This window comes from Amblyomma mixtum, chromosome 6 (assembly GCF_055824585.1).
Source record: "Amblyomma mixtum isolate Tamu chromosome 6, ASM5582458v1, whole genome shotgun sequence".
NCBI lineage: Eukaryota > Metazoa > Arthropoda > Arachnida > Ixodida > Ixodidae > Amblyomma > Amblyomma mixtum.
The window spans coordinates 139,980,166-140,124,344 of NC_143017.1; the positions used below are offsets into that span (position 1 = coordinate 139,980,166).

Here is a 144,179-nt window from a genome sequence, read left to right on the forward strand (position 1 = left end):
AAGGCTCCAGATTTTCGGATGCTTGAGGACGGTGAGGATTTTTCAAATTTTTGTGATTGAGCGCAACAATTTTAATTACGAAAGAAAAAAATCACTAACAGTGGCATTCGTCGACTCCGTACTATGCTCGTTTTTGGGAACCGAAGTTACACAGTTAGTAGTACACCATGTCTTGTAACGTCATGGCTCTAGCCTTTCCCGCATTAAGCACGTGACTAACTTGTTTTGCGGTACCCCTGTTTTATTAACATTGATTATATTGTTCAGAACTTCGCTGTTCTTTTTTTTATTACAATTTGTTTCAAAGAAGTACAATTTTATGTCGTGAAACTGTACTTGTATCACATAAAATATTCTACCAATGCTCGGTTTTTTAATACATTGCAAAAACAATTTGGTAACCATTATATGTCTTTGCAAATCGTTTTTGGTCCCTTCGTGCCTGCGGGATGACGGATATTTATGGAATAGAGAATCATTTGAAATCGAGAAAATAGAAGGAATACTTGCAACCACATTTACAAAGATTGAAGGCGAATTGACTTCCTTGCCTCCCCGAAGACCTCCACGGCCGCGCGAGGATGGGGTCTGCCCACTTTCTTCACAGGGGTGCGTGACACAACTGTCTAAATAGCCCTTGTATCCCCTCTTAGAAGGCAATCAGCAACAGGTTTAAAGTCACATATGCTGCCAGATTTCTCGGACGTTATTCATTCAAAGTGAATCACGACCTCGAGCTATCATCGTCGCTGGTCCTGATATCATGTTTCTTCTTCTGCTATTATTGCACCTTAGGAGAGCAAGCGAGGAGACCAGCAAAAGGGGCGGGACAAGCACTTTGCCATTGTGAGAAGGAACGCATAAAGGAACCATATGCTAATGCAGCATGTCGACACTACCACCCCAAGGAGCGTAAGAGGAGCTCAGTGGCACATTCACTCGCGCAAACGAGTACAAGAAAAAGGATAGAATAAAAAAAAAAAAAAACTAAGGAAATAATTTGCCTGCCGTTTAGCACTGCTAAGCACGAAATATTGTGCGAAAGCACATTTTTTTTTTGCAAAGGGACACCACCGCCACGTACTTGAAAGCACGATTGAGGTGTGCTCTGACCCAGGGAGCCAATCTACGCGTGCCTTCAACTTTTGTAGCGAGAGCTACACTACGCCAGCCGCTTCGCGAGGTCAGCGCGGCTGTGCGCTGAGCCGTGGCACCACTGCTGCACCAGCTGTGCGCATGCGCGGAATGACGTCAGAGCACGCAGCTGGTGTGCGCGCCGCGCGCCTCGCCGCTGCGCCGACGGCGGAGTAGACATCGCCCGCCTCGTCAGTTGTGCGCATGCGCGGAGTGTCGTCAGAGATGCGGCGGGTGTATATATTACAATGATACGGAGCCTGTGGCAGAAATGGGCAGCTCGGAGGAAGCCAGGGCTCGTTGTAGGAACGAAAGCAACAGTACCTCTCGCTACTCTACCAGGTTAAACCAGAGCTAAACCATAGCCAATTTTTTTTCATAGTCACTCGCAATTTACTCAACCTACACCGGCGACCTATGCTCCAGTGCCGCGTTTCTACAGCAGTGTTGCCAACGCCAACATGTATTGGTGTAGTGTCGGGTTTCTGACACAACGTTGTCCACGCCAACGCATGCAGCGCACACCTCTTTGCCACCACTGCCACTTAGCTCAAAGCACGAATATTAGCTTAACAGTAGCATCAGTTCACGAAGGAGACAGTGGGCAATACATAGCGCAAGACTGTGTTCCAGTTAAATCCGAGGCGTTATCGGCTGCGGCTATACCCTAGTTCTCTCGTGCAGCGATGGCCAGTGAAGCTGATCTGTTTGCGGCGCCGCAGGTTCGAATCCCAGTCGCGGCAATGTTTACTTATAGTTTGCTCAAGGTCACCCTAAATGTTGTTTCACACAAAAAGGCGAGCCGGTTTCACTGTGTGAAGTATTGCTTTCGAAATAAAATAAGAACGTAAAGAATCTTTCAATGTTTGATGGAATGGTGCAAGTGCCGAGTGAGTTTAGCACAAGTTAGCGGTTCGTCGATTAATCCTTGGAGAGCAAATTAGATGGTTCTAATGATGTCGAGGATGACAATCACTGATGGCGACTTGCAAGGCAATCGACGTCACATGCACGATTATACACAAGACAGTAATACCTCGAGCGCTCAGATCTTGCCGGAAGCAAGTCAGTGTGCTGTCAGCATCTTTTACCGTTAGTCCCACTGTGTAGACGGGAAGTCAGTAATCTCAATCGTTCTTGCCAAACAGTGAATGTGGGTCCCACTGGTCAAAACACAAAAAAAAGTGTCTGCTTGATGCTTTCACCGAGTTTCGTCACAGGACTACCTAGGCTGACCCAGCAATAAGGAAACAGCCTCGGTTTCCTCGGCGTGAGGGAAGAGCGTTGCTAGCTATTTATAGTGCCTGGAAGTCCAGTTAGATAGCACTTGGTTGATGATTCCTTCGGGACCCGACGCGCATTTGCTCCCTATATTGCCTGAGGCGGTCAAACGCTCTGAGAACGTTAACGGTGTCTTCATGACCGACGGAAGCGAAGGTAGAAGGAAGCAAATAGCGAGGTTACGACGTTTATTTATTTTTTTTGCTGCTCGCGTTTCTGCGAATAGCCGGGCCTAAGGGGCAAAGAATGTACCCTGCAATGCAAGTTAGAGAAAGCCTGAATGGATGGTCAAAATGATGGCTTACCTTTGAAGGCACCTGTCTCGAATGTGGAAAGACCACTAAGTGGAGTTCCGAGTGTTGCCGCCATGGAGATGCACCGGTCTGTTCCAAAAGTAACCGAGCAACAGGTTTTTGTTTCTTAACCGTATAACGGCGCCTTTACGGCACCCCTATAGACCGACAGGTGTCATGTCGGTGGGAGAAGGGTTCACGTCACTCTACACAGATTCAGAGCTTAAGGGCTGCCATAAGTGCTTCGCTACGCGGCTAAAAAACAAACCACCGTTTTCCGGTTGCTTTCGGCAAATACGGTACATTGTTTTCTCACGAAAGGGGCCTGTGTTTGAATGTAATGCACTAGGCGCCTTGAGTGGGCGACCTCCTGAGCTTGCTGTTCTGTTATGATGATTTGTCACAGCTTACTTGTGTGTATCTGCATGTCTGTCGTTGACTGATGTCTGTTGCAATAATATTAAGGTATTTGCTCGTACATATCCGGGGAATAACGTTCTGTAGTAATGTGTCTAGTAAAGACAAAAGTACTGAGCTTTAAACTTTCGGGCCGGACGGAGAGCCATAAGCTCACAGTAACGTCCTGACCGTGCGAAGTGTGAGGTATTCCTAATACATGTAGCAACATTCAATAAGTGGAGCTTCTAGTGCGGCCACCACAAAATGAAGTGGTTGAGAGCAGTGGACATTCAACTAGCGTAGTCAAATAGGATCTTGTCACTTGGCTAAGATGACAGCCCGGACACAGAAGTTAGCGGCAGACAAATGACTGACATAAAACTAAAACAAAATTCAAACATCTCGGTCGCGTATAAAAGCAGCAAGTGGGATCGGCGATTGTCGAGGAGCAGAATGGTCGTCGATCTCTGCTGCACTCAGTTTCAAGTTGACGAAGAGCCTTAAAGATGACAAGCTAGCTACGATACATAGGAAAACCTCAAACACCGTAGAAACAGTTGCGCGCCGCGGATAAAATCATTCCAAAGATATCTGGTTGCCTCTCGTGTGACAGTCAAAATGATAAGACCACGTGCCCACGGCTTTGAAGAAGAAACATAAAAAAATCTAAGAGAGGAATAAGCCGGGCTAGTTGGTACATTATTTGCATAAAAACAGCGCAACAAACGGGTGTTTGTGTCTCCTCTTCTTGGTCCCGTCTGTCGCGCTGTTTTTATGCAAATAAAAAAATAGTGGACACCTAGACAATGCCTGGCCTGGGTTGGAATAGCACAAGGAGCCCGTAGAGTCAATTTGGGTCACTTCCGGTTTGATGACATCACTTCGTGTGTGGCATCACATGACACAGCCCACTTGCCATATGACCCCGCATCACATGGCACGCTTATTCATGCACCTCATCATAATCACCGACCAAGCCTCATCCGACCAAGTCTCACCAACCATGTCTCATCTTAATCTCATCCGCCCGCCTAAATTCCTGCCGCCCCCTGCTACGCTTGCCTCCTCTCGGAATCTACTCTGTTACCCTTAACGACCGTCGGTTATACTTCATTCGCATTACAAGGCTTGCCCCACGCCCATTCCTTTTTGTTGATTGGTTTATTGGTTTATTGGAGTTTAACGTCTCGAAGCAACTCAGGCTATGAGGGACGCCGTAGTGAAGGGCTCCGGAAATTTCGACTACCTGGGGTTCTTTACCGTGCACTGACATCGCACAGTACACGGGCCTCTAGAATTTCGCCTCCATCGAAATTCAGCCGCCGCGGCCGGGATCGAACCCGCGTTTTTCGGGTCAGCAGCCGAGCGCCGTAACCACTGAGCCACCGCGGCGGGGCTCTTTTTCTTTATTTACACCAGGATGTGATTGACTCGCATGTGTTCTCTGACCTACTTTGCACCTTTTCGTGTCTCTTAACGTTGCGCCTACCATTTTCCTTTCCACAGCCGCTGCGTAGTTCACAAATTAAATTGGATCCTTTTCGTTAGCCTCTACGTTTCTGCCCAATAGATGAGGGCAGATAAGATACAGCTGGTGCATACTTTTCTCCTGAGAGACACTAGTAAACTGCCATTCACGATCTAAGAGAACCTGTCATATGCGCTCCACTCCATTCTTAATCTGGCTATTTTTCCCTCTCATGATCCGGATCAGAGGCCACTACCTGCCCTAAATAAACATATTCCCTTACTACTACCAGCACCTCGCTACCAATTATGGACTGCTGTTCCCTTACGAGACTGTTGAACATTACTTTGGTTTTCTGCATGCTAATTTTGAGACCTACCTTTCAGCTCTGCCTGTCTAACTCATTGATGAATGTTTTGTACGTTAAATGATGTTTTATGTTCAATATGTTTATATTCTGCCTTTCGTTAATTGTTTGAGTAAGATTGTGTTAACGCTTTTCCAAGATTGCGGTGCGCTCGAGGTCATAAGGCATTGTGTACACAGGGTGGACACAATGTCCCCACCGTCCTTCAACAGATCTTCTGTTACCTGATGCGCATCAGCCGCTTTTCCTTATTGCATTGCTCCTAATGCTGTCTTTACTTCCTCTTGCGGCACTCTGTAAGCGCCTTGTACCTAATCACAATGATATTAGGCACCGTATACCTGGTACTTCGATTGTGACAAGTACTTGCGAAATTCATGCAACAGTGAGATATGCTATACCTCACACTCTGATTTTATATCCTTTCTTAAACGGTTTCTTAGGCATATATCGTTCAAAAATTAGCTGTGGTCCAGTTCAGCCGAACCTAGTAAGACGAGCGAAAGCTCTGTTAAGTTAAGCACATAAAGGTAAGCCCACGCCACACGCTTTTATGTAGAGATCGGCGCGTCGCCCGATTTAATGCAGTTGCGAGAGTGCCGTCGGCTCCGCATAGGCAGCTGTGGCGAGGCGCAGCGAGTCACGTGATTCAATAGTTACGAGGCGAGCGAGCACCGTCGGCTCAACACGCGCTGCTGTGGCGAGTGACGTGGCATGACGTCAGAGCCAAGCCTCCACTCCTTCTGGTTTGAAGGTCAAATTTCGTAGCCACGTCACCTTCGGCTTTGTACGGCAGGAGTAAAGCTTTCGCTCTAAAACATTTTTTTTTCCCTTGCGACTGTGATAGTTAGGCGTACATCGAAACAGTCTGCGGGCATATATGATGTTTGATTTCAAGCGACGACAGAGAATATTCTTTTACGTTCCATGAAATTGTGGGGCGAGATATTACTCAAGTAATAAATCTGACCGCTTGTGTTGCAACCTTAGTGTCCGGAGCTAGGAAATCGCGCTTTTTTTTTTATCTCAGTTCCACCTTGCCGCTGGCTGGCTTCGGCACCTGAATTTAAGCACGGTTTTCAGTTCATAGCCATTACTCAAAGGCTGTCATTAATATACCAGCTACAGGTTGTCTCTGGTGTTACGTCCTTTACCCAGAGAAGCGAAGTTCTCTTTAGCATCTATAAACTGCGCTGTGTGTGGGGATGGAAAACGCGAGCGAGCCGGCCCTTCAAAAAATGAGTAATAAATTAGGTTGATAACTTATACGTCCTGCGCCACTCGTAAAACTTCCAGCACCGCGAACTATTCGGGAGAGTTTTAACTCAAGGTTTCGGGTTATCCCATTTGTTTTTTTTCTTCTTCTTCTGCAGCACGAAGCTTTGATTTATTGTGACTCTTTTCGTGAGCCAGAATGTGTCTAGCGAGCGTGCCCGGCTGCTCCCAGAAGGCGACAGCAATAGGATCCAAGTTGAGAAGGAAGAAAATAAGAATAATAAGAGCGCGCGTGGAGCCTGTTTAGTTTCTCTGCGGTTTTCTGGAGAAGCTGTATACTTGCCCGCACCGCGGTCTTGCCTGTGCCGCGCTGCGTTGCACCGCCGTCCATTTCGGTCGCCATGCTAAAGCCTGAAAGGCGTCCCGATATTTTGTTTACGGCGCTCCTGCTTTTTGAGAGGCGCTTTTTCGCGACGCGCCTTCTAACGACGTCTTGCGCGAGAACGCTGCTACCCTGCCTGGTCGGTTATCCGGAAACGAGGCTAATATTGGAGCTCTTCCGCGAGAGCAAAGTGCAACCTTATTTCTTTACAAAATGGTATCTCAAGTCTCGAGACCTCCATTTTTTTTCTCTTCGTTGTGCTCCGTCTGGGACGTCTAATTCCCAAAAAAGCGTTGGCTTTTATCCATGGTCCTGCCGCACTTTTTTTTCCCTCCCCATTTGCTTGTTTTGCGATAACTAGAGGGGCATTAGGGGCTCTTAGCAAAATGTCGTGGGCGTTACTTTCGCTTATCCAAGAGCTCGCAATGCTAAGTACGTGGAGTCTCGGCGCACAAACGCGCTGTGGGCTTTTCGCGATGGGGCTCGGACTTAAATCTCCCAAGATTGGAAGCAGGCCGAGGCTCCGGCCTCTTGTCTACAAGACGATTTATAAAGGTCACGCTGAGGTCTTCGCCTTTGAAGCTTTATTATCATGTCCCGTTGACATATTTGAAAGCCACGAGGCACACAATAGTTTGGTATGTTTTCAAATACTTATAAAGGGCACGGCTGTTTTCGTCGAAGTTAGAACCCTGAATTTCAGCAAGAAACTTACTTGAGCCGGATGGCGCATTGTCTAAACTTAGAACAACTAAACCAAAGCCTGCGCGTGATGATAGCATGAGGCAAGCAAGACTGTAAGCTTACAACCACTTCAAAAATACAAACTTTCACTCTCTCAGTAATAGCTATCGAAAACGAGCTCATGAAAATGACTGCGCTTATTGCTTTAAAAGCCTCAAATGACCGGAATGTGCTTTTTCTTTCCATGGGCCGATAATACAGTGGCAATCAAAGTGTGGGGCCCAGCCATGCTCTTTACGATGACGGACCGATTGGCTAGAGTACCAACTTTGTATGGAGTTGCCATGATTTCATAACTTCCGGTTTATGCACCAGGCCTCTAGCCATGTGCAGCAGTTGTTTACAAGACAGTGGGACACAATGCGCAACACGGAGAGAACAATGCGCGCATTTTTTTTAGCACTATTTTAGCCACATCGTCACCACCGCTCCTTTAGCAGGTTCACTTGTGTTCAGTGCCTTGGAAGCTTGAGCGCCCAATGGAAACCGTAGCTATACCTGCTCATACCATGATTCTCATAATGGACTGCGGAACCTAGCTTAGGTATTGAATGCCGTTAAGGCAGTTCGTCTATGGGATTCAAGTCGAACACTTGCTGCAGTCCTTAGCTTTACGAAGTGTGTTACCCTGATTAGTATTTTCCCGTCGCTGGCAGCTGGAAACTTAAGCTTGGCTGAAAAAAAAAAAAAACTCATATACATTTCATGTCTGAGAGGGCACGGCACCTGGACAACCGGCAACATGTCTAAGCCACCGATCCTGCTGTTACAGGTCCTGCCGTGGATTGTTGCCGCAAGCATTTCCACCTGTGGAACGGATGAAACACCATTTTTCTACGCGACCCATCACGACAGCGATATCGGCGATAACCTGTTCAAGGGGCGTCTTTCGTCGATGACAGTGACGTCACCAGTGGCTAGCCTACAAAAGGAACTGCGCGACGCCGGAGCATTCAGAGGGCACGACACCTGGACAACCGGCAACATGTCTAAGCCACCGATCCTGCTGTTACAGGTCCTGCCGTGGATTGTTGCCGCAAGCATTTCCACCTGTGGAACGGATGAAACACCATTTTTCTACGCGACCCATCACGACAGCGATATCGGCGATAACCTGTTCAAGGGGCGTCTTTCGTCGATGACAGTGACGTCACCAGTGGCTAGCCTACAAAAGGAACTGCGCGACGCCGGAGCATTCAGAGGGCACGGCACCTGGACAACCGTCAACATGTCTAAGCCACCGATCCTGCTGTTACAGGTTCGTCATTTGACTAATATTGGAAGTGTTAGGAGTGACAACCGCTTTCTGTTAGTTCTGCCGTGCCCTGGAAGATTGTTGACTGCTTTGACTGTTTTGAGTGACACTTGGTCTATGTTATTGTCTTTGTTGGTTTCTGGTGATATTGAGGAAAACCCGGGGCCAAGGACTGCTGAAATGTTGCAGTTAATTCTAGAAAACCAGGCCACGTCGGATGCTAAAATAGATAAACTGAGAACAGAAATGACCGAACTTAATGCAAAATGCGATAGGATGACTGGATTTCTTGATATTATCGAAGAAATGAACAAACGAATGCAAACTTTAGAGACCCTTGTTCGTCAGCAGGCAGATAAGTTGACTGAATACGAGAACAGGAGCAGAAGTAATAATCTTTTGGTTTTTGGTGTCAAAGAAGCAAAAGACGAATCAGATTCCGATCTGAGGGAAGCTGTGGTTCAGAAGATATTTAATGAAAAATTGGGCGTTCAGGCGAAAACTATAGACAGAATTCATCGTATAGGCAAGAAAAAAACTGGTAGCCATAGACCTGTCATTATGCACTTTTTCGACTCTAGAGAAAGAGAGTTGGTATTTAAGAATTGCGGGAAGTTGAAAGGCGGCCCGATAAGCGTAAGCCCAGACTATGCGAAGGAAACAGTAGCAGTAAGAAAAAAACTGTGGCAAAGTAGTAAAGCCGAAAGAGATAACGGAACAAAGGTCAAACTGATACATGATAAACTTAAGATTAACAACACCATTTACGCATGGGATCATGAACGACAAGAGCGTTGTCTGTACCGAACCCACCAAGATAAGATAGGAGGACCCAAAGTTAACGATGAGTCTGCTGGTCATAGTTCGCTATCCCCGGCCAAATCAACTGCAGATTCTGATGATCATAGCGATTGCTCGCAAATATAGCTCAGAATTATTCTGTTAAACGCCCGCAGTGTAGCAAACAAAACAACTGATTTAGAACATTTGCTAATTTTCGAGAACCCTGACTTATTGTTAATAACCGAGACCTGGTTACATGAGGGAATTAGTAACGATAGAATTTTCCCACCAGGCTACCATGTTTTTAGATGGGATAGAAATTCTAAAGGAGGGGGGGGGTGGCTATTGTTATGAAAAGCACAGTATCTGCAGTCGCTCTTAACTGCAGCCTTTCTGAAATGGTGTGGTGCAAGGTTTCTTGTGGGAACCTTGTACATTTAGTAGGTGTTGTGTACAGGCCGCCTTCTACATCTCCTGAATTTTTGGATGACTTGCTTTTGTTCCTTAACTCTCATGTAAATAAGAACACCAGACTGATAATGGCTGGCCACTTCAATTTGCCACATATTAATTGGGAAACTTTGTCAACAGGTAATGTAGAAATAAGCAGTGCGAATAAAGTAATGGAAATTATGTTTACTCATAACCTTAAGCAAATAGTAAAGGATTTTACAAGGGTTACATCAAGGTCCCAGTCATTGTTGGACTTGGTTTTCTTATCCCCTAAAGTGGCAGACCACACTATATCTGTCAAGCCGGGTTTATCTGACCACAAGATGATCTGTTTGAATGTGCGGTTGAACACACAAGTCCGCAAAAAATCGCATGTTTTAATACGGGTCAAAGACTACAGCCGGGCAGACGATACGTCTATCTTAGACGTCTTAGAAGAAAACTTGAATCAGTTTGCAACATCATCACACCATGAAAGTGTCGAGGAATTGTGGCAACGTTTTAAGGGCACACTAAAATATTGCATTGATAAGTTTGTTCCCACTCGCTCAAAGAAATCGAAGCAGCTCAATCCTTGGATCACTAGAGAGATCATTCAGTTAAAGCGCAAGGTAAAAAGGCTACGAAAGCAAAAAAATAGAGCGACAGAACTTTCAAACATCAAAAAGAAGCTCAAAACAGTGTTATTGGATTCGAAAAAAACTTTCTTCAATACAACACTGACTAATTTTCTCACAAGCTCACCACAAAAGTTCTGGCGATATTTTTCAGCGAAAAAGAACGCAATCACACAGGTAATGGATGGGAACGATGAGGTGACTGATAAAACCGATATTGCAAATCTGTTTAATGATTTCTTCCAGTCGGTCTTCAGTAGGGATGATAATGACATTGAGAGTGATCATACAACAATTTACACGTTGCCATACTCAATGCACGAGATTCGCATCAATAGGGAGGGCATCTGTCAGCAGCTGCTGTCTCTGGACCCGAAGAAATCGAGCGGTCCCGATGAAATACCGACGGAATTCCTTAAACGGTATGCTGAGTGGTTATCATATTATTTGCAAATTTTATTTGAAAAGTCATTGCGGGATCATTCTTTACCTCGTGACTGGCGCAGCGCAATAGTAGTTCCGGTATTTAAAGGCGGTAATCGACTTCTTGTAAAAAACTACAGGCCAGTTTCACTCACTTCCGTATGTTGCAAGGTTTTTGAACACATAATAGCTAAACACATCCTTCATTTTTTGGAAACAAATGACCTATTGTGTTCATTTCAGCATGGTTTTCGGACCGGCCTTTCGACAGTGACGCAGTTAATTGAAACAGTGAACGACTTTTGCAAGGCTATAGATGAACGTCAGCAGGTAGATGTGGTCTGTGTAGACTTCTCGAAGGCTTTCGATAAAGTTCCGCATCATAAGCTTCTTTTTAAACTACGCAGATTAGGAATCGCTGAAAATATATTACTATGGATTCAGGCCTATCTAAGTAACCGCTGTCAAGTCGTCAAAATAGAAAGTGCAGTATCGAATAGGCGTGAAGTTCTGTCGGGGGTGACACAGGGCTCCGTTTTAGGTCCGCTTTTGTTTTTATTGTATATAAATGATATTTCTGCTATCGTCGAATCGCCTGTCAGAATGAAACTTTTTGCCGATGATTGTTTAATTTACTCTCCTGTGGCTTCCCCGGCAGATCAGATGAACATAAATAGATGTCTTCAGTCGTTAAACTCGTGGTGCCTGAAATGGGGTATGGAAATAAACTACCAAAAATCTAATTACATGCAAGTAACAAGGAAGCAGAATGTTATGATGTTTCGATACAATATCGGTGAAAATTCCTTAGATCAAGTAAAGTGTCTCAAGTACTTGGGAGTGACATTAACAAATAATCTTGACTGGCGCACCCATATTGAAAATGTCTATTTAAAAGCCTACCAGAAGGTCTGTTTCCTGAGGAGGAAATTGCCGAATGCGACTAGAGAAATTAAATTGATTGCGTACAAGACGTTCGTACGGCCAATAATAGAGTACGCAAGTGCAGTGTGGAGTCCTCATCAAAAGGGTTTAAAACGGAAACTGGAAAGATTGCAAAGGATGTCAGCACGTTTTATATGCTCTAAATACCTCCGCACTGATTCAGTCACAGCAATGCTAAAAGAGTGTCAGCTAGAATCACTAGAAGTAAGAAGACTAAAGCAGAAATTGAAACTTTTTTTTCTGATAATGAATGATAAAGTCAAAGTTAATAAACATCACTATGTTGCACCTCCCCTGAAGCGTTGCCCTCGGAAAAATCACAGTAAGGTATTACAACCTATTATTACACGTACTGATGTCTATCGCTACTCCTTTTTTCCCGATGCTGTAGAAATTTGGAATCAACTACCAAGTGACGTTGTGGACCAAACAGATGTAGACAAATTTGTGATAGGTGTGAACGCGTTCCTGGAAGATTGCTGTGCAAATCTGTAATTCTGTGCATTTGAGTGTTTCTTTTTTTAGCGAAGAGAATTGCACTTGTGTCTGTATATGTTTCCCTCCCTGTAATGACCCTCATGCAGAGGGTTAACAGTATGAATAAATAAAATAAAATAAAATAAATAAAGTTCCTGGCGAGATGAAACTTTCTAATTACCTGATGAAAAAAAAATGAACTGCTACACACCATTGTAGATAAAAAGGGGTAAAAGATGAGGATGAGAGATTTTAATAGCGACATAATCTACAATGCGATCATGTGGATGTTTGAGATGGTTAAATGTACGCTACTACTGATATTTCTTATATGTAGCAATGAGAGTCTGTTGCTGACAGAAGATGCAACACTGAACGGATTTCGTTTTCGACGCTTTGACTCCGCAGCAGCACCATCGTGCATCGGTTGTCTCCTTCGTCTGAAGGCTTTGGCTTCTTGGGTGCGCGTTCATTGATATTGGCACCATCGTTACATCTTCTGGGCATCGCGCGCTGTCACGGCAGAATTCCCGTGCCGTTCAAGTTCCCTCTGTGCTTAATGGACGCACAGCTCAAGGTTTTCGTGTAGTTGTCGCATGCCGTTTCGTACGTGCTGCAACGTGTGCGACGTTCTTCCCAATACAGCCCCGTGCTACCCGCCGTTTGATCTACGAGAGAGTGGCGGCGACTCGGTAAAACTGAGCGAGCGCGTGTATGGGAGCGCGCTCAAGAGCCGCGCGTCATGCTTCACGGGCCACGCAGCGCAGACCTACAGGTTCCGGCAAAAGTTTCCAGGCCACAGAGTCTTCTTGTGAGCCATGTAGTGCGGCGCTCACGACAGTTAACAGGCCCAAAATATCCGACGCCTGGGCAGGGGTCTCATCCTCACTTCTGGGGACCATGATAGCCTCGTAGGAGCCTTAGAGGCCACATAGGCTGCTCGTGAGCAGACTTTAGCCCTCGCGGCAGCTGTTGCGAGGTGCACTGACGTCACGACGGGGCGGCATAACGAGGATGTTGTCTCCGTACGCCCGACTAATAGCTAGTGCTGTAAATGTGCATGAAAATAATTTTGATTGGTTGCAGTCAAGTTCAAACTCGCGTTTCAGCAGCGGCTGAAGTAGCATATTAGCGAAGCTATTGTTAACGAGCTTCATGAAGATGGGAATCTGATGCGTCTCTTGTCGTCCACTCCAAAGCCAGGGCACAGTGCATCGATATTCCCCAGCACCCTTACATGTGGTTGTTCTTTTTATATCCATCAGTTGTGCTTTACATGCTCTTTTGCAGACTGCTTATCAGCAAGGGAGGACTTACTCATTACCGTCCGCCCGAGCGCAGCCGTACGAATGCAAAGAGAATCTATGCAGCTTTCACAGAAATCTCGTAATGGAGTAAACATTCGTACAGGGCCGGGGATCGAACCCGTGACCGTCGCAGCCGGGGATTGAACCCGTGACCATCGTTTCACGGAAGAAGTCGCTCTACCAACTGAACTAACCTGGACGGCTACCATACGGCAAGGTGAGAGTGAATTGGTGAACAACATGAAGTGGGAATCGTGTCAGTCATATATGCTTAGGGGATTTTCCCAAGGTTAAGTATATTTGTAACAAGGGAGTATTTACTGATTAGCATCCACTCAAGCTTTCGCAGAAACTTTGTAGCTTTCACGGAAACTTCGGAGTACAGCCGCGCCACTAACTTTGCTAGTCAGGGACGCTAGCAGATGGTCGGACCAATTTCGGAACATTCTGTGAATGTTTTCTACAGGAATAAATGCTCCCTTATTACAAATATTTCCCGAAATCGCCAGATACCTAACAGCAAGAAACCAGATAGCACACTATCACAAGAATTCGCATTCCCATTTTCTTCAACTGTTGAGCATATTGAACGTAAACTGAATTGCTACTGAACGCAGCACCGCGTCGCCAACCGATACTGCGCAAGCCACGCCGGCGTCCGTCGTAGCGGAATCTCAGATTCACAGGGCGCTGCGTCACGGGCCAGTAAATTGTACCCCCGTCATGTCGAATTATCAGGCATGCGAAGCGAGCCGAGATACCCCGCGTCGTATTCGTTAGAAGCGAAAGTAGAGAAAACCGGAGACAGGAGGAAAAAGAAATCTCTGCAGGGACCCATAACGTGTCATGTCTTGGCTGGAGCCTGTCTCTCCTTTCTCGTAATTTGTACCTGGTCGTCCCGAACGCGACGAGCATCGCGCACTGTCAGAAATGCATAAGCCCCCCCCTTCAGATTCTCCGCACCCCCTCCCTTTTCTTTCTCACATTCTTTGCTGAATGTGACTGGGCTTGCCGAATGGCTCCAGGTGGAAGAGATCAGAAGAAAGAGCGAGTAAGCTTGCGCCTATTTAAGGAAAGAGAGTTGGAAAAAAAATTGAGAGGTAAAGAAAAAGAGGAACCAATGGTAAGGTTCTCCCTCCATCCTGCTCGATGTCTAGTTCGGGCCCCTCGAAGCCAGGGAGGCGAGGACAACCCCGGCCCTTAGCTCTTCCTTCCTCGCTCCATTGTCTGCGAATAATGGAAACTCTTTATCGGTGCCCAGACAGCGGACATGCGAGGGGCTCTGAGCGGTGAGCTGCTGGCTACAACCCCGTGATCTGGTTTTTGTTACCCCTGCATGCCCTGTGCAAAAACTACGTATGTATTTCTTCTTTCGCTATGGCGGTGGGGCGGAGCGGCAGAAGTGTAAAAAACAGAGCGAAAAGAACAGTCTCAATTTTGATTTCGGCACTATGCTTCGGCTGTGCTGTTGTGGGGTATCTAAGCAATCGTTTTTATTTTTCGGGTCGGCTGCATTGCTATTATAGATGTCGTCGGTTGTATCTTCTTTTACAGTTGAAGTCAGCGCTTGAATTCCACTCGCCACACGTCAAAAAAGGGTTTGGCATGAATCTTGTATTATAGCATAATCTGGAATGAGACGTTTCCGTCTTTGTTGTCACGGATAGATAATTCGCACCTTCCATCCTCTTTTCAAACCTTACTGTACTTTCCGCGAAACGAAGCTACAGGAATGAACGCGAGGGGAGTAAGTTATAAAATTTTAAAGCACCACGAGTAAGCGTACACCACATTGGGCGTAGGTAATTTGTGAGCAACGACCGTTAAAAAAAAACTCAATACATTCCCACGTCTCGTCAGAAGTATAAGAAAACGTGTTTGGGCAAAAACCGGTCAAAGAACTTTGGTTTAGTATAAGCAAGCTGGGATAAAATCAGAAGATTGTAGCCCTGTAGCTGGCAACAAATTTCATCTACAAATTGGAGAAAGTAAAGATTTACTGACTGTACTATTCTCTCTGCGCTCACGGACTGTGAGTGCACAATCTATGCCTCCTAGAAAGAAGAGGCCTCTGCGCTCTACTCTCCTATGACGTCACGCACCTGGCCCGGTTGACCATGTCACAGTATGAATTTAGTAAAGAACCCCAGGTGGTCGAAATTTCCGGAGCCCTTCACTACGGCGTCTCTCATAGCCTTAGTTGCTTTGGGACGTTAAACCCCATAAACTAAACTAAACTAAACTAGAACATAAGCCTCAAGAAGCCTTGGCACAATCTTGGCGGCATCGTTGCGACGACCAAGCAGTCATCGTATCGTCGTTTCTGCAAGCTTTGCGTTGAAATGAAGAAAAAAAAAAGTTAGGCAGTGTTTAACCGCGGTTAAACCCAGAGGTCGGGCGATAGCATTTTGTCACCGGCCCGGGCCAAATTTGGAGGTGGCCATCGTGTCGGGCATGGTCAGTTATGGCTGGTCAGCGATTGTGGTCCAAATCGGCCGAGTTAAAATTTTGGGGCGCAGGAAGGGCCAAATTTTGAAACTTGGCAAACTGCAAAGAATGTTTACTACATTCGAATCAGTGCTAAAGCACAGATCTGTAGTACGTGGAAGACGACGCTGCGTGATCAATGCCGCCGGACGGAGAAGATGGAAGTTGATGAAGACGACGCTCTGCAATACACAGCGCGAGATTTGATGCAGTGTAACACGAGACGTGCATAGCGGATAAAAACGCACTCGTGTACAGGGAATGGAGTAAATTTAAAATTTAGGGACGCAGAGCTAGAATTTGTACAAAACAAAAAATACGGAGAAAGAAAAGTTGGGAATTCACATTCTAGCAGAGGAATCTACCAGATGAAATTATATAATCGTGAATAGAATCGAACACTGGTTTCAGGGCATATCCCTTGGCGCTTGCCCCGAAGGATAAGAGAATCGGAATAGATAGAGGAAGCCCAAGCCGAGCGAGGGGGATCTCCAAGTAAATTCTACGGAGAGCAGCGAGAGGAGAGGAAAAAATGTTCTGTAGACTCCATTTCGCCACAAGATTCACAAAGGTTGGATATCGAAAGCCCCGATCGGCATAAATAAAGATTTAGCCGCGGTATCCTGCAGCGCAAAAGGGTCATGGACACCTCACATTGCCTCGAACTGCACATCCGCACACTCCAAGAAAATGCCAGGTGTTGAAAATCCGCTGCAGCGTGGAGAGGCTCATGGCTCAAGGTGTGGAAACGCTGGAATCGCTGAAAGCGTGCTAGAGTCAAGTAAACAGTATTTGGGACGAAAGGGACAATAAGACCATCAAGGGCAGACTTTGCTAAAAAATCAGCCCTCTCATTAGAAAGAATGCCACAGTGCCCAGGGACCCAGTGAAAGCGTACTTCTGTAACATGTGGAGGAATAAAAAATTGAAGGGAACGGCTCATAGGAGTATCACTCGAGGTTTCGAGCGCTGCCAAAACAGAAAGGTTGTCTGAGAGTATAATAACCCGAGTGATACTACAGGGAATCCTTATTAAGGCCAACTCAATGGCCAGAAACTCAGCTACAAAAATAGGGGTATAGTCAGGAGCCCGAAATGAGTAGCTCCAATCAAGAGCCCTTGAGTAAATACCAATAGCGGCTTTTTCATTTTGCTGGGATGGTGGTGAAAAACATTTATGGGAAATTAAGTTTTTTTACAGAAAGGTGATTGGGGTAGGACCCTATTGGCCCTTTCCCCTCACAGTACTAGGTGGAGCCCCTATTCCGGGGCCCCATTGGCAAGCAACGCCGCCCGCGTCCGTTGAACCAAGGCCTTTCGGGCCTTTAGGTCTTGACAGCCGAGCAGAGCCGCCTCCCAGTCCTCTCTGGTGGGGTTGGAGTTGGGGGGGATAAATGGGTTTGATTGACACGCCCAAACCATGTGGAAGGTGTCAGCCACCTCCCCACAGAACTGGCACGCGCCATCAAAGGATGTATTGAAATGTTTAAGCACTACCGGGCACAGTACAGTGTTGGTAATAATTTTGATGAGGAGGCGCTCGTCAGCGCGATCCAGACCCTTACAAGGGGCCGGGTAGCGCCGGTGCTCCTCCTTGTAGTAATCGGTGATTTGTTTGAATGTAAGGGCCAGATTGTCTGATTGAGAGTACCTTTCCAAAGACAGGGAGATAGCCCGGGGAAAGAGTGCGCGGGCGGCCTGATCGGCCTGTTCGTTTCCCTGGAGTCCCTGGTGACCGGGGGCCCAAATCAGGTTGCGTGGAGTTGGATCTTCGCTTCGACAGCTATATTCCAGTATGCGCCAGGCAAGCGGAGGAGCCCAGCCCAACTCGTATTTACGACAGGCCCCTTGCGAGTCGGTGATGATGCGTTTTGACTTGGGATTCGTGAGAGCCAGAGCAATGGCAATCTCCTCCGCGTGTGTTGCGTTGTAGGCTTTGAAAGTGAGCCCGTTAACTGTGTTTGTGTTGTGTACGACTGCGGCCGTGTACCACCCCCCGTGGGATGGGCCGGCAACGTCCACGTAATACACGTGTTCTTGGTTACCATAGTATCGCGCCAACGCTTCCGCGCCTGGCGACGACCGCTATGGTCTTCTCTGGACATGTTGCGGGGAAGGGGTCGGACCCGGAGGGCGCGTCTCCAGAGTTCTGGCACTCTCTCCCTTTTCTCAATGTGGTAGTCATGTTTGATGTGTAGCCGGTCCAAGAGGCGGCGACCGGACGTGGTCTGTGCAAGACGCGTGTATTGGTTGACTAAGTGGGCTTCTCGAAGCTCCCGAAATGTGTTCATCACGCCCAAGGCCAGAAGCCTCTGGTTGGACATGGTGACCGGGAGATCGAGAGCCCGCTTGATGACTTTCCGGAGAATGACTTCCAGTTGGTCATCATCGTGTTTGCGCAGGTGCAAGTAGGGAGTTGAGTAGAGGATTCTACTCGTTACGAAAGCATGGGCAAGCCGCAGTGCATCCTTGCTTCGTAATCCGCCCCGCTTGTTGGAGACCCGGCGGACCATGCGGCCCACCTGGTCTCCCACCGTGCGAAGTTTGGCTAGGGTGGTGTCGACTCTGCGTTGGTGGTGTATGAAGAGGCCAAGGACGCGGATCTCCTTGGCCTCCCGGATCGGTCCCGAGGGGAGACTGATGCGAAGCGGTGTTGCGTCCCGAGGGGACGGACGTAAGTGCACAAATTCTGATTTAGCTGGGGCGCACTGGAGTCCGCAGTAGGCCGCGTAGTCGTCGACTAGGGTCGCCGCTGCTTGCAGGCAGGACTCCATGTGGCCCAGGTTACCTTGCGTGGCCCAGATTGTAATGTCATGCATCTGTATAGACGGCAATATGGTTAGGAAAATTGTCTAGGTACTCCTCTATGAGCCCATTTAACATATTGGCGGGCCATTCAGCCTGAGGACATCATCATCATCATCATCACGAGACGTGTTAGGCTATAGCCACAGCCTAATAGGCCGAATAGCCGAATAGGCGTGGTCGGTTGTGGCGATAGCCTGCAGGCTATAAAAAAAAATGTGGCGATAGCCTTGTGGTCTCGCACAGCGTCGTGTGAGGGTGATCTGTTATTGCGACCGCAAGTTTACCTCCCAGTCGTGGGTGGAATTTCTTTTTCTCAATCTTTTTTCTATCTAGGCACTTGCGACTTTGGCTGGGCTGAAGGTAAAATTCAGACAGCGGACAAGCCACGTGGTGTTAGCGGGGTTGGTGCATCGAGTAGAGCTATCGCTTTAAAATTCCTCCATAGACGTTTCTAAGACCAAAACTGTTGAAAAATATTCTGGGCACCTATACTTCACGTCATCATCATCATCAGTTAGACACTGCGCACTGCAGGGCAAAGGCCTCTCTTATATCTCTTCAATTAACCTGTCCGTCCTTTACCAGCAGCGGCCACCGTATCTCCGCAAACTTCTTAATCTCATCCGCCCATCTAACCTTCTGCCGCCTCCTGCTACGCTTGATTCCTCTTGGAATCCACACTGTTATCCCTAAGGAACAACGGTTATCTTGTCTTCACATTACATGCCCTGCCGAAGCACATTTCGTCGCCTTTATTTCGACTAGCATGTCATTAACCCGCAATGTGTTCCCTCACCCACTCCGCCCGCTTCCGATCTCTTGACGTTACACCTACCATTTTTCTTTAAAGAGCTCGATGCGTTGTCGTTAATTTAAGCGCAACCCTTCTTGTTAGCCTCCACGTTTCTGCACCGTAGGTGAGTACCGATAAGATACAGCAGCTGTATACTTTTCTCTTGAGGGATATTGATAAACTGCCATTCATGATCTGAAAGAATCTGCCATATGCGCTCCACTCCATTCTTATTCTTCTAGTTATTTCCCTCTCCTCATCCGGATCAGCGGTCACTACCTGACCTAAGTAGACGTATTCCCTTACCACTTCCAGCACCTCGCTTCCAATTGTGAACTGCTGTTCTGCGGCGGGACTGTTAAACATTATTTTGGTTTTATGCATGTTAATTTTTAGACCCACCGTTCTGCTCTGCCTGTCTAACTTGTTGATCATGCTTTGTAGTTGATCTCCGAGTGACTTAACAAGTCAATGTCATCAGTGAATTGCAGATTACTTGACTATTCTCCAAGTTTTCCCAATTCAGGCCTCGGAATACCTCCTGTAAGCAGGCAGTGAATAGCACTGTCGAGATCGTGCCTCCCCGCCTGACACCCTTACTTACTGGAATTTTATTGCTGAATTTATAGAGGACTGTAGGTGCTGTGCAGTCGTTTTTGATATATCGGGATATTTTCACACAAGGCTCCTCTACACCCTGTTTCCGCAATGCCTGCATGACTGCTGAGGTTTCCCCTGAGTCAGATGCTTTCTCGTAATCAGTGAAGGCTGTATGCAGGGGTTGCTTATATTTTACGCATTTCTCTATCACCTGATTGATAGCTTGAATGTGGTCTCTTGTCGAGTATCTTTTAGGAAAACCTGCCTGATGATTTGGTTGATTGAAGTCTAAGGTTGTCTTAACTCAATTAGCGACTACCTTAGTAGGCCGCCTTGCAGGCGGCGGAGAGTGAGCTCATCGTTCTCTAATTCCTCAAGCCCTTGACGTCTCCTTTCTCATGAATTAAGTTAATGTTAGTGTTCTGCCAACCCTCTCGTACGCTCGAGGGCGTAAGGCATTGCGCGTACAATGTGGCTATTCTTTCTGGCACAATCTTTCCTACGTACTTCAACAGATCTGCTGTCACGTGATCCTCACCTGATGCTTTCCCTCTTCGCATTGTTCCTAAAGCTTTGTTTACTTCCTCCTTCTTTACTGGCGGGGCGTCCCATTAATGTGCGCCGATGCCTCTCTAACTAACGTTCTAAATAGACTTGCGTAAAACTCTTCAGTAACTTCAGCTATTTTATCCATATTACTAATGACAGTGTCCTCTTTGTCTCGCATACATCTTGTTTTTACCTATCCCTAGTTTCCCCTTCACCGCTTTAAGGCTACATCCCTTATTTGTAGCATGCTTGATTCTCTCCATATTAAACTTTCCTATGTCGGCTGCCTTGCGCTTATTTATTAACATTGATAGCTCTGTTAGTTCTATTCTGTCTGTAGGGTTAGACACTTTCATACTTTGTCATTTTTTAATCAGATCTTTCTTTTCCTGAGGTAGCTTGACGGTATCCTGCCGAACCAATCTACAACCTACTTCTACTGTGCACTAGGTAATGATAGCTTTGAGGCTATTTCATTCGAACATTGGGATAGTCTTCCTCAATTAAAGCTGAATATTTGTTCTGCAGCGATATCCTGAATTCCAGTACTTCCCCTATTACCACTAACTCTTTAATGATCTTCCGCTTCACTAATTTTTTCCATTACATCTTCAAGTCTAAGCAAATCTGCAGCGACACGTAGAGGTAGAGCGACAGCCTCCGTGCAAGAGGACCGGAGTTCGAATACCGCTGGTGCACAGTCTCCACTGGAGTTGGAAAAGAGAATGCGTCACGTATACGCTCATAAAACCATTATTGATTGGAATCGGCTGCCTTCCACAATCGCAACAGAAACGAACGCGACATCATTTCATGAACTTTTAAAAAATCAAAGCGATGTGTAGTTTTCGTCTAGTTCTCTTCTGCTCACCGTAATGTGCTTGAGTTTTTTTTTTTTTGTTCTGTTTATTACGTTGTTTTTATCTGTTTTTGTTGTTGTTTTTTTTCATTCTCTTCGTTTTGCGTTTTGTTGTTCGGCCACATTTTAATACTTGCTGACTACCAGTTATAGCTCTTTTCTTTTTTTTTTTTGCTCTGTTACACATGTTAGATGTTCTTTCTTGTAAATTCTTGTTAGAATTTTTACCACCCCCTATGTAATACTCTTGTGAAGGGGGCCGTTAGGGGTATCTTGAAATAAATAAATAAATAAATACATATATATTTAAAATGAGTACTGGCATTTAGAAGTGTAGATGAGTCATACGAAGTAGTGTTTTTAAAACGTACTCAAGACTTATGCATAAGGACAGACTGGAATGTTTTCCAATTCTGATGTTTATTTAGTTCCTTAGAATGACGAGTCTTATCATCAATTTTTATTATTTTTAATTTTACTACAGTCATGGCTGAGGGGCTTACTTTTGTGACGCTAAGGTTTGTTGAGAGCGGATCATTTTTTGGATTCTTCGTTTTCAGTAATTAGCTTTTTCTGGCCGTCAGTATTCAAGAGCAGCTCTATTTGTACTGTGCGTTCCAATGTCAATGGTTTTATCTGATATTGGAATGTTTGTTAGAAGAAGAATTAATCGGCAAACCATTTCAGCACCTCGAAGCCGAATTCTCATTATGATAGCAGGACTCATTATTTAGATAAGAAACCTAGGCATTCCCCCGCCTTTTGTTCCAACCGAAGGCACGCATGAAGGTCTCTCGAGTCGCTTTTTGAAAGGGACTGAATAGTGTGAATTATTGCTAATTGAAAAATGAGAGGCAAGAACCTCGTTTATCAGGGGTTAATCTTGCTTCTCTGTATAAAACTTCATTCGTTAAAGTTTTCCACTCGTAATTAATTTTTTTCGCCACTAATTACTTGCGTTTGTCGCCGTACGCAGCGCTAAGTTACTTTTTTCTCTGTAAATCTCAGTTCCTGATCCACAATTACGTGCTATTCTACGCTTGTCGACGGGGCTTCGTATGATTTAATAAGAGGGTTTTATTTAAGCACTCAAATAATTCAAAGCCTCTAAAGTGTAATGACCATTCCGGGATCCGCTTCGTTCTTCAACTCGTGTTTCAAGTTTCTGAAAGATGGTCGGGCGGTGCAGCCTTCCCCAGAAGAGAAAGAAAGACACGTCTCGAAGGAACGATATCCGCTCTTCAAAGATTGCCAGTGAATGTGCGCTGCACCGGGTCTAGAACGAAGCAAAAAGAAATGCTAAATATATCAAATATTTGGGATTTGAGCTGGTGATATAATGAAGTCTTTGTCTGTATTCGATCGAATGGCAACCTGGCACTTTTACATGGGTCAGGATAACTGTGAATTTCGTTCATTGGAGAGCCTATGTCGCATCGTGACTGACCCTTGGCGCCGACAATGAAGGCATATTGATCTCCCGTAATGTTCGCATGCATTTTCGATCAAATGCGAGCCTGTCACATTTCCTTGAACGTGTTTAAAGATTCCTGAACAGATTAAACGACTAGTACCACAGCCTAGGGCTCTGCATCCTCCGTATTAGTTTCTAGTTTTAACACTTCGCACTAAAAACTGCGCAGTTTTAGTGTGTAGACTCTCGAAACGTTCTCTGCAGTGAATTATTACTATTAAACGTTTGATTTGCTGCAAAATTTGTTTTTGCTAATGTCGTTTTGAGTGACTAATAAAATTTCTCAGCTACCTTTCTCTTTCAGGCAAACACTCATCGCGGTGGTAGCTTGACTTCTCAGCCTCCCGCTGACGCTGCGCTCCAAGTGCTGCTACGTTTGCCATTTTTACTGGAGTTCTTCCTACTGCATCGTCTACTTCGCGCACTGCTGTGCTAGCGGCAGCGCGCAGACGTCTCGCATGAGTGTTAAGCTCTCGTCAAAGCTACCGTTGTTTCTTCGTTCACGCTGAGCAATGCCAATGTTGAACTATCAGATCGGCGACGCCCTCTTGCTCGATACGCGAAGCTTTGCGCTCACGGTGCGCCTCGGTGCATCTGTTCTCGTACAAAGGGATGAACGACGGAATCTGTTTTGTGTCTTACTATCTCATCATTGTGTATTATTTATTCTCTTGACCCACACCTAAAGCATAGGCTTCCGCGACGACTTTCTCACCATCTAAAATCGGTCTCCTATCGTCTTCTACTGAACGCCGCTTTTACAAATAGCTTCCAGTGTCACTTAGGTCGAGCGATGAGTAAACATTACAACTCTCGCGCACTTGAAGCGGTATAGCACTTTATATTAGAATATTTAGCTTATGGGGACGAGCGGGCATATTAAGCCCACCGAATAGAGTCTACCACGCAAGTGACATGACAATGAACTGGGCTTTAGGTTCCTGAGCCTGCCCTGAGCAGCAGCGCCATACAACGAACTGTTATTTGATAGCATACAAGATTCGTTGGAGCGAAAGCCCGGCGACAGCCGTCGTCACACCTGACACCTTCCAACTGTCCTCTTCTCTCACACCCTCCCTTCTTCCTCCACTATCTCCCTTTCCACTTCACTTGTAGGGGAAAGGAGGGAGACGCCGGAGTAAGATGGACTCAACTGACTCGAAAATTACTGAATGAGAAAGCAAAAATAAATAAAAGAAGCGGTCAGAATATAATGAGATTGAGAATAGATTCAAAAGTAAAATAGAATGTTGTTAGAATATAATTAGAACTGAAACGCTACCGAATTTCCTCCGTATCAACCCAATTGATCGCCCCTAGTTTTTTATTTTCCTATTTGGAGGGCACTGGACTAGCTGACAATCTTTGAAACCTGCCCTCAATCGTATTTGTCGGGCGCTTACTGCATGAGACTAGACTTCTCCATTAGCTTTGAAATCTTTCTTGCATTCCCTTTCGATGTACATTCACCCAAATTCAATGACCGCGTATTTGTATTATTTTTTCATAATATAATGTACAACTTTTTGCAATGTTCTCCTACCGCCTTTCTCACCCAAAATCCCTCCTAAACGCATAGTAACTTGTGAACGCTGTTTGAACGCTCATGAAATAAGCTGCTCTGTGAGTATCGTTTGTGGACTCGTTCAAATTAATCATTAAGTAAGGGTTTCGGCGGCATCCCACACGTTTTTTCATTCACTTCACACTAGATACTCCGTTCTCTGTGCGCGAACTGGTCACAACACACACACTCATGCGTACTAAGACAAAGAAATGCTAAACGCGCTAACATAAAATAGCGATTTTTCGTTGTCGGTTCGGCTTCTAGTCTCTCGGCGTTGCTAGAGAGAAATCACTGATGCAAAGAGTGAGGCGACGGACTCAGACGTCGACCTGCCACAGAAGAAACGCTGCCGTGGGTTATACCCTTAAGATGAAGGCTTGCAGGGCCTTCGGCAGGGCCTTGCAGGTCCTTGTGGGGCCTCCGGTGGGGCCTTCGGCGGGCACATGCGTAGCCTTCGGCGCGTTGTATAGTTTCGTATTTCCCGCGATACCTAACTGACCTGCTTATGCCTCCTTTAGCATCCCACCTGTAGATGGTCCCGTGGTCTTCACGCCATAAACACATGCCGCTCCGTCACTGCACCTTTCCCTCTCCTCACACACTACTCCGAGCTACTTCACTTTGCCCTCGCCTCCCCATGCACTCCTTCGCGGCTGTATGGTTCCCGCGCTTGCTGCACTTTGTTATCAGCACATTCTGGTTATTTTCTTCTCCTTCTCCATCCTTCACATTACTCAGCAGCTTCATCACTTTTCCCTGCCCCATCTTGACACGTGCCCCTTCGCTTTTGCTGGAGGAGGGCTACGTCGTTGTGGGAAGAATATGAAAGTGCTAGGTTTTGAAGGAGGCGCAAGCCAGTTAAGGCCAGTAAAGGTCACAAATGCTCTTGTGATGGAGCTGTGTACAACCGCCATGTTGAAGAACTCCTCCGAGAAACCCACCTTCATGCGCTGAGCTTCCATCGTACGGGGAGCGTTGGCCGCATGCACGACACCTGTGCGCACTTTGGCATTAATCACAGGCGAAACCAGAGTCAAGTTTCAATAGAGTATTTATTTAGAGTGCGAAGAAATGGGCGAGCATACTTTTAAAGGGCCACGGACCACCCCAGCTCAGCAGACACTCTCTACCTCTCTTTCAGCGAGCCTCCTCTCCTTCCATTCCCTCCTCGAAATTCTTCTCTCCCGCTCCTCGTTGAGTAGGCTCGGCAAGGCAAAATCACCCCTTCCTTCTCCGACGTAAGCCGGAGGCGTGGTGTCTGTGGAGTGCGTCACGGGGCTACGTCATGGCCCCGCCTTCAATAGAATTCTTTTCTTGGTTTTTGCTGCTGGGGCTGAAACAGCGTCGTCGCATTTTCTCCGCACACTGAACGATCGAGAGGCGCGATCGGCTCGACCACCTAGACTTGTTAGCGAGCGCACCCTTTCATACATCTGTTTGTCATTCCCAGTTAGCGAGCCACCTTTTCATTTTTTTTTTAGGCCTCCCCACCGTTTCACGAGCGGATGGGCGGAAGTCGTTTCTGTTCGAAACACACGGCGAAGTGCGGACCCGGCAACCGCCCGTTTGCTTTTCTTCATGTGTGTTTGTGTTCTGTGTGTTTGTGTCTTTTCTCCGCTCCGAAGCCCATGTCGTTCATTGGAGTCAGGGCGTACGCAAGATGCATGGAGGATAAGCGGTGTCTATGCGGAGCGCTCAAGTGGACGAGCGAGGGAAAGGCTCTGCTGCACTACTAATTAAAACCTTGTTTTGGGGGGCTCGCATAGAAGAAAAGAAACTGAGAAGGGAGCGCGCACGCAGAGCTTCTCGTGACGTGATCACGGCGGGGGGGGAGGGGGGGGGGGGGGGGGGGGCGAACCAACTCCCTCAGTTTTACTATTTTTTACTTTTTATGGCAAGGGTTCAAGGCTGTCGCCGCACGCTCCCTCCGCAGTTTTTTTTTTTTTTCCTTCATGCGGGTTTGGAGGCATGAGCCAGAACAGAAGGCGCTGCGGAAAGCCTTGTGCAGACGACGCGACGCCAAGGCTACGCCCAACCTTCTCCCGTCAGTCAGAACGATGCACCAATGGAGTGCCTTTAGCGAAAGTAGCCACCCTTGACGTCAGCGGGGTGCAGAGTAGTGGGCGGGGCCCGTTTTTGAAGGAAGGAAAGAACGAACGGGCTTTGATTTGAATTTTCGCAGCTTTTCGGGGCGCGCATGGCTCTAGTATTTTGCAGAGGTTATCTTCGATGCCTCATCTATGCAGTGGGCTTGTTTTTCAAAAATGTCCGGACCCTGGTCAGTGGCCCTTTAAAGGCTCTCGTTTTATACATTCTTTTGAAACAAGTGCTTCATAGCGCAGCTTTCATTTTTCTCTTTCATATGCGTAATGCGTTCCGCCAATGCTATTTACAAACAAAACATTTCCTCAAACAGCACAAACCAGCACTCGAAGAGGAGCATCAAGAATACGCTGTAGCGTTGCTCTGCTCATTAGACATTTTGACAACTTCGTTCCTTATCGACGCTTTATTTCATGATAGATGTAAGTGCAGCTGGAGCTAAGCTCGAACAAGCAGCGAAATGAACAACAAACTTCGCACCGGTCGCCATCTGTGTAAGCGGCTAGACTGGCCACAGCCAAGTGGCTGGGAAGTTGAAACTCTTCTCCTTTACTTCTGCTGCTTGCGATAGCAACGAGCGGCAAGACGACAGCATGGTTCGATGGCGATAACAACACACACACATTCATCAGCACAGCAGCGGAGTGTTGTGTCTTTGAATTTCGGAGAAAGAACGCATTTGCAGTGCGTGGCTGCCTAAATGCGTTACGTTGCAGTCAATGTTCGTTCTCCACTCAATCTTTCAGAACGTCCGCGAAACGACCTCCTGCTGATCACCTTTTCCGGTTGTTTCTAGATAAAGGTAACATGCTCCTTGGAGTATTCCTACTCCCTCACGGCCTCATAGTAAGTCTCTGAACAAAAACAAGGTGAAAAAAACAAGTAATCATCGTCTGTCGTCGCTTCTTTTCTTAGTGTAGCCCTTATTCTCTGCCTTTTTACAGAGGTTTTGATTTCTAACCAGTCTCTGGCGCTGAGGCCTTATTTACACAGCAAGCCGGTTTCGAAGCGACTAGAGATTCCTCCGGGGAAGTGATCAAAAGAAACAGAATATTTTAGACGGAAGAAAGCTGAGGTCCAAGAGAAAAGCGCGAAGTGGCAAAAGGGAGAGGAGAATTGTTGCCAGCATATGGAAGCCAGGAGAGAGAGAGAGATGGGGAGAGAGAGAGACAGAGCAAGCCTGAAGTGGAGAGTAGGAGAGGGAAAGAAAAATAAACGTCGACGCTAAACGCACATTTCTCGCGGCTGAGAGTGTCACTAGCATGAGAAGAGCGGCAGGGAGTGCTTGCATTGTTCGGCGTCTCCCGCGCGCTGCGCTTTTCTATCTGTTCCAACGTTCCTCTTTTTGCCCCGAACACTCGGCGACTACTGCGATCGAAGAGTCCCGCATCTTCTCTTGGGTCGGCGTGTTCTTGGGGAACGACCGCATGGCTCACTCTGAGGCTCGTTGCCGCTGGTGGCAGCCGAGGTGAGCCAGTCACTCCGTGCCGCGCGCACGTCACATTTTCAGTCACCTGGACTCGTTTGGAATGACACACACACACGCACACGAGGCGTCTGCTGGCCCGGAGGCGGCCCCCCGATGTGGTGCTCAGGAGCGACTTTCCTTCACGTCGTGTGGCACCGTGTCAGAAGCGAGAGGCATGCGACGGCGGCAAGGAGTGCCCACGCCTGGCCGGACGTCCTCGAAAGGCTGGCGGCGCCGGCTGTCAAGGAAAGAGAAAACGCGGCGGGGAATGGTTTGATCAAAAGTGGTGCGCATATGCACGGTTGCATGCAGTGCTTGTTAATTTTCGTATCATCTCGCGCAGATCATCGCCATAATGTTCGCATTTCATACTGCGGGACTAATGCATATTTCAACTTATTTGTATCGAAGACAGCCAGCGAATGGAACTACCTGTCCACTCCACCTTAGTTGCCGATATTTCTGAGACGTGTTTGTTTAAAGCAACCGCTAGAAACAAAGTGTTTGACTAATCTGTCTTGCTAGCTAATCCGGTCTCATATCTTGTGGAAGCTTACGGTTTTCTTTGCTGTATGACATTCTGTTTCGTTGCGTTATGACTACTTTTATTCTGTTTATTCCACTCCCTTCTGTAACGCCCCCTGTTGCCTTGACGGTATTGAAACAAACAAACAAACAAACAAACAAACAAACAAACAAACAAACAAACAAACAAACAAACAAACAAACAAACAAACAAACAAATAAATAAATAAATAAATTAACTGATTCGTTTCTCAAAGGCCCGCTGAAGACGAAGAAAAAAAACGAGAAGAAGAAGCAAAGTCTAAGAAACGATATACAGATATCGACAACAGCGGTCAATTTTGCAAATAAAATGTTTGCTTCGACCACAGTAATTGTGTTACACCATATATAAATACAAATTGGTGACAACCTGCCCTTTCGCTAAGGACGTGAGGAGTTTATTAAATAGACTGGCAGAAAGGTTTCTAAATGCACTTTCCTCGCTGATAAATACGTCTTTGGCTCCTGGAAAAATGCATAGCGAGAAAGTGACAGAGAATCAATTTTCACCGAGAACAATACTTGGATGGAGTGGTCCCTCAGTGGCCCCTTGGCAAATAAGCACTGCGGTGTTAGCATTAAAACGCCGTCGAGAAAGTGGCATACGAAAACAGGTCAATGCAAGTTTTACGCCCTGTTCCTAATTTTCACCCAAACCAGGCATTACAGCTCTCTCTAATGGTCAGGACCCAACAATACTGAACAAAAGCAGCTTTCAGTTTAAAAGAGCGTTTGAACGCATTTTTTTTTTCATATATTGTAAGCCTTCACTATAACAATCCATATATCCACAGATCTCCCGTCGACTGGCTTGCAGTTTTTTTTCTTAGTAACGGTTTTGCTATCGTCAAAAGCGTTCCCCGTTAGTTTTCTAGGGCAGTCTTAACTGCTGGATGCGAGCAATGGCAAAAAGAAAGATTTTGGCTTCCCATCAAAAGGATGGACCATTAACTTCGATATTTCCAAAACTTTACCTTATATTTTTCAAAAATTCAAAATTTTTGTCCAAGAATGTTAGATATACAATGTTGAAGAATAAAGAAGAATCATGATCTGCTTCACAGTTTGGTGATTCAAAGAGTTTGCTCGCACAACCTCTGTATTATTGGGACATACCACGACAATAAAGTTTCTTGGATACTCGATGCGGTTTAACATGCGCGGACTCTATTAGATTTTAATTTCCATGACTTGACCTGCAAACCCATATGAGCTGCAACAGGGTGCATGGAAAAAGTGACTCGAGGCTTCTGTTTACGTTTCTTGCGTGCGCTCCAGTCGTGCCCAAGTCTGGCGCATTTCTTGTTTTGTGTCTCTGTCTCGACTCTTTTTTCTGTTCTGTAAACTTGACCGTATAGAAACGGGGCGCCTAGAAAAATTTTTCTTTTCCGGAGGTATAGAGAACGTTCCTCCTTGCGCACTATTTGTTCGTTCACTTTTTTCTGCCTTTCTCTCAGCACTGGTGTGGCGTTGTTGTCAGAATTTCCCCCAGCGCTATAGTCGACAGCCGCCTTCCTTTGAATGTTTTTCGAGCCGAGTGCGACAGCCATCCATTGTGGATTTTGACCGGATTACACCCATACAAAAGCGCATTGTGTATCAAAGCTTTTTATACAGAGGAACAATATATGCTGCGTTAAGGGCAGAGCTTTTGTGTGTTTTGTGCCGTTTTTTTTTTTTTGCTGCTCGAGTCGTGTAGTTCCCAGGCAAGTGCCCCACGCGCAGTTCCCTATTTCGCCTCCTTTCTGTCACTTTTCATCGATTTCTCCTAGTATTAGATTTTTTATTGTTTGTTTCTAACAGCGCAATCCTCTTTTTTTGTCGCTTGCGGTACAGCAGGAGCGTTCGTGCTCTTTACGACAAGTTTTGTGGTACTAAACCAGTATGTCGTATTAAACGTGCCCTATTTCTATTTCCATTAATTTTTTATTGTTTTATTATTCTATCCTAACACATTAGTCTTTTATAGGCTGATTTAGCATGTCTATGTTAGCACCTTCTGAATCGGTTCTAGGAATAGATTAAGGTTCTAACAAGGAACCTAACCTGCTTGATTAATAGTAAATGTGAGACTTTCTGCTTGCTCCTTAGACATTCACCTCTCTTTCTGATGCAACAGTTACAAGTATATTTCTTCCTTCTTAGGTTTTCACCATGTCCACGGCAATAACACTATAATACTAAGTACCGAACTGGTACTTGCTTTATCAGGATAATGGCTATGGTTAGAAAACGTTTATTCGACATTGACAACAGGAACGAGATGTCTTAGAATGATTTTAAGTTGATGTCTCAACATGTTCAATTGCTTTGAAAACACTTGTGCTGAGTAAGAAGTGCACCTTGAAATGATGCCTCACTGCTTGGTTATTGATTTTTGTCTTTTACGACTTGAGAAAACCATTAAACTCCTAGTTTCATTACTGCTGATCTATTTATATGTTGCAACTTAACATCAAAATTCTGCTACTATTTCTTATTTCGAATCAGACAGCTGACAGCAGTTTTTTGACATTGAGGTATTGACGAGTAAATTCCTGACAGAGATCCCACCAAGAAGTAGGCCCAGTGAGTGGCGATTTTTCAACTGGTGTGAAATTTCTGGCTCTTATGGGTGCAAGAGCAACACGACAGCAAGGCAAGGACGGCGGAGGCACTCACAGTCGACCCTGATCATCTTCTCGGCGAAGATCGTCTGGAACGAAGGTGCGTCCGCGGACACTTCGCACTTGTACGTGCCTTCCGAGGCGGCGTCCATGCCGCGGATGAACACGCTGCCGTTCACCGATCGCAGCATCTGCGGGAAAGAGACAGACGCAGGGAGGTGGAGCCGGCTGCATAATGTGGGTGTTTGAGGTAGAGATAACCGCTTCAAGCCTGTATTTGCAAAGCCCGGTCTGCTGACATTTAAACACCGGCTAGGTTTTCTGTTTTTCACCGAAGGGTTTCTCTCGCTCTCTCGGTCTGTTTGTTATTCATTCCTTTATGATACACAAAGGAACGACAATTCAAGAAGTTGCACCCAAAACTTGTAAAAAAAAAAAATTAAGGTGCCTAAACATAGAACGTAAAAGCGTTGGTGGAAGGATCCTGGAGGTGCATTGCCGTATTAACGGTGTGAGTATATAGCGTTGCTCGTATTTCTTTTCTGACGTGAGTGAGGGGTGAGTACATGTATATTGTAAGAAGTTCATTCATTAAAAAGCTATAAAATCTGTCAAGTTGGGTCACCATAGCTTTTCTGCATGGTTTTTTATTTGGGAGTAGCAGTGGTGGCGCATTTGTGATTTTAGGACGAAGTGTTCAAACTGTGTCACAAGTAGGGCGTGTAGTCAGGCAAGCCGTAAGGAAGACGGTTTTTAAAGCAAACTGCATATTCGGGAATTTCTTACTTTTCAAGAATGCATATTAGTGGTGACGGCAGGAGCAAGTGCACTCTGCTATCGTCAGAGTCAGAATGCGGAGTCGCTGCGCTTAAGCACGACTCGGTATGTTTCAAATAACGGGCTGAAATCGTCGCCAGTAGTCCGAAACATTGTATAATTAGCTTTCCGTGATCGCAATTTTTCTCAAACAACCAATTAGTGTTCCAAGTACTCTAGCAATATACCCTAATTACAGCAAGTGATTATCAGGATATGCATGCCGGGTTAAAAAAAAGGGGCAGTTTTTTTTTTTAATAACTTGAACGAATATCTTGTCTGCGTCCACACTTGGACATTACCGATCTCCGCGCCATGAGGAAAATACTGCAAGAAACCTCAGAACTAATTATGAAAAGGCATCCTATGTGCCGTTCATGAATAGGTAAGGTTGCGAAAAAGTATTAGATTCTTTTCATTTACAGTAGTTTTGAATGACGCGGACGATAGGTTAGAGAAATGCAGTTTGCGACCATGCACGTAGAGTAGCAACAATTTATATAAGTCGTGGCTGTCTTCAAACATCCGGCAGAAATGGCAAAGTAGTCTCAGTCGTAAAAATAGGTAGCTTTCAGGCGATCAGATTTTTGCACATTTTTTTCGATCCAATGAGCGCTCTGCGAAAAATGTTTCTTAAATGCAGCTATAAATAAACAATTAAGTAGACACGTGTCGGAAAATTTTATGGCTTCTAAAAGAAGATACTGAGTTATCTAAGCCCCGAGAAACACTACGCTAGTCTATTTGTACATGCTTAACCAAGTTTCATGACTTAGTTTCACGAGTTTATAAGAGATACCTCGCACTTGCTTCTGCTGGTAGCTGCTTAGGAATTAATGTTACTTAAAAATAGAAGTGCGCCCGACCAACGTACTCTTGTGTGAGAGCCCTTAAATACTCTGTAAATTGAGGTCAACTGCTTGGAAGCGGTCACCGCATGTTATAGACGTGGGCTGCAAATTATACGCTGGAGCTGGGGAGCTAGTTAGACACACGACTGCAACGTCGGATCGCAGCATACAAATGCAATGTTATGGTCATTCCTTCTTTTTCGTTTAATTGATATTGCACGGCTGAAGTGGCTAAGAAATTTGTTTCCATTCAAATTTTTCGCTTTCCTCGCGCAAAGTAGGCTAAATATTATTATTTTGAGCTCTGGCTATGAATAGAATTTCCGGGCAAAGCGTGTCTTCGTAGCCGCAGTGTACGTAGTCAAAAAGCATCCGTGTAGTTTAGGGTGGACAGGGCGCAGGCGGGGGGGGGGGGGGGGGGGGCAGGGAGCCACCCACGAGGGCCCAATCACGTGACCACCCCGGGCACATGGTCCGCAAGTCACGCCTCGCGAGACTTCCCCCCCCCCCCCAAAAAAAAAAAAAAAATCAAACCAAATGTTCTCTAGAAAGACGTGTTTAGGTTCGTAGTCATTTCGCGTCCATGTAGCCACGTGTGACCAGAGAGAGAGAGAGAGGGGAGGGGGGAGTAGAGGCGGAAGAAGGGACCCCACATGGGCATCAAGCGTGGGCTGCATTTTCCTGTGCGTAATCATTATTGCATTCTAGCAAGCGCTGATTTTCTGGATTAGAGGATGGGTATTCGCCGTTTGTTTTTTATTGTTAACCTTCGATCCTTTTGTTAACCTCAGTCATCGGTGATTTGTCGAATTTAATAATTTGAAAATTTAGCATTTTCTGGAAAAAAAGCGGAAATAAATGTCATTTGTATTTGTACTGCTGTCACTAATGCGCTCTGCATCAGGGAGTGTAACCAGCGTGGCACATCGGACTTGCGCTGTGCTTTCGTGGAGTGCAGAAAACAAAAAATAGCAGTGTGCACAGAGTGAGAAAAGTAGAGGAAAAAGGCTTCACATGGACATTTTTGTCAACGTATATCACACAATTTTTAAATACCACTTAGCGCTGATATTGTAAGCGTGAACGCGTGTGTACACAGCAAGCTTTCCACTCCAGCGGGTTCAGAGACGCCAGTCGCGCTTAAAAATTTACTAGGAAAAACGCGTTTTAAAACTACTTTCCGTTTGCCCTAATTCTGGAACTAGGCTAGCTCTCGTCAGCTCGGAAGCGTTCACTGTTCTTCGCAAGTAATGTATTCTGAAATATTCATGAACTACCGCTGCTCCGTAGATAACACCAACAGGCACTAAATATTTTTGCTTTGTCTCTCTTTTTTTTTAAATTTTGATACAGATGCATGAAAGAAGAAGGCGTCCCAAGACGCAACAACGGCCGGGGAGCATGCACTTGTAGTTTGTCGAGCATACTAAAAATTCCTTAATGAAACTTTTTTTAAATGCTTTTTCTAATTCTTGGTTTCACGTCGCACAATTTTAGTACACAATAACTCTTCGTAATGAGATGATTTTCGTGTGCTTCTTTATTCATCTCTTTATAATTCTTTCTAGCCTCGAATCGCACTCCTCGACATAATTACCTGGAATCTGAGCTTTGCACAAAAAGTTAGAACTGCATGATCTCTCTGTGAAAAAAAAAAAGCCTTACATTATGAAGTTGATATTTCAGTATATTGAAATACACTTAATGAGCACACTGCTGTAATAAAAAAAAAACCATTCTTTACTGGCACCATCATTAGCTACCATCATTAGCTCTAACAATACCCGGCTGTTCTCATTACGAGTTAGCAGCCATCGTTAGCGGTTTCTTAAAAGAGAAACGTTAGCCCAAGCGCAAGCAAGATTTGAACACCCAAGTCGCGCAAAGTTTTGCCGAAGCGATGACGTTTAAAATATAGTGAGAGTGTGTGTATCTTGGGGCGCTTTAGGAGTACATAAGGAAACGTCTCTCAGGGGCAGTTTCAAAACGCATGCTAGGCTAAGCAAACACAACAATTTCCTCGCGCGGAGCACCGCTGCGTTCCACTTTTTCAGGTTTCCTCTATTTTTTTTTGCTTTATCGAGCATACCGGGTGTTTCGGCGCGCACTTTCAAAAAAAAAAAAAATAGGATTTTCGGGGTAAAAATATGGCTTTTGCGGCGTAATATCATCTGTGTTGGTGGACACCAGAAAACATGTGAATCGTCTTAAGTAGTAAGCTGGTTAAGTAATTCTTAACAATTAACTTTTTAACAAGTAGAGTTAGGCGCCTAGTTGCGATTAGAGATTTCTAGCCGGTCGTCAGTAATAGCCATGTCAGCTATTAGGATTTAGAAAACGCGATTACTCTCGCCGCCGTGGCTCCACAAAATTTGGCTCCATGGCACGAAAATACATGCGCTTCCGAAAACATGCAGACAAAGCCACTCCTCCAGTTCACGTAACTAGTCGAAAAAGACAAATTTCGTTGAGGCACAGCGCCAAGGGTAATTGCGTTTTCTAAATTCTAAAAACTGATAAGGCTATTAATAACTATTGCCTAAAAATCTCTGATTGCAACTAGGCGCTTAACTCTATTAGTTAAAAAGCTAATTAATAAAAATTAGTTAACCAGCTTACTACTTAACGCGATTAACTGGTTTTCTGGTTTCCGTCACCACTGATAATACTATGCCGCAAAAGCGATATTTTTACCCCAAAAAGTCTATTTTCGAAATTTTTTGAAAGTGCTCGCTCAAAAGCCTATACTTCCGCACAAACGCCTCCGCCGAATTCCTTCCTACTTTCGCCCATCAAGTCATGCAGCTGGCTTGCTATGGCAATGCTAAGGCGCGTTACTTTCATCGCTTTGTGGAAGAATAGCACAAAAGGCACTTCTTGTGCCTCACAGCGTGTTATTACGTTTGAAAGGCTTTTGCCACGGCGGACGCGTGCGGTCATTAGCAAGTGCTTAGTCCGGAAAATTCATTAGGCTCTACTTCAGGCGCTGTTTATACAAAGCCCAGCTGAGAGGAGTCATTTTGCTGGCGAGTGTTTGTTCTCAACAGAGCAAGCGCACGCTGCGAAAAGAAGCTCGACAGGTTAGCCTTGGTTAGAGGCCTAATGAGGTTTGCATTCGATCGCTTTCCAGCAGAGTGCGGCAACAGAAAAAGTGTCAACAACATTGCATGTTTCCATGTGCAATGTTACGGAAAGGCCTAAAATCTCCTTTTGGAGCGTCCGTAAATAGTCCTCGTGTAGTAGTAAGTTAATAAGGAAGAGGGGCAAAATAGACAGAATTCAATTTTTTCTCCGCTGTCTCCATTTCATCGTAAGCTTAAATCTTTTCGCCGTATGTCTTTCAGCTACTAAATCATCAAGAGGGCTTTACAAACCTAGTTTTGTAAGAGCCTCCATGTTAGCAATTTATGCACGATGATAAAGGATCATCACTTGAAAAGCGGTTGTAGTAGAAGATAGTAAATTGGTTCTTTTTTTTTTCACATCAACATTTTTCATGTCGTTTTTAGCGGAAAGAGAAAAACTTCTTGCAAACATTCCTTCAGTCTGCAACGATCCTCCTGCTTTAAACCGCAATACTGCCGAAGTTAGCTTCCGTAAAGAAGGGGAGAAGAATATGACAGCACGAGCTCTAGTGGCAAGAAGGAGGAAGGAGCAAGCCATTCACCCTGAACACAGGGTAGCGAAATGATTCGCGATGACTCGCCCGCTGAATACCCGGCCTAAAACAATTGTCGTTCCATGCCGAAATGGCACCCGTTCGCGTTAGCTTCTCGCAACGCGGCGAAACCCATTGCGGGCTCCGCAAAACGGCTGGCAACTCAGTGAGAAACGGCGATCACGCGCAGTGAAACAAAGGAGACGCCACCAAAAAAAAAAGCAAAGTAACGGAATGCAAAACGGGCGCCTACGTGCGTATGAGCGCACGCGCACGCGCGCGGGGAGGAACTTAGGTTCTGGCAACGGCATTTTATTCACGGGCATTTTGCGCTCTGCTCGTCTTCCCGGGTCATCGTGCGATGCGCGAGCAAACTGGCTGCAGTCTCTCTCTCTGTCTCGTCCTTCATGCCATGCCTGCCTGTGCTCTTTACATCGGAGGCCAGAACAAACGGCCGCCTCCCTCTAGCTGCCAGCACGTTGTCACTACTGCCAAACGAGACGCGCAGGCCTCTCCACGTTCGGTTGCGTCGCGCGCCTCTTTACTACGTTTGTGTGCCCCCTGGAAATGGCTTGTCGAGAGAAGATGCCGGAGGAGAAGGCAAACAACGACGCAGCGACGCTCCAGAAAAAAAAAGCAAATTCAAATAAATGACAGGAACTCCCATCGAAAAAGGGTGTCTTTTGTTTCCCTGCCTGTCTCGAGGCCCCTTTCAAAGAGGCTCCCCCGTCTTCCTCCACTCCACCGCATCCTCCTACTATCGTCGTCGTCATGCCGTCATGGTCAGCGCCACGGCGTCCTGCGCGGCTTGCCGGCGAAACGACACCGGTGATCGAGGCAGCGGCAGCAGCAAAGATATCCATCGAGATTCCGAGCATTTTTGGCGTGAATCGAGCCGGAAGGGCGCGCTTCTCATAACAGGGTTTCCCGAAGAAGCCGGCCGGAAAACCGATGGCTCCACTTGGGGGAGCGGGCAGCCAGAGTGGCGGCATTCTTTCGGGTTCGCCGCGCGTTGCCCCGGGTGTTGGGCCAATTGTCCCGCGATGTATGGCTTCTTTGGCTGGCTCCGCCGCTGCTATTGCTCCGCGACCTTACATGCCGACTCGCGACTGGCGCAACATGCGACTCGCCGCCGGAGGCGAGGAAGCCGAGTCTCGCTTCGCCCTCTATAACCCGGCCATTTTTCGGTTATCGTGCGCTGCTTTGCCTAATTCTCTCACAGTGTTCTTTTTGTGTGTTTGTATCCCAGTCGCGGTCGTAAAGATAGTTTAGAACTTATGCAGTGGAGTTTGCCGTGTTGGAGCGGTGCCTTACACCTTATTTTCTCTTCCAAGCCAGACATTTGGCTTGTTGCTTTTGTCGTCAGCTTCATGATTGCAATTCGCATTCCTGCCGTCCTCTTTACGCCCGCATGCGATGTGGTTTTCTTTTATTTGGTTCAATTTTCTGATTTCTGTGCGTGGACTTGTGGCTCTCACGGACGTGCCGAGCAATCTTCGGTGCATTTTGGTGAGAAGACATGCAGGACGGATGTACGAGTCAGGGAAAAAAAAAAATTGGAAGAAAAGAGAGAAAGGCAGAAATGGGCAGCAAGTAGAAAGAAGGGTAGCGAAGTTGTTGATGCATGTGGTTAGCACTGTTTACACTGTGGCCGAGTGCCCCGAGAATTTCGTATTTTGCTTGCTATTGGAAAACTTGGTCTGGCGACGGGCACGTTTGCTGGAATGTGAAATATTGATGTTACGTGCCCACAGATGCGGGGCTTGCGGGATGAGCCGGCCATGTACGCCCCTCTCTGAGAACGTGAGTTGCAATACTTTATTAGAGAGCATGCTGCAGTTTTATTTGCGTGCATACGTGATAATATACCTCATCTTTTGATTCGATGCGATTGCCGGCTATGCTTTTAGTAGCAATCCCAATGGCCATAAAGCCCACTTCTGGTGAGTGCAATCAAAAAGAGGAACTTCTGACAGGAGTTGTCATTGCATTAGGCTTCTCAGTTCATCCGTGTTATATATATATATATATATATATATATATATATATATGTGTGTGTGTGTGTGTGTGTGTGTGTGTGTGTGTGTGTGTGTGTGTGTGTGTGTGTGTGTGTGTGTGTGTGTGTGTGTGTGTGTGTGTGTGTGTGTGTGTGTGTGTGTGTGTGTGTGTGTGTGTGTGTGTGTGTTGCGAAAGCATGAAGTGCTTGACTGCTTACAAGAGTATATAGCGAAGCTTCGTTAAAGGAAACATATTTATTCGACTCGACGTTTCGATCGGAAGACCGATCTTTTACAGGAGTCGGTCTTCCGATCGAAACGTCGAGTCGAATAAATATGTTTCCTTTAACGAAGCGTATACTTCGCTATATATATATATATATATATATATATATATATATATATATATATATATATATATATATATATATATGTGTGTGTGTGTGTGTGTGTGTGTGTGTGTGTGTGTGTGTGTGTGTGTGTGTGTGTGTGTGTGTGTGTGTGTGTGTGTGTGTGTGTGTGTGTGTGTGTGTGTGCGTGTGTGTGTGCGTGCGTGCGTGCGTGCGTGCGCGTTACATGTGCGCATATGTTATGGAGTTGCGTAGACAAACTATTTTGGTTGCGACCTGGAATAGCGACCAAATTTTGATTAGTTGCTAAGATAAACAAGGGCACCGAGCCATTCACATTCTAAGGAGGGAGCAGCAGCGTGCTGAAATAAAGCGACAAAGGGAAGGACATGACATAAAGCAAAGCAAAAACTAGAACAACTGCTGGCAGCGCAAACGGGGCTATGGCTCGTAAATAAAACCGTCAGCGATCTTTTCCTTATCTGCGCGCAAACGTTGTCGTGCATGAAGGACGGCCAAAGAGCGGCTTACTTTTAGGCGTCATTAAGCAGCGTATTGAGAGGCCATAAAAGACGTTAAGTGAATGTGTACGCGATGTTTTTGTTTTCCTTTCCAGCGTCGAGCACCGTCGTCATTCGGGAACGAGCGGTGCGCGCAAGTGCGCAATGTAACTAACGAAAGGGTTGGCTTGTCTTACGCTTTTCTAGCTAGAGCGAGCATTACATGGTTGTTGTAAACGTTAGATGTATTTAGCTCTTCATCTTTTCTGATGCCAGAAAAGCTCGACAATGTCATATCTTTCAAAATGAGATTTTTAATCTTTATTTCAGGGTTAAAAAAGCCCCGTTGTGAGGAAGATTTCTTACGCACAATTTAACGCATTGCATAGATACAAAAATAAAAAGGTGCTCGGGAGGACGCCAGACTGTAGTTTTCTTTTCTATGCAGAAAAAAAATTCAAATTTACTTTTTTGAATATACAGAAAGTAATAAATTGTTCCTGTGTTGTTTTTTTCTCTGTTTCGTCAAAGGGGCGTTGAAGTTATAGTTTTCAGAGAATGGAGCAGCACTGCGGTAAAATCGCGATTCGTTAATGGTTACGATAACTACAGCAAGAAAATATGAGCCGATTGCTGGAAGCAAATTTTTTTGCTCTATAAAGATAAACACATCGGCCACGTGCCACCCACGTGAGATTATTATGCCTTAAGGTGTTCTATACTGTAGAATTTGCCAGTGTGAAAGAGATTAGAAGCTTAGCATTTTATTACGCTTTAGGGCATAGACGGATCAGTACACCTGGACAATAAGATATACATTTAACACTGCGAGAAAGAATTTGTCACTAAGTGAAACACATTAGAAATCTATACCTTGCATTGGACCAGATGAAAACCTCAACCTCAGAGGCAGGCACTCTAGGTACCCTAGCATTCATAGCACTGCAAGCGTGGAACCATCGGAACACGAAGCACGCCACTTCGCTCTATTCCATACAGCTTACTCTGCCGCCAAGTTAGCAGTGAACTTCAAGCCCGAGGCGCAGTCGGCAGGTAGCAATCCAGCGTGCTTACATCCACTCGTATGCCGTTCACTTCAAAGTACTGGCCGGGCGGCCTGTCGGAGGGCACGTAGCGGAAGAACTCGATGTCGTCCTTGTACCACTTGACCGAGTAGAGGAGGTCGCCCTCGAGGTCGTAGGCGCACTTGAGCAGCGCCTCGCGGCCCACGCTCACACGCTGGGGCACGTCCAGGGACACGATGCGCAAGCCAAGGATACCTGCGAACGGAGACAGTAAGTCACTTGATTATCTTTATAAGATGACGGAGAAAAGATGAGCGTCACCCCCGTGGGGCGACACGATCTTGAGAATCAGCTATTAAGGGGACAATGGTGATGAGTAAGTGATATGGTGGGTCATATCGCTGATAATGTGTCTCGTGGGGCATGCAGTGTAATGATGTAATTTTATACGGACGACAACAACGGGATCAAGGGGAACGTCGCGAATTTTTTCAGGTGCGAATAAGCTTAATCGGGGTAGAATGCACTGAGACACTAGTTTAAATTTCGATTGAAAAAAAAAAAATTAATCGCGTGGAATGAGAGACGCAAATGATTAACTTATTCTACTGGAGTACACGTGTTTGGCGCGGATTTTATCTAGGTTATTCCTGTCGATATGCCGGGCTCTATGAACTGTTTTGTTCACTACTCTCTTAGGGAGGTTCTCCAAACGTTGGTCGAGAGCTGTTGTAATGTGATCTTTGTTTGCCAGCACGGGTATCAATGCAATTTGTAAGGAACAAGCCAGCATATATCGTCCCAAGAAAAACAAGATATATTTTATAAAAAACATATTGTGCGAAAAGCGAATCTATTCGGCCTGTTTTAGCATGAAATATTCAACGAAATTGTGTATGTTAGAAATTTTAATAATTTACACTCACAGTTTACGCGAGTGGTAAGCTATGGTTGCCTTCGCGCAGGTGTGTATACAAAGTTTTTTTGGTATCTTTGAGTACATTTTGTTTCATATCATTGTTTTTTAAATAACTGTAATAGCTAGAATTTTCCGCGCACAGTTTCAACGCATTTCTTTTACCAGTACCGACTGTTAACAATGGTACGAAGTCAAACTGGTAGCATGTTAATGCAAACAAGAATAGATGTACAAATGTTCACGGAGGGAATGAGCATTTGCAGCCCTTTATCCTTAATGTTTAGACCTCTTACATAGAGAGGTGGCCTGCATTAGAGGAAACATATTACAAATACAGAAACCTTGCTCCACACTGAGGATTTTCTGTACATAATTATAAATCTGTTGATCACTGCTCACAATCAAAAGGCAATAATTTGCAGCATTGAAATACGAAAATGGTTGAAAGAATGCGATGAACTACACATCAGGGGACACAAAGTTGTGTAAACAATTTAATATAAAAGTGATGTTGTAGCGTTCTTCGATAGAATAAGTTCTTTATAGAGCTGCAATAAATACTGCATTTAATGCGCACTTTTCTGCATTCTTGGTAATCGCATACCATCGCATTTAATTTAAATCTATCGTTGTGCGGTAGTCAGCGGAATCCGTTTATTAAAACCAAAGTTCCATTTGAATGTTACAGGCTTTGTATGGAAACCATGAGATTGAACCTCGATTATACATCAATCAAAACCAAAAGGTACCAGGCGGGCACAGGCCTCCGCTCACAAATCATTTTTGCGTGTGGGTTCCGCTCTCTACTTTGAAAATAACGAAGTTACAGCGAAAAATGCTATGAGCCTCAAAGGAAGATAAAGGCGCTACTGGTTGCACAACAGTTCTTTTCGTATGCACTGCAGGTACTTACTATTTTTGCGTTTAAGCGACGCTTTTGTTTGCCAACCAAAGGGAGCTTCAGTTACATCGATCGGTTGCAAGCTCTACTCAGTATCTATACATCGAGGTCATTAGCGACCGTGATGGTGTCGCTGTTTGTGACACATCATTCTCCCTGGAAACTTTATTGCAGCCAGCCTGTCGTGATAAGTGTTGCAAGGATGGCATGCTGGAAAGCCAGGAGTAAATACTATCTTTCGCTTGGAAAGCTGTGAATGAAGGCAAGAAAGGCTGTGACAAATTACGCTGGCTGGGGTGGAAGAGCGGAACCAGAGGAAAAGTTGCGACATAATACGCAGTGCTGATACGGGTTGACGACTTCTCATTTGTGCCTTTTTTTGCTTTCAGTAAATCAATACACAAAAGACCGTGCGCTGTGGGATAAATTTATTGCACCATGTCTCTTATTATGATATTTATGTCGAATAATGCCAAAGAAAAACTGGCTATCTGTATATGAGATAGCCAATAAGCCTAATGAACTACATAGACCAAGAGCTGTCTTATTAAGTGGTGATAGATGATTCATCATTTGACAAACGGGGAATAAAGGCACACGATCATGCTTTCTCTCGCTGTGCAATCTTAGACAATCTTTGGATGTTCCTTACAACATAAGACACAGAAACATTTGGCTAGTCCCCTTTTCGCGCACAAATAACGGTTTTAATAGATTGGAACATCGCTTGCCAGTATTATTAAACACACTTCAAGACACAGACATGGACATACGAACATCGTCAAGACCCGCACTCGTTAAATATTTTAGGAATTTAACTGTATGAAGCAATAGATTAAGGACTGGCATTTCCATGTTGTAATTAGAGAAACATTTCTGCATAAATACATTTGTCTGTGTTTCAGATTTCATTTTTGAAGTATGTACATGTTGTATAAATTTTCGTGTATAGTGTTTATATATATATATATATATATATATATATATATATATATATATGTGTGTGTGTGTATATATGTATATATATATAATGTGTGTGTGTTGACTCGGTATAATGCTTTCTGGTGTACGCGCGTAAAATATTATTTGATCGTATTTTGTGCTGTAGTGCAAGAATTTCTGCAGAAACTAATCTAATCATTGTGTGTAATTTTTTGTGTGATTTTAAACCCCTGTACGCTGCCATCAAAGGGGGCAAGGGCCTTAGTCAAGCTGCTTAACTAGCAGCTTTTAGTCCTTGCCCTCACATTTTTTCTGTACCAGGATAAATGTGGAATAAATGAATGTGAATGTGAATGTGAAAAGATACGCGTAAAACGTTCGCATAATTTATTCACGTACCCGAAAGACCTAATGGCCCTTACCGTGTATTACATAGGAGGGGTGGAGGGCAGCATATAAAGCATTAATTGCTCTTTGAATCCAGCAAAACAAATACAAGATCGAAAATAAAAATGATCCTCACACTTAAACTGCGGTTAATGGTGATAATAAAAATATAGAGGGAAATGTACGTCCCGAGTCTACACACTAGGAATTAGCGTTAAAAAAGCCCTTCAGTTCTTTAATGATTACGTCCTGGTTTAACGTGGAAATAATGTCTCCTTCTAGCTTACCATAAACCGTGCTTGTCTCAGCTGTATATCGTATACCACTCTCGAAACATTTGCTGGTTGTTATTCGACCCTGCTTCGATTTTTTGCGGATAGCGCGAGTTTAAGAAGGTAATGTTGCACACATTGTTAAGCATTATTTCTCCCTTGGAATATAGGGCGAGTGGCTCACGCCAGTCTCAGGACCACCTACTGCTGGCGCCAGGCCGAGACACCAGCAGTGACGTTGAGTATCCAGCGGCCGAGGTGGCGTTACGCGGCCTAGAGTTTCTGTTCAAGCGTTTCAAGATAACGGCGGACGCCTTACCACGGCTTTTTTTTTTCGAGCGGGCACAGAAATTCGTCACAGACCACTTTAGCCTCTGTGGAGCTGCTGGCGTAGCCTGTACGCTGTAAGACTTACAATTGAGAGGCAGCAGGATCGACAAAGCCACACAAAAAAATTACTTTAATGTGGCCTCGTTAGCAAGCATGTTTTCGGAAACTCATTTTCAGAGTGCGCAGTTCTTGCAGAAAATGTCGCAGTTTTAAAAAGTGCATGATGATTCTAAAACGATACCACCACGTTTTATCCTGCTAAACGAACCACTCTGGAATGCAAAGCAGTACTATCCTTCCATCGCGAGAGATTGTGAGTTTGCAGTGCGCTCGTCTTTACCTGACAACCTTGCTTCTTAGTCGATCCCTTCCTTTCCCTTCAAAATCTCCCCTTTTCTTGATTTCCATGCAGGGCAGGCTTCCTTTCCCTTCAAAATCTCCCCTTTCCTTCATTTCCATGCAGGGCAGGCAACAGTGACATCCGACTCGTTTTTAACTGGTATGCCCTTCATTTCACCCCTTAAGCTTATGCCTGTAAAGCGTGCTTTGACTGTAAGGCAAGCTAGAATAGCGGTAAAACCAACCCAAATTACAAAGTTGGATGGGATATTGTATATATGTATACAAGGGTGAAATGAATCCCTTTCAGTAGTTTCTTATGCACGTTGTCAGTGCCAGATGCAGCGGACAGAGGCAAAATGTTGCAAAAAAATACTGGCAGTTGCGGCGTAATATTGGCCTAATGGTTCCATTGACATCGCGACGTACAGCCGCAGGCATAGACCTTTAGAAGGGCAGCCAAACGCACACGCGGAATTCAAATCATTATTTGAGAGGTGAAATGGAATGTCCACTGGGCGCACTAAACGTTCAAGGCTTAAATAAATCTTGGATAGAATTTATTTCCGCACCAAGATGTCTCGCATAAATTATATTGGGTTGTACCGGGCGCAGTGTATTTGGAACAATATATTACGATTTTAACCTCGAAACTCATTATGACACCGAAACCACCACTTTACAGATAGCCTAAGGAAAATCATTCTTCGGTAAGGGGTGATGAAAACAAAAGAGAATTGCGTAGCTTCCTATGAGAAGAAAAGTGACAGGGAATCTACTGGTGGCAAAAGATATCCGCCAGGAAGGAAGTGATAGCGACAACAAGGATGCATCTTTTAACAAAATAGATTATTTTATTTCCGCAAGGAGAGAAGAGCCTACATTTTAGTTTCCGATCTACGCAAACAAGACAGATGTTTGCAGCTTGTAAGACTTCAGTACAACACTTTGCGCTGTTCTTCCACAATCCCCAGATTGAGGAAGATGGTGTGATGGACGGAAGAAAGCGAGTAACCAATGAATGCAGCAGGAAAAGGGAGATGAGGGAAGGGCCGAAGAAGGAAAGTAACTGGCAAGCAGGCATCTGCGCTTGCTTACTTGCTTACGCGAACACGATGCGGGCGCAATAGACTGGCTGCTGTACGAGTGCGCCGGAGTTCATTACAGAGATCGCCCGGAAGAGTTTGTTGTGGCTCGGCCACGAACCCCGCAGCGGTGGCCTTCCCGTCTTCCGACAAGGCGTAATATAGAAAGCGACCAGCAATTTGGTCTGACCGCTTTCAACGCAGTTCACGCTCCATTCAGCAGCGGAGCTGTAAAAACAAACAACTCCGCGCCCTCCTTCATGCTTCTTTTGTTTTTTTTCTTCCGTGTCTCTCTATACGCTACCGCTTTCTTTTTGACGACCTCGTTCTTTTCTCCTTTCTTTTTGTCGCCAGCAGGAAGGGAATGAGGGAAGCTGCTTACAGAAGACGTGACTCTCTGTTCGCCCCATGTCGGCGGCGGCGCCGAGGAAAGGAAGATGTAAGACGCTCACCCAAAATAGTGAGAAAGAGAAGGTGAGAAAAAGATAATTGAAGAATCAGAACAAGAGCGGGAACAAGAAACAAAACGCGGGAAAAGAAACGCAGAAGCCAGAAAAAACGCAGTCTAGGATCGATGGCCCGAGATCGAACTCCATTCTGACAAATCCCTGCGGTGTCGACCCGAACACAGGTTCGGCCCGCGCCAGACTTGTTCGCTCAGGTCCGCTCGCCAAACGCCGCGGGAGGGGAACGAATCGTAAGAAAAGGCGAGAGGGGGGGGGGGGGGGCAGTGTTAGGGGAGGGGGGTGCCGGACATTTACGAATTGCGAAATCTCTCTTAGGAGAAAGACGCATGGTGCCGGGCTGCCTGGAACGGAAAAGGCCGCCTCGATACAGGGAGGAGAGGAGACAAGCTGAAAGAACGGGAGGGGAAGATTGCCGGGGTCCTATATGTACGCGTGTGCACGCCTTTGGCGCCTCTTCACACTACACCGCCGAGCAGCTTCTCCCTACACGCCTGGCACAGCAGGCGGACTTCGATAAGAAAGAAGAATTATACACAAAACGCGAAAGAATGGGCAGTTGCTGTTAGAGCGCCATTTATTTCCTTCGTTCTCTTTGTTCCTTCCTGCTTCCTCCCATGCCTGAATCTCTTTCTCTTCGGACGTCCCCCCTCCACTCTGGCTACCCTCGAGAGACTTGACCTCACGGCATGAAAAGAGAGGAATGCTTTCGGCAAGTTTAACACATGTTTATGAGCGAGACGCTTCAATGGCACTCCAGGGATGGAGAAACCGAGGGAAAAAGTGATCGGCGAAAATGGGCGAAGCACAAAGTTTGAGCTAAGTCCTAACGCTGTTTCTGACCGGTGCCAATGAGGACAATAGATAAGGGCCCCTTCTTTCTTTCACTGACGACGCCCTTGCACGCACACACACTTTGCGCAAAAACCCACACGTTCACACAAATGCGCGTTTTCTCCTTGTGTGTGTGTTTCTTTTACCGCACTTGTTACTCTCTTTGAAAAAAAAAAAGTTAAGTCGGACTGAAAAAAAAACGAAGCAAAGTGGAAGTCAAACGTCGGCAGCTATAGTGGTAACAAAAAACTGTTGCAGTGATCTGACTTTGCAGAATGTATCACCAAGAAGAAACCTCGAGGGCCCAAACAAAGGAGAAGCCCCATCGGTGCTGTACGTCAGGCTGTCGACGGCGAAGCAGTACTTCGCGTCTTTAGCGTAAGCTTGCCTACGCCTCCCTTGTGATGACCCCTCGCCTTGGGCCGTTCACTAATGAGTCACTGTGAAACCAAAACAGCTATGGAACGTTTAAAGATACATTAATCTATTAAAGCAAATTTAAAGTCAGCACGACCAATTGTAGAGGCTTATTCAAAGCTTTGATTGCTGAGTTCAGACGAGGAAACAATGGCGATCGTTTTCTTGCACTTGGACGCTTGCGACGCACCGTAACCATGGTCACCCGGAGTGGGTGTAGCATGCCCTGTTCATCGGCTGTTTACGCTTGCTATCCTGAGTGCACTGGAAAATCAGGTACATAGCTCTAGACACGAAAACACGGTAAACAGACAATAAGAGAACTCCCATCCTTGTCTAAATTGCACAGCTTTACTTGCGGAACCTGCGAAGTAGCAGCAATCCGCGAGGTTGTGGACGTAGTGTTTTTGTGGGCATTTAATAGTCATCAAATTGGTTGATTATAGAGAAATAACTTCGACAGTTGCCATGGCAAAACAAAGAAGATACGACGAAACAAAGACGAAAACAAAGACGTGGTGTCAGTTGTATTTTTGTCTCTTGTGGGTTGCGCTGCGTAAAACCGCTTCTAAAAGACGATAGAAACTCTTAGAATTTGTTTTCTAAACACTCATTCACTAAATCTTTGCTGAACACAGAAGCAAGGGTTTTTTTTCTGTATATTTTTTGTCAACAGGGAAGCGTTGAGGTGAGGGAATGCAGTGGTTTGTTATGCATGTAATCGGCGTAGTAAAAGAGAGACAACAAACCAGTATTGAGCTAGTTAAATTAGGTGCCCTGAGCTTGTGTTCTGGCTTTCCTTTTTATCAGTTTTCCCTGGAAACCATCAAGAACAATTGGTCTTGGAGTTTCTTAAAATTGTGAATGAAGAGAAAGGCGCCGTCGCCTGTGGAAGTTTAAAATGGCCCTTCATCTCCCAATGAAATGCCGAATTGTAAAAATCCTATTTGATTTCACAATGATGTACCTAAAAATGTGGAGGGTAAATTATTTTAATGGAGCGTCTTTAATGCTACTTTAATCATTTTATTGGATGTAAACGTTCAGCAAATTACGCGTGTGTGCAAATTAGCAAAGCAGTTTTATGTGGTAAGCCTCCAGAAAAGTTATATTCGTAATTGAATTTGCCTATTGAGCATTTTCATGTCGAGACATATGCGATGTTCGCACTTCTAGGAATCATTGGAATAGATGAACGACCGTAGCGCGTCTTTTTACTCTAGGCGATGCTGAGAAACTCGTGGCATTGCCACAACAGTAGCGGTTGCTGTAGTTACCACTTCTCCCTGATGGCAGTGGCGGTGAACTCTAATTTGTTTTGTTTTTTGTCTTTTACTTCTCTATATCGCCTCACACTCAGTGCCGAAGGGTGCTAAGAGCAGTTGAGAAACCAACAACACAAATCGCACCCACAACCAAACTTACCATGCGCTGCTTAACGCCCCTCGGTTCGCTACAAAAGCAGGGCCCTCGGCGAAAAGAAGCAAAACCTACTTGATAACTAGGTGCGCACTTGAGGGTACCTGGCGTGAGAGCGCCATGAAAAGGGCAACAACAAAAGCAGGTGGGTAATTGTATTTGACCTAAAGCCGGCGCTCGTCCTCGCGTGTGGGATAATTACACCCGCGAATGAGTTATGGGGCCTACGTACGAGTTTTTTTTTCTTTTCTCTTCTTTTCCTTTGCCAACTCGCCATTGTGGCTATTTCATTTGTGTTTGCTTTCTTTCTTGCTTCTTCTATTTGTTTCCGTACTTCGTTTATGGAGCGCAACAAATCGCCACACCGAAACTCGTTACGGCATTTTCGGACGCAAGCGTAAGGCCGTGCGGCTCTCCCTCGTCGCCGGCTTTCCGAAAATGAGCTTCGTGTAGCTTACGCTCACAAATTGAACGACTCCCCGCGCCGTCTCCCTTCGCTCGCTGATAGCGTAAATGGAAAAGTTTAACCAGCCGCCCAGAAGCGATGCCGAGTTTCTCCAGCGAGCTTTTCTTCCTTGGCCACACTCTCGCGTTTCGGCCCCTGCTCGTCGTCGTCCATAAGCGATCACCTGGCCGCGCTTACGCAACGCTTCCCGCGTTTGAAGGCGGGTGGGCTCCCGCGCGTGTGAACGGCGTACAGAGCAGGCGATAGTGCGCGAGCAGCTCCCCCGTGCTCGTTTTCTACAGAATTGTTTGGAGAGAAGGATGTAAGCTAGGGGGGGGGGGGGGGGGGAAGAGGACGAAACAAAACAGCAGCAGCACTGGTGGGAGCGACGTAGAGAACAGCCCTAGAAGCAAACATAAGCACCAGTGATACTAAGTCGAGGGGCAGAAATGAGCGGGGTGGGAGGAGGGGTGTGAGGGGTCCAGTCAGGGAGCCTATGCGTGTGTGTGGGCGTGTGCGTGCGTGTCGTGGCGAGGCACCTCCCGAAGCCTGACGTAGTACGGCACCCGCACACTGAACGGCGGCCGAGTCTATACTAGCCACTCCAAACAGGGCACAATGTTTTCCGCTCACGGCGATGGGAGAGCGCCGGAGGTTGTACAAAAAGCCACAAATCGGCTCCTGCTCATGCCCCGAAAAACAACAGGGAGGAGAAGGAGTGGAGAGGAGGAGGAGAGGAGGTGAAGGAGAAGAGCCTTTGCGCGGAGGGGTGGAAAGGCTGGATATGGGGGAGGGCAGGGGCAGGGCGCCTAAGGCGAGAGAGCGGAGAGCAGGCCAGAACAACCCGGCCGACGCCGCTGGTGGGAGACGCGCCGAAACCGCGCTTTTCGAGCTCGGTCGGAGACGCAGCTGCGCTTATTCGCATCACGTTGTGCTGAGTAATTAGGGGAGGCCGCTGTCCGTGGAATTATTAATACAAACGAGGCCCCCTTTCTCCTTTTCTCCCTCTCTCCCTTGCCCTTCCTATCTGTGTGTGTGTGTGCCCCTTCCCTACTGCTGGCGTAGCTTGCGGCCCGGAGCTTCGGTGGCCGTGTAAAGCAGTAGGATAGCACGGTGTCGGTGCGTTTCACCTACGCGGCCAGCGAGACAGAGAAGCATTTTAGTGAAATTGGTGCACCCAGGAGCCGGGCGCCGGGCAGAGATCGAAGCGCACGGACGGTGGCTGGGGCCGCCGAAGGACCCTGGTGCCATTGGCTAAGGCCCCGTGGAATGGGTAAAGAGTCCGAGAGATTGGTCCGACAGTGCAGCCGAGGGTGAAAGCGGGAAGCCGGGGTGAACAGAGAAAAGAAACTCGACTAAATGAGGATATCTCTTTTTCGTTGCGAGCGGGCTCAGAGTTGCGTTATAAAACGCAACGCGTAACTGCACGTGAGAGCACAGAGAAAAAAAAGTGAAGCCTTTACATCCAACGTAATCAGTTTGAGCGTTCGCGACACAAGCTCTCTGCCGGGGGAAATTCGGCAAAAGCAAGAGAGGATGACCGATGTTCGGATCATGTTTGCAGAACGACGCCTCCGAGTTATTGGAGAATGTTAATTTTCTGTTGTGGACTACAGTCCCGATTAGCTGCGTTACCCGAGCCGTTATTTTTTGTTTTTGTTTTAATAAAGAGATCTGTATTTTCTCTCAAGTTACACAAAGTACACTCATCATAATAGCTCAGGATTGCTTCTTCTTCTGCGTCTCAAACAAATGAGAATGGATAGGGTTGTGTGAACGCGAGTTTCAGCTTTTACTGGTTTGGTTGTAATTTTCTTTTCCGTGCACATATCACCTTGTCCAGGTGTCGTGCCATCCACCCATACGTAGAGCATCAGCTATGTATCACTCTTATATATGTGTGATATAAACATGATGTTTTTTCTTGTTTGTGGCGACATTTTTGTCACACCATTGTATTTTTATGGAATGAGGAATGTGTCGCTGCTCAAGTTCCTGAATGTGATAAAGCTGTTGAATTCGCGGCAGTTATTGAACTCGGGCTCTAGCAATTGTGCAACGTAATTTAAATGCGGAAAACTTGCAGTCACGATTGCTGTAATGGCAGACTGGACAACTGTCGGAACTGTCAATGCTGTAAGATTCTGACTAGGTCTACGAGCACCGGTGGTGCAGGTATACTTTGACCTCTCTGTGTTCTTCACTGTGGGCCCCTATCTCCTCGCTGATCGTCTCCAGCCTCTTCCTCCTCTTTTTTGTACAGGTGTACTTTTGATGTTGTTGACATCAGACACAGAAAGGTGAGAGTGAGAGACGCCGGAAAACGTGAATGAAGATGTTAAATACGGTCGTGAGCAATGAAAGAAAACAACCTTTTCTCACAAAACTTCAAGTTTTCTGGCTATCTTTCCGCTAAGTTTAAAATTTACTTTTGGATACCATACGCCCTGGGGAAAGCTAGTATGAAAACAGAAAAAACTACGCCTGTCACTCATGATTACGGAGGAATCAATAAATGAATGTTCCCACCTTGTTCCCTCTAACATGATTCATGACTGTACATTCCTTTTTTTTAAACAACCTTCATGTTATTATAAGAGGAAATGTCTTCCTTCGCGCTTTCCTAAGAACCAAAAAATATCTTGCGCATGTCCCCGTTGTCGCTGTTGACGATTCTTGTACGGCGTTGCTAAATACAGAAATTACTTAGAGCCAGAAAAAGAAAGAGTAGAATAAATGACATCATTTTTAAGCACAATAAGTGTGCCTAAAACGAGAAGCTGTTTAAAGCGATAAAGAATTTAACGTTTCCGAGTTGTCTGCCAGAGCTTAGGGTGAGCATATGCGCAACATCAGGAAATTGTTTTAAAGAAATATCATGTGTGGCTGCAGTTTTTTGTGTGAAAGATATATATTCGGAAAGAGTGTCGCGTCGATCCTTAGGCAACGCTAAATAAACGGTGGCGCAGAATCACAAATCAACACAAACGCGCTATTGCCAGAAGTGTTGCGTCATATGAGGCAACGAGGTTTCGTGCCATTGATATTTTAGTTCGGTTATGTATGCTTTCGCCGTTCAACCATAAAGGAAGCGAAAGATACTGCCAGTGGCATACTTTTAGTGTCAGTACAATATTACTACCGCCTCGCAAGCAGGAGGAAGTTTGTCAAGGTTTTGGGACGACAACCATAAAAAGTGCTGTGTTCACGCTCAAAATTCCTTTCTTTTTAAACCCGAGAACTTTAACGTAACAGCTCTTCATAGCACTCATGATTTTTTGTCATCTTTGAATTTGTTGACGGATGATGGTTTGCACTGGGGTCAGTGCTCCAAAGTAGCGAAAAATAAACGACTGAGTTAGAGCTCTGCAGTTCCAAGCACCATTCATGCTTGCAATAATCAAGCAGTTATGGTTGCGCTGGCGGTTTTCCTTCGCGGCATCTGCTTTTATTTCGTTAGCGACCTCTAGCTGCATGTGCGATATAAAAGGGGGCCAACGAAAAACGGACGAAGAAAAGTGATGGTGTCGTTTTCGGTTCTTTCTTGGACAACTGGTGAATTCACACAATCTGTTATTGCTGTGACTAGGACGCAATAACGAGTCGTGAGCTGTAAGTCTTCCCTGCCACTGATAGGTTTTTCATATGTCGTTTCAGTCTGACGACTGCGCTTCGTCGGCAGACGCGACACGCGTTTAACGACGCCATTTGCTGATTTTGAGTTACATAATTAAGGGCAAAACCATAAAATAAGTTCAAATTCCTGTAGCTTGTTTTCTCTGCTCTGGACGAACTTTGTTAAGTTGTAAATCCTGTGATTAGAGCCACGAGTGTCAATCCATGCGCGAGTTTCTCGTTCACTAAGAGCATAGGTTTAAGATACAAAGATTAGCCGTTGACTCAAAAGGCAGAAGTTACTTCGAAACTCAGATTTTTGTCTCGCTGGAAAAGTAAACGTAAATGGTCGCTCACTGATTTCTAGATTTCCTGAGTTCTTTCATTGCTATAACATCTCAAACAAGTCACGGAGAGATTGCCCAGCGTTCCAAATACAGGGCGCACGATACGGAATAAAAACGTGATACGTAATGAAACTCTGGAACAAAACAACAGCAACAACAACGACAACTGCAAACAGCCTTCAACTTGATGTGGAGGCCCAGCGGTCCACTGATCTCACGATAAACGTCATTACTGCGTGACAGCACGTTCGATCAAAATATTTGATTCTCCGGAATGACACTGGCCGTTAGTTCTATTCATGTAACTCCTCTGCAAGTGAAATAATTCTTTTTGTCTTCTACCGACTGCAAACAACACGTCGCTTTCTCGGTCGCTTCTTGCTTTCCACAAGAATCCCGTTGTGCTGGCTCCATCAAGACGCGAAGTGCTTTACGTTTACTTCAGTGCATCCGCAAAAATTCTAGCAGCGTCGGCATGATTTCATTAAAGCTTGAAGCAAAAAATCACTACTCGATCATACTACTTTTCTAGCGCGCGTTGCCTTGTTCTTGCCAATACTCACAGAAAGTGAAAAGAAGACAGGGGCGTGTTTTACTGCTAGCCAGTGCAAAAGGATCTGAGGGCTCGCTTTCAAGAATACTCGACAGCCTGGCGCACGAGAGAGGAGGCGAAGATAAGAAAAATTGGGAGCCCCCCTCCCCTGCCCGTCGCCACCGCTGGGCTTCTCGTCGTCCGGGGAAGACAGTGCGCAAGCGGAAGCTCTGCAATAGAAACGGGTCGACGCAAATGGACGGACCGTTTGCTTTGCGGCTTTCCCCCGAGCGCCGCTGGCAGCTCGGGGTAATTACCGACTCTCCTAAATGGCCTCTCGTCGGGCCTTTTGTTTTTCCAAGCACATTTTTTGGGTAACAAGTTCCCGGTCCTTCTCTTTTGTCTGCAGGCAGTGTTTGTTTTTCGCCAGTGCTCAATTCAGCAGCCTAGAAGGCGTGTAAGGAACGCCCTTTCGTGCGCCGAATTCATCTAACTCTGCTGTAATAGATGCACTGTGGAAACCGAGATGGACGGTTGAGTACAAATTGACTTTTACAAAAAATCAGGACAGGGCACAGAGATTGAAGGGCTTTGTTTTTGTTGCAATGGTAGCTGTTATGACATTCACTGAAATTAAGTTTAGTTTCGCGTCAGAGGTTGAAAAAATGCTGATTTACTTAATTTTCCGATGGGGCGTACAAAAACAAAGTTGACAAGGAGAAACACAGAAACCGTTTTTTAGCATTTCGGCTCGACCGTCGGGCGCAGTCAAGCTCACCTTATTAATGTTTCGGAAGACACTTTAGATATTTTGTTGCGAATGGAGCTACACGTTATAAAAATAAGGTTGTCGTTTCCTCACTCCAATGTTTTCCTCATATGTGAACCTGCTAGCCATTTTAATAAGATTTTATAACGGCTTGCAGAGTGAAGGATTCTTGCATTTTTATTCCTTCATTGTTCGTAAGCTTTTGATAATACTCTCTAAAATCCCCGTAATAGAAATCACTGCCGTGTGACTTGAATTTGATAAGGAACACAAGCTACATCTCTGACATTTACAAGTTCTTTAGAAGAGACTACTAAGTATTTTTTACTGACAGTTTTACGGCGAAAATTCTTTTGAGTGTGTCCTAAGGCTCACTGAACAACAGCAAAGGTTGGTTCCATAAAAGACAGGCTTCTTTTAATGTCAGAAATTTTTTTTCTGCTTTTCACTTCTATTGATCAACTCCCAAGAGCAAACTGCTTTATTGAAAGCAGAATGGAAGGTCTACGAGTATTTTTGGAACTAACTCAAGTGTCTCGAAAGCCAACGGTTCTTCACTTCAAATTGGCTGTAGGCTTCATTGAAGTAGTGTTGTAAGTCGATAAGAAACCATTGTGAAGAAAGAACACTCATTCGCCGTGCTCCTGTGTACGTGGCATATCTAGCTTTGAAAAGAATTTTTCTCCAACAATGGATGCCTTCAAACGAGGTCTGAAACTGGAGATATACGAAAAAAAGAAATAACTTCATATCTGACTGTTGAATTTCTCCAAGCTAGCTGCAAACCATTACCGGCTGGGGAGAATGGCACAGCACCTGTCGTTGTTCATTTTTTGTTCGAGGAGCGCCTATCTCCTCCACCACTTGCTGGATGCACTCATCACATGCACTCATTACTATTTACGCAGTAAAGCTTAAAATACATTATAACAAGGTGAGGCTTTCATTGCATTGAGCGTAATCAGATGGTTCTCGTATTCTTTTGACCTTTATTATTGGCTCCGCTACTCTACCAATACACATCGTGGATAGAGCACTGTGGTTATAAGCTCGAAAGGACTGTATCGCAGTCTTCATTGCGGAAAAGTTCGGTTTTGTTCACAGTGCTAGAACAAGATACTTTAAATCTTCCTCTAGCGAAACTCCACCTTTTAAAATATAATTTTAGACAGAAGTGAGAACATTCAATTTAGTACGTGCATTACTACCAACTTGTATGTCATTATTATTAGGAATCCTTTTTTCTTCTGTTTGAAAAAACATTTATCGAAAAGGAGCTTATTTGAGAGATTTCGTCACCCACCCGGGCTGCAGCAGAGTGTGTTTCTTTTCTGGGCTATTTATAAACGTTTTTGTGGTAGTGGCTCAAATGCTAAAAACAGATTAGGTGCTGTTTCTTGACCAACGATTTTCCCGTTCAAAGATGGCGACTCTCTTTTTACGACAAGGAGCAAATTTCATCAAGAGTACGGAAGTTTTCAGGTATTCTACGTGCCTCACAATATTACATGCCAGTTATGGGACTGACACCCACAACCGTATGCAATAAATTGACCATTAAAAAAATTCTGAAAACAAAACTAGGCGAAAGGCGGCTGTGATGCCTCGTCATGGTTTTGTATCCTGAATACTATATAAAAATTACGCAGTTTATTCAAAACACACGTGGAATTAAGGTGATAATGCACTGTAAGTGTATCCTAGCGCATAACTTCTATGTTACACAGCAGAGATAGCAAGAATTCGGAAGCACAAACATGTCACATGTTAATTGCATGTCAACAGGGCTTTAAATTTGGAGCTCTTTTTTTTATATATAGTGCACCAGTAGAACTGAACCCTTATCTTGGGTTAGTCATTCGCTATTTGTATGTTAGCGCCGTCTTTACTATTTTGCGCGCACCATTTTTTATTTATACAGGCTGGTTCAGCTAATAATTTACACAATTTTTAAAAACAGGCTTTTTCAGTTATAAGAGCGCTTTTCGGCATGGCATTGCCAGTGGTGCAGTACAGCAGAATACAGCTAAGGCATGCTAACTAGCAGGATAGTTTACTAATATTGAATAGTTAACTTTTTAACTAGTACCTTTAGGATTCTGAATTATTGAGAGGCATGTAGTCCCCCGTAAGTAATATCCATATCAGTTTTTAGAATATCGAAAACCTGGTTACCGTCGGCGCTGTGACCCAACAAAGTTTGGCTATTTTGACGAGTTACGTGCACTGGAGAGGTTGCTTTGCCGACAAGCTTCTCGAAAGCGCATGTATTTTGGCGCCATGTAGCGAAAGCTTAGTTAGGCCATAGCGCCGAGGGTAACCGCATTTTTGAAATTCTAAAAACTAGCGTGGATATGACTTACGGTAGAATACACGGCTCTAAATAATTAAGAAGCCTAACGGTAATAGTAAAAAAGTTAACTATTTAGTATTAGTTAAGAATCCTACTAGTAAGCACGTCCTAGCTCTACTCTGATGTACTACATCACTCACAATTCCAGGCCGAAAAAAGAGCTCTTCTAACTCAAAAAAACTTTTTTTTTTAATTGTATGAACTCTTAGGTTAAACACCCTGTTACTACGGGGTAAAGAGAACTAAACGTAATCACATTATGTTACTGCTATGAAGAACTTAAGTCTTAAATATTACAGCGCGGTGCTGCCGAACGCAAAGCTGTTTAAATGGTCACGAAAGTCTTTCTCGGATAAAAAATTAATGCCGGGGCATTAGTGACGTTGTAAATACAGAAAAAAAAAACGAAAGAAAGGCGATAGTTTCGCGAAAGTAATTTCGCCAAACTTCTCTCTCTCAGCAGCGCATCTTTACGTCGCGGGATTGAAGGATAAACAAGAGGTAGTGCTAAGAGGATACTGTCTCTAAGGCTTAATTTTATCGTGACAGTTTTCGTGGTTCGAGAGAAACGCAGTAAGAAGACGAGACAAGTTTACCCAGAAAAAGCCGGGCGTAGTTCGTATCGCGCACTACTAGAGATAAAAAAGGAGGGAAAGAGAGAAAGTGGGGAAGAGAAGCCAGCGCACCTTTTCAAGGAATTGTTCTTGCGCGGCATAAATGTTTCATTCCGCCATTGAAGCACTGGCTCGGGAAAGCCACCGTGGGCGAAGTGCCAGTCCCCCCCCCCCCCCCCCCCCCAGCAAGAAGGGGGGGGGGGGGGGATTTGGGGCGCCTCATCAATATTCGAAGACAGCACGTGACATGGCGTGTAGGTGGTGCGCTCGCTTCCGTAATCAAGCCACGAGAACATCGCATTGTCGAGGACGAACGCTCGTCAAAATGAAAACAGCGCCCTGCTGCCTTGCTAGAAAGGCGTTACTTACTTTAGCTTTTGTTTTTTGATCTGTAGAGTTTTGTGCACTTTTATACCGACCTTTTTCTTTACACCCAGCTCCCTGAGAGAGGATAACGGAGTGAAGCGAAAATAAAAGACAGTGAGAGAAAGACTTACAGGGAAAAACACTTTTTTTTTTTTTTGTTGCAGCATCACTGATACAGCCTTTCCTCCAAGCTTCCCCTGTGAGGCTCACTTGGTAGCCGAGACATGTTGCCTTTTTCTTTGTCTCGCGGTTGCTTTGCTCTCGTTTCGTTTTGTTCCGTCTCGGGTATTAAATTTCCTTGCTTCCGCTTGCTCTTGTTGGCGCCGTAACCGCGCTTTCATAGCTCGCGGCGTGCTCTACGGCCGCAGCTTGTTCAAAAGCGTCACGTCGGGCGATGCCTTTCGCGGAATTACGTTCGGCCCGATGGTACACGGTGCGCGCGCGGCCAGGAAAGAAATGCGCGACGCGCTCTCTTCCGCGCGAGCGGACGCCTTCGATTTGGGCGTCTCGCTTCAACCGATATTTGACGAGGCTTCAGTGGGTTTTTGAATACGACCATCTCCGGTGCGCTCTTGTGGGTATTTGAGCGTGCGCTCGGCTTTGTGCGCGTGCCTTATCCTTCACCGTATTTCTACTCTTTCATAGCTAAGCGCACTTTTTTTTCTAGCTCTGGAAAGAGTTTTTGTTCTTGCTAGGCATATTTTTTTTTTGTCAGCTGCATTCCAGCTAAGCCTTGTGAAGATGGCGCAGGTGTGAAGTTTTTTCTTGGTTTTCTTCATTTAATATGGACCGGCCGTTGACAGCAGCCTTAGTCATCGATTCCTTGTTTTACCAGTGGGAGGATGCATCCTTTCGAGTAAAACGAAAAGCCAAAGTTATTTTAGCTAGGTGCACAGGGGTGGTGTTAGCTCAAAGCTTCTTGAGTCTTGAAAAAGAGGACAATTGTGGATGTTTCGCAAGTATTTCGCTTTAAACATTCTCTGCCGAGGATTATTTCTCCTGCCTCATGCCGCAGAAGATGCGGGAGAGCAAAGTTCGCAAAACTCTTGAAGGGGCCACAAGATGGACATTTAGGTTCAAAATGACTGGTCTGCGCAGCGAAGAAGAGCCGCCGTACGTTGCTGAACAGTCGTCTCCACTTTGTTTGACGGCCTAACTATAAGCGATAAAACCGCTGGTGTAGTAAATCAAAGGCCAAGGCATTTTAACTGCGAATCAATAGATATGAATTCTCCTTAAAAGGCTCCGAAATTCCGGCAACACTGATTCTACCATTTCTAGGCTAAATAAGTGCACTTGCATTTCGTATTACAACGGTCTTATGAGCGAAAACAGCGCACTGCTGATAGATCTAAGATACGTAAAAGGGCTGTAAAATCAAAACATACTTCAGCAGGGATTTAATACTCGAGAGAATGTAAGAAACTGCGGGCATTTTAGGGCTTATACAAGCATTTTTACATAATAATTACGTTCTGTCGCACGCATCACGCGAACACACTTTCTTCCCGCGTGAATTTAAGGTATTTGATCGTAAGAACCCGTTGAACATGTCGTGTTTGTGCTTTAAATTAATGCTTAATAGTACACGATGAGAAGCAGCTTTTCCAGCCGTCTTCATGCTGCACGGTTGTCGACATACTTTGGGACCTCAATCTAAGTTCTGATATCAAACGAAGCTTCTATACTCTGAGATAGTCACCCAAATTCCGCTACACTAACCACTTCAGGGAATAATGTTCTCCAATCTAACAAACTTCGTAATTAATCAAGCTGTACGCTTTTGTCAGTAATTGTTGTAACTTCGAATGAGCAGATTGTTGCTAGGCGCCTAAACGGACATTATGTGAACACCTACCTGTCTATTATGCTTGCCTATTTTGGGAAGTGGTATCACCAGACTGGGACGGACGTCACTTCAGGCAAACGCATCAACTTCCGATGCTACCTCACTGCTGGTATAATGAAATTAGGAATCCCTGTGTGTTTTAATCACATCTTGATGCATTGTCCCTAATTCCGCTAATAACTGCCACCGAGTATAGTAGTGGGGTAGCTACGTATTCATGGCATCGGTTCCGGCAAACACAAGGCATTAGAAAGCTTTACTCAGATAATGCGTCTCATGAGCCTTCTGACAGGTTTCCGCGCCGCCTACTGGAATCCACTGTCAACCCAGCATTGCGTTGTACGAAAACGATTATTGTGCACCTTTTGCAGGGGCCATAATACCGTGTGATGCCTAAGTCGCTTCCGAGAAGCAAGCGTCATGAAAAACTGAAAAGGAATGTGTGCTGAGTTTTCTTTCGAGCATTGCCAGGTCTTATTTTTTGTTTTCTGAGAGGAGACGTGGTTGACAACATCCTTCGCCTGGCATTATTTCTGCCATTTCTGCTTTGCGCCACGATGAGACAAAAGCATAAAGAGAGGCGTAACACATTTTATGAATTAATTTCGCAAAACTTCTATCTGCCAAGGATCAAAAGCAGATTGATGCATGATAGTTTATGTGATACAGCCTAGTTAGATTATATTAAAATGCTGCTTTCATGAGCTCTACTGGGTTCACATCCTCGGGGCTCGAAGACAAAGTTTCTTGAAAATCTTGTTATAGTGCTTCATTTGGTGCATTCCTAAATGCTGTGAAAAAAAAAAAAAAAAAACCCTTCTGACAGTAGTGAAAGAGAAACATCTCTTTCTACACCGGCACGTTTTTCTGGAAACTTGTACCCTATCGTTTCTCTATTCTTCACCCTTAGTTCACGATTCTCCATTCTTCACCTTCCGTGTACTTCCCCAGGTGGTCGAAATTTCCGGAAACCTTCACTACTACGTCCCTCATAGCCTCAGTCACTTTGGGACGTTAAATCCCAATAAACCAATAAACCAAACCATACTTAACCTTTTAATTCACAAAATAACAGCTGCCACCACGATAAAATGTGCATGATTCGCGGTGTTCCTGTGCGAACACTATCCGTGCAATATTGTTGCTCAGGGACTTGAAGCTTCAAGATCATCAAAGACACTTCTCTCTAGAACGCATTTCTTTAAAGATGGTGATCTCGAAGCCTTGCGTGCTTTCTGGTGGACTACTGGTGAGCGAACCACCGGGACACTTCTGGTGAATCAAATAAGGAATTTTGATTTGTGTAGGTGACCTGTGGTTTGTTTTACTGTCACAAAGTTTAGAGCGACATTATGAGAACCGCACCGAATTCGAAAAGCTCATCTGAATAGCAATGTCCTCGTGCATTAGTTGGAGCGTTGTTTTACTGATTTTTAGTGGCAATGACAACTTCTGGCTTACATCGCATCTATGAGAGCTCGTAGTAGGCTGACCCACATAAACGCCCACACAGGGACTCGCGCGTTCACACATACGCACAGCTAAAGAAAAACTACATATGCCTGCGGGTAACGTTGTTGACGGCGATGAATTTCAATGGCGGGAAGGCAGCTTGGCGAAAACGCGCAATGTCACAAGGTTTTTCGCTCTACTCAAGGTGAGGCCAAAGGCACATTTGCCAAGCATTTCACCCCAGATAGCCCGAGCACGAGGCGAAGGGAAAGCTTGCACCCATCACATCACCGACCGTTACCCGACGACGCCGGAGATCGAACCCCTCACCTGCTTTTTGTCGTTGTTCCATAAATTGTGCTATTGTTATCCCTTACTTCGAGACTCCATTATGTTCCCTCCACTCTGAACATCGTGCCGTCTTTTCAACTCCAAGAGCTTCTTAAGACTCCATGGCTCCTCTAACGCATTTAACACTCATTTCTGTCTCTTGCCATTGAAGAATGAAATTCATTGCCTGGATGCATTGTAATTGAACGAGATGCTTTTATATTCCGATAAAGGCTATCTGCATACTTAAAATCCTAATGTGGGTAATTGCTGCCTTTGCGTTTTATTTCTATGTTCACACTACACGCTTTATGGCACCTGTCTGCTTGATTTATAAACATAATTTTTTTTTCTTTCACTTGTATCCTGCCTACCAAAGAATGTTTAACCGTTTTTCACCTAAAATGTCATATTTTTTTCTGGTGTTCCTCCCCCTTCCCCTTTATGTAATTCCCCCCGCAGGAATTTTTACGGGCTAATAAATGATGATGATGATACGAGGCGGATGCCCAAACCAGTAGACCACCGCTGCGATGAGCGGATAGCGTTATGCTGCTGTCCTGGGCGTTAGAAATGCTGGCGTGTCGTCTGGTATTTCTGCCTATCTCAGCGGCTGTATGATGTTTGGCCTCACAGTTTATTTTTTTTTTACTGTTAGCGTTGCATGGGTCCGTGTCCACAAAAAGAAATTCTATAGGAGGTCGTGAGTCAGAATATTTTCTTTGCACCGGTCCGCGTTGCCACTACAGCATACAAAGAAGTGAGGGAAGGTGAGAAAAGGGAAAATGCTCGTAGCTGCTGTGGAGGAGAGAGCAAGGAAAACCAGAACCACGTACGCTGACTATGCGACCCTGCTGTCTATGGCTCGTCCATTAAACAAACAAGATACTGAGCGACGGCACGCAGTCAAGCAATGACTGAGAGCTTAAACATGCTTAGCCTGGGGAAATATCAGGGCCGCGCCGCGAAGGAGTAATACATATGGAGGCGACCGTGAGTGGCACAACACTCAACAAAAATGACTCCTTGGGCAAACGTGTCCCTGGGTTCTCTAAGCAGGTGCACTAAATTTGACTGCAACGCAGATTTTTAATCATTTTACGCAAGAACGCATGCCACAATTGTCAGAAGTATTGCCTAATACTCCTCGCTCTTATCATTCAGAACAATTAGCTGTGGTTCAGTCCGGCTGAACCTGGTATGACTAGCGAAAGCTTTGTTAAGCATGGTTATCCACTATGACGCCTTTTCATATCGTAAAGATCATCAGATTCCGCTCGACGGCGACGATACATCTGCGATGCACTAGTTCCGGTACGTTGCTCATCCATGGCTATGTGTGAAGGTAAGCGACGCCACACACTTTTATACAGCGAACGGCGCGTCACGTGATTTCCGGTAGTTGCGAGAGTGCCGTCGGCTCCGCATACGCAGCTGTGGCTGGGTGCAGTGAGTCACGTGATTCGTTAGTTGCGAGGCGAGCGAGCCCAGTCGGCTCAACGCGTGCAGCTGTGGCAAGGTGTGGTGAGTCACGCGTTGCATAAACGTCAGAGCCAAGCCTCCGCTCCTCCTGGCTTGAAGGTCAAATTTCATAGATACATGACCTTCAGCTTTTCACGGGAGGAGTAGAGCTTCCGCTCTAAAAGCTTTGTCGCTATAGCTTTGTTCCCCGCCCACGACGATTGCATTTCGATCTAAACTGACGTAAAAACATCTGTGTGCTTCGTGAGGGTAGTGCAAGTGAAAGAATCCGATTGTCAAAATTAATCCGGAGACCTCTAAGTGGTAGCTTTCCCTCTGTTGATGTTTTCCTGCTCTTTTTCAATCCTTCCCTAATTGCTTTGTTCAGGTGTTCACTGTAAGTGAAACAGTTACTCTGCCTTTTGTATCTTCATAACCTGTCAAAGATCTTGCTACAGTGACGAACATAAAACGGAGGCTACAAAGCGCAACAAAACCGAACATAACCACCCCGCCGGCACCTATTCTATTCAATCTCCGAACGATTCTCAACGGTGCATCTCAGAAAACACCTGTAGCGGGTACGTGAGAATTTAACAGGCCTGTTTTCTCTTCATGCGAAACAACTGCTGGAAAGAAAGACGCCATTCGCATGTATCCTCATGGTTTCAACATTTATCTGCGGAGTAATACACTTACAGCGTAGTTACTTTCTCCCCAGAAAAAATGACGACTGGTGCGACGGTTCCAGCTGTACCACACTGGCCTCTCACTAAACGGCCGGAGTCAACTAAGGCTAGAACTGTTGCCTCTTTAACGGCTTTTCACGCCCGCACGTATGCTATTCCATGTATTCACGTTTCTATTTTCTGCGGGTTAATATTGAGTAACCCAGCAGCTCGAAGCGCGACGGGATTAGTGCGTTGTCTATTTTAGCGTACTGTCAACACACCGCTGTGTGGTTCTTCAAAAAGATGCCGACGCAGTACTTTGGCACTGAGCTTGCTCGGCGGTTTTGACACGAGGTTGATATTAAGAAGCAGTCTCCATTCCCCTGCATCACACAGTGAGTCGATTATTTAGAAATGCAGCTTCAAAAACACGCACTGCGCAAATTCGGACAGCTCTTACATTATAAGCCTCTAAAGGAAAACCGCAACTCGCAAAACTTCCTCCGCAGAGCCAGCGCCTCCCCCGCGCCGCGCTGTCACGAGAACAGCAGCGCAAGGCGCGCGCCAAGTCAAAGCGTACCGAAGGGGATTGTCGAACCGACGTTAATCTCGAGAACTGAAAGAGCCGATCGCGGTTCATAAGGCGCTGCGCGGAGCCGAGGCAGAGGATCGCCCACGGCGGAGGTTCACCGTCCGCAGCCACGTCATCTCGCGAGAGTCTCGGCGCGCGGTGCTCAACAGAAGACGCATTAGTGGCGCTGGCGACTAATGGATGCGCTACACACACTGGGGGCGACCAGCTGAGGAGGCATCACGACGCGAGACGCAGATCGATGGTGACTGCTTTCTTTCGCGCCGGGGTGGATTTTTCTTGGCGGGCGGCGACGCTGTCTCGGATGGTTCCTTCGGATCGTCGCTCCCGCGGGGCATTCCGCGTGTTTACAAGGTGGGGAAAGAGCGCGCGAGGGGATTTTGTCAAATGGGGGAGGATGAGAGCGGCGGACTCAACGGAACGGGGGTGTTTGGTCGTTTTACCAGCCTCTGCCTTATCTCCGTACCATCTATTATTTGCTGGTAGCTCTTGTTTCTTTTGACGAGAGTGCATTATGCAAAAATGGTCCCCTTGGAGCGTCGCAGATATGATCGCCGTTCTTGCCGTCCTTGCCATGCGAAGTTTAAGAGAGCGTTCCTTGCCAGCCTTGGTGAGATGAGAGAAAAAGCAAGTTTTGTATAGAAGGACATTGACCTCTATGGTACATAAATATATTTTTTAAAAGAAACTGTGAGGAAGATTTTGGAAGAAGAAGATGATTATGACGTGCAAGTTTTGATGAACAAACGCCTGAACAATTACGAAAATCTGTACCTGTTGAGAAAGGGCAAAACTAGAATTTTTATGTTCATTAAAACTCGATAGTAGCGAAGCCGTGATGAAAAACCGTACACTATGTCCAGCTATAAATAAAAACTATAAGGGACTGCAGTTTGTAAGCAAAAATTCGTCTGATTTCTTCACTGTGTCAAAATGAAAACTCTTGCCGAGAAAGCTGCGTATGCGACGTCCCCCCAAACGCTCGTACGAGTTTGTGCGCGGGTTAGGGTGGAGCCTGGAAACGCTACCATCGTTGCCTTCCGGTGGGGCGTATACTTTCCTGTCAGCATGCGACTAACTCCTTGTACGCACTCTGAGCCTCGTGCTTCGTGTAGCCTTTTCCGTAATCGGGTGGGATGTGTGGTCAAAAGACGCAACAAACAGCTTTTAAACTCCTGTAGGACGCTATCGGTAGCCGGGAGATGACAGTCCGCAAGAATGCGCCGGGTTCAACACGGGGTTGACGCACTGGAGACGCTGCCAGAAAAAATTCGCAAGTCGGAGCCCATATAACAATTGACGAGATAGAGGATACACTTTATTACGCGGATTGTGTGTATATCGCTAGGTTGGTAGCGGGTGTGTCATACGAGGGCCAGCTGTTCTTGCAGCTGGACCGATGCGGCCAAGCCCTACACGAAGTAGGGGATGGGTAGCAGTATAATGACCTGATTGCATGGCTAATGAGCATTCAGAGAGACAGTGGGAGAGGTTGTCATAGCGTTGTGGGCAGTTGGGACAAGTAGCCCACTGCTGCTGCATATATGCCCTTCGCGGTTGTATAGAGGATGTTATTAAGTTGATGTGTTAATTAAGATGTGTTATTAAGAGGATGTGTTAAGTTTCGCGTAGGAGACGAGTGGTTGACGTGGAGATTTAGGCGTGCCGTGATGAAATGGTTTGCTTATTATCTCGAAGATTGTCGTAGTTTGTGTCGATGTTCTCCCATTACTGAAGGCCCTCCAGTGCGGAAGAAGGCTATAACTAAATGGTCACAGGTTCCTGATGTAGTTTCGTGTGTGAGCAGTTATGTCAGCTGGTAACCAGCAATCCCGGCATGAGCAGGAGCCATTAAAATCCAGAGTGGGGTGGGGTCGAGTAAATTCAGTGCATCCATCACCTCTTTGTAGTTGTGAGAAGGAAGGTTGCCTGTTTGAATTACTCGGATAGGTGCTTGAGAATCGGATTGCATGGTGTCTCCGCGTGGTTTGAGGGTCACCAACAATATGGGGAGTATTTCTCAAGAGGAAGTTAACGGGGGGATGAGAACGGGCATAAAGTCTGTGTCAAAATGGTTGGGAGAGGGTGGTGATTGTATATGTTGCTGCACACAGAGAATTGCGTCTGGTGTAGTTGTTAATGAGAGTATGATCCGGAAAGGGTTGGTCTCTTACAGGCTAAAGGAGCCATGCGAGCATTTGGATTCTGTAGGGGATCGCTTGCAATAGGGGAATGGTTTACGGGAGTTTCTGGCTCTGTGTAGTGTCCATTTGCCTTATTTTTAAGCTGGAGAGTGGCGTTGTTTGTCAGTCTTTGTGCTTTTGACAGGTGTCCCGCGATTGAAAGGATGATGCTTTTGGCATAAAGGACAGTAGGTAGAGGATTGTGATGGAGAGGTGCAGGGCGGCTTCATTCAAGATGTTCAAAGCATCATGGATTTAAGGTTGTTGCCGTTGATTTATTCGAATATGTGGAAGGGTGTAGATAATTTTGCATAGTGCCGGTGCATGGACTAGCTGTCTCTCGCCTGGACGTTTCACAGTCCTCCCTGTAAAACATGCGAAGTCACAAGAAAACCCAATGCGCACATGCAGCACACCTGTCGCTAAATTTACCGCTCTACTCGGCATGGCGTAAACGTTACGTCGCTCTCATCGGCTTTAAGAAAATCAAAGACGCATATCTGGGGCTATCGATACTGGCACTTGAGCTGGCATTTACCGAGTTATCGCCTGAGCATGGACTAAATACGGAGGGTTTTTACTTTAGAAGAGGTATTATGGGGCTTGTGAATTGATCCATATCAGCAAAATACCCTTTAGACCAAAAAAGAAAAAGAGTCACCTAAATATAGAGATGCCCATTCCCAACCTTTGGAGTACATTAGACGTTGGTACAGGGTCGTCCACTCTTAGTTAGAATGCGCTAGCGCATTCTAACTGTGTCGCTCATCGCAGCAAAGTGGCGCAGGAGAAGGTGCACCTGGACATGGTGCTTCGCGTCATCTGCCACTTCGCTTCGATGCGCAGCCGTTTCGGACGCAGGGACCGTATCTAACTATGAGTGGACGACCCTGTACACTCTTTGTTTCACGCCGTGCTCTTTCTGTACACCAGTGACAAACAATTCTAAGCCGAGCTTTCATTAGCGTAATGCTTATGCAAAAATATTGCATTGGATAGCACGGCTAGGTATCTTCTTTTACGTTGAATTATTATTTTTTGCTACAAAGCATATTTCCTGTTCTCATGTGTCTTGCTGGAAGTCTCGAGCGCACTGCAGAAAAGCCGCATCTCATAAACCTCACTTACATTTTTGTACTAATGAATAATAATACGCTACTTAATATTGAACAGCCAGCGTAAGAACAAGGTAAGCTCCAGCGGAGCGCGAACGAACGTGGCCTAATGCTGCAGGGCGTAAGTTTCGACAACACTTCTGATGCCTGAGTACGTCCCGTCCAATGAGCAAAAAGCGCCGGTTTTCTCAGTTCTTCTGTTTGTTTTGGCTTGCCTTCGCGGTTGTGTAAGCAGACGCCAAGTTCTTGGAGAGACCGAACCCTGCGCTCCGTCTGTGGTACCTCAGGTGCAACTCATGCTGTTACGTAAAGAAAACTATTGAGCTACAACGCTAGCATGCTACCTCTCGCGAGAGACCGAACCCTGCGCTCTGTCTGTGGTGTAACTCATGCTGCTACGTAAACAAAGCTGTTGAACTCCAACGCAAACATGCTACCGCTCGCAAAGGCAAAAAGGATTTGCATATTACGAAGGATGAGCGTCTCTTTTTGATTCCTGCGAGCCTATATTTAAAGCAAGTTTTCGAGTCGATTCCTATGTTATTTTACATTTTATTACACGCACCGAGCTGCGCCAGTAGAGAAAAGGCTCTTGCTTGTGAGGAAATGAAGATGCTGCAGCTATTACACTTGCTGATATAACGCTGGAGCCAAATTTTGAGCTGCATACCATTTCAAGGCAAGGCGACAGCGAACTGCGCTCTCCAGTTTTCTGATGCATCATCGTTTCTTATTTTTATTGTAACGTGCCCCGTTTTTTTTTTGTTTAATAGCGCTAACATTTTTTTTTTTGTGCAATCGCATGTGCACTGAAGGACTGAATTTGTGCCTTCCTGCCGCCACTGCAGCCTCCGTCCGGAAACATGTTTACAGATTTGAAAACTGGCTGGAACATGCAACCATTAGTCCGCACTCCGATGGAATATATTTCACACTTATATGCATAAAACGCTCATTGTAGCATTTATCAGGCATATATGTGCCGAAATCAAAGCTCTTTCCACGTTGATCTCGGCAGATGTTTATGAGAGTTCTTTCCTAGGCGTACGGCTGAAGCTCGTAAATGGGTTCTGAGGGCCCTATTCCGCTGATCCTATAAATATATAGACCGTGCTGACCAACCCTCGTATAGGTTATTTCGTGCCCGACGTTAACGGTGGAATAGAGTGACGCTCTCCAGAGAAGATATGAAACCCTCCATTCTATCAAACTGGCTACCGAATTTGAAGCACTCAGCTGAGCTACTGGGTAACGCAGGGCTTGCAGATTTGTCTAGCGTCAGTCCTGTCTTTTGTGTGCCTTCTGTGTCCCCGTTTCTTGCGCCATTACCATTTTTTTCTTTCAACATGAACTAACTCGCCCAAACTAGAGTTTTACTTGTCTAGCTGACTGGCATCTTTGCCGCCTACAGCATCAACCGACAGCTGCTGTCTGAGAAGCAACTGTTTTCAACGCATCAGCCCGTTTTCCAATATTCCCCGAAAGTTAATGGCAAGGACATTGGTTATCTTCTCTCTGGCTATGGTAATAAGCCTTCTCTGTTGCGAAGCCGATTTTGGCGCTGCTAGCTTTGCGGAATCGTCTAGAGGTCTTCTTGATTCTCATCATTACCATAGTTTACTAAACCATTGCCCCTAACCGACACCAGAGTTATAGGTCGCAGTTCGGGAGAGACCCGAAATTGGGCCCTCGGTGAGATCCCTAAATATCACTGAAGTCGGAACGCATAAGAATTAAGGGGACGTTCGATCGCTGCTGTTCTACAGGATGGCAATGTCATCCGGCTTGGGGCAATGGCGGCTAGAGTACCCATTTAGAACATCTGGTGACGCCTAGAGTGAAGGGCTCCGTAGACTAATACTTCGTTCTGCTTACGACAGAGCGTTATTCGTCTAGCTTATCTTAAAGGAGCACTACGGCTCAAAGAGACGCATGCGTGCCTGGGATATTGCGTGCTCGCAACGTGAGGCGCAATATAGTTCCCTCAATCCCGCTGCACAGTTCCCTTCGAGAAGCAAGGGGGATAGCCGCACACTTCTTGCTTCATAAAGATGTCTTTCTTCATGGCGAAGTTGATATAAGGCTAATATATTGCTTATTTCTAACTAAAAAGTGCAGGTCAGCATTCAATGGCAAAATCAAGAGGAATAGCACCCAGCCTTGAAGGCAGATGACACAGAGGACAGTATGTTTTTATTGTTTGTTTCTTTATTTTTAGCAGCATAATGTGATGACAAAGTATCGAAAACATCATGGGAAGACCTTATAGGCCATGCAGCAGAGTTTCTAAAATGAATTAAATAAATTGGGGGACATTATTAGCGCATTATTTTACTACAGATTTTTCTCTTCGCCGTAGGTTAAGGTAAAAAAGACTGTGCACAAAGTTCAAGTCTACAGATGACAGTTTTTCTTTATTAGAGAGGCACCCCCGTAAGGGGACATAATCGGGCATAAGTGTATAACCATTCCTTTCGAAGCAAGTGTTGTCATAACATACCTTTTAGAATAATATTGACCAAACAGGCATTTGAGATTCTTAAGTTACTTCCATTATTGTAAAACAATGAAGAGACGTTCGTGACCTTCGAAAAAAAAAAAGCAGCACGTAATTTAATACCGCCTTATAACCCACTGTCATATGATTTTCTTTTTTTCTGTTCTATGGGAAGCGAGTACACTAGAGAGTGAGAAGATGAAGTAACCGTAGTTTCGCCAGTTCACAAAGTTGTAGACATCGTGCGAAAGCGAATATCTTGCGTTTGTTCCGGTGAGGTTGTATAAATTAAGTGATAATTTTAAACCTATTTTAATGCGTGGCATTCATGATACGGGCTAAATTTCAGGATAAGTTCGAAAAGGTGGTTTTGGAGACGAGGTCTCAAAGCACGGCTACTCACCAAACGTATTCTTGGCATCACTGTATCAAGCGCTACCCACGAAAACGACACCCGCCTCGAAAGGTCTTGTACGTTTAAAATCAATCAATCAATCAATCAATCAATCAATCAATCAATCAATCAATCAATCAATCAATCAATCAATCAATCAATCAATCAATCAATCAATCAATCAATCGGTTGGTCGGTCGGTCGGTCAATAAATGAATCAATGTTTGGTTGCTATGGTAATGAATTTTTTTCGCAGCGTACGAACAAAGGTACCAAGTCTTGCATAGACGCGGAAGTGCTGCGTAGTAGATGGTCACGGAAGCGACGACGTAATTGTGATAAATTAAAAAAAGGGAAAGTCAGATTTGGTAAGCAGTTTTTACAGTGCAACCTCCGATTTTCAGATTATTGATGGAGTAATAGGAAAAAAGGGAATATTTTCTGCCCACGCAAAACCACCATCAATTCTAAAAAATCTATTCTAAAATACTGTGGGCAACAACTTACCTGGCAGTGAGAAACACGAATTATCTATTATTTTTTTCTGAACAGCCCGATCTTTAGCCGAATTTTAGCTCCAAAAATATCGCCTGATTTCATTCCCCGAATTCCGGAAACAATAAAATCCAGAAATGAAGATCCCCACTTGCAGGTAAAATTTTAATGTTCGCCTTTTATAACAAAGAGAATGATGTCAGTGCATGGCTAGATTTTTTTTTTTTTTTGCTTTTATGTGCACTGCTTCGTTAAATTCAGCATTTTGCTATTCCAGGGGCAGCACGGAAGGCATCAAACATGTCGGGACTGCAAGCACTGTGTAGTTGCATGGCCATTTCGAACTGCTTGCTCAGTAGGGCTCCTTTTGCTTCTGATTCCTTCTCTTCGCCGACCGTAAGGTTAAAGGGAATGAGCCCAGCGTAGACTTACACTTTTTTTTTACTTCAATAATAACATTTATATCAGATTCTCGCATTCCCTTCCGATCTTTATTTGCGAATAAAATAGAAAAGTACAAAAATCGCATTCGTAGTATGCTTTTTGCTCGTTATGCTCGTTATTTTACACTGCATTGACTCTTCCGTGTTCTTTTCTCTATACAACGGAATCATACATCGTGACAGGGGCGGACATACAGGATGCTGGATTAAAATAAGTTCTTCTCTGAACTCTTTCGCTTTTCTGCATGTTAATGCGAATGCGAAAGCATTACTAGTCACATTAGCAGAAAAGCTGGTGGCGCGTGTGCGCGTGTGCGCGTGTGTGCTGTGTGTGCTGTGTGTGTGTTACTCGCAAATGGTGCAGGAAATGCAAGGGGTGGCAAGAAAAAAAGGGTGACGTCATCAAGCGGCCGTATGACTCACACAGCAAGCCGAGCACCGGAACTTCAGACAATCCTTCGTCAATATATACTTGTCAATGGCCAACTTCTATGTGGCGCCAGTTTCCCGACATTCGTACGAAAATTGTGACGCAACCGTTTGTCCTACAGCGCTCTGGGTGTTGTCGTACGATTTCTCGGTGCATATAGCTTACATGTGCTAGTCAAGCTTGAGGCTAGTTTGCGACCGGGATTCGAACCGACGACATATGCACTTTCAATTTTATGCTTCCCAGCCATTCGTATCAAGATTGCAATGCAAACGCTGCAATGCAATAACTGCGTGTTCCCGTTCGTCCAGGGGGGAAAAAATAAACGAAGTGCGGAGTCGCTACTACCTTGAAACGCACACGTTTTAGTTGTAACTAGGTGCCATGGTCAGGTCACACATGATATTCCTACCCCTACCGCTGAAAGTAATTGCAGCTCGCCTTCTAATTCGCTCTGGTTCTCGAACAACTGCGGCGGTTCAGATGGCTCCACTCATCTATTACTTTTTACTACTCCTCTATTAAACTACTTGTTTCTCTATGCGCCATTGTTTGAGCCAATTAAAGGCCGGTTATGTCTGGGGTTGCTAGTGGTAATTCCGGCCGTATGCTTAAGTAAACAAACCTCTGCAAAAGTTTAAGGCTGAGTATTACATCACCTTATTAAATCAGCCGTGTTTTCCTTTGACCTACGCAAATAATGTTTGTGATAGGAAGTCAGAGGAAAACAGACTCGCAGCCAAGAGAAAAGAATGGCTCTATGAGTTCTGTGGTGAAAATTGCTCACTTACCTCAAGTCGCTGAAAATGGTAAGCAGAGTACATAAGGCTCAGTTCGACACATGAACTGATTATTAGCGCGTGGCGCACTAAACTAACGTTCATTCTGCAAGTGATGACGTGTAACGCCGTTATGTAGTGCCGCGAATATTCATCATTGGCTAAGAAAAGTTCCTATGTTCCTAACAAAGGTTATTTTATCTACTGCAGCAACAACAGCATAAGTTACGCTAAAGCTTTACCACGACAGCTATTAGTAGGGGCTGAAAAAAAAAAGCAAAGACGAGAGTAAAGCCACTCAAGAAAGTAATCAATTTGTGATCCCAGGGAAAAAAAAATCAGCCCCGGAAAGTAAACAAATAACCATGTAGAACATGCAGCGCCGCTAATACTGTGGCAGAACGCCCCCAGTTATGAGGAGCACTTCAAACATATTTATAAAAAAAGCGATAAAATAGGAACGTTCTTCTAATTGAAAGACGCTTTTTTTTCAAAGCACCACACTCCTTGAACAATAAACTTCTTCGCTACTTACTTTCTCACGTGCTTAGAGCACAATTATTATTTTTTTACGATACAGCCTCATTGATCAGTCATCATAACGAGGTTTACTCAGCAGAGGAGTCGTTATTGCTAGCACATCGCTTTCATGAAAGCAGTGCTGAATTTTCTATTTATTTGTACATTGTTCTCTTATTTCTTTCTACTAGTCCCCATTTAGAGGAAGCGAGGCGCGTTTTGACAAAGGAAGTAGCGCCTCAATATTTATAAAGCCAGCTCTCATGATGCAGTGTTGCTCTTCCGAAGCTAAACAGGACAAATCTCAACCAGACGATGTTCTTTGAGCTCATCAATTAAAATAAAGTAGAACATCGAAAGACAACGCCAATAAATAATGTTCTTTTTAACTGCCTGTCGTCCCCGTTCAACCCTCTCCTGGAGCACCTGGCTGTTGTTAGCGCATCAGAAAGACCACTGAGTATTACAGCACGATTTGAAACGAGCACGAAGCAAGACAGACGAGGACGTCTCAAATCATGCTGTTTCAAATCGTGGTTTATTACTCAATCAATTACAAACTCGTCCAAGATTCAATTCTAGGAAAAGCCCGTCTCAACCAGGCACGGGAAAATGAGTGCTCTGTTTGCATACCTCAATACAATGAATTTATTCCTCTCCCCATGTTATTTGCTAATTATTATATGTAATCTGTAACTGCGTGATTGTTTACATGTTGTCAAGAGGAAGAAGTTGGAAGTGGCGTGGGACGGAGCGCTAGCCCTGGGCCAGCACCGGCCATTAAAATCGTCTCAGTGCCATGGGTGATCCCGTTTCATTCTTCGGCTGTCTCTGTGTGTGTGCGTGCGTGCTTGCGTGTGTGTGTGTGCGTGTGCGTGTGTGCGTGTGTGTGTGTGTGTGTGCGTGCGTGCGTGCGTGCGCGTGTGTGTGTGTGTGTGTGTGTGCGTGTGTGTGTGTGTGTGTGTGTGTGACAGAAGCCAACAGCCACAGAAACCAAGGGACACAGGGGATTTTTTAATTAATTTATTTATTTTGTGGTGTTGATAAATTTAGAATATTGCTGAATATGTTATCTCTTAAAGCTAGTTTATTAGAAAAACAGAAGAAAAAACAACCACATGCCGCCGGTGGGATCCGAACCCACGACCTTCGAATTACGCGTCCGGTGCTCTACCTCTGAGCTACGGCGACAGCTGTCAAATTTTCTGCTTTCGGGGGTGCCTAACCTTGAGAGGGTTCATCAGCGCCACAAACGTTCACATGCGGCGGACGTAGCACGTCCTGAGTTACCGCAGGTGTGACGTGGAACGTCATAGAACGGCGAGGGTGGAAGCTGTGTGAGAACCCTCTTATGCCTCCCCTATGGCGTCAAGGCTGCCAGAACCGAGGCTCTCGCTACGCAATTAAGCAAACAAGAAAAGGGGAATGAGGGGCTCGTTATAAATATGATAAAAGCCAACAGCCACAAAAACCAAGGAACACAGGGGAATTTTTAATTAATTTGTTCATTTTGTAGTGTTGATCAATTTAGAATATTACTGAATATGTTATCGCTTAAAGCTAATTGATTATAAAAGCAGAATAAAAAACAACCGCATGCCGCCGGTGGGACCCGAACACATATAGCATGTAATATATATATATATATATATATATATTAGAGAAAGGGCCACATGTTGACCCTGTGGAATATAACTGAACGGCTGCCATGTTGAAGCTAAGTGAGCGGGTGAGATACGGAAGTTTGTGAGGATAGAATGGCCGCAGCTTGCACATGACGCGGTTAATTGGAGAGATATGCGAGGTGCGTTTGGCCTGCAGTGGGCGTAATCAGGCTGATGACGACGAAGACGACGACAATGACGACGACGATGATGATGATGGATGTGCTCAGAGTGGTTACGAGTGGTGGAGTAGATTTTGGTTTTCTCAGCTTATGTAGCGGGCTTGAACCTCTTCATAATTTCGGGAGTTTTGGAGTAACTACTTGTAACTGCGAGTAAATACCTTAGCGCGTTGCTACTTTTCGTTGATGAACCTCACGTAGAACCGGAAATAAAGCGTTTATGAACAAGCTTAGAACTAATGTGGCATGTAGTTAACCTGTAATAAAAGCGCAAATGCCTCTAGCTACGGGATGCCACGGCCTCTAAGGCTGTGGTAATTTTATGCTCGCACATGATACCTCTCTTTATTAATGTCTTGGCTTTTCCGCCTTTCGTCTTCTAAGTAATATTTATTAGTAATATGCGCGCCAGCGGGACGCTTCCCGTGCGCATTACTCCTTTGTTAGTCCTCGTACAAACGTGCTGCAGCGTCGTCCTTCGAAATAGGTTGGAAAAGGTAAGTCTGGGCGAAGAAAACCGGTGGACCACCTGGCACAGCAGCCCGCGACAAAGAATGATTAATGGCGCAGCTTCAGCGACCGGTAGTGCGCACGTGTTGCTGATGATTAAGTTTGCAGCCTGTGCGCTTCTCTTCCTCCACTGTCAACAACAGACGGCAGCTTAATTCGCTATGATTTTTTTGGTATTACCAGAACAAAGGAGTCACTTAATATAACTGCAGTGCTCGTGTTTATAACTGCATGGGATCTAAAGCAAACAGTTTTCTTCCAAAAGGGTGCTGTAATGTTCGCTGCACTTGTGGACACAATGACAGAACAAAAGTCGTGCAAAGGGCTCTTCTTCGGTTCGGAGAGCTCACGCATTCCAACTTGTGCTGTCGCAGCGCAGTCCTTAATATTTTAGTGAAACCGCACTCAGATACTATTTTGGCGCATTCTGTTTAGCTTACAATTCTTAGAGGGGCTGTTAGCATGTAATGTAGCCTCCTGCTTGGTTCTATTAAAATACTTGACGGTGAATTAGGCTTACATATAAATTGCTGTTTTGGTTTGTTTTATGTATGTAACGTAATTTTTCCGCAGTGGCTAAGTGGTTATGGTGCTCGGCTGCTAACCCGGAAGACGCGGGTTCGATACCGGCTGCGGCGGTCGTATTTCGATGGAGGCGAAATGCTAGAGACCCGTGTACTATGCAGTGCAATATCAGTGCACGTTAAAGAACCCCAAGTAGTCGAAATTATCCGGAGCCCTCCACTGCAGCATCCCTCTACGCCTGAGTCGCTTTGGGATCGTTAGACCCCGTAAAACCTTTATGTAATTTTTTAACTACCATGGTAGAGGAGAAAGCAGCGATTTCGAAGGTAAAGGAAACACGAAAAAAACTATGGCAGAGGAAGTGGAAACGTGGATGCATGCGGAAAAACAAAAAGACCGTTCAGCCTTTCTAGACCAGAAAAAAAAAAAAAATTAAGCGCAGGTACGCAAAAAATATCGGAAGATGCACTTAAGCTCCGCCTTAAGGGTACGAAGCGATAGCGTAATTGGTTAATTCTCGTATATGTAGAAGGTCATTCTCTACTTTACATTCATAGATCCCTCGGAGTCCTTGTACCCCTCCTGACGCAGTGGTGCAGCGGCTAAGCCATACGCCACCACCTTGCGATTGCAGGTGCTCCCACCGGTGGGCCTTGTGCGCCCCAGGTTGCTCTCCCCGATAGACCTATTATTAATTTGACTGCCACCTGCCACACTGGGCAGTTCGCTCACATTCCGGTGGGCAGGTTGTGATGACGTCACAAGGTCACGTGACCTAAGTGACCCACCTGCCTCCTAACTTGCTCTCTGGGGACCACCTGCCAAAGCCACGCCCGTGATTCTTCGCTCGTAGTGCGGACAACCTAAACACCAAACTTTCTGGTGAATGAGGCCTTTAACGCTTTCGCGTTAAAACTGCAGCATTTAACGCTGCTTTCACAGAAGCTTAAGTGCAAGAAAAACATGATGCCCCGTTTTTGAATTGGTGCCACTAACACAACCTACCACATAACGAGAGGTGTAATAACACCTCAAAGACATAATGTGCTGACATCAACCAAGGCGCATCAAGAAAGTAATGGTTCCTTTGGACAAATTGTTGAGTTGCACGTCTACCAAAAGATGCGCCTAAAGTTTGTGAAAGTTTATTTTCAGGTTCTCTTCGCTGCTGACTTTTAAGCGCGTTTACTAACTTTTAGTTTGTGCGAAACTCTCCGACATCTGCATGTTTCGCTTAGATATCTTTGTTTCCAGAGCTTTCAATCCGTAAACTTCAGCGCTCATTGCCTTTTCTTTGCAAAAAAAAAAAAATTCGGGATAATGTTACTTCTCCAAGGCAAAGCCACTGGCGCTACATCTGGAAAACGAATCAAATGCAACAGCCAGGCAGGCCCCAGAACGTAAACTTTCTTTCCAATTGATTTCCGCTTTCTGCTGATAAGAGCAGAGAGGTTTTCTACTACGACCAGTCGTATTAGGAAGGCGTCCCTGTCATTGGCCGTCGAGTCTTACCCCTTTCATCTTCGCTGATAAGTCGCGCCGGCGAACTAAACACCAAGGGCGAAAAAGAGCGCCCCCCTCTCTATACACCTCTCGTCAGGCGAAGCGCGAAATGTACGCGACTCGCAGCGATTAAAGCGCCACGCAGTGCCGTGCAAATTTAATACGGTACTGCGACCGTATACAGCCGTCGGTTCCGGGGAGGAGGGTACGACCGCTGCTACGATGGTCGGCGCCAACCTGCGCGCTCTCAGCCATAAAAAGGAAGGCCGCTCCGTGCGGAGCCTCCCGCGAGAAATCAAAGTAAAGCTACGGCGGAGCCTAAGGTTAATGCCGCCGTTTGCCGGCTCCAGATTAGGACAAGGTAGTGCTCTTACACAGGAAATCAAGCCTGGCCTGGACCTTTCGTCCGATGGCTCCGGGCTGTTAGGGACCCGCTGTGGCACCGCGCGTCCGTACCCTTGCGCGATCCCCTCACCCTCCTGTCGGCCTCTGACTTTTTCCGTCCCGTCTTTCTGCTCGCTGTTTTACGGCTGGCGAGTGCGTAGGTATCGGGATGCTCCTGTTTTGATGATGCACCCGGCTTGGGTCGTGCCTAAGGGTGCGTGACCGTCGAACGGGGATTCACCTTCCTCGCAGTTCGGTAGTCTGGTAGGTTGTGTATCCCCTGGCTTTGTCCGCTTTGTCTTCATTATCTTCGTTGTATCAAGGACCCTCAAAAAAGGAAACGCGTTTTATGCGATCTTTCTGTGATCTACGAAGCGGCCAGTGCCTTATGCCCGGAGGAATATTATAGAAGAATGGACGCCTTATGAAGGGTTGACGTATCACCATAAGTGCAGCTTTTTTGAAGTGATACAAAATTTCAGCATGGGCATGTTTTTTTTTAAAACGTTTTTACCATCGTTTTGCGGTTATTGAAGAGGATGCGCAGTCCTCCCTAGCGGGCTTTACGTATACTGAGCATGCGTAGAGAGCTTTCGTGCTCTGCGATTCTTCAGAAGCCACAAAGCTCGCCGGTCGCTTTCGGAGGCATATGATGCAAAGCTCCTGGCGTCTTCAACAAGCTAACTGAAAAAATAATGAAGTTAAAGGGGCGCTGAAGACAACTTTATCCGACCTTTGTTCTTAATAAGAATCTAAAAATCGATTCTATGGCTCTTTCTTGCTATAGGGATGTTTTTGCGGCAGCGAAAGCGGTATTTATTGCTGAAAAAAATAAATAACAAATTTTCTCCCGCTCAATTCAAGCTCGCGATGCCTACACCGAAAAAAAAAAATTGGCTGTGGCTTAGCTAAGGTTAAGTCTGGATATCTCGAAGCGAAATGCTCTCGCTGCTTTTCAGCCAACTCCCAAGTTATCACTTCTGGATCAGTGTTTCTGCGCCGTCAGACTGTTGCTTCTTCTTCTCGTTCCATGGCGAGTGTCTGCGTCGTGCATAACGTCACTCGGTTTCGAGCATGCGCAGAAGTGTCAAATCTGTAGTGTGGCTCACGCGAAACGAGGTGTTGACTAGCCTAGTGAAGCTTTTCACTTCAAAAGACTCCGTTTCAAGATGATTGGCGGTATAGCTTATTCCATGAATCCGCGTCGGGGAAACTGTGTCCACGCACCCAAGATTACTTGTGGAATCGGCAGGGTGTGGCGACGTGAAATCGCTTTTTACGAACATGCCAATTGACCTCGCCGTCAAACATAGCTTGGCTGCAAACGGATGCCGTCCTACCGGAAAGAACAACAGTCGACCTTCCAGAACTGCGCGGGGTTCTGCAGTTCTATCTGTCGGATGCTTGTTAACGTTCCAGAAGAACGTTTTAACCAGGTCCTTGGAACGACAATGTTAGCATGGATTCTTTTCAACGGAGCGAACTTAATGACAGAGTCACTGGGGCCTTGCGCCCTATTCAGCTTCACAACAACCCCAAAGACCTTCTTTCGATACGTAGATAACTGCTTCTGTTTTATTAAGTGAATGGCTTTGAGAGAATTCGTTTTGCTGCTAAACAGTATTTAACCAACGATAAAGTTCACGACCTAGAAAGAAGTCGATGGCCGTCTACCATTCCTAGACATCGTAATAAACGCGAAAGCGCTAGAATATGATTAAGTGTATTCAGGAAGGGCACGAACATAAGCTTTTACGTAAACTTCAGTTCCGCACACCAGTCCCCACAGGAAATTCGTGGTTGCCTCACTGGTAAGCCGCGCGGAAAATTTTTACTGAAACCCCCAAAGAACCGATCAAGTAATCTGGCTAACACACGCCGCGACCAGCCGGGACCTGTACCAGTTCGTTTATTCGTTTATTCGGACCGTCAACAATCGCCTGGTTCATCCAACACCACTGCTCCAGCGACAACTCCAGCGACAAGAGAAAAAAAAAAAGAAAAGGACTCTGATATCATATGTCCCCGTCGTAAGCGAAAGCCTGTCCCGCATGTTTCGGTCGTACGAAGTCGACGTCACAGATGTGCCTACGCGACAACTTACGCACGTAATGATGACAATTAAAAACAAGATATATGAAAGGAGAAGCTCCCGGGTGTTCTGTGTAGGATTCTTTGCGTTGGTTGTGACCATGTGTGTATCGATGGAGGGGCCAATTTTGGAAAAAAGAAAAGGAAGGAAGCAGCGCAACAATGACACCGACAATCAGAACATGGCAAAAAATGCGCGGCGCAACACAAAGTGTTCTCCTGCCAAGACATATCGACTGGGTTAGGGCTAAAATAAGTAGTAAAAAAAAAAAAAACAGACGACAAGGCTGTACCTGGAATGTCTTCATATTCAGACGATGGCGCGCACGCTCAGTCGTAACCAAGGCAATCTACCCCCGATGTACAATCGCTGCTTACGTCACATTACGAAACGTGAGCAATCAACCTCCGCTTCCATTTCTTTGTTGTGACAAGGCCGCCGCAGAGGGTACGAAACGTGTCTTTTTGTTTTAACAACTGGTCTGCGCTCGATACTTTTCCGCCATGACTATTCCCGACCAGACGTTTTTCCGTCAAACCTTCGATTTCATTTCGAAGGAGCGCGCCTGCAGCAGACTTTATGGGAAGTTCGAGAAAGGCAAAATTCGACTGAGGTGCTGCTTTTGATCGAATCAGCTTTTGAGGAGAAAGCATGAGTATGTCACGGACAGTTGAAGAGCGCAAGGCAAGGCAAACGTCCTCTAAGAAAAAGCAAGCGCTTAGGGGGGCCAGTCGGTCGTACTACGCCAGCATTTTCGCCAAATATTCAAGTGCCGAATTGTCTCAAGGTTAGAATTGTTTAAAAATAACTCTCACTAGAAGGCCTCAATATCGATTCCGCTTGCTACTGCCAAGATCTACGATGAGTTCGAAGGCATGCACGAAGAAAGTGCTTTGAACTTTTTTTGAGGTATATAGCATATGTGACCACCGCGTGAAGAAAATGTTCTTTCTCGCACTGTCTTTTGTTCTCAGAAAATTTCGAAACAACGACAATTCCCTCCCCTGCTTTTATCATCTGCGGCTTCATGTTAATCGTGAGGGTAAGTACGAGTTGCTTATGGGTGAACATGAACAAGGTTTATATCATGCAAGTAGAAACAGTCGTAGCAGCTGACACTCTCACTAATGCAACTTTCAGAATGCATACGAGAGATTTCAAGATTGCTCGGGACCAAAAATACTAGCTAAATAATATTAATTTTTAAAGATTTGTGGCATCACTCCCGGAAATTTCGAATACCTCCTCAACCACGCCACTTTTATTTTTTCGGAGCACGCAACTTATTTTGTATACAGACAAAGTAAAACAGTTCTTCATAAATAAAATCACAAACGCCGTAAACCAACGCTGTCTTCGGAGCATTTCAAGAAAAAGCCATGCACAGACCTTTCGCAGTCTTCCTGTAGTTAAACTTAAAATATTATTTCGCCAACTGCGCTAATAGTTTTAAGTGCACACAAAGAGGAGATGCTTGGCTAAGTGAACTTCGCATTTTGACAGCGCTGTTAAGGAAGAAACGCGTAAGCCTGGGCTATCTTACCTGTCGCAAAGTACGGCATGTATTTTCTTCGTGAACTTTTTCTGTGATGCTTCCACAGCTTTATACACAGTTCCATTAAGCAGGACTGCTTGCTCGCCTTAAAAACACAGTTCTTGCCTCTTCATCACAAACACACCACACAAAAACAATAATGACCAGCTGCTGTTTATAGCCTTTATTCTTTAGCACTGTTTTCACTGTGTTATTCTTGCGTTAGACGAGTTGTTTCCGTGTTAAAGATGTGAAAAACTGCGCTGAAATCCGAACGTCTATGCGAAGTTCACCTAAAAAATGAACAACATAACATAAGCTAACAGGATAAAGGGACAAAATCTTAGTTACTTAAAATAAAATACCCTCAGACAATCGGCACCGCTCGCAGAATCCCAAAGTTGTTTTCCTGAACGCATTTCAAAAAACATGTGAGTAACTGCGCCTTGTGCCATCTGTCTGCGATTCCTATGTTGTATTAGTGCCTCAGAGGGCATTGCAGTGTTCTGAATCTTTTTTTTTTAACGTTCTCCACACTGTAGCCGCATGTTTAAGCTGTCTGCCTCGTCATTAATTTTTAAAGTGAAAGAGAAGCCGCCCAGAATAAAGTAAGCACGCTTTATCGATTTTTCTATCTTGAGACGCTCTTACTGCGGAATAAAGGAAAAAAAAAAATTGACAAGAACCACTCCTGTAATGAGGTTATAAAGCGCATGTTACAGGAAGGAAATCACTGATGGAAAGTGCCAAGCAGTCGTGTCTGCGTTGCTTCAGTTTTGTTAAGTTCCTGCGTATAGAAAGAAAGAAAGAAGGAAGGAAAGAAGGAAAGGAAGAAAGGAGGAAAGAGAGAAGGAAAGAAATAAAAAAAGAACGAAAGAAAGAAAGAAAGAAAGAAAGAAAGAAAGAAAGAAAGAAAGAAAGAAAGAAAGAAAGAAAGAAAGAAAGAAAGAAAGAAAGAAAGAAAGAAAGAAAGAAAGAAAGAAAGAAAGAAAGAAAGAAAGAAAGAAAGAAAGAAAGAAAGAAAGAAAGAAAGAAAGAAAGAAAGAAAGAAAGAAAGAAAGAAAGAAAGAAAGAAAGAAAGAAAGAAAGAAAGAAAGAAAGAAAGAAAGAAGGAAGGAAAGAAGTTTGAGATATTGGGGTTATTCGGTACTCAGTGCGATGTTACCGGAAAAAAAATAGTAATGTTGCTTTCAGAGCAGTATTGAAAACGCTATGAGCCGAAGCGATCTCGTTATACGTCTGATGTACATTACTTCTTGTCAATGATGGCCACAAGTAATGTGCATCCCAATGTACGCTCCACAAAAAGAATGCAAAGTTGATGTCGATAGGAAAACACAAAAAAGGTTTTATCGAACGAAAAAGGTGAGAAAAATCAATTATACATCAGTATCTAAAAGTGCTGTGGATATCATTAGAATAAGTTTTTAGAGCTCTCAAATTTTTCTGAGAGCAAATTAAAGGAAGAATTGGTATGTTTCATTCAACTAAATTTCCTTCTGCCAGCCTTTCTCAGGCAATTTCTGCTGTTCCCAATTGCAATAAAAACTACCAGAGGCCTTATAGTAGCCTACTGTGCAGCTTGGTTCATATAAAAGCATTTTCTTCACTAATTAACTCGATTTAAAGGCCCCTCCTGAGTGAAAAAATGTTTCCATTTCAGCACTCAAGAACTCCACCCTGCAATGCGCACTTTCCTAGTGTCAAGGCGGAACACACAGGACATCGTGCACCAAAGATGCGGCAACTTTCCGGGGCTGACAGCGCAGATACAGTCGAGAGCTGTTACCCCGTTTCGTAATTATCGCAAAGGCTTCTTCAGCGTGGCGGCGCCGGGAGAACGTGAAAAATTAATGCTTTACTTGTCCGTGGACGGCGGAAGAATGCGCAGGTTGTGCTTGTTAAATATTGACGTACCACTGAACTTGCGCCGAGTTGCGCGGCGATAATGGCAGAAAAAAAAAAGAGTTGGAGATAAGGAAACCCCGTACTTTAAGTTAAATATGGAAAGTCATGTGAAAGCAGCGGAGGGTCGAGGGCTTAGGCAGGTATCGAACTTTTCGCAAAGTTCTTTGCTCGTGTTTGCTCGGGCTAATCAGGCATCAAAAAATAGCTTCTCCGGCTCTTGAGCGCTCGTAACGGACCTCGAAACATTGTGCGTGCTCCTGGCAAAAAATAAAAATGAGAAAAATTAGCAGTAAAAAGAGCTTGACCACGTGCATGTATTGTTCATAGATTTTTCGGTTCGTAAGTCTCGTTCGAAGCAAGGCGTATGGAGCGATTATGACGAGCCGGGCTTTTACGTGCGAAGATAGAGGCACGCGTACATATGCGTATGCGTATACATGGCTGCATCCGCTGAACAAAGTGAGCAAAAAACATGAGAAAAATGTTGACGTTATCGCTTGTTTTGATTTTCCGTGCTTTTGTACGGCTGCAGCTGAAAACAGTTACGCTAATGGCGATGTAATCTGGAAAGGAAGAGCATGATGTGACGCGGGATCGTGAGTAAGAAAGCGGTAAATATCGAGGAGGGCGCATTCATTAGCAGGATGAGGCCGCGTCAATGCGCTCGGCCTCTTCTCTGAACAAGGTTCCGATGAATGCTTGGGTAAGAAAATAAGGTCTAAGCGGTAAAAAAATACAGTATGAAGCAGCTTGGTATGTTCGAACACTGAATTCAATTTAGTGTTCAGTTTCTTTTTATATTTCGTATTTTCTTTCGAACTTCTTTTTCTTTGATTTTTTTTAACCCTCTTAGGGATGGGTTATGATGACAACGGTGCTTTGATGCTACCTTGACTGTCGCGCAGGGCAGTAGGAAAAGTAATGACAACTTGGTACTATAGACCGGTACAGGCTGTGTTTTCAGGTGAAGGTCAAAGTGTGCTTTTTCAGGAACATGCAGCAGTTCTCACGCAATAAGCGTGGCATTTGTACTAATGATTCTACGCCGGATGAAAAATCGTGCTAGAAGTTCGATTATGTTCCTTTAATATCTTATTAATTTTTCATGTGGTCGTAAGTCTTAAAAAACTCGTAACGTGGTTTTAGCATGTAGTTTACGTTTTCGTACAAATGAGCCGGTAATTAGCGGTTCCCTTCCTTATTAGTTTTTCGACATTTCACGAGAATCATGCTCGTTTGTTACTGAATACAGTCGAATTAGACAAACTTTGCTACCTCATGGCGGATATGTTATTGTTGTTTTAAATTGCCCTTAATAAGCAAGGGCTTCACATTTTGTAAGGCGGTAAAAAAATAGAGTAGGAAGCAGCTTGGTATGTTCGAACACTGAATTCAATTTAGTGTTCAGTTTCTTTTTATATTTCGTATTTTCTTTCGAACTTCTTTTTCTTTGATTTTTTTTAACCTTCTTAGGGGTGCGTTATGATGACAACGGTGCTTTGATGCTACCTTGACTGTCGCACAGTGCAGTAGGAAAAGTAATGACAACTTGGTTCTATAGACCGGTACAGGCTGTGTTTTCAGGTGAAGGTCAAAGTGTGCTTTTTCAGGAACATGCAGCAGTTCTCACGCAATAAGCGTGGCATTTGTACTAATGATTCTACGCCGGATGAAAAATCGTGCTAGAAGTTCGATTATGTTCCTTTAATATCTTATTAATTTTTCATGTGGTCGTAAGTCTTAAAAAACTCGTAATGTGGTTTTAGCATGTAGTTTACGTTTTCGTACAAATGAGCCGGTAATTAGTGGTTCCCTTCCATATTAGTTTTTCGACATTTCACGAGAATCATGCTCGTTTGTTACTGAATACAGTCGAATTAGACAAACTTTGCTACGTCATGGCGGATATCTTATTGTTGTTTTAAACTGCCCTTAATAAGGAAGGGCTTCACATTTTGTAAGGCAGTGACAAACGCACATCCTGATAGAGCACTGCGTCATTGTTTTCGCTCGAAACTTGCAAAAATTCTCGAAAAAAGCAGTCCCTGATGAATGATCACTAGCGCAGTGTTCGTCTTTCACATGCCCATCTACAGGCTAAAAGTTATACTCTGAATATGCAAGCCCCAGGGCTCGGTCTGAAAGCGGCGAACGAGAACCTCGTTCTAGTATCTTCTCTTTTTTTTTTTTTTCCTCTCTCCTCCGACCTTACTTGTACACGAAGGAGCCATGTAATATTTGCAGCGCGAGTGCGTTTTTCACTGTTTGTTTTTTTATCACACACCCAGTTTGCCTTGCCCCCTGAAAACGGCGTGGTTATATCGATCCGAGGAAAACGAATGGGACGACCCAGTCAGGCGAAGGATGAACACCTACGCCCCCGAATGGGTCCCCCGATGTTTCTTTTTTCTTTTCGGTCATTTTCTGTTCTCTCTCTTTCTTTTCACCTGACGGCAGCGTGAGGGGCATGAGTAATTCCGGCACGGCGCAGGGGGCACGGGCCATGTCGTGTGCGCGCGATAGTTGCCGAGCGAGCGCCGATGTGTATGCGTGTGTGCATGAGCGCGCCACTTCCGCAGCCGCAGCTACTGATACTTTGATTCTTCATAGCGATCATGCATCCGACAGGACGGTGAAAGGCAATATTTAGGCCCAGTTTACGGTGGGGCACTACGAATAGACTGAAATATCGACCTCACCCGCGGGACGGCGGCTCTCCATCATGTTCGCAAGGGCAAGGCTTTTTTTACGACTCCCGCGGTTATGGCCATTTCCTGCTTGATAGTCCTTGTTGCTGCTGCCGCTGCTACGGCCCTCGGAACTTTTTTGGAGTTTCTGCCTTGCCTGCCAGAGTGAGAGAGATCCTAGTTCGACAGTATATATTTGAAGAGTAACACGTGGCAGCCCATTTAGAACCCCTGGTACTTATTTTTTTTAGGAACCTCCGAAATACATGAGGGGTGCGAACGTAAAACAGCTCGTTCAGTACACGAAACACTAAGCATAAAACGGTAGCGTATGAAATGTTTTTATTTTGCTACACCTCCTTTCAGACCCCGGGTGCGAGCATATACAGTATTTCTGAGCTGCTCAAATATATGAGTTTGCGTTCACGTTTGCTGCGTGACACCCAGGATATGACAACGCGAAGATGTTGCAGGCTGTAAAAAGTTTCATTTCTCTGGAGCGAGGGCGCGGAGGTCCGTGTCTTGAACTGACTCGAATCGGCGATTCATTGCTAGTCTCTCATCGCTGTCGTCTTATGTGGCCTACCTCAGATGCACACCTCTCCTAACGTCCCAGGAGATGTTTGTAGTGATATTTACATACAGTCTCTTGCGACGTGCGAGCGCAGGCATGAAATTTCTGAATAATTAGAAATGTTGGTGCAAAGTATAATTCACTGATATTCTTAAGTAATCTGAGGGAAGTAGTAGTGTTTTATCGCGAGGTTTCACTTTCATGTAGTACATGTGCAATTAGCATCAGCCCGGCATCATGGCTGGTGATTAAGACAATGGTGTTTACAGCGCTTACGAGCGCTACCTTACGAGTTGTGCTTGAGGACATTTTCAGGTGAGTAAAACTCATTGCGAGAACATGGGTTATTTTGCCGCAGGGATGCCCGACTAAGTGAGCAAATTGAAGATCCTCAGGACTAAATGCTAAGCCGGTGGCGATCAGTAGCTCAAGCTGACATGTGTGTGTTGATATGTTAGACAGTTGTCTCATCCTCATCAGCAGCATCATCAGCCTGACTACGCCCACTGCAGGGCAAAGGCCTCTCCCATGTCTCTCCAATTAAACCTGTCATTTGCCATTTGCAGCCGCCGTATTCGCAAATATCTTAATCTCATCTGCCCACATAACTTTCTGCCGCCTCCTGCTACATTTGCCTTCTCTTGGAATTTGTTCCGCTACCCTTAAGGACCAGCAGTTTATCTTACCTTCGCATTGGACACCCTGCCCATTTCTTGCACTTGATTTCGACCAGGATTCATTAACCCGTGTTTGCTCCCTCACCCACGCTGCCGCTTGCGGTCTCTGAACGTTGCACCTATCATTTTTGTTTCTATAGCGCGCTGCGTTGTCCTTAACCTAAGCTGCAGCCTACGACGGCCCACATCCTTCACTTCTAGTTTTACAGAGATTAAAAACCCAGGGAATGCTTGCAACTAGGGGTTTTCAGCAGAACCTACCGCTAACTCCCTGAGAAAGCTCTGTAATTTACTGTATCAGCGAAACTTAAGTTGCAAAAATTCAGGGGGCACTTAGACTGTCTAAAGTGGGTAGAGGCGGAAGCGTTTTCCGCACCACCTTCGCTGTTTCTGTGGCACTGGTGGCGTCACATATAATTGAATACTAATTACTAAGTGACGACAAATCACTAATCAATGGTTATTTACTTATCAATGCCTGAATACTAATTAACTGCTAATTAATGACGCTTAAGATTCGCCTTTAGGAGTGGAACGCGACAGCGCGTTGTAGCGCTGCCAGGGAGTCCACGGAACGCCACCACCCGTTCGGCGCAATGCCTTGCCCTTTGAACGCAACGCTTTTTGAGGAAAGGAAATGGCGCAGTAATTCTCCGTCATCTCGGTGGACACCTGAACCGCACCGTAGAGGAAGGGAGGAAGTGGGAGTGAAAGAAGATAGATAAAGAGGAGCCGTAATGAAGAGAATGAAAATTGTATTTGAGGAAAGGAAATTACGCAGTAACTGTCACAAAATTCAGGGGGGGGGGGGGGGGGGGCACTTTTTTTACCTAAAGTGTGGTCACTGATGTGTGGTTAAGATGTTAAAGGGAGACTGAAGCACTTTTTCTGAAAATCGGGCTGGCAGCGGCATCCTACAGTTTTTCATGCTGTATACTGGAATATCGCATCCAAATAAGGCAAAAACAAGCGCGAATTGCCTTTTTTAGCCGAAATATGCAGCCTGTGCCGCGGGGCACGCCGCGCGGCGCGCCGCCGCCCGTGATTGGTCAAGAGAGGTCGTGACGTCACTTTGAGGACTGGAGAAGCTGCCGATGCGGATCCGGCGCTGCGTTGAGGGCAGATCGCAGCTTTCCGTGTCGTTGTAAAAGCGAATACGGCGACTATTTTTTTTTACTGACCACCGAAGAAAAGGATACTACAGTTTGCTCATTCCACGTATCACCTGAAACCAAAAAAGACACAAGCAAAAAATTCTATGCCTAGCACAAGCATACGCCAGCGTCAAAGACGCGATGCATACCATGCGTAAAAGGTGCCAGCACAACATCGGCTCGTATTCTCGGAAAGGAAGGGGTGCGAACAATACTCAAGTCAATTACCACCACAGGACACCTCCTGGCTCGCCCGGAAGAGCGTCATCCTAAAGAAAAGGCCCAAAGCACTGTGTAAATCTTGTTCTCAGTACCCGGCGTTGCAGGTTGGGGCAAGAAAGTATTTCAAGTGAACGATGAAGGAGCACAAAGTTGGTGTCAAAATTAGCGAAGCGCAGTGGCCAAGCACTGCGAGGCATGTGACCACAAGATAGTGACGCAATCATGGTGTGCTGGAAACCAAGCCAAATACGCGCACAAATACACTTCACTCCTGGCGCGTTCAGCAGATGCCAGAAAATATTAATCGCTGCCTCGGAAACGTTCGCCCTTCCTAGATTTGCAGTTTAGGTTCAGTGAAGTAGTTGCCAACTATATGTGTGTTTAAAAGCCAAGCTAGCTGCAACTCGCCCGCTGCCACAACTTGATGAAGAAACCGAGTAAGGTTGCGGTTTTTTCTTGCAAAAACTCGGTTGGCATTCATTTCTCTCATAAATTTGCATCCGAAATCAACGTCGAACGCTTTCATTTTAATTGCTTAGCTAGGATTAAACGAGATGCCGCATATAAAGAGCTTCGGTGCTTGCTTGCTTTGCTTTATTGTGCTTTGCTCTGCTTGCTTGCTTGCTTGCTTGGACACGTCGAACCGAGTATAAAATCACTAACCGAGCCTTGCTGAGCACGTCTCAGGTGGTCTGGCCGCACCTAAGCTGAGGAGAGCGACACATGCTTAAGCCTCTATAAGGTTTCTTCAGGGGCTAAGTGAGCATGTTTCTACATTTAAAAGAGGCGCTTCTTCGGAATGGTGACATGCCTCTTATGTGCGAGGAAATCGATGGAACTGTGTCATGGTTCAGCCGCGCTTTTTCGACAGAAATCTCCAGAGATCACACTAGGACAAGCTCTGCCTGTAGCCGCTTTTACGAAAGTGTTTCGAGCAGAGTAAGCTTGCTTTAGTCGGCTTGAATTATTCGTCACAGCAGCGAGCGGTTGCGCTGCGAGCTTGTGGTCTTGCGGAAAACAGTGGAAGACGACACAGTCGCGGCCGTAGTTGTTCGTGGACACGAACGCAGAGTAGTACCTGTTGAATCTGATTCTCAAGGTCGGCTGACAGGCTTTGTACGTCGCAACGCGCGCAGTACGAGGAACAACGCATGCAGCACGAGAAACAACGCGCGCTGAAAGCGCGCTCGGGTGCGCCGAAGCATCCCCGGCTCCTCAACATGACGTCACGCTGGCCGACATGGACGAGGTTTCCCTCTCCGCTGTTCCCCTCTCCTGCGCTCGCGCGGAGCGCGGGAAATTTAAACATCGCGTTTTTAATTGGTGATTGCGCCACTGTTTTAGCCAAAATCGAAAAAATAATTTCACAGACGTGATCAGCAATGACACTACTTCAAAACCCTAGAAGGTTAGCTGATTCGAAAACCGCCTCAGTATCCCTTTAAGCTTCGCCCCTAAGAGTGGAACGCGACAGCGTCTTGCAACGCTGCCAAGGAGTCCATAGAACGCCATCGCCCATTCGGTTCTACGCCTCGCTCGTCGGTAAATTGGTTTTTGAGGAAAGGATATGTATCTGTCTCTCATTTGTCGGTGGACACTTAAACCTCGCCGGAAGGGAATGGAGGAGGATGAGAGTGAGTGAAGACACCGTATTCACTAGACGCGCCTTTGTTCATTCCAAACCATCGAGTTGGCATGGCGGAGTGGATGGCATGCTCGTCTCTCACGCCGAAGACCGGGGTTCGATTCCTGACCTCGACCAATTTCTTAATCGGTTTTATTTATTTATATGGCCTGACTAGTAAAGCTAATTAGGCTAATTGGGTAATTAAGCAATTAACTAAGCTCAGTCCCACTTACTTGGAGCAGCACTATATGATACTAGCCAAAGTACAATTGGCCCCCTTTGAAATTCGCGCACTGTGACGTCACGACCGTTTCCACCAATTGAAAAGCGTGACATTTTCTGTCGACAACTGCTGCTTACAACGATGAGACATTAAAGGCTTCCGCCTTAAAAGTGCCATACCTTTAGAGTTGAGGTCATCGTTTGTTCGCATGAAGGCATTGAAGGAGAGAAGTACGCCTGAAGTATGTTGACGTAGCGTGATTATGAATGACGGGCGATTTGTGGACAGTGAGTTACGTTATTATTTACCACTAACCCGTTGAGAGCCGTTTTTAGTTGCCACTGGTATGACTTCGTTGACCATGATGTTCCCACCGGTGCACTCTTGTCCACGCCAATCGATCACTTTAAAAATGCCAGCGAAAAAACAAGGTCACAGGGTTACCGCATAGATAGTCTTAAAAACCGTGCCGACCCATCACAGTAACCTTCCCCGCCCTTAACTCACCGTGATTGACCTACACGGTCAGTTACCTCTCTTAAACCATCTTCATAAGGTGCTACGATTTTGTACTTTGACTGCAACATTCAAAATTTGTCATTCGTATTGAAGCAGGCAGCTGGGCTACGTTTGTTTGTAACTTGCTATACGATGAGGCATTGTAAAGGCTCTAAAGACAAGCACAAAAACATGAACTACGAGTAACTAGAACGCTAGAAAGATTGTGCGCGTTCATCTACTCTGGAATTCGTTTATTTTTTTTCTCACTGTTTCAGAATTGTGGGAGAACATCATGTACAGTAATGTACAAAAATTTGCAGGATGCAGCTTCGCATATGAAAATTTAATCCTGAGTTCTCTAGTAACTCACCAAACTGGTACCTCGTTCGAGCGGATTGAGCTTCCAGGTCACCTTATACTTTCAGGCTTTTCAGGGAACTGGTTTGCAGGGCCAGGCAGATATAATTTTTTTTCCCGCATACCGACATCCCGCAAGCTTTTGTCCATGTCTGTACATTCGTTAGTTCCAAGTGTGTGCATTTAGGTGCATCTCTCATACGTTAATATTAAACCTAGTTACCCCGTTAACTAGCGCATATATACTGGTGCTTAAAGTTTTAGCGTGTATGCCGTACAAATTCTTTTTGTCTACTTTCCCTACCCTGGCCCTTAGGAAGGCATTCGAGGCAGATCTTTAAATTGAGAACATAATGCATAGATGGCTCGAGGCCTTAGAGTAGAGTATAATCGCTCTATTGAGAACTTTTGCCACTTTTTAAGCGAGACTTGTTTACACTCCTTATAACTTTCTTTCCATTTTTCATTATGCCTAATGGCAAACATCTCGAATAAAAAAAAAGGTCGAGGATTAATAGCAGCCGGCTATAGCCGCCTCGCGTACGATGCGCCCTAAAGGGCCGCTGTCTCTCTATGCCACCCACGCAGCTGAATCAAATCTTCATACAGGCGTATCCATATCGCATGGTGTTGCTGAAGGCTGTTTCCATGCGTGAGGAGTTTTTCATGAAGTGACGTATCGTGTGTTTCCCCGTACCTGCGTTCAATACAGCGTGCGGTGCGGATGCTTCTGGGAAGCCCTGCTGTCGTGGTCGGCGTGTTGTGTCGTTTTGCAGCCAGGACGACGCCAGCAGGCGACGAAGTCGTTTCGGTACGCGCATCCTGATCGTTCCCGCCTGAGGAGCACCTGGGCACCTCGTGACAAACACGGGGGTGTGGAGTAATCTCATTTAGGTGTCTTGGAGAGAAGCTCATTTCGTCTTTGTTGGCAGTGTTGCCGCCGATCCCCATCAGGGTCTTTCGGAGGGGTAATCGGCCCCATCAGCTCTCCTCGCTGAAAGCGCTGCCGCGAAGCCTCACTCGCAGGCTCGTGGGAACGCTCGAAGCCACGGTGCTCCTCGTGTTCCGTGATCCAGCGTGGCTCCGAAATCTCCGCTTACGGTGGCTCCGAAATCTCTGTTTTCGACCAGCACTCGCCTTTTTGATGACGTGCGCGGTGCTGTGTTTTCTTGATGGACCGCTCTGATCTGTCTTATCTCTTGATGAATTTTCACTCTTGACACAGAGTTTTGTATTTTGAATTTTTATTATTCAGTCAAGTTTACGCTCATTGGAGTCACGGTGTTTTCTCAGCTTCTCATTGACCAGACGGCGCGTCTTGAAGCAAAAGTGCACTGAGTGTCCTAAGTACATTTATGTACAGTATTTAAAGGTTATTGTGTAGGTCTGACCGAAAACAAAAATGCAAATTCAAAGGAGTGGGCTCGACGAATCACAGAATGTAAGAGATAAGGACAAAGTCTTCACCAAGAGGGATCATTACATGTCCTGTCCAAGCCCTTTTATTCCTCTTCATTCCGACTCGCATGTCATTAACCAGCGTTTGTTCCCTGAGCCACTCCACCCGCTTCCGGTCTCTTAAAGTTACACCTAAGATTTTTCTTTCAATAGCTCGCTGCGTTGTCCTTACCTTAAGCTCAACCCTCTTTGTTAGACTCCACGTTTCTGCCTCATAGATGAGTACTGGTAAGATACAGCTGTTGTGTACTTTTCTTTTGACGCTTATTGATCAACTGCCATTAATTATCTGAGAGAACCTGCCATATATATATGCGCTCAACCCCATTCTTATTATTATAGTTATTTCCCTGTCACGATCCGGATCAATGGGCACTACCTGCTCTAAGTAGACGTACTCTCGTACTACTTTCAGCATCTCGCTATTAATTGTGAACTGCTGTCTACGCATTCTATGCGGTCAGAAATTTTAAATATTTTCAAATCGCACATTCACCGTCCCCTCTCCTTTTAATCTGTGCAAAAATGACAAGTAGTGAAATGCGAGTTGTGAGTCACTAAAATAAGGCTTGTCTTTTAGATAAACGATAGCGTGAGCTAGGTTATTTAAACTGGTAGCGAGCAAAGAACTACAACATTCTCAGAGATCATGTAATGCGAAGTCAAGATAACCGTTAGTCCTTAAGAGTAATGTAGCGGATTCCGAGAGAAGGCAGGAGTATCTGGGGGCGGCATAGAGTTAGATGGGCGGATGAGATTAGTAAGTTTGCGGGAATACGGTGATTGCAGCTGGCAAAGGACGGGGTTAATTGGAGAGATATGGGAGATATGGGAGAGATTTGCCCTGCAGAGGGCGTAGTCAGGTTGATGATGATTATGATGTTGATGATGAGGCAGTTTGGTGAGCCGACCACGTAAAGCTCACCCAGCCTGCCCGTCGCCTGGTCATCGTCAGTTTACTTCCAGACGGCTCACGTCGTGACCAGAGTAGCATGTTCGCCACAGTGGCAGCGCCTCGGCATCGGGCTTATGAGACGGTTCGTATTTTCCTTCCTCAAGAAAGTGTGGGCGGTGAGCATCGAGAAATATTTGCCCTTCAACCACGGTGGACTCGAAGCTATGAATGGAATTGCTTGGCGCATCTTCTTATCATAAAGCGCAGATCGCGAACCGTCCGGAGTCAGCATGTCTGCAGTGCGGCGGTCCTGCGCACAATTATCCGCGCTGAAGCCCCCCTTCATTTCATTTCATTTGCGTTTGTTTACAAGGAGATGAAAGAGGCCAAAATAAAAGCTGCTTGTTGGCAGCTTGAGTGGTCCTTCGCCTCTTTTACACATTGACAGATGGGTGGGAAAGAACACTTTTACAAAAGAAGAACAAAAAAAAACACGGTTACAGGTATCGCGAAGATTTAAATGATTGCTTTCACAAGAGAGATGAGCTCCGATGGGGTTAAGGTTGAGATTTCCATTCCGGCTTCTAAATAAGAAATTAGTAGTTGTGGCCGAGTGTTTGCGATCACTTGATGACCGTAATTGGTTCTGGAAACAGGAATGAACTATTTTTCAGCGCTGTGTGCCTCATATGTGGGCATGTTTTTTTTTTAGGTTTGCTATATTTGTTATTACGTTGCTAGTATCATTTAGGTGGAAGTAGTTACAGAACAATAAGCCGATGAGAGAAAAGTCGGCGGCTCCTTTTTTTGTGACGCTGCAAGCTTTAGAAATGCACCCGGAGATGGCGAATTCTTCGGAGACCTCGCACTTTACTGAATTAAGTATACTAGTTTTCTGGGTGTAATAATATGTTTATGTTTACAGAGTTTAACACCCCAATGCGACTCTTGCTATGAGGGACATTTATGAGGGATAATGAGGGATATTTTCAACCACCTTGGGTTCTTTAACGTGCATTGAAATCGCACAGTACACGGGCCTCTTGCATAACGCCTCCGTCAAAATGTGATCACCGCAGCCGGGATCGAACCCGCGTCTTCCGGCAAGAGCCGAGCACCCCAGCTGCTGAGCCACCGCGCGGCTGTGTGTAATATTAATATATTTTTCTATGTACTATTCCGGGCACAAATAAAGAATGGCTCTCCACAATCATCCATTTTTGACTTGTTACCTGCACTGGAAAGGTTGCGTTAGTTGCATGCTTTTCGCAAACGCATGTATTTTGGCACGATGTAGCTAGGCTTTGTCAAGCCCCAGCACCAAGGATAATCGTGTTTTCGAAACACTAAAATCTGATTTGGCTATTACTAACGACCGGCTACAAATCTCTAATTGCAACTAACTAGGCGCCTAATTCTACTAGTTCAAAAGTTAATTTTTAAAAATTAGTTAACCAGCTTAGCACTTAAGACGATTCACTGGTTTTCTGGTATGCACCAACACAGGTAACTCTATGCCGCAAAAGCCATACTTTTAACCTAAAAGCCTATATTTGAAAATTTTTGAAAGTATTTCCTGAAACACCTCGTATATGAAGGCAAAGCATAGCATAGGAACTATGCTTGATGGTATTGTTTCGTTTTCGTGGCCATCTTTGCTTCTTCATTTTTTTCAATAACATCAATACGTAGACAAGAGTTAGCGCAATTTGGTAAGCAGCAGGCTGGACAGCAACATGAAGAGGGAAAGCACTTATAACTGGAGAGGCTGTGACGGAAATCGAGGGTTACTCTCTCTTTTATCGAATGGTAAAAGAAACATTACCACCCTTACGAGTTGTTGAAGTCGAGGGTTCAGGACAGGAGTGCCGCTGGGCGAAGAGGCTCGAAGGGTGGCGAGAGGAGAATAGGTTTATTTACATTTTTTTTACAGGAAGAGTGAAGAGAAGTGAGAGACCTGAGGTGAGAGACGATTCTGCCGCATTCGTTGTCGCCTTTTATACACTTCTGGTTCCCCAAATTACCTAGGTTGAGGACGCCCACGCCGGAGTGGGAGGGGCCTAGAGCTTTCACTTGTGCGCACAAACACAACCCCGCACTTAGGGTCACGCCCTCATCACATGTTGAATCCGAGGGAAAGAAGGTTGCCGTCGAGGAAGCGTCGACTGTGGTAGGTGATGGTTTCTGGCTAGCCGAAGGTTCCGTGGGTCCCGACATCTGTTGTTCCTCAAATGATACCCGCCGCTCGAGGCCGGAACAAAGAGGTCACGAAAAGGCCAGAAAGTGGTCCCTTGTCCTTGGAGGTGTTCGGACGATCCCCGCAAGCTCGTCGCGGTGCTTGGCACGCCAAAGAGCCACAGCAAACGAAGCCCTTTGTTCCCCCGGCACGCTCACAGCAATTGGGGAAGATAACGTCGGTCTCCCCGCGGCGGCGGCGGCGGCGGCGGCGACACTTGAAGAGACTTCGGAAAGGCGGTCTGTTTTTGCTAAAACTTCAACCCCTTCTTTATGGTTCTGTACTCCGACCGGGAAGGGCTCGGTAAATGGAATCAGCTGTCACCTGGGTCTCCTGTGTGGTCCATGAAGGCAGGCTTGGGGCAACGGTCGCCGAGTAGAAAGCAGGTACTCTCAGCCACCCAGGAGACATATGTGTGCTGGCTGCTTCCGCCGCTGCTTAGCCTTCGCCGTACCTTGCTTACCCACGTCTGGTAGTAATTCTTTCCAGGCCAGTGTACTACGATCTTTACAGAGTATTGCAGCGAACCAGCGCAGAGCTCCCAGTTCGTTATCTGCATTTTAAATGCACCCCGTAATGTTAACCTGTCGTTTGCTTCATACCTCTGCACCACGTCACTGCGTCACACATTGCAGCAGGCAAGAGACGAATATTGGTTGGCGCCAATGGATTTTTTTAGTATAGGGGTGACGCATTTGCGTAGACGTTTACAGGACGCCTCCTCCGCAGACACAGTGGCATGGATGGAGCCAAGCAGGGCCACTGCGCGTATGCGTCAACGCTAGTAAGCCTGGACTATATGAGCCGGTGGTTCGTGTCAATGTGGGTCTACTTTGAGGAAAAACGAATTAAAAAGGTCATCGCCTTAATGATGCGTGTGGTTTATTTTTGAGGATGAATGAAGTTTGGAAAACACGTATCAGGAGACCACCCTAAATGCTTGAAACCAGGCTATGAGTAATTTTAAGGGATAATTGTGATACCCGGGCGTTGCTTTCTTTCTTTCATGCGTACACCAGTGTTTAGGTATTGTGATGGAAAAAGAAAGGTTGTCTAAGTAAATATTACGGAATTATGTCCGTACAAAGGATGTTAAGTACGCCTGCGAGATCTTGGCCAAAGCACCCACCGTACAGCGGCCGCGGGTCGCCTGACCACGTTGCGGGTCACTCAAAGAGTTCCATTATATTCATGCACATTAACAATACTGGAGTGGATGGAGCAGGCGGGACGCCTTGAAACGCCAAGCCAGTCATGACTACAGTTTCACCAGTGTCAAAAGAGCTACTACTGGGGCTAGTTGGAAATACATACTTGTAGGAATTGGTGAGCGCTAAAAACCACGGAAAAAGGACTAACACACAGGACGAAGCGCTTTCTAACAACTGTTTTAATCTCAAAAGGAACATGACTATATACACACATTTGACGTCATATCATGCACAGAAGGGTGGAACGCATGCGCTGACAAGAATGAAAATGAAAAAAGGAAAACAGGTAAAAATTACGCGCGCTTACAACAGCCGAAGATTGCTATTCTTGAGATAGGTTAATTTAGTTCCCCCTAACATCACCAGTGTATGCAGCAGAAGTCCACAAAATCACCGCGCTCTACGAAGTCTTTGGAGAAGCGATCGCGTCTGTAGTATATTGGCTACTGCGTCTGCGCTTAAATGCCGTTGATATCATGAATACGATTCGTTGCAAAAATCAAGCGAATCAAACTGTTTTCGCCGGCAGGTCCTCCTGGCGCGCCCTGCCTTGCCTCCTCCTTTCTCCTCCCCTTTGTCTGACGCCTGCCTCCCCCCCCCCCCCCCCCCCCCCTCGTGAGTTGAGCCCAACTCTGTCGAGTTCGTGTACACACTGCTGTCGAGTGCGCAGGACTGGCTGCCTTAATCACGTGAGACATAGCAATACAACGTCAGGACTTCGCGCTGAATAGTTACAGGCTGCCGAACAAATGTCCTGAATAAAATTCCCATTAGCGCTCGGGACTTGCTCTCCCCTTCTTTTCAACCTGCTGTCGTGCTTTGGTACAGTTTGCCAAATTAACAGATGATGCAGGGGAGGCCAGGTGGAATTCGACTGTCTGCTAAAAGGTAGCTCTCGAGTGATATGCTCAGTACTGCCACACGCTTGCTCAATGCAGCATATACGGTGGGTCGTTGAACGCCTCGCTGAGGATTTCATCATTTCCTGCTCGTTTGTGGCGCGGCTCCTATCAAGGCTCTCCCCCCACCCCAGGACTTCGTGGAAAACCGTATTGAGAGCTGCCGCTACTCCTGGCTCTATTCACTGTGCTGCGGGCCGCTGGAAGCTCTGCCAAACATGTTTCTCAAACTAAGTGGCGGTGTGCGTGCTTTTTATAAGACGCATCTTTTATTCAAGCTTTCGTCCTCTTTCGGGACCCCATCCCTTTCGACGCTTACCTATACTGGCGTAATTCTTTTGTTTTTACAACTTTCCTTCGGCCTAGGGCACTTAATCATTTCCGTGCGCTTCGGGTATCCATACACCGGCAAACAGCCGAGGAAACTGCTGCCGCGGGAGAAAGACTCAATCTGCTTGTTGGGAACGAGCCGAGAGGAAAGTCGGTGAAGACTTCCAGTTCGGCTCGTCATCCATCATTGGGCGGATCCAAGCCAGCTGCCAGCCGCAGGGCTGCAGCGCAGCTGAGTGATTGAGCCTGAAAGGAGCGATTTGAGCTTGTGCGGAGCCTCACTCGCGCCCGGCCTGCCTTCTCTCTCTCGCTCTCGCTTTCTCCGTCTTCTTTGAGGATCCTAATCCGTTACGATTGCGCTAGGAAACAATATGACGCAAACGGCCTGGAGGGGATGCTAAAAGGAGGACGCGTCTGTGTGAGACATATCTCGGGGGAGATACGTGCAGAGGGTTTCTTCACGTTGATCCCGTTGCTTAAACCGCACTGGCAGCCACACGGGAACAGGTCGCTGAATATCGAGCGACGGTGAGCGAGTGCAATACAAAGTGACCAGTTTGTTGCCGGCGGTGCTGGCGATACCAAGAAGGCTGTCAATCGATAAAAGCTAACTGGCCGTGAATCCAGAGCTTTGTAAGCGCTGGAAGACGCAAACTGCTGCAGAGTTCTATGTGATGAGTTGTGTACGGCAAGGGAAGCTTTTTGCTTGTATTTAGAGAAAACTAAATACAAAAAGTGCACGCGGTGAAGTTGTCTTCAGGATATTTGAAACAACGATTCTAGTTCAGAGAAATTACTGCGCGCATAATTGATCAAAAAGACGCAAGTTTAGAGAAGAAGTTGGGAGATGAGTCACTGGTAAGCGCGGTTAATGGTTTGTTGCGGAGAAGAAACGCGCTGGAGTGTTTAAGAAAGAAAATATCCAGGCGTGATGGTAAGAAAAAAGCGCGAAGCAGAACACTACTCTGCGATAACAGTCACTGACGCCTTGCAAGTTTTATGGGTGGAAGGAGAAATTTTCTTGCTTTCCACGTCGATGAGCGCTTTGTCTTGTCTGAATGGAGCCTGTGCCGTCTCCACCACTGAATTCTAGCATTCAGTCAGAAACTACTCCGTCAGTAATCCATGCATTTTATATTCAGGCAGCTTGTCACAACAGACTTCAGCGTAACCATTTTCGACAACCCCAACTACGCGTTAGGTTTGTCCGTTTACCACAAACGAAATGAAGGTTCGAGGGCGTAGTTCTCGCCTCAAGAAGAAAAACACAGAACAAAATAACGTGATGGCTATACGCCTTTTATTGCGGACAGAGTGTCCGACAGGCCTGTAAGCGGGACAGAGCAGGAAGCTTTCGCTTCCGATGCACCTGGCCTGTCATTAATGGGAAGCAGAAGAAGAGGCTTCGGCAAGCAGTAACATGTTTTGACTAATGCATATTGAATCGCGCGTTCGCGTGGTTGTCAGGAGGCGGAACGGCGAACAGACGCTGCCGAGGACGTCTTTTGTTTCCAGGACGCGCACGCTTCTTCTTGTCTTGCGAAAAAAAAAAGGGGGAGTGGGGGGGGGGACGGTGCGGGAAGCGCTTTCATCGACCAATTAATGCGAGCTCTAGCATAATCGATTATTGATTCTAGCTTGCGCATTTCGGAAATCGGTACGCCCTTTTGTGCCCGAATAGAAAACTGACTTGGAGAGCTTGCGGAGGGATGTGAAGCGAGCGCTGCCGACGCGTGGGAAGAGAGAGAGGGGGGAGTGGGGGGGGCCTTAAGAGATGACGTCGTGCAGCGACCGGTAAGGCTGTTACAGCGCTGTAAGGAAGCTGGGGGAGGAGGGGAGGGGGGGGGGGAGGAAGAGAGAAAGTGTCTGGGGAAAATAAAAACGTAAGGTGGCCCGAAACCTGATCGCGTTCTCTACGGGCTTCTTCGTCTCCAACTTCGATCGCGAGCAGGAGGTGAGCGAGAAGGCGTCCAGAACGGCTACACAATCGCCGCACTTCCCTTAAAATGCAGCAGCTGGGGCGACCTTTTCCTTCCTTCTCTCCCGACACGCGAAAGGGAGGCAGCGCAGCCAGAGCTGGCAACAAGAGAAAGTCGCCGGCGTTCAAAGAAAGCTATTCAGGCCGGCTCCCTTTCTTCCCCGCACTCGTGTCGTACGTGGCGTGGCGCCATAGGGGGTCGAGACCCCCTTGGAGCTTGCAAAAGCGGTGTTCGGGGAGCCGGAGAGAGGGAAAGGCTTGAAAGTAGGCGAGGGCAAGTTCCGGGGTAGAACACGGCATTGTAGCACGAACTCTAGAGGTAGATCACGTGAGAAAGGGAGAGCGAAAAAAAAAAAGGGACGTGGGAAGGGAGGGGGGAAGAGAGGGGGAGCCAGCGCTTTAGGCAAAGAGACGTTTCTGAAGCCTGTTACAAGAACGTTTTATGCTTGCCCGACTCTTGCCACTGGGCTTCGCGATTTTCGTCCCGCGGAATCAAAATGGGAAGGCGGTGGCGGTGAATGCGCCCGCGAAAGCAAGCACTGTGCCACCGGTGCCTTTGCAGAGGGCGCCGAAGGAAGAAAGAAGGGAAGAGCCAGTTGTTGCGATGAGCGTGTAATGGCGCTTGCTGATATGGAATGGCGTAGATAGAAAAGGAGATCAGGAAGCGAGGAATGGGGTAAAAAGGAAACACGTGAGGAGAAGAAGGATGAGGGAGCGGCGATAAATTGACTTACTGCGCATCGTTCTTCACGCAGTTCTGCGGCCGAGTCTTTCGGGGGAGGGTGTAATGTTCGTCCGGTGCTCTTGCTTCGTCGAATATATCGCCGCTCCTAAATGACGTTTGCTATAAGTGTAACTTCCTTGTGAAGACGAAGGAGGATATATTTTTTTTTGTCACGTTTGATGGATTGCGCGGCTCGAAGCCCATTTGCCCATTGTATTTGGGTAAAACCTCAATTCTTAGCGCAGGATAGTGTGCATTGACAGTAATTAGTGCGTCAATATTATCGAAAAAAAGAAAACAGAGAATATTGTGCGTGCTGAAACGTCGGAAGCATGGTAAGCCTGAAAACTGCAAATTGTCGAGGTGGTTACTTAATCTTCCGAACAAGCACCGACTAGTTGCCCTTTCAGATTCACATAAAGGCCTTCTTTTTTTAGAACAACGCTCGTTCGCTTACGTCCGTCGTACACTTTGTGGTGTCTTTCGTGGTTCATCGCCTGAGTTACTTTACTTAGGTGAACATCCTACGTGTACAGCCGAAGTTCGGTTCAGTTGGTGCTTACCTCCTTCGTTTGTTCATTAGCCAAAGACGTGATAATTGTTCTTGGAGCGCCGGCTGGCAAATTTTCTTTCCTTCAAGAAGCACCGCATATTTGAACATTATCTCTCTTTCGTCTTTAGGGTGTATACTTATGAAAGGCAGGCTAATCATCGTGCTGGTGGCTAAATTTATATCTTATCTGCACTTATAACGCTTGATGTTACACGACAAGGAAAATGTGAAAATTCATTGGCTATTATCAATGATTTTTCACGAGGTTTAGCCACGACCATGTTTAATCATCATTTTTTTAAAGCTTACCCCCAGAATAAACCAACGTATTTTATTTCTTCATTCGCTTTCTTTTTTAATGCCCCGGGCATATAAACAATAAACTCCTCTAGAATACCTGCACATAACCTCTCTGACCAGACTATGCTTCGAAAAGCTGTTTTTTTTTTTTACTTCCGAGACATTCTTTCGCCTTTCTGCTTCATGGCAAGCCGACCGAATTCACAGGAAGTAACTTGTAAAAGTGTCAGGCTGAAATGAAGCACTATGAAACGAAAGGGAAAGAAAACTATTCTCTAACCGGTACTTTGCAGCCAACATTGGTCGTTCGTTATTATGGTTCATGTTTTCCTCTTATTACCAGAAATGTGATTTGATTAAAGATGTCTAATATTAGATTTACAATCTGATCTCATGAGTACCTCATAGGAAGGACCTACTCGGTTTTAAAAGGCTGAACTCTGGCGTATTTTATTCGTTTATTTATTTATTTACCCACAGCGCCAAGCGGCATTACAGTGGGGGAGGGTATACATAAAAAACAAACATAACAGAAGCAGTGGCAGCCATGGAAAAGTCCAAATTACATCAAAACAAAGAAAAACAAAAACAGGTAAAAATTTCACAGAACCACGAAACTGAAATAGTTATTATAAGGTAGAAAAGAAAACATCAATAGACATAATGCAAGCAGTGTCTGAAGACAATTTGTTCCAATCGCGTATTGTTCTGGGGAAAAAAAAGACAATCGAAATACATCACTTTTTGAGGCAATCTCCCATACTTTTAAATTGTGGTCTACGCGAACAGATATATAATGACGTGCCAGTATATACTTCGCTCTTTCAATAGCACCAGAACAATGATAAATCGAGTGAAAAAACTTGAGTCGCAACTTACGTCGACGGATTTCCATATGCTCCCATTGCAGTCTTTCTTCCAAAGTCTCGGCACAGGTATCTTTTCTGTAAATCCATTAACGAGTGTTGTGAACTTATTTAATGTTCAGCGTTTGGTCAGCGCTTTGAACTTGATGATAATTCTTTCATGCGAAACTTAAACATGCATGTTTTTCTCTCCGTCAAACATGCTCGATTAAAGATGGGAAAACGTTCTTGGGGCGATGAGGCAGTTTGTGCAGTTTATTCGTAAACGAAAGAGTGAACTTGTTTTCGGCATTTCCACTAAAGATAGAATGGAAACAATATAAAATGCAATGAGGACTTAAGTAGAAACAAAGCTCAAACGGGCACGAATCCTCGAAAATATTTTTTACAAAACATTCTACGTCCATGACTTTATCTTTAACGTTCTTTAGTTATCTTAACAATGCGGTAAAGTTCCCAGCCACAAAATTAACGGGTATTTCCGGGTTATCAATAAATGTTTATTCATTTATTCACTCAGTTACTGGAAGTGAAAGTAAGAATAGCGTTAGCCTGATTCGTACTTCCACTACTTGGCTCTCTAATCACAAAAAGTCACAATAAAATAGCAACCGCATACCTGATGTCTTACAAATTCTCTTTCGTCCTAATATGTATGCACACCTAAGAAAAGCCTGACGTCGTTAAAGTAATTATAACTATGGTGACATTAGAACCGTGGAAGCTGCTTTACGATGGTGACGCTCGTAAGGCTTAAAAGCTTAAGAAAAAGGCTGTTGCTAGATTTTTTCAGGAAACTGCCGCTTCCTTTCCGTGTTTCCAAAGTCCTGTTTAAGCACACAAAATATTTATAGCGGTGCTCGTAAAATGTGACACACGTGGAAAGCCGAGACTTCCACGTGCGCATGCACAAAATAAAAAAAAAATCTGCACTCTGCTAAATCTTTCTTTTTCTTTTATTTTTCTCTTCTTCAATACATGGTAAGTTCAAGCTAACTTCTTTAACGCTGAAGCTTCCGCTGTATGGTATGCTTTCACTGTCCGATAAACCGCCCATACCTAACTGTACACGGGTACAGTAGACAGGACAAGTACTGTAAACAACTAGGCGAGCCCAAACTACTAGAAATGAACTGCTTTAAACTGAAGCTTGGGCAAATTTGTAAATAATGCTCTCAAAAAAAGCGATAGACCGAACGAGACATGGGCAAAATATGGAGGGAAGGACGCCTGCCTCGTTTGCTTACTTTGTGCCCTGCTTCTTTTCGCACTGTTTCAGAGGCGATAAATAGATTACCAACTTATTAAAGTTTTTGTTTACTGCAGCTTACTTCTAGAACTGTGGGTTCGCGTATTTGTTCTCATCTTTCGTTCCTTCTACTTAGTTCATCTGATGAAACAGCGCCATCTGGCGCTGTTTCGATGTCAAGTCGACTCCTTACGTTACAGTCATAATCTTCAGAACAACTTTATCGTCTTGTTCAGCCATTTGGCAATTAAAACGCAGGGGACTCTATCTACATGTTCTTCTATCGCGGTGATTTGGACTTTTCGAAAAAGTGCAACTTTCGAGACAACAAATGGAATGAGGCGAGCAAGAGGACGAAGGAGCGAAGAAAGAAGGTAGCCCGAGGTTCAAGGCAAAAATACGAATTGGCCATAAGGGCATCAACTCGAGCAGAGGAAGCGTCAGGCATCGAACGAGGCCGATTCAATTTCCGGGCGGTGCGCCGTTGCTCGCTCGGTCGCGGCGCGTGCATCCCGTCGCGAGAGCAACACGTGCTCTGTGGCCGACGACCGCCTCAATATCCCGCGAGCTGGAGGTGTAGAAAGTAAGCCGCTGCGCCTACACCCCCCCCCCCCTCTCCCCCTTCGATGCTTCTTTGCCTGTTCACCTCTCACTGCCGCGTGATCCGATTCCATACGCGCGACTGCGCTCGAGCACCTGAATCGCTCTTTTCATCAAACGCACTACTTTCTCTTTTCTCCAGAGCCGAATAAGCGGCATTGGAATGCGAGGTGAGGAAAAAAAGGAGCCTGTTCTGCGGGAATAGTTCGTCTGTGTACGACTACGGAACAGTTCCGTCGGTTTTTACTTGGACCGACACGGACGGCCGTGTAGGTCGCGAGAGGTAGCTCGAGACAACTCGAAGCAGGAACAGCGAAAGGGAACAGAGCGAAACGCGGAACGGATCAAGCGGGAATACGCGCGGCTGTGTTCGCAAAGAGCTGGCTCAAGAAGCAACAAAAAGTTGACGCGACAAAGAGTGCGTGGCGTATTGGGGGTTGAGAAGCGGAAGTTGGAGAATGCCAGCGGTGTTTTGTCTTCCGCTCGTAGTATCGACAATAGGGAGCGTAAAATAGGCTACTGAAGGGAGACGCGAAGCAAGCGAACGGACTTTGTATAATTATTCACATGTTTTCAACTTTTTTTATAAAATATAACTTAGGATGACTACCATTTTCATCAGATCAACAAAAAGAAATCCTTCTTCGCCACCGTTTGGGCGAAAATGTTCAGTTGTGTGCGATAATAGTCATTTATAAGGCGACATTTGTTCAGTGTTCTATGGTGTCTTCGTCTTTTTACTCTGTCGAGTCATAATGAAACTTATCGCTGTTCGTCAGCGCTACTGAAGGTGCCTTGCAAATGACGTATATGGGCCTGAACAGACCGAGAATTCACACTTACAACTCTGCAAAAGAAGTAATATGATAGTTCTTTTCTTTGAGCAATATAAAAGTGCTTAAAATTCGGCCCAACGCCGCACTTCGCTGAGTCCCTATACAGTCTTAAATTCTGATGAATCGATCGTCACACAATAACTACCTTCAGAACTGCCAAACGCATCCGAAATCTGCGCAATATGGCAGAGGTAACGTTCATTAAGTGATGCTCGACCTCGGATTTTTATTGCGCGTACTTCTTCTTTTTGAGAACCCGCTCAAGCACGCGTCTTAGATGACCAAAACAGAAAATCTTAAGAAATAGCTATGTCCTCGCTTTGTAGTGATTTAGGGAACTATGTTATGAACCTGTTGCTCATTTTCTTTTCTTGAAAACCTCACTCTGACAGGTTTTTCGACGTCATATCATGCCAGATGCGTTCGCATCCCTGACCTTATTCGTAAAGAAAGCGCCGATGATACAAAGCATGAAATTTACTGAGAGCGTCGTTATCTCCAGATACGTATGAGGTTATTTCTCTTGATGCTGCTTTTGCTTCTATATTTCTGGCGTTGATAATTTTTTTCTGCTGTGTCTTTCTGGAACAATATTAGACGCTCCATCTTTCCAAGATGGAGCCTTCAACTGTATTACCTTTGCGCTGCTTATCAATATTGCTTGTTCCTCCACTCATTTTTTTGTTTATATGCTTGTACCTGACTCGTACTTTGTATTTCTAATTTTCAAGCCATGCATATTTTTCCACTCAATCGCCTGAAAAACTTCAATCTGAGCGAACGATATCCAAAACCTTTCCGCTTATCCTTTCCCTTCGCCAGTCTAATTTTTAAGTCTAGTTTAAATGCAATAGCATTATATTTTCAATTCGCAAAAAAGCTGGCGTCCGTCGGCGTCCGCGGCACGAAATTACTCAGTGACGTCACCATGCTCTCGCATGACGTCAGCAATAGACTTTACGCCTACAGCAAAGAAGAAAAAATGAAATTTCTTCCGAAGGTACGGGGTATTGACACAAGGACCTTTAGGTTGCGAGGCGAGCACATAACGAATAGTGCATGAAACCGCTCTTACTTTGTAACATGGTATTTATTAGAAAACTTATTTCTTGTCTAATAAAGGTTAACTTAGGTTATGCCCGTCCTTACGACTGTATGCTGATGAGTAAGTACGCCATTGTAAAGGAAGGAATAATTAATGAGCCTCGCAACAGAGCTCACGGTGAGGCAATACTTTCGCATTCAAAGCACGTAAGCAGTCTCAAGTGCCCTCCGAAATAATTTTTCCTTGCGATTATAAGCTAGTAACGCTGACAAAAAACAACACGTGTCCCACTCATAACTGCATGCAAAAACAAAATGTAACTAGATGGTTTAACGGCCGAACAAATTTTGCAAAAAAAAAAAAATCATAAAGTGTAGCAGAAAACGAAACAACGAAGAGATTAAAAAGGAAGAAAATGTGCTATGCGCGGCGTAGCATGTTATGTTCTCTAAACCGCATGGCGTGGCTGGGCTGCTAAGCTGGGAAGCCGGCGTATTAATAATAAGGTTGTTTGATGAATTGTGAGACCGCCTTGGATTTTTAATGGGCTCCGCAGCTTACATGCATCCGCACCGACATGCGACCAGTTATGTTTGCCGTGCCTTTTCGTTATTCAGTAGGTCCGCGTTCAAGGGAAGCGAGGAAAATGCGAATGATTCAAATAATTCGTCGTCTACGCGAAACTGCTCAAAACGTGGGAAACAAAAAAAAATGTACGCGAACAACCGCGTAGTTCATGGTATAGCGGCTGCTCTATTTGAACTTCCAAGTTAAGACTTCTTTTGTTAGACACCCTTTACGTCTCTGTACTCAAGGGCCCTATGACTGGAGTGCCGTAAAGCAAGGCAGCGTGCTTTGGTTATGCGTCTCACCCAAATGTATTATTCATAAAAGGCGAGAGATATCATAAAGGAGGAGGAGCTGCTGAGAAAAGTTCATATGATGGGTATTTTTCACTTCTCCTCAAACCAGAAATGCGCAAAACCTAAATGAGTGCCCACGTGTCGAGCGCGGATTTGATGCAGTAGAGGAGTGGGAAGCCTTTGAAATAAAGGCCGAAAGCTTCTTAGGATCAAAATTTTAGCTCCTTACGGCTAAAATCCCAATAATTGCACATTCGCAAATCAATGTTCGAAGCTGCTGTTTCGTTCAATTTTCGTTTGCACGTGAGAACTGGAAACATGTCCAGTGCTGATGCAGATAGCATGAGTAGGAAAGGCTTTGATTAAGGTGTATTCACCGGCTGAGGTGGAAATGCTTGTAACCTGTTTGAGAATCATAGAGGACAGAGTTGCAAAAATAAAACATGCCTACGCGCAAGGCTGAATATTACACATGTTTACCTCTCCACTTCGGAAAGCAAATAATAGGAAAGCACGCGCAGAGTGAAAGGAGGAACCACTGAATTTCTTCGAAGCAACCCAAGAAGCCTCATGGGTTGCTCTAGAATAATTTATTCATCGTACAGTCTAGTCATTTCTTTCAGATGATGAAGATACAAATGTAAAGAAAGCAGCATTGCACAGCTATGCAATACTGCTACCGCGTCGAGAGACAGCCACAATTTTTTTTAGCGCGAATCATAATACTGTGTAATTACTTTGATTTTTTTGTTATATTTTCAGTGAAAAGAGATAACCTCATCAATGATACATTTTCAGGCTGGCTCACAGTAAAAAAAAAACGTTTTTACGTAAAGTGCAGGTTCTGTTATGCCTGCTCGTTTCCAGTATGGCTACAACGTCGCTTTAACTGCCTCTTGAGTTGAATTCGTACAGCAGTAAATCTCAATTAAGCTGTCACGACGTCGGCGCCCACAGCGTATGCGCGAGTCCCGGGAAGGATCGTTTTTCTAATTCGTGCCAGCAGTCCTGTTTTAGCTGAAGAGAGTCAGCGTACTCAGCGACTGGTGGCCCGTGGCCAGCTCTTTTGAGTAACAGTGCACTGTTCTCATTCGATTATCACGGTTAGTTAGTAATAGATACTAGGGAATAGATATTTTTATTCTTCGTATCTTTTGTCAATTTCTCGCTCTTGGTGCCTTTATGCGCGAATGATTAAGGTCGTGCGGGCAAAAACAGCCTTTTATTATGTCATGAACGTCTGCGATTGCTACTAAACCTGCAGCCTCTAACATGGCAGGATGAAGAGTTGGAAGTTGAATCACTAGAAGTTGTTGTCATCGGCGTCTATTTTATTCACCTAGTTGTGCGCCCAAAGCCTTGAGGTGGCCCAACGTAATACAGGGAAAGTTTTCAAAGAACTGGTTAAAAAGTTTTTGGGGAAAAAAAAACTGAAGGAGAAATAATGTGGTGGCCGCCGAAGGAAAAACATCATTCCTTATTTCGCACTTGATAGATTATAGTTTCAGTGAATAATTTGCGAAACCTTAAAAAAAAAAAAAACTTTCGTGCTGCATAACATGAAAAGGCGATTGTTGTGAACATTTCTTCAGCGCTTTGAAGGGAGCGCTTGGAACCCCGGATGAGTAGAAGGCCCACTTTACGCTCATTCCAGTAGCGGCTACACAGCCAGGCGCATTACATGCAAAGCTGCTGTAAACATTAGAAATTTTGCACGATTTCTCCAAAACGCCTAACAATGAATTGGCAACTTTAACTTTGTACCTTAAGTCTCCGCTGATATTTTTTTTCATTCGTTGAAGAGCCGATTAATTATGAAACTTCTGGCATACGCTAAACACATTCCTCCTTCCTTCAGACGCCAACAAAAAGTACTGCTTCACTCTTACACATGCAACCTCTCTCTGTTGTATTCAATTTTTTTTGTTTCCTTATGCCAGATGGCGCTCCCTGCATATAAGTGAGATTACGGGTAGGTGGGCCAAATTTATGCATGGTGTCTAACGCGCAGTGCATGTGAATCTGCAATCACGCTTTCACTGACTGGACATTATATCAGTACTTGTATGCTATCCGGTTGAGGGTCATTCTTATTTTCGTTCGCATTCACAGCTGTTTACTTCCACGAGCAGTTTTTTAACTACAATAACAGCGCCGTCAACCCTCCCTTCTCTTATTGGCAATCGAGAGCTGTTTTTTTTTTTTTTTCAGGGCTGTTGACTCTGCAACGTTGTATATAACAACGCAAGCTTTCAATCACACCGTCGAGAAAAAGGCCTCGTAAACAAATGGCGCAACAGGTGCGTAAACATGCCAAGACTCGTGAATTACGGCCCAACACCTGTCAAAAAGAAAGGACTAGGTCATTACCGTGAGTGGGCTTAGGCCTGCCAGCCACACAAGCGAGAACTACGCGAACGAAAGCAGAATAAGAGGGGAACAGTTATTCGCAGTGCAGAAAGAGCCGGTTGCCCCTTTACAAGCCTGCCTTCGCGAGACAATACTTGCTGCTGTTTTTGCAGGGCTACCGGAAAGACAGAGAGGGATAATTCCATGATATAAAACAGTAAGCAAGACAAAAAAAAAACGAAGTTCGGCTGGCTACGATACTCATAATAATTAGGAGAGTCCCGTAAAAAAGTTGAAATAAGCGATAACGAAGGACACAGAGCTATGCACAGTGCCTTACACAATTAATACCGCAGGCTGTTGCGAGTGTTCCGGCAGTTATACGAGTTTAAGCGAAGTGCCACCTAATATGCGACACTAGGAAAGCGTTTGACTGTTATCGACTGTAGGGAACGTTTTGGGCGTTTTCGAAACGTAAAAATAGGTACGTGTTTGACAGCTGCTGGAAACTCTGGGTTGCTAAGTGGGCCTGCGGATTGTTTTAGCATAGCGAGAGCAGAAACTTCACGCTCTCTTGCCATTACAGCTTTCCTATTTTCAGTACATTTCACTGCCACGTTTGTAAAGAGTGAACAGTACCGAAGAGTGGGTGCTACGCTTCAGGTACTTGGAAGCCATGCTACCAAAACCTGTGACAAAAAACACTGCCTTGTTACCGTCAAGCCCACGAGGGCTACCTTGAAGTACCTAAGCGATATAGCCTAGATGTTTAAAAACAGAACTATAGCCCTTAGCCTGGCCACTAACACCAACAACAAACGACGAGTGCCACTTACATTGGTGTACTGCGTCGTGATTGTCGATGACACAACCGTTATGTGCAGTCATACGACTATGGGCTACACGCCATGGTGGAGCAAGCGGCTAATGCTTAACTGAACGTGACGGTGCGCGGTTCGTTCTCAAAGCTGGAGCGGCGGCGCTTCGGTTAACTGTGAAACCAAGAACACTGAGACATACTTCTATGCGGATATGCTTTAACTTTCACTACAAAAAAAAAAAAAAACCAAAGAGACTGCAAAAATGTTCAGCGTCATGTACAAAGGCCTTTCTCGCTGCTTATGGTGTGCTTCGCAACTCATCACCACTCTAACCCACCCGCCGTCTTTAGAGCGTTAGTTTCTATTACAACATGCATGCGGTAGAGCAGTGCCAGGCGCAACATCGACTTAAAGACGTCCACTCTGGTGTTCCACTTCAAAGGATGGTATCCGCCTCAGGCTAGCCAATTCAGCCGCGCCACGCGACGTGCAATCGGTATTAGGTGCCGAGGCCGAAGGGGCCCACAACACAGCGATCAAAACACCGAATCGCTGCACACCCCCGCCGGTTCTTCGTGGCAGAAGAGAGAGAGTGAGACGTCCTAATCCTTCACGGGAGCGTCATCCTGCCTCCAGCGATAGGCGGGACGCCGAGCGCACGCGGGGCTGGAAATCCGTCTTAACCTTCGACGTCGTGACGGACAGCCGGGAACGCGGCGAGAAAGCTGCGCGTCTTTCAAGTCCTTTCGGCCATGATCGATGGAGTGAATCGCGTGCGGGGAAGCCCGCGTCCCGGACCCCGAACACTTTGCTCGGGGCGGCGACCGGGTTGGCGATATAGAAGAGAGGGGAAAGAGTAGAAGGGAAAGTGGAAGGAAGGGCGGCGGCTAACCCTCTTGGTTCTTTTCTCTGCCTAGCACGTCACTTTTCTCTCTCTCCCCTTCTCGCTCTCTGCTCCCCCCCCCCCCCCCCTTCTTCTCTATGTGTGTTTCTTCGCCTCTGCTTGGTGTGCTGTTTGCCCAAGGTCTCAGCGAAACCACGCACGCTATAGGGGCTGGTGATGAAGAAGCTGTGTTTATGTATGCGCTGTAGGCACGTTAGGCTATCGGTTTAGCAGCGAACGATGTGGTCAGGCTGGTAGCTAGCAAGAACGCGACAGGACGAGACTATTTTGTTATCCTGTATAAGCAGGAATCGGGCCGTCTGCGTCGTTTATATTTGCCTCTGTACAGAAACAGAAATAGGTAATGCTCGTCTCGAATCAGCAAGAAATAATCGGGCCGAAGTACGAAGACGGGTTTGCTCTTGTTCTACAAGCGGACGTTCTGGTGACCGTACAACGGGCGGAAATACGAATAAAAAACCTGTCGCATCAACTGTGCACCCTTTATAAAACTGTGTTCTTTTTCAGGCTTCATTTTCCACTTTGTTCCTGCAGTAAAGCGAAGCGTAGTTCATGTATTGCATGTTGTAATGTGTTTCTTTTTTTGTGCTCACACAATAATAGATGTCCAGCACCAAGTAATCTGCTATATAAAAACACCTTCATGTTAGTCATTATTATGCGCCTGCTTTTATTCTTGACTTTTCCATTATAAGTTTAAGTATTTCACCTGACGCAAGGCGAATGCGTTTTATGTAAACATATAGTAGGAACTGCAGCTTTGTCTTGTGTTCATGTGGTAACGCGTGTTCTACGATATTCAGCTAGAAGTAATCGAGAATTATGATTAAAGTTACCCATCTGCATCGAGCGGTACCTGAGTATACGATCCTAGTGGTGAGCTGAGGGTTTGTAGCAATCACCTAATATTAAAAAAAAAAAAAGCAGAAAGCTCTCCGGCCATGCGATGCAACTGCAGCCCAGGCCTTGCTTTACGCCAACAGCAAAGGTCTAAAATACTTCTTTTTGTGCCCGTTAAAATAGTCCATAGAAGCGAAAAAAATATTTCCAGCGCTTTACTGCGTGCACAAGTAGCCGATTAGGTAAGTACCAAAGGAAAACAACTTACAAAGCACTTTTACTTTAATGCTAAAGTTCGCTCGGTCGACCTTGTTTGACTCATAGCCTGGCGTGACATGATATGGGATCGGAAATAAGCGTCTTCGGGCCTGCACTCATGTGGCCGACGTAATTGGCAAAATATACGGTTTCCCCAGTTGCGACGCGTTACCGAGACTCCGGCGCCAAATAATCGAAGCCGGCACTGCAGAGTGCAAGCTGCGTGATATCAAATTATCTAAGGCACCTTGGCAAGTAATGCATTGCGTTCCAAGCTGATTGAAAGCGTTCTTTATATGCACTTTTTAAGTTCACATTGCTCTAGGCAAGTAATGCATTGCGTTCCAAGCTGATTGAAAGCGTTCTTTATAAGCACTTTTTAAGTTCACTTTGCTCTAGGCATCAGTGCGGGTGGGTGGCCCCACTGTTGTCCTGGTAGCCTCAGCAAAAGGCCGACACTGCCATAAAGCATGTCGCTCGTGCTTTCCGGGACGCAATTCCGCGAGCTTTTCCCATAGCGTAGCGACGACTTCGCTGCCTTTTGTTGGGGGAAGCATCCTGAATACTGACGCCGACGGAAGGTTTAGAGCGAGAACAAATGCGACCGATAAATTTGATACCTCTGCAGCTTTAATGCTTACCCTGCAGTTTGCCTCATACGTGCAGTTTGTAGAGGTCCTGTGGTTGCTAAGCTTCGCAACACCTTTAGGCGTTCCCACAAAGCGAAAGAATTTTCTTTCGTCTTTTTTCGGAGCAATTTTCTCTCTGTAACCCTCTCTCTTTATCTCTCTCTCAGTTTGCGAGGTGAAAAAAAAAATCATATAAAGAGTATTCCTTTGTTTTTTAATGCTATTGCGTTTCTGAGGATTTGGCGCACTTTCTTTTTAATTTCTGCTTCGTGGTGTACGTCGGAAGTGTACTACTTTTGGCCGCATAAGTTCTCGCTCATTATTTCCAACGGGCTAATGGTACACTTCAAATCCATTAATCTCGCTGTTCATACTAGAGAAAAAATTAATTTCCGACTATTCATTAGTTTCGCTCCGCCGCAGCGACATACCCTCGGGAAAAAAAATTAAAAACCTGCTTTCGTCGGTGGTTCATTCCGAGTAACACGTAAGGAAAAAAAATTAAGGAACCAGAATTATCGGTTCCAATGGTCGTGTGCTGCTAAGCGCAGGCTCTACATAAAATTAATAGCCTTGAAGTCTGGTCTGATTATATATTTTTTCCAGTATTTCATTTCTTTGATGTCCAATACACCGTTCTCTGTTTGACGTGAGTGTATCCGCTAGTGCGGAAGAAGTAATACTAATCTGGTAAGTAACGGTATAGACTAGACGTGCATTGTGAACTAAAAATTAATGAGCTGTGTTATGTACAAGAAAGGAGTAAACATTTTTCGCAAGCTTGCCGCGTAGCTTTCAGTCGACGGACCAGTCTTTATGTGCCCAGAGCAGGGCGCTGACGCTAAGCCTGAACTCACTGGCTCCATAAAATCCCACCTTTTCCTTGGTTTCCTAGAAGCGTAAGGCATCGCTCTGGGTGAGCACCGATTACAGCCGTAGTAGCCCTTAAAATGTCGTGCACGTTCTACGTGCGGTTGTTCACAAGATTATTCCCGATTACTCCTCAGCGCGTACGATTTGAGAATTTCAAACGGAGCACGTCGAGCGAATTAACAACTCGTTCGTATCAGTGATCGGCAAAAAAGAGAAAGAAAAACTAAGTCGGAACAGATAATATGCTTGCATAGATGGCTGTTCCGCGAAGGTTTCTACTATCATTTCAAACTAGTAACACGGAGATAATTTCTCAATTGCTTCTTTCTCTATTCGCACTGTACTAACGGATCGTGTGATTGTAGGTTGGCGGGCGTAGCTACAATCTACTTTCACCCAGACAAATTCGCGTGTACTAAGGAGATAACCTTAGCCTGCTCTGACACTTCTTTCCTGTTTGCGAACGCAAATTTTTGTAGTTTTTTTGTTCTGTTTTTTTTTTCTATCTTTCTGCCCCTGAATGCTGCTGAAATGGCGAGGTGTTCCGTTATAGGGGGAGATTGTTTTCTTTCGAAACGTCCGGTACATCATTCTTGATCCACGCACCCGGTAGCATAGGTACAAGCCGCATGAATTCCTTGTGCATATTGTCTGTGATTACTCCCAACTACTAGAATGGAAAGCATGGCGTTGCGCACTTTTTTTCAACTGGCCTTTCTCTGGAGGAGTAGGCTACGCGTAAAAGTTTTCAAGGTTGATGCAGAATTGAATCCGAAACATCTTCGTTCCTGGAAATAGGTGTTCAGTTGCATGCTCCTTCTATCTGTACATCTCGTTGGCCTTATGAGGTCAGCTCCACCAGGCTGCAGAGCACTCTAGCTGAGCATCACAGTTTTCCAGCAGTGTCACTGGTACTTTTCATCAGCCATTCGCAGGTCTAGCTCTCAAAATCTCGTGATGCTTGCCCAGCCCCTGTGCGTTGCTGTTCATCAGAAAGATTTATGCGCCGTTGACTGTTTCTTGACTTATACTTACTAATACAGGAGCGCTACCTTCTCAGACGATATCCCCTTCAGTGTAACTTCGTCTCCAGAAACTCTGCTGGTGTAAAGCGTACTATGGCAGTAGGAAGGGGAGAAATTTTTTTATCGTGGCTTTAAGAACGATCATTAGGATGGCTATCAGAAATAAATGTATCTTAAAAAAATGTCTGGCGGTTTAGCATTGCCAAGCACGAAATGTTGTGCGAAAGCACAGTTTTTTGCAGATGGACACCACCACCGCGTACCTGAATGCGCGATTGAGGTGTTGTTCGCTGATCCAGGGAGCCAGTTATGCGCGTCTTCAACTTTTACATCGCCATTGCCTAATTACCCAATGTATACGCCGGCGGTTATGCTCCAGTGCCGTGTTTCTGCAGATATGTTTTCAACGCCAACTTGCACTGCTCTAGTTCCGTGTTTCTATCTCAACATTGTTCACGCTGACGCATGCAGCGCACACCTCCCTGTCATTACCATCGCATAGCTCAAGGCGCGAGTATTAGCTTGACAGTAGTATTAGTTGATGAAGAGTATGTTGTGCAATGTGCAGCGTGAGAATGTGTTGCAGTATAACACGAGGCGTGTTCGGCTGTGGCGATAGCAGTGTGATCTCGCGCAATGGCCAGGGACGCTGATCTGTCTGCGCCGCCATGGGTTCAAAATCCCAGTCCCGCATATTTATTTCTTTTTTAGTTATTTATTTCGCTTGGCACAAACCCACAACCATCACAAACCCACTTGGTGCAAACCCAAAAACATTGAAAACCCGCAAGCATCGCCAGACCTTGCTTAGGACTTACCCATCGGAGCAGTGCTCTTCGCACTAATAACGGCGAATAGCAACCGTCGTAGTTAGCACTACTGCCTGCTTATGCCTGCTTTCGGTTAGACGATAATGATGTGAATGTTTTTTTCCCTGTTAAATAAAAACCAAACCAGAGCTGCTTGCCTCTAGTTTCCGGAGCCCTTGAAGCAACAACGTTTGGGTCACACCCACCAGTAACTGATGGGTGTGACCCAGCGAGACTACCACTGTGTCGGTCATATGAGTTTGAAAACCAGCTACGTTAATAAAATCCCTAACGCCACTAATCGAACAACACGAAGCAAATATCCAACAGCAATTATCCATCAGCCGTAATCAAATCCCGAACAGCACGTTTCCAACTCGAGTAATCAAATCACTGACGCTTGTTGACTGCGGTGTTTGTACCGGACCTTTACTAAGCTTGGTTCACTTAAGAAATCAGGCCGTTTTGCTTCTGAACTTTCGTTTTTTTTTTGGACGCTTAAAAGTAGTGGTAATTTGCTCACAATTTTAAAATTGAGCTTAATCCTTCATCGCATCTAACGAATAAACATCCTACATGTACGCTTCTCCTGACTGTCAGTTAGTTCTGTGCGCTCGCTTCCACCGAGTTTTTGTGATACAGTACTTCGCTGAACAAAGTGTGCTTCAACAGAATTTAATTTGCTAACGCGACTTTCAGATAGCTTTCTTCTCATATCTACTATTCCCTGACACAGTAAGTGGACGCAGACCCGCCGCGCTGGCTCAGTTGTTATTGCGCTCGGCTACTCAGCCGGAGTACCCGGGTTCGAACCCTATCGCGGCGGCGGCGTTTCGATGGAGGCGAAATGCAAAAAAGCGCCCGTGTGCTGTTTGATGGCAGTGCACGTTAAATATCAGCAGGTGGTGGAAATTATTCCGGAGCCCTCCACACTGGCACCTCTTTCTTCTCTCACTCCCTCCTTTAACGCTTCCCTTACGGCGCGGTTCGGGTCTCTACCGAGATTTGAGACGCATACTGCGTCATTGTATTTCCTGAAACACCAATTTTAATTTTCATTACGCAGGAAAAGAGAACAAAATGTCCTTTAGAAAAGGAAAGAAGCGATCTGTTAAGGGAACGTTTGGAGTATCCAGAGGGATAATCTGACTAGTTTCCAGCAACAACACTGCTGAGAATCAGCTTTCGTTTGTGCATTGGTTCTTCGGCCAAATAATTTTTTTTGCTTACAATTTCTCCACCATTATGTACTTTTGATGAAACCTGCACTTAATATGATGAGGATGTTTGAGCAGTGGCGCGCAATGAAGGCTCGAGACAAATTTTCAATTAACGTGTACATAAAATATATGTAAAACGACTCAGAACGAAGGTTCGACATGCAGTAAAGCTAGCGTTTACTCGAGATGAATGTCAGATGCCTCTTTATTAAATGAGTAGTAAGCATTGCTCCACTTTAATGCAGTTCTGATTCCGTGTTCCTGTTTGCGGGAGGCGATCGCACATGAAAATGTGGCGAGTAAGCATTATTTGAACAAAAATTTTAGTAAGATAGCTGTAAGGGTCCCGCGCGGCTCTGAACTAAACTGCACTGTTCTGAACTTGAGGTGGCTAAATTAAAAGATGCAGCGAATGCGTTCTAGGATCCTGTCAGCTTATGAAAGTTTTTGCAGCTCAACTACACCATCTAACTTTGTTGTTCTGGAGTTCGCGTAAGCAAATACCATCTGTACCACAAATGAGCCATTAGCCAGACCGTCTGTCTTATTGCTCATAATACTCTTTTCACTCAGCCTGTAAGGATCACTGTTGTTTGGTACTCACGATGTGAGGGTCCTGTAGAACGCGTGCGGCGAGAAACCACTAATAGTAAAATTCGCACTCACGCACCCTGATTGTCACTGTTCTGGGGATGTTTGAATAAAATAAAGTGCTCGATAACCTCTGCATTCCACTCGTCACCTAGCTCCCCTCCTCAGAAACGCGAGCCAAAACTGCCTCGAAGACCGCATATCCGCGTCGCCGGACCATCTGGAAGAAAAGTTTGCTGACCACAAGAACAATCATAAGAGGATTTCCAGCTGCCTAGTGTCGCTTCCTGAAGTGAGAGTGTTCCACTAGGGTCTAGGCTGCACTTTAAAGGTCATAAGCTGCAGTCATACGTCTCGAATTTATTTGTTTATGCCTATTGGGCTTTTTTTGGCATTGGAACTACCTGAATTTCATAGTAATCAAATGCGCAGAGAAGCGGAACTTCGCGAACACCTCCACGAAGCAGCTCAAAGCATTCCGCGCAATGACACTGTCCCCGTCAGTAAAGTGCGGCTTCTGCGGCGCCACTCACCGGCCTCCAGGGCAGCCAACAAGAGGCAGTGCAGGGCGCCCGTGGCCGCAGACATGTGTGCGCACGTGCGCGTGCGTGTCCACGTTATCCGGCGCGCGCGGCGTGTTGGCGGCGGGCCTCGGCGACGGCGGTGACGGCGGCAACTCTTCCGAACTGCGCGCGCGCGCACTCTCCTCTCGCCAGACCGGGGCGCACCAGCTCCAAGCGCGCGACTCGCGTCTCTGTGCGTCCCGCGCCGGCGTTGGCGCGGGCCTCGGGGCGCGCCGAGCGACGCCAGCGCCGCCGCCGGACGACGACGGGCCGGCCCACTAGCAGTTCCCGCGCAAACACAAATCGATATTCGCAGCTTACCTTATTTCTTTGCCCCTATCTTGTCCATTAATTATCGTTTTGGCCCGAATGCCCCCTCCCTCCCCCCCCCCCCCCCTTTTTTTTTATCCCAGGCTTTTGTACCCCCATCGGTGAATACGAGTGGTGGTGCCCGTTTGAGTACGCGGGGCACGCCACCGCGCAGCTACTCTTCAAGTACAGGGCGCCAATGGGAAGGCCATCGTGCTACTGCCTTCGCTTAGCGCGACTGCTGGCTTTAGCTTGGGCAGCTTTTCTGATCGCTTTTCATTGTGTTGGTGCCTAACATGAGTCCCTTAGACAGCGGTTGTCGATAGCCGTTTAACTCATCCAAGTTAAGCCCGCGTTTGACGCATGGTGTTTTTCTTCAGAATAACAGAATATTGGGCGAGTTGACGCATTATGCCGGATGACGGCAACGCAGCTACGACTCCAGAACAAAGAAGGCGACACATGTGCACATGCGTACGTGCATGTGTCGTTCTCTTTCTTGGGCTGCCGTAGTTGCGCTGCCGTTCTCTTGCAGTACGTTTATTGATTATATTCGGTGATAATGAGTTGCTCTGTATAAAGAACCCTTCTCCAGACTACCCATATTCCAGAGATACACAGGAGAAGTAAAGCGGTTTTATTCGGAACCCGGTCCGTTAAGGGTAACTGACTGATTTCCAGGAGAAGGCATGCGTAACAGGGGGCGGCAGAAAATCGCGTAGGCGGACGAGATCCGGAAGTTATGCGGAGGGACCTTTGTCCTGCAGTAGACTTTGTCAGGCTGACGACGAGGATGATGGTGATTATGATTCGTGAGAGTTCACTGTCAATTATTAACTTGTACTGCAATTTATCTGCCGTGCCGTCACAAACTGTGCACGCCACATCTGGGATTAAACCTGCGAACTTAGGAGACCAGTGCCATATTTCTTGAGCGGCCGCGTCGGTTGCAAGAATGCGCATTCCGGACAGCATCGTTCGAGTGCTACTTCCGTGAGAGTATGATGTAGCATCATAAGAGCGGCAAACAGTAATCAGAAAATTTCGATGTTCTTTCTGACTTAAGGCCGCTTACTTATTCCCTTTTTCGTACATGGACAGACAAAAAAAGATCATCATTCATGCCACTTACGAGATTTTTGAGAACGCTATGTAGCTGCTAAGCTACTTTTGAACGCATGCATGGAAAGAGTCCGAAGAGAAGGTTTACGTGAGGAAGACGAAGATCTGGTGAGCGGATACGTGTCCGCTTCTAGCTCTGTGTTTTCGACTTGTTTTGCCTATTTTCTCGAGTCTTGCGTGAATGGGACAGTGCCCTCCGCGAGAAAGAATGCCGAAGACGCCCCTGCGGAGAGATTCCTGGCCAGGTGGGCTGACTCTCAAGTGAAAAAACCCAGCCGGAACCCCAAGGCGCAAGCTAGGCTTAGCTCGGCGCTGCCGAACGAGGCCGCGCTACGCGCCTGCATGGATTCTGCGACGTCGACGACAGCTACGCGGGCGCCCGCTGTGTTGCCACCTGACGCAGCCTCCACGTTTACGCTATCTACAGCGCCTACGAGCCTCCAACCTGCTCCGTCTCCTGATGCCACGACACTGGCCTGTGCCATGGACTGCTCCACCGCCTCCGTGCCTGTGGCACTCCCTCAAGAAGAATGCCCGTCACACCTGTTCAGCACTCCCATCAAGGGTCGACACCAGCGTCTGAGCCCCTGCCGCCTCCACTGACGCCTCCCTTGAGTCAAGCCTCGCTTCCACCTGCTGCTCACTCTTTCCGCGTTACCATCAAGCCCACATTGCGCTTTGATATGACTGCAATCCCTGCTCGGTATGTTCAAGCCACAATTTACCACGCTCTTGGCTCTTCGAACAGCTGGGGATTCGTCGTTCATCGCCCGTCTAACACCATCACGGTAAACTTGCCATCCTTGGTGGACACCCAGAAAATGTGCGCAGTTACTCAGATCCCCCTGGACAATAGCAAGCATGTCCGGTTCAAATATATTTTGCATCTAGCCCTGACACTCTCCGCTGCATGGTTTATCATGCGCTGTAAATGTCACGTGGTACTGCAAGCACGGCCTATGGGACGCCGGGGCTCATACCTGCTCGTTCTGCAAGGCCCTTTGACTCTGCCGGAGTACCTTACTTACTACGGTGCGATTATAAAACCACAGCCCTTCCGACCACGCCGTATTTTGTGCTATCATTGCCACAAAGAAGGCCATATGCAAACCACCTGCCCTAATCCCGCTGCTGTCGTCGACATGAATGAGCCATCAGTTCTTTGCGCCTTATGCAAATCGCCTTGAAACCAGCAGCATTTGAGCCGAGATAGTATAGTAACTCTATGCCGGATTTATTTACTTCTGATTTCCTCCTCTTCTGGTCACTGGATGATACTCCCGGATTCGATCAATTGGCAGATGATTGCAGTTGACTAGAACAGAAGGAAAACGATTGCATGAGATGGTCTAATGCCAGACTTTGCTTTCTTTGTTCCCAGCGGACCCTTCGAAGGCAATGCATTTATGTTCGCGCAGAATAAAGAGAAGTTTACATGAAGAGGCAGGCTTGTTGCGCATCCCACAGACAGAAAACACAGTTGAGGTGTTGGCTTTTATCGTTGTGTTGCCATTAAGGTATGTTCAACTGGACGTTATAGAGAAGGTGCAATTGCGAAAGCGTTCCAAGCCGAGTTCACATTGCGAGAATGCTATGTTAAGTATGCAAAAAAAAGCGACTTTTATTTACTATACAGTCACAGTACTCACTCTTGGGTAGGCAGTCGCCTTATTACGGAGGAATGAGGTCGTTTGCCAGGATCGCTGCTTACCCCGTTTCACCTAAGGGCCTTGCGTCGTCAACCGCTAGTCTCAATAAACCTTTGCAGAGCCTGAAGTACGGCGGTGTGATTGTGTGAAAGTAAAGTAGGTATTTTTTTACTTGATCTATTTTCTTTCTCTTTATAGGTCCTTCGCGTCTTTATGTAAACTATTGGCAGTGCAGGGAATTTAATGGAAAATATCTGGGTTAGCCTTTCAAAATGATTTATTAATATGATTGTTGAGAGAAATTGTTTGAACACGTATTGTTTCAGATGAGAAGTCGAAGCTCAGTTGCCAGTCTAATTTTGATTATGTGACCGTTTTTGACCCTCTCTAAATGCCTAGAATTATGCAGAGTGCGTTGGCGAGTTCTCTTCGACAGCAAGGATATTAATGCGTTGCTTTCGTCTACACTTGACAAGTTCCTGCTCCTGATCCTTAGTTTATACGCTTCTGTAGCGCAATGTCTTGCATAGATTTCTGTCGCTTAAAATATTGTTTGAGAGCGCACATTTTAATACCACTTAACACTAATCCTAAGAATCTTCATCAACTTCAACCGGCTGCGTTTCTTTTAATAGTGAAATAAGCTGAATATTGTTATTCCACTGGGATTAGAGCATATTCTCTGTATTAGGTGATGCCCTATTCTTCAGGAAGTAATTTAACTTCATGTTCAGTACCGATACATTAATCTTATGCTCAGGTGGTGACTTGAAGCACCTCGAGGGCACACCCTGCCATCTATGGTCAGATTCTCATTGACATTTATGCAGTATTTCGTGCTACAGCACAGCCAATGAGGCGGCCGCTTGTGCAATCACTGGTGTTAAAAGCACTTTTCACCACCATTTTAGGCAACCTCGGTAGAACAACCTCCAGAAATCACAGTGAAGTTGACATCACAACTTATGCCGAAAGTGAAGCCGAGTAAGCAGCGAATTTCCATCAGTAAGATAGTAAGATGTCGGGCAATGAAAGAAAACAAACTTCAGTTCTCCCAAGTAGACTCAAAACCGTGTCGGTGCAAAGCCAGCACCTTTTATTTTCTATCTGTATATTACTACAACAGACACTAAATATTCAAACAAGGTGCAGTAGAAGCGCATGATAACAGTTTAGTCACTTTCCGTCGATTAAACGATATATATTTTAGGTGTGTCGTATTCAAGACCGCGAACATGAAAACGGTATTATGAAAAAAAAGTGAACCAGAAGAGTCTCATTAAAGAAAAAGTCCGCACAGTTTGTTTTCTACTGCAAACTTTCTCTGCATTCTATCCAACAGTTTGTTTTGAAGAAGTTTTTAACGTTTGTTTTCGCCATCATACAGTGCCATTTTTAAACTTTGTGCCTGTAAAGCTAATGACGTTCTCATCGCATTGATCAACTTTTTGTAGCCTTGGTGACCGCGACCACTCAAAATCACAAACCAGGATGTCAGGCGAAGTTCTGGACTAAGTGCCTCCATCTCTCCTTCCTCTTTCTTTCTGGAGGACAAGACAAAAAAAAAAAAAGAAAGCTCCCAAGCGACCGTATGGACGTGTTTCTTTTCCGCGCGCTTCAGTACCACATGGCCCTTGTCCTCGTTATCGGCCAGCGGCAAACAAGAGCTCTGTCAACGGTCTTGCTGAGTTTAATAGCAATTAGGCGTAGACTGAAGGCCTGCTCTCCCAGTTAGTTCCCAGTGCACCCCTTCCTATATACGCGAACTTCCCTCGCCATCTTTCGGGCTTCGGCAGAGGAGCAAATTGCCCGTGGTTTGTTGGCTGCCGACACGCTTCGATAGAGTTCGTGCAGGCTCTGCTTGCACTGCCTAGCTGCCGGAGTGTTTTGTTCGCGGTCGAAGCGGCGACAGTGCCTAACGAGTGCACCCACTGTTTGCTTTGGCGATATTTCGGGCGGCAGGTATGGATCGCGGCGTACCGACCCGGACCAAGCGCGAACGTTCCTGACCGCTGAGCACGTCTACCTTGTCGTTCCTCTGCGGGCCACTCTGCTACTCTTAAGTCTAACACAGCCGGTACGCGTCTCTTGTTTTAAATGTAGCGTACACTAGCCACTAATTCTTCACTGCTAGAACTGCGACGAAATACCTGCGTGTATAACCGCATGAACCTCGCAGTAAAAGAAGAGGTGAACGTCAACTCCACTGACAGCTATGCAGCTTCTCCTTGGCATAGGGTCCAAATATGCTGCGCATTGTTGCACTACGAGTAGCATTCGTCAAAGTATGAAAGAAGAAGAAAGTAGGAAACTGAGCAACCACATAGAATTTGTGAATACTTTACATAAGCTACTCTAAATTATAGAAAAAGAAACTAAATCTGTAGGTGACATGCAGCAGACAACGCTGTTCACAGAAGAGAAGCCTCTAATGGTCACAGAAGCTCGCAAACGGTTTTCTTTTTCGCGAATAAAGAAAAAGTTGTTAAAATATCCCTAGAGAGACGGCATTCATTCACCGATTGTCGCGAAGTTCAAACATAGCTAAAATTGAATAACCTCTCAGTAGCGCACCGTTCGTTAACACAGACACTGTGGCAATATTGCTGAACGTTAAAATGCAAATATTTTTTTATGCGACTCTCGCTGTTTTTTTACTGATTGTGATTCTCACGAAGTGCTCTCCCTCAGAGCATGTGCTGTTCTGATCTTTGATCGTTGGCGATATAAAACTTGCTCACACCCATGCATGCCCTCTGGGAGAACGAGGTGCAGCCTTTCAAAATCTGGTTCCCGTTCCTCCAAGTTTATGAAAGGCACAGGAAGTTCTATTTTTGTCACTCCCAGAACTCTGCGAGCGTAACGGATTGACCGCGAGTACGACCAATCCGCATACGAAATGCACCAGGTAATTATTCACAAACCAGGCAAGATTGACTCGGAATATATATATGCAAATACTGGCTATCGACAAACCACTATATCTTAATTTAGTTTTCGGGTGCCTTTCAGTGAGACATATTGATGATGTGCAATGTTTAGGAAAAACTTCCATGGTGGAGTAGATATGTAATAAAGTAGTGATTACCATATGGCTGCGCTTGGTTGGATGCTAATGTGTAATTACTCCCTCAATACAACTCTACTCCATCTTGAGGATTCACTTAAACACTGGAACAGCACCGTTTCCTCTTTGAGTTGCTGATCAATTCGCTCTCGTACTATAAAATTCCAGCCGTCCCATTTAGCATCATGGAAAGTAGCGGGGCCAGTTGGTTCATTTTTCAACTTAAAACAGTGCGCAGGGACAGGACACAGTCGAGAAACACACAGACACAGCACTGACTGACAACTGAGGAATTTACTGCTTTGCTTGCAATAAATACAGAAAGTATCGTCTAAAAATACAAAGAAAGCCTTGAAATCGTCAGTTTGTCACTTCTGTCGTCATTGCTTGTCCAGATAACCCATTTCTTTTTTCGTCAATGTTAGTGATGGTGTGCTTACGCAGGTGCAACGATTCTTCTGGATGATGAACGCTTCGTATATCTCTCGCATGAGTCCCATTTAGCTCAGTTGGTAGAGCAACGAATCTCTTCACGAGGACAGCCCCGCCGCGGTGGCTCAGTGGTTACGGCGCTCGGCTGCTGACCCGAAAGACGCGGGTTCGATCCCGGCCGCGGCGGCCGAATTTCGATGAAAGCGAAATTCTAGAAGCCCGTGTGCTGTGCAATGTCAGTGCACGTAAAAAAACCCCAGGTGGTCGAAATTTCCGGAGCCCTTCACTACGGCGTCTCTCATAGCCTGAGTTGCTTTCTGACGTTAAACCCTAATAAACCGAAAATAAACCAAATCTTCTCGAGGACGAATTTTTATTCAACTAAGAAGTTTCTGTTGAAATATTTTACCTTCCTTTCGTAGCCGTGGGGCTACTATTGGGTGGAAATTAATGAGTAATTACTCCCTTATGTTGCTGCGCCAAAGCACTGGCACAAAATTTTGCTACAGAAGTTGCAGCGGTGGAAGAGTTAACAGGTGGAAGAGGAATTAGCCAAAGTCAACTTTTCTGCCAACCTGAAAGAAAAGAGTGGAAAGTGCTGGAAGACACACTAAGAGATACAATGAGAAAAAAACAAAATAATAGAGGCGTGATTTAGATGTATACTGACGCTGGGAAAATCACAACAGCCAAGAGTATAGTTCTTAATGGAAAACCGCCAAGAAAGCAGAAAGGAATGCACACATTCGTAAGGCTGCCTTGTGTCCACCTTGTGTGTTTATGTTACTTTCTGCGTGGCGTTCGTTTGTTGGCTGTTTTCTAGCTTTTCACACCAGCTAGCCCAGACTCAAGTCCTTATGGAGAATATGGTGGCGGATCCTGGCCAGTGATGCAACTTTACCAAGCTTCTCACTAGATTTTCAAAACGGCACAGCAAGGCATAAGTTGTCTGAGGCGCTGAACAATCGCCTCGCTTTCATACTGTTGAGTTCGGCTGACTAGATTAGTTGTGATCTTGTTTGCTTATGCCATTCAGATTTTAACACGAAATAATAGCTGAAGCAAGCAGCTACTCTCTACGCCGTAAAGAAAACAAGTGCTTGAAAGCTGGTGTATAACACTGGTTGAAACATATGTGTTTGCAGGCGTGCAAGCGTGCGCCCCGCTTGAAAATGCCACGATTAAAGCGTTTCTTCCATGCGCGTACGTCGACGCCCAGATATGTCGGTACTTAGCGTTATAGAGAAGGCAAATCGTACTAAGTAATATTTGTTATCTTTGGTTATAGGCGCGAAAAAGGACAGTACACAAGGCAGAAGGAAGGGACGAAGTGCCTCCCGTCGTGTTCTGTCTTTTTTCGCGCCTACAACCAAAGATGAACAGTTACCAACTTGCCCAGCAAGACGTTCTTTTAACATTTGTTTTAATAATGTCAAAGTTGTTTTAGGTAATAAACTGCAGTTGTTAAATGATTGTCCCAAAGATTTCGCATTTCAAAACGTGCGATGTACTTGATTTTGTTTGGCCATCACGCTTCTCTAATCTTCATGCTCTCCTGAAAAATTGATTCCTCTCAAGACTGATGAAACGAAACTTGCAAGTGACCGAACTTTGACCCCACCAGTTTTTTTTTTTTTTTTACACCGCAGCTGTTTATGTCCTGTTTTCCGGTTGGGAGTCAATGGTGGTGGTGCAGCACATCACGTGATCCCTCTCAGCCCGCGTCTCGCGCTACCTTTGTCGTCTTCGTGTGGGGTGGGCGCATTCAGTCGTGATCACTTGATAGCACTTAACTGGTTTGGTTTGGTTAGGTTTATGGGGTTTATTGTCCCAAAGCGACTAAGGCTATGAGAGACGCCGTAGTGGAGGGCTCCGGAAATTTTGACCACCTGGGGTTCTTTCACGTGCACTGACATCGCACAGCACACGGGCCTCTAGAATTTCTCCTCCAAAGAAACTCAACCGCCGCGGCCGGGATCGAACCCGCGTCTTTCGGGTCAGCAGCCGAGCACCATAACCACTGAGCCACCGCGGCTCCCGCTCGGTCGTGGGATCACCCCGTGTACTCAAGCCATGTCTCGCGCATGGCACACATTTCGTTGCCATCTGTCAAGACGCGTGGTCGCAGGTCGCCGCCAGCCGCTTCGGAACACCTCTCGGTCGTACTGTGCGCGTCTCTGTAAGACTTATAAACACTTATGTAAATGAGCTGTATAAAAGCCAAACAGCCGGTGTAAACCCGAACAGTATACTGCGAAGTAAGGAAAAGGGGCAGTATTCTGATACTTAGTAATGCGTTAAACAGCGCAGATGTAAAAAAAAAAAAAATCTCGCAGGGCGATCGCGGTACTCAATAGTCGTCATTGGTAATGAGCTGCCCACATAGAGCGCAGCGCTGCGACGATTCAGGTATGAAAGCTACCGATGCAAGAATGTCGTCTTAGCCTGTTTAGTCTGCACCCACATTTTACCTGCTTATGACCTTCCCTGTACTAGCTCTGCGACCATCTAAACTTGCGATCACTGGAGTCTCCCGTGCTCTATCTCTCTCTTCAAGCGACCGCGACTCCTGTAGCACTAAACCACCTGAACTTGCTACTTTCTCGTCGCACTTTAAAGACTACACACTACACTGCGCGGTGTCACTGCGCAGTCACTTCATTCTCTGCGGTCCATGGTGGTGGACGTGGTACGCGTGAGTCTCTAGTGTGCGTGGCGACTATTCCGGCGGAACATTTAAAAGAAGCTGCCGAACAATCGAGAAATTCAGCGGTCGTTAGCAGAATTTATTGCTGCTCCTCTGCATAGCTCCATGATGTTTGCCATTAACAATGGAAAACGGCTGTAAGGTCTACGTCAACATCCTGCGTAGATACCTTTGTTATAGCTTTTTATTCCGCTAAACCTGCCTTTGCCATTATCAGAGTGACGCTGGTTTTTTTCCTGCTTCAAGGACCTTTTGGCTTTTGCACTGTGCCCCGGCGGTGATTTTTCTCCTGGTATTATCAATTTCACCGGTGCAGTAAGGGTACAACCGGATTGCTATGTCTACTATTTGCATTAAAAAGAGACCGGGCTGAGGTCGCCGCATTAGGAAGCAGGCCACCTTACTTGCGTTAAAGGAAAATATACAGTAGATCGCATTCTTACCATCTGGGGATTTTGACAGGAGTGCTAAGTTATAAACAGTGCTATATCAGTATCTCTCAGAAATTAAATATGCGTCTACATGTCATAGCATCACTAAACTTTGGAGACTGAAACTTTAATATTAACGTTAACTGGAGGAGACTAAGTAGAGCGCAGTGAGCACTGTGAAAAGAATGACGAACTTATGAGTGTTCAGGACTGAGGGGCTAATAAGAATTAAATTTTTTGCTGAGATTAAGATTGCAGCGGGAAGTTATTGAAGCTAACATATCTCTGTATAGATATGTAACATACAGATCAGAAAAATGTTTTGGCATTGTGATTTGCTCATTTATTTTTATCGCCGACATTATAAGCCAACGCCAGACTACGTATTATGTGTTGCCGTTACTTCCCCTCATCGGCGTGTAAATAACTAGCAACTAACATATCGCATTTTAATATATCGCAATTACTGACTAGTCTGACGACGTCCTGTATTACTTATGGAGTAATTTATCATTAGTTTCTTCTTCTATTAAGTCGCTCGCGTGCATAGTATTAGGTCGCCCAAAGCCGAAATTTGCATGGGGAGTATGGGATCCTCACATTTCTTCCGCTTCAGCAACAATTTCTTCCGCAACATAAGAATCAGTGTAAAATAACGCTGTTAAATTCATCCATACTTGTGTAATACTAGTGCCATTGTCTTGAAATCTAAAGCTAACCTGCCCGACTCTCAAGCCCGCCTCTGAAACCAGCTCATACCGTCCGCCTTTGCACAAGTCACACTAAAGCCGTTTATCTTCCTCGCGCACGTACCAGTGAGCACCTGGGTTTTTTTCTTTTTCTAAACAGGAGTCGACTGTAACAACCTGTAATAACCCAGTGTCACTCATTTCCGATTCAGTTTGTATATTGTATCGCATTGTGCCTGATTTAATACACCTGCTACGATCTTTCCAGGTGCAAAAAAATAAATAAAGTGGTATAATAGCGACCAAGTGAAGGAAAGCGTAGCCGTCGCTGGCAGAGAATCATGTGCAGTCTCTAGGAAATTCGTGTCAATGCGGGGACGCATTGTGAGTGGCCTTCCTCCAGCTGTGAATTTAGGTCGATGGTTGATAATAAATAGACCACCTGACGTTACGGCTAAGACGTTTTCAATATTCGCAGGATCGATGACATTGCACCTAAGCAACTCTCGCCTTTCTTAACTTTATATGCACAACTCCCGGACCTCAAATCACGTCGCTGGATTTAGGCAATAAACTCCATATTGGTCATCCGTCGCCGCATACAACAAAAATTCAGGGGGCACTTTGGCTCTCTAAAGTGCTGCAAGGCGAAAGCGTTTCCTGGCGCATTCTTTGTTTTCATTTACTGTTTATTTTTCATAGTTTTTATTTTTGCTCCTTTCCTTATTTTATTGTTTTTATTTTTATTTTCATATCTTATTTTCATTTTGGTTTTATTTGTGTTTATTTTCTTATTTTTATTTTTTATTTTTCTTTTTCTTGACTTCATTCCTTTTCTTTTATTTATGAAACCCATACATTCACTAGATGCGCCTTTATTCATGCTCGAACCTTGAGCCTTCGTGGCGGAGTGGTAGCGTCTCCTCTTCAAATGCCAAAAGCCCTGGTTCGATTGCCACCCTGGGCGCAGTTTCTTTTTAAGCAGTGACGCCGAAAGGCGGACAAATCTGCCGACACGGCTGCCGACGCGTCTGCTAACGACCGACAGTATGAGGCATTAAAGGATTTCGCCTTAAAATGATAGACAGCGCATTTGCAGTTGCTTTTCCTTCGCCAGATCCCCGATCCAAATATATGCTTCCACCACGCCCACCAGCAATTACATCAGCGCCTTGACGGCTGCGAGCCACTCTGCAGTTCCTCGTAAAACCAGTATGGCGGGGGTCACCTTGTACGTGCCGCTCGAGAGCCTGCTTGGCATGAGCCTGAGAACCACGCTGTCGACAGCTGCCACTCTTGATGGGTCTGTTGGTTGATCGGCGCCATCAGTAGCCCTCTCGTCTGCCCCATGAGAATCGTTTTCCTAGGTTACTGCAGCCCTCCCATCTGCGACTGGCTTGCAACTCCTGAGTATGACACTAATAACGATGTCTGAATCAAGCCTATTTCCTTCTCTACTGATGACGCGAATGGCCTTTTTCGGTGCTGAATTTTTTCTCATACTCATTCTCACACAGTGTAATATAGGGAGGCCTTTATACGTGGCTATACGTGGCTCTTGTACGTGACTGAACTTATACGTAATCGTATTGAACCCTTTCGGTTGCCATTTAGGTTAGAAACAAATATTTTTCGGCTTAAATAGCTAACCCAGGCCCTAGAAAAATCAATTCTCTAGTTTTCTAACAGAAATTGTCAAGGGTTGAATTTTTGCACGCACAAAATTTCTCAAGAACTATCAAAATAAAACAACGCATTATTAAAACACAGAGATATGTTGTTCAAATGTTTAGGGGAATCTCCCATGATGGAGTATAACGTGCGCTCGGGTGGATGTCAATGAGTAATTACTCTTTTATTGCAAGGATTTGTGCAATCAACACCCTACAGATAGTGGGATATTTTTTTTTTATTTTAGTGATGTACTTGGCGCAAAGCGTCCAGAAAAAATTGTTTTGCTTCGTTTGCTTGTTGGCATAAAAAAAGTTTCCCATTTGCAAGGCGAAGGATGAGAAATGCACCTGAAATAAAGAAGTGCTAGTTGCAGCATTATGTAAGAAAAAACTGAGAGTTAGCAGCGTATGCAACTCTCTAGAAAGTGCCTTGAAGAGTTTGTTCTCCTGCAACATCTTTGAATGAAATTTGTAGCACGCACGTTTTGTCCTATTCGCAGAAATACTTTTACAGCATATTCCGCTGTTAAGTCTAGGTCTTCCCTCAGTCCTTCCCCACTCAGGAATGCGCTTGTGTTCCAGGAGCCACATCGTGAGGTAGTCACGCTTATGGGAAAAAGCGCTGGTTCGCCTTGTGAATTGAATTTGCCGGGCTGGCTTGGGACCTACCAGGCCTCATTTCGTTCTTTGGTTCTTTGGCTCCTTTAGCAATAACTCCTGCATCTTGCTACCATACGTGGAGTAACGCGTCTGGTGACGCGAAAGGAGGGAAGTTATGAACTGTTCTTCAGGGTGAGAAGCTGTTGTTTTGCCTGTAATTTACAGCGGAGAGCAATAGCTTCCTAGTTAGTCCCGAAAAATTATGAGCCAAAGTGTGATCTGGATCTAACTTTCACTGCGTTCAGTAACTGGCTATGATATTTACAAACTGCAACTTGTACATCCTTATGGCTGAATTGTGCAGAACGGTGTTGATCACTGCAGTTAAGTCTGCTGCCTATCACAGTCTAAAAGCTATTTACATTAACCGCTAAAAGCAGAAAAGATTTCTGCTCCAACCAAGCCTTCTACGAGGTTGTATCTAGAAGTTTCCAGGCTGACTGCGTTGGCAAAAACGCACATCACGTATGTACCTAAACTGGAATAGCACAGCCCTCAAAATAATAATCTCCTTCGGCAGCAGTCCACCCGTCACAGCGTACCTGCAAGTAATTGTGCGTAAGCGTGTCTATAATACCGTATTTACTCGCATAATGCTCGCACTCGCGTAATGCTCGCACCGCCCACATTGGCTATCAAAAATTGGGAAAAATTTTTTCCCCGCATAATCATCGCACCCCCAAAATTACTGCCGCGAGCCGTCTGCTTGTCGTAGCGGTCGCCATCTATTGACCGCGGCTACAACTACCGTATTTAGGCGATTCTAAGCACCCCCTTTTTTTCACGATCGCGATCCCAACGCGATGCCCAAACTGAGAGGGGGTGCTTAGGTTCGAAAAATCTAAACTGACTCCCCCCCCCCCCCCCGGGCCCTTCTTTTCGCGGCGAAATCTCGATGAAACGGGCGCGAGAAAAAACATTTTATTTAGGAATGGGCGATGATTGATGTAGACATGGTGGCCAGAAGTTTCAAAAAAACAGGAATTTCGAACGCCTTGGATGCGACTGAGGACCACCTGGTGTGGGACGACGAAGAAGCATCGGAAGATGAAGAAACCGATGCCGCAGAAGCCAACGATTCCAGTGTCGACACGGACTCTGATCAAGAGTAGAATTGCCTGATAGACGTACGCAACGCGAGTAGTGACGGGAGGTTGCGCGCGGCAAATAAAGTGCTTTAGCAGCTTGAGCTTACGTTCACCTTGTACTTTCATAACGAAGGTAAGTTCCGCTTGAAAGTAATGTTTTCGTTATATTTACAATAGCGGACCTGACAATCCCGATCTCGCACCCATTCATCCTTTCATTTAACACTCCGAAACATTTGCTTGAAAATTTTCCCCGCATAATTATCGCACCCCCAAACTTCGCGTTGATTTTCAGGAAAAAAAAGTGCGAGGATTACGCGAGTAAATACGGTATTGGTCTGAAAAGACCAATATCATGGTCTGAAAACAATGGTCTGAATAATGGTCTGAAAACACCGACCTTTGACTCGCAGCACCTTCATCCGCAGGGCAGGCGCCAACTCTGCGAGTAAGGCAGGTCTGGAAGCGATAGCATGTTGACGGTGGACGAGAGGGGGCACATAGCGAGACATTGTTCCTTATGATCAAGGGTCGGCAATCGGAAGACAAACTTTGCAGCGACTTCCAGCATGTTCAGTTTCGACTTTATGGTTTTATGCCCAGACATATACGACACAAGATCAATGTCAATGTCAGCAGTCTCCTTGATGGCCCTCCGATGGTCTTGAAGCGCAAGTTCCTCGCCACATTCAACGCTTCCCGGGGTGTTGCGAGCAGAAGGTCTTCCTGATAGCTTGCCGTCTTCGAGGGACGCTCTTCCACACCTGAATCACCTGTTGCACTTGAAACATTGTGTACGAGTCCTTACGGCCTGATCACCGCACATTTTCTGCAGCATGTTTAGCGTCGATCTGCCCAGTTTAATTCAAAGTTTCATGTTGGTTTGTTCCAACTTCTCCATGATGCAATCGCGAATTGCCACACACTTGTTTAAGAAATACCCTCCAAAACAATACTCGAAAGACCACAGCGAAGTAGCTTGTCACATTGCCTTATAAAGTTCCTAAGTAACTTACCTGCCTGAATTCACGCCTGCGCTGCCATTTGTTGGCGGGCTACAGCACAAGCCCGGAAGCTTTTTGGTACGCCCTTGTTTTGCATACCCGCCAAAGCGGCTCAGAGCTTATGGTGCTCGAATCTACAGCAAGAGTTCTTAGGTTTAATATCTGCTGCTGCAGTCGTTTGGATGAAGGCTGAATGCATTAACGTCATGTATTGAGATTTTTGGTGCATGATAGAGAAGCCTAGATGGCGGAAATTTTTCGGAGCGCTACAAAACTTCATGCTTCACGGCCCATAGCGTTACTTTGTCGTACTTTAATGCATATTCCCCAAGCACTGTTTAATTTCAGTCAATGATAGCAAGTGACAAAGCTACATTCCGCCACCGCACTTTATTTGAAATGGTCCCCTTAAAACGCGTTGCTGTCAGCATCGCGGAAGTTGCGCTCTGTGAATTGAGAATACGATGAAAGATACAACAGAGGCAACCATGCAGCGAAATAATGTACAGTTATGAAGGCGACATTTTTTTTTTCATTCCTTCCTGAACTTCAGTCTTTCCGGGCGCTTGCCGGTGGAGCCAAGATTCGGCGTACAAAAAACTCGCACATGCGTCGCTGCCTGCGCTAACTCAGCAGTTAGAAGCAAGTGTTTTCGACCTGCGGAGTCGCTTTCAACTCGGCGCGGGGGCGTTTCCGGGTAAACTTTCTTTGCTTTTTTTTTTCTGTTCCAATCTATTTCTGTCTGCCGTGCGTCTCTCTGCTTCCCTTAAATTTACATCTACGCCAGCCCAGAACTCCGCATGAGGCGCCGTTCGCACTGCGAAGAAGAAAACTAACGCGCATGTCCCTGACAGCTGTTGCTCGCCCATTGTGTGAGCACGCTCTGCGGGCTCCGGGTCGGCACGAGCCTCCATCGGCTACGGTGCGCCCGTAGTCTCGGCCTCAAAGCGACGCGCTCTATGCCTACCACCTTTAAAAACACTGGGGAACGGGTGGAGAGGTTGAAAGACCTGCGTTCTGAGAGGAGCAAACAAGCGAGGTCTTCTGGAGTAGAGTTGCCGAAGTTCTAATGAAGCCGCTAGTGGCATACGTTGGAAGTGAACTCACGCACCAAAACAGCGGTCTTGCTTGGGTGGTTTTAGACGTCATTTTATACTCAGTTTATTTTTTTTTTCGACTTTAATTTTGCCTCATGCGATGCTGGAGAACTTATACTTCCCGCTTGGCGACTGTTTATTGCTGAACGGCGCTAAGGCATGCGTATGAACAGGAGTGGTGGTAAACACGAATTCGATCGGTATTTCACGTCCGCTCCCCCGAGCATTTTTGCTGTTGTTTTAACATCGTATTTTTGCCGTGAAAACCCGAGACACGGAGCTAAGCTAAATAACGCGCGTATTTATGAAATTGGAGGCTATTGTGCGGCGGCTCCTTCGTGCTGCACGGCAGGAAATAAAGTGTTTAGAGATTGGTTTCTGCGAAGGCTTATTTAAAGAGTTAGTTAATACTAGTTGTTCAGAGGTGTGTCGCACATAATTCACATGAATTTTTCAGTTTGTGCACGCGTGCAGGCTGTACCGTTTTCACGACTGCGTGTCAAAAGCCTCTCCTGTTTTATTTATTTATTTTGTTTCTTAAGATTTATTTATTTATTCATTTTTTTGCCACATCACTGTGAGGAATCATTTCTGGTAATCAATTTTTCCCTTTTTTTTATCGAGCAATATTATTTGAAGGATTTCTCTAATGGCATACTTCGTAAGCTGCGGTGTTCTAGCATGCCCGTGATGTGACTTAACCGCGTCATCTCCCGAACTTGAATCCCTGTCCGCTGCATAAGTGTCATCCCGTCAGTCACACCTAAGCCTAAACAGTCCCACTAAAGCCCAAAAATTGTTACAAGAAGCCCGCCACAGGTATGAATCTACCCGCAGTGTTTTGATGCAAGCAGACCAACGCTCGAGGACTAGTTTAAGACGTGATGACTGCCACGCACTGAAACAGAGAAAGGAGGTTATTGAAAAGGTGCGTTTTGGTACCGGTAGGCACTAATTTCTTTGTGCAGCTCCTAAGCTTCTTATGTCAATATCAACGCGTACCGGCTCCTCCCCCCATTACGGGCAATTAGCAGTTGGCGTGAACCAATACGGTATCGCGTTATAATCAGAAATAGACCACTCTAATCGAAAACTGAGCTTTCATAAGCTAAAGAGGCCAAGAAACAAAATACAGGTGTCACCATCATCGCCCGATTTCGCAAGTAACATGCCTGGGTCAGCACCCGTTTTTATGCACCGATCTCGGAGGCTAAACTACATCGCCATTCACTTCAAAACGTTGGCAACGTATCTTTCTCGGTGAGGACGTCACTAGTTTGAATCAACTGGTGGGAAGATTTATATACCAACTTACTCGCCGACAAATGCGTCTGATGCTGCAGGAAAAAACGTCAACAGAGGCAGAAAGAATAATATAATCCGTTTTTACAGAATGCAATAATTGGATGGACTTGTCCTCGGTATGCCATTAGTAGTCTCAAGAGATACTAGGCTTGTTTAGACTTTAGAGGGACGAGCTTGGCCGGAACCAGCGCAGGCGACAATTTTTGGCATCGCTAACGTCATACAGGCCGCGCCTTCCTGGACAGTCACCAGGGAAGTGATTCTCTTTGAACTTCAGGCCACTGACGGCTTACGTTACCTCACACTGCCTTCTCTTCACAATTCATTGTTCCTCTAGAACACCACCACCTTCTTCTACACAGGAAACGTTCCGCATTGTGTTACCTGCCTGACTTCGACCGCCGGTTGAAGACAGCCGGCTTCCACTCTGCTTGAGAGAGCGCTCCTCGGCGTCGCTGGTAAACCGCGGCTGCTCGCTGTAAGCCCGAGCCGCCTCATTGTACCTACGTGACAAGAACAGGCTCACGGCTAGATCATGCACATCCTATATCCCGGTGTACCTCCGCACCTCGCTTCTTTCCCCTATCTAAACATCGCACGCCTTCCTGCACGGCGTCTAGGCTTGTTCGTCCCCGAGTTGTTTTCATGTCAGCAACAACTCCAGGTTTACATTTTCTTTCTGTTTCTCTTTGAACGTCAAACCCATCTCAGGTGCGTTATTGAATTCCGCCTAGGCTCTACAACAACGCTTCCACGGGGTGCCAAAGCAGTTTCCGGGACAAAGGCGCTACACAGAAGCTCTGGGCTGGGAAAGAATACCTGGGAGAATTGGACCGTGTTTCTTATCGAGCGCTTAGCGAGTTTGTACACCTGAATGAATAGCGGGGTAGGATTAGAGTCGGAAGTAACGTTTGCATTCTTTTTCTATATTCACGCCCTTTCGTTGTTGGGTTTGTTGCTATGTGTATTTTTTGCGAGGAATCTTGATTCTATAGAAGTAAAAAGCTGAATGTACTCGATTCTCAGCTTCTTTAAAGTATCTCTATACGTTCTTGTGGGCTTTTTTTTTAAATTTTCTCAGAAGAATCAAGCCGTGAAAGAAAAGGAATTTAGCAAAAAAGAAGAATATGGTACAGAGATCGAGCAGGAACTAAGAAGTAGTATTAAACCGGTCAAGATAGAATTTCGTTCAGAAACGTAACATTACACGTACAGTACTTCGGGTTCGCAAATAGAAAAATAGCGTATATGCAAGTTTTTAACATGAATTCAGTGCAGAAGAAAAAAAGCAAAATTTCAGTTGCCTTTCGTTCGGAATGAATGGAAGGTGTTAAATGGTTAGGTTAAGTTAGGCTACGTTAGGTTAGGTTAGGTTAGGTTAGGTTAGGTTAGGTTAGGTTAGGTTAGGTTAGGTTAGGTTAGGTTAGGTTAGGTTAGGTTAGGTTAGGTTAGGTTAGGTTAGGTTAGGCTAGGTTAGGTTAAGGTAGGTTAGGTTAGGTTAGGTTAATAACGTTTAAATGTGGTAGCTTAAGTCCCACATTTTTATCGGCCACATGACATTCTCGCACTTACAGTTAAGCATTAGTGTTATTCCAGTGTTCACGTATTTTGCTCCATCGAAATGCAGACTCTTGGTCCAGGATCAACCCCACGAACACGCGTTCGTCAGGAGGAGACGAGGCATTGAGCTTGCAATGGTCGTGTTGTAGAGTGGAAGTTATACGAAGGCGAGGCGTTTTCCAAGTGTGCTCTCCTCAGGCGCTCACGAGCCAAGCACATATGCCTGTACAGTCGCGGGTAAAAAAGATTAGCACACACGACGGAACACCGGAGCGCCGGAATGATAACGCGTGGCGCTGCGGGTGGCGAAGAGGCTGATAACGAGAGTGCCGGGCCGTTCCCATTCTACAGTATTAGGGGGGTTCAGTGGACTGCCACGGACAGCAAAATTACTGGCTAAAAGCAGCGCTATCATCTATTGTTCCCGCGAGTTCCTTTTGACAAACCATCGCGGACATTAAAAAAAGGTAATAAAAAGAGGCCATCTTTGCTTGTGATAACCGAGCCAAAATAAATGCCGCAAGCACAGTCACGTAGGGTCGGCACTTCAACGCTCGGGCGGTGCACGCTTGATAAAGCTTACTTCATGCCGTCCCCCCCTACGCTGAAAACATGGAAACGGCCCGTTAGGCAGGTCTGCGTACCGCAGCGCCGCGTGGTGAGATATACAAATTCTGATCCCCAGTGATCTGTGCTAATATTTTTTGCTCGCGACTGTACTCTGCTGCCTGACGCCTCGTAGCTTCCGCTTCACCAAAAGAAGTTTGGACAAGCAATATAGACTGGAAAGCATGTGTGACTGCTGTAGTGCCTCGGGACGCCGCGAATATATTTGTCATATTGTGGTCACGGCGATAGATACTAGAAAAATTTATCTCTTCTTTTCGTCTTCTGGGACTTAGTGGCTAGTGAGTTAGTAGCTTATTTTCTCTTAAATAGCGACGACAGAGGAGTGAACAGGAACGACAAGACAAGGGTACAACTTCCGAATTTAACGAAGGAACACCAAGCGAGGCCACCTTATATACTGCGCAGTGAGCAAATAAGAGGTGCACGAAAAAAAGCAACAAAATAAATAAAGGCGCTTGTCTTCGAAACACCAAAAGGATACAAACAGGAATGTGGGGCATACACAGAGATAACATGTTAATAATGTAAAAAAAGAAAAAAAAATTCTGCCAGAAATATTAGCGCACTTATAGATTAGAAAAACTTCTAATATTGATCGATCGTCAACAAACAAACACGATAAAATGTAAAAGTGGCAAGAAACTTGTGTGAGGTAAGAGATCAAACCATCAACGTGTAACAGCGGTGAAAATAAAAAAAATCATGTAAACGAGGCCAAATTCGTGCGGTAGGCGTACACAAAGCGCTAAAAGGAGGCGTTTAAGAGGAGAAAAATAAACAAAACTCGAGGCCAGTGTGTGTACTTAAGCCGGCATTAACATGTCCGAGACGTATGAAAGATATAAAAGGCGCCGCGCGTCCGCCGCGCTTGGCCGGACAGGAGAGTACGGGGCGAAGTTCAGATACATTAAAATACCAACCGAGAACCGCGCCGTTTTCCTGAATTTTTGTTCTCATGTAAAGGCGACTGGCTCTTCCCAAAGCATATTCCCGGAAATGCAGCACATACGCTACTTGAAATTTTTGACGACATGTGTGGGATGCGACGCATACTAAGGTGAAGACATTCCTGTTTTGTTGCGAAAGCAACGCTACACGAGTCGCCTAGCCATTTCGTGGAGCTGACGAAAGGCCATACTGCGCATTCGCGAGGAGCAGTGACGTCACACGGCGCACAGCTGGCGCGCCGCCGCCGTCGCTGCGCGGGTGACTCAGAGGTGCCGCAGCCCCGCTCGCCAGTTTCGCATGCGCAGCAGCGGCGCATAGCTAGAGTGCCGAGGCCGCCTCCGCTGCCGCGCGCTCTCCATCGCCTCTCTCTCTCTCCTCGTTGCTTTCGCAATCCTCCAGGTTTAACCAGAGCTAAACCACTGGCAATTTTTTTGATAAAACGGAACACTGAAAACGCTCATCGCACGTAAGTGGTTAGATTTAGGAGATTCTTAACCTGTCACTGCACTTTTTCTTAATCAGAATATAACTCGCGAATTAAAAAATCCGGTATTGCAACCGGTCTGCTAACATGCCCAGTTGACGAGAAATGTCAGCACGATAGAGACAAAATTATTCCATCCAGCCAAACGCCTAACCAAACGTCCCGCTCATGAGAACTGTCTTCCAGTTTATAAACACATAGCTCAATAAAAGTTTTTCAAGTGATTAATCGACCAAACATCCACGAAGAGATAAGAAAATGCAATGACCCGAAGAAAGAAAAAAAAGAAAGAAAGGAAGAAAGAAAGAATGGAAGAAAGGAAGAAAGAAAGGAAGGAAGGAAGGAAGGAAGGAAGGAAGGAAGGAAGGAAGAAAGAAAGAAAGAAAGAAAGAAAGAAAGGAAGAAAGGAAGAAGGAAAGAAAAAAGAAAAGAAAAAGAAAGAAATAAAGCAGGAAAGAAATAACGAAAGAAAGGAAAAGAAGGAAAGAAGGAAATCAATAAAGAAAAAAGGAAGAGAGAAAGAAGGAAAAAATGAAAGAGAAAAAGGAAGAAAAAGAAAGGAAGAAATAACGAAAGAAAGAAGGAAAGAAATAAAGGAAGAAAGGAAAAGAGAGAAAAAAGGAAAGGAAGAGAGAAAAAGAAAGAAAGAAAAGAAGAAAGAAGGAAAGAAAGGAAGAAAGAGAGAAAGAAAGAAAGAATGAATGAATGAATGAATGAATGAATGAATGAATGAATGAATGAATGAATGAATGAGTTAATGAATGAATGAATGAATCAATCAATCAATAAATCAATGAATGAATGAATGAAGGAAAGAATGAATGAAGGGATGAATGAATGAAGGAATAAAATAAAGAAGGAAAGAAGGAATGAAATAAAGAAGGAAAGAGGGGAATTTTATACCATCCTTTTCACTGGTTCCTATGACCACTGCAGCCAGTATCGACGACCACATGAAGCCCCAACGCGGGCACGCAAGGAAAATCGAGCGGCAACTGTTTTCATCATTTTGCGTTCTGGTAAAAAACAAAGATTGATCGAATCTGTGGCCCGGGGGCCGTGTGCTGGCTGAAGAAATATTAATATAGCGTGTGAAGCCTGACTACCTAGGTTGAGTTTTATGCAAGCGGTGTGCCAAACACCCGCAAGATCCACGCAAAGCATTGCCTTCCGCAGAAAAAAAAGAAAAAAAACAGTTGATCACATTACTGCTCTCGGTTTGTTAATATTTATGCTCAGTGTAGCAATCTAGAGCCCGCCGTTCAGCGTTTGGTACTTTATCCAGGTGCAACGCTCACCAAAGCTTCCTCCGCGGTCAGGCGACAGAGTAATCGCTTTTCGCTTTTTGTGCCTACGGAGAATAATAAATCCGCATATCTAAGCATAGTTTTGCCATAACAGCGTCTTCCCGTCGTCAGTCCTTCAGTCACGATGCAAGGACTAATGATGCGCTGGAATACAAAATAGATCGTTGTCTTCCTCAGTACAGAACGGTTGTCGTTTACATTCTTCTCGGGTTCTGAATTCTGTGGAGTCAGGACATTTCCAAAGACATTTGCTGCTTTCCTGCTGTGGGCCGATAACAAATGGATCATCATCAGACTGGCTACGCCAACTGCAAGGCGTAAATAAAGTGTAAAAATGTAAAATTTAAATGTAAATTGCAAAGAAAATTTAACGGAGGCACAGAAGAAGTGCAGCGCAGGCTTCACTGAGCATTGTGCAATATAAAAATAACCATATTACCATGCTGTATAAAACCGCAATTACAAGCGTCCTTCAGGCAGTACAAGGAAGGCTGTAAGAGTTAAATGTGCAAGAATGGTTGAGGCAGCGATTGTGATTGCTTTTGTCACTGCTTTTCTGTCAAAAGAAAGTCGCTCAGCCCGCCGCTTTTCACGGCTTATATTTGTGAGCCTTAAGGTCTAATTACGGAATATATAGTCCTTAATTTTTATCACCAGTTCTTCGTCTTCTACAATACCACGCATGACTTCTGGCCAGGCTAACCTATCCACTGTCATTCAAGGACTCTGTCTTCTTTTCAGGAAGGTAAAGTGGAGAAATATTGATAAATATCATCAATTCGTAATATTGAATGAAGAAATGAGCCTCTTAATGTCTGAGCCCTCGCTCAGAGTCATCTAGGCACCTACTCCACAAATTTCTCTTCAGCTGCCTAAAGAGAGAAGAGGGAGAGTATAATTTTCATTTAATAGGAAAGATAATAACCTTCCCGGGAGGGCTTCTTAGTCCAAGAACCCTCTGGCCTTCCCCCCTTCAGCCTAACCTGGTCAACTTCAGCTTGACCTGTTCACTGACTCGTGTGGCCAGAAGGGTAGTCTCCCAGGACGTCGGGGCGGTTGAGCGAATGGGCGGAACACAGTGAGGAAGCAACGGCCGTACGAAAAAAAAAAAAAACTACGGTTGCCTATTGCGCTAGCTGAATACAATCATTTCCCTTTAAAGCAGAAGCTCTGAGCTTCAGCCAGTGAGAATGCGTTTCTCATTTAACCGCCTGCCACGCTCAAAACTTCAGATAACAGTTACGGATTTCGTCAGTAACGGCACCTTGATTGTAAAAAATGTAAAAAAAAACTTGGAGATTTATTTAAAAAAAAGATTACTAAAGCATAAAGAATGTATCGGTTCTTGATAATCCCAGATTATGTGAGAACTATAAAACTGGGCGCAAATGCGCAGCAGCATGCAATAAATCGCGAGAATTAAGAACGGCTGCTTTAATCGCCATTGCATCATTACAAAGAAATAAATTTTAGGCTGTTTTTTCGTCATTATTAGCTTTTTCACGAATTTATCTTTCAAGTGGCCTCCTACGTCCACGGCAGCTGATACTCACCTTTTGCTTTTAATGTTTTAAAAGACAGTTTCTTAAGGTATGTCTGCAAATCATGTAGTTCTGCGCGTAGAAATGAAAATTATTCACATTTTTTGCACTCTGTGTGGCAAGTGATACGCTGGGCAAGGCTAAAAACTTTACCAAAGCTGGGGCCTATGCTTCGAGAGTTCAGCGCGTCTGTGAAGCGCATCATGTGTGAGAGCGAAAACACGTGCATGCACGAGGCATTCGGGACTCGAAGGAAAGCAGGCGGACCCAAACGGCGAAGGTAATAGGCCCACGAGGACAAGACCCAGTCAGGAGGTTCAGCACCTCTTTTTGTCTTGCCTCGTGGACAATACCTGTATGTTGCCCGAAGGAGAAATAAACAAAAAGAACAAAAAAATAGATGGTTTCACTCTGGTCCTTTGTAGGACCACTTTTTCGCGAATACGTTTCCAATTTTGGGCCAATTGCCTCTGCTGCTTGGGAGCATGCGCAGTAGAGTAAACGCAGCGCGCGAGGTAAGCGACACTCGTGCGAAGCACGCGTAGCATGATAGCTAGATATCTACTTGGGGGGCGCCTATTGTCAGCAAAACGACTCTTGTTGACGGACAGGGCACGGGTTAGCATGCGTGTGCTTCCTGCCACGGCTGATGTTCCTATGTCAACGCCTGAGCTGGCTGCATGCCCAAGACTCGACGTCCTTGCATACGTGGCGCGCATCAATAAAAAACCTTGTACGTATCGCTCTAACCAATAGGTACAGTCGCCGCTGTGTCTCAGTGGTTATAGTGCTTGGCTGCGGTCCCGAAAGACTCGGGTTCGATCCCGGTCACGGTGGTCAAATTTCGATGGAGGCGAAATGCTGGAGGCCCGTGCACTGCGCGATGTCTGTGCACGTTAAAGAACCCCAGGTAGTCGAAATTATCCGGAGTTCTTCACTACGGCGTCTCTCAAAGCCTGAATCACTTTGGGACGTTAAATCCCATCAAGTATTAACGATAGTAGCTACAACAGACGCGCTGTTTCCGTTCTCGTGGTGAGGCTGGCACATTTGCTGCGATGAAGAGGCATTCCTGCATCGTAGCCGGGGCTGATGTATTGGCTCTCCGCGTGGAGACATATTTTTTTTTTTTCCCCCGGAATGAACGAGTGTCATAGCTCACTTGCGTGTGGGGCTCGTCTCGAAGCGCAAGTCCAGGCAAAAACTCCAAATATTCGATCTTAGAGTTCCTGTTACTCACTCACCCTTCTGGTACGGAAGAAACGTACCAGATCAAAGTTGGGATCTAAACAATAAGACTGGCATGTGTCTGATTTGATATGCAGTTTCATCGATGGCTGTCACATACATTTACGTCGCCCGTGCATTGATAATCGGGCACGATCAAGTCACAGGTTTCACTTACACGACCCAGAACAGGGCGAAAAGTCGAGTTTTCTTGTCACATGTTATACGCATTCTCGAAGTATAGTCGTACTGCATAATGTCGGACTGGACATGCGACGAACAACTTGCTTGCCTAGGCATTATATCCCTGCAGATTCACGCGTACGCAAAATGAACCCGCAGCTGAGATTCAGAGCCTGTGGTGCGTCGAGCATACTTCTCTCTAGCTGCGTACGCGCCAGAACAGGAACCGTCTCACCAACCCGAACTTGGCTCCTCTTTTCTCAAGTTTTCGCCGAGTGGCGCTAATGGCCAGCCAGCTGAACAGCAAAGGGGGCGCGATGTTGCTGTTGGGAAGGACAAAACGGCAGTGCAGCGCTCAGCCCTTCTGAACGCTTTCAAGGAGCAGGCCTAGCAGTCCGGGCTGGCAGCCTCAGCGGTTTCGTCCTACCGCGGTGTGTTTGTTACGCCCGCTACGATTATCGCTGGTGGAGGGCCGTGGCCACAGCCGCCCCATTAGCTGGATTACAAGGCGCCGCGCGACCAGCCGTGCCCAAATCCATTGGGGCGAGTGTCGCCATGAAGTACTAGTAGCAGTGCGCCTCCGTGGGGGGACTCCCCGGGGAGCACTTTCAGTGACTGCGCTGCACCACGGGGGCC

At 45.6% G+C, this 144,179-nt stretch overlaps 1 protein-coding gene across 1 annotated transcript; it reads right to left on the minus strand.

The window, feature by feature from the left end:
• Positions 1–26,516: 26,516 nt before the first annotated feature.
• Positions 26,517–118,650, minus strand: LOC149340595 (uncharacterized). Its single transcript, XM_089549427.1, has 4 exons — positions 118,401–118,650; positions 40,671–40,876; positions 31,480–31,615; positions 26,517–28,489 (listed from the first exon to the last, which is right to left on the minus strand). The coding sequence occupies exons 1-4, from the start codon at positions 118,453–118,455 to the stop codon at positions 28,392–28,394; spliced, it is 495 nt and encodes a 164-aa protein (XP_089405553.1). The 5' UTR covers positions 118,456–118,650; the 3' UTR covers positions 26,517–28,391.
• Positions 118,651–144,179: the final 25,529 nt, after the last annotated feature.

Bases quoted from the DNA above. Each gene is read 5' to 3' on its own strand.
- LOC149340595 (XM_089549427.1), bottom strand. From the start codon at position 118,455: ATGTCTGCGGCCACGGGCGCCCTGCACTGCCTCTTGTTGGCTGCCCTG. The intron at 40,877-118,400 runs GTGAGTGGCGCC...CTCCGTTCGCAG, and splicing joins GTTGGCTGCCCTGGAGGCCG to GTATCCTTGGCTTGCGCATC. The intron at 31,616-40,670 runs GTAAGCACGCTG...TCTTTCCCGCAG, and splicing joins TGAACGGCATACGAGTGGAT to ATGCTGCGATCGGTGAACGG.